General features: G+C 35.6%; 1 protein-coding gene and 1 non-coding gene across 2 annotated transcripts; one reads left to right on the top strand and one right to left on the bottom strand.

Annotated features, from left to right (window-relative positions):
* Nucleotides 1-12,351: 12,351 nt before the first annotated feature.
* LOC148948213 (uncharacterized) lies at nucleotides 12,352-95,926 on the bottom strand. Its single transcript, XM_089094209.1, has 12 exons — nucleotides 95,812-95,926; nucleotides 92,643-92,803; nucleotides 51,026-51,128; nucleotides 45,006-45,215; nucleotides 37,357-37,457; nucleotides 33,868-34,029; nucleotides 26,844-26,940; nucleotides 23,289-23,402; nucleotides 20,070-20,164; nucleotides 15,959-16,172; nucleotides 13,872-14,034; nucleotides 12,352-12,682 (listed from the first exon to the last, which is right to left on the bottom strand). Exons 1-12 carry the CDS (start codon nucleotides 95,843-95,845, stop codon nucleotides 12,487-12,489), a joined length of 1,650 nt encoding a protein of 549 aa, XP_088950335.1. The 5' UTR covers nucleotides 95,846-95,926; the 3' UTR covers nucleotides 12,352-12,486.
* Nucleotides 30,813-30,885, top strand: TRNAK-UUU (transfer RNA lysine (anticodon UUU)). Its single transcript has one exon. It is a non-coding gene; the product is annotated as a tRNA-Lys (tRNA).
* Nucleotides 95,927-127,039: the final 31,113 nt, after the last annotated feature.

The raw sequence follows: 127,039 nt of genomic DNA, 5'->3' as shown, positions 1-127,039 counted from the left end.
TACAGCAGTCTGTAACCATTGCTATTTTGTTTTCCTACACCAAATTTATCTAGGTCAGGATGCAATCTATCCCTATTTCTACCAGTCTGGAAATTAAAATGCTTTAATAAAATGCACTGTTTCAAATCGAGATACCGTCTATTTGTTCTCGTAGCTGTCGTCTGAATCAGTACTATCTTCATCAGTTGATTCTACAAGGGTGAATAATCCTCAAACAGAAGCGGACCGTCAAGCCCAAGAGTTAATAATCTCTGTCTTAACAAGAGACTTTCCTAAGCTCAAAATAGTCGGTGAAGAGGATGATGTTGAAGTGGAACCAAACTTAACGGGGAATTGGATCTCGGAAGAAATTTTAAGTTTGAAGCCAACTCCAGAGCTAGAAACTATTAAAGAAGAAGAGGTAAACATGACTGATCACCGATTTTCAATCTAGTGGTTCTGCTAACTGTCGAAATCAGCGTAGAGTTTGTTTCTAATTTTTTACTCTACAGACAAACTAACAGTCCACTCGTGATGGGTGGAGGGCAGATTTTTAGATGTGCGTGCAACTAAACCCTCGTGTAGCTAAACTCCGTGCAGGCTGAGCGTATTTGGCTGAGCCCTCGTGCATCGGATTTCAGGTGCAGCTGAGCCCGATCCAATTGAACCCTTGTTCAGCTTCACACTTGTTAAGCTCGACCCCTTTTGACTGGACCCTAATTTAACTGGACCCAGTACAACTTAACCATCGTTTAACTGGACACCCGTGCAACTCGACCCCGTTTAACTGAACACCGTTTAAATCAACCCCCTTTTAACTGAAACCTTATGTAACTTAGCCCTAATGTAACTCAAACCCATTTAAATCAAGGTCAGTTTGACTCAACTCCACCCAAAACCTAAGAATAAGTTTGAACCAGTGCTGACCAAGCTCAAAACTTACTTCTCGATTCGTTGACAGTTTCAATTACCCGTTTGGGTAACCCCAGAACCTTTTGAAACTATAAGAAACTTTCAGGAATGGGTCTATCGCCAAAATCATGGACCATAAAGTTTTTTTGTTTTATTGCAAACTATGAGCTTTTCAATTAGTGCTTGGGTAAGGATTTGCCAACGGCAAGTAAAAATTTCTATTTTATACCTAGTTTCTCAAGTTCTTTCAGTTTGATTTTTGAAGTTATGTAAAATTATTTTGTTTGGGGTTTTCCACATAAGATCAACCAGAAAATGACCTCCGCCTTGATTGAGAAAGGGAAATAAAATACTAGTTCTTAGAGCCTCGGATGGTTACCCATTTCAGCGTCCCTATGATGTTCCAGTGACCCGCTTGTGCTCAAGAAAAAAGAAAGAAAATAAAGATACGTCTGTGTATCAAGTACTTTTTGTATTTTTTAAGAATCTGTTTCATAATTAATTTTAGCGTTGAAATGAAAATAAATAGCATATGGCGTCTGTCAGTAATGAATCAATTTTGGTATTTCAATGAATTTTTCACTTGATAGTTTTTTCAGAACTTTTTTCTTTGTTTTGCACTTCCAAAGGTGACTGGAAAGGGGAGTATTCAAAAGGGGGTCACTGGCTTAGGGTTTTCCATCATGGAAATATAAGTATTAGACCTTTTAACGTTTCAACTCTGTACACTCCGGAAATGACACCAAAATCGTATTTTGGTGCCATAAGGCATTTCATGATTGTGTGTCATGACGAGACTATAAACAGTGCACAAATGTGAGCAATAAATATCAAATGACCTTAAACAGTTCTCTGCGATGTTCTAGTGCCCTGTTAATTCCTGAAATTACCTATCGTTTCTGAATCAGCATTAATGGCAAGTATTTTTTGTTTTTTTTATGAGGATTCAGTTGCACGGGGTTGAGTTGCACAGGGTTTCGGTTGCATGAGGCTTCGGTCGCATGGGGTTGGGTTGCATGGGGTTCAGTTTCACGGGGGTTGGGTTAAACAGGGGTTCAGTTGCGCGGGGGTTGAATTGCACGGGGGCGCGTTTAAGTTGCAATGGAATCCAGGTTTGATAATTCTGTTTTCTGTAGGGAATCAAGCAGGCCTGACCCTGCAGTCTGTGTAATTTTTTGGGGTTTATCAGATAAATCAACTTTAGTTTTTATGAGCTTAGAGAATAATTGATTTGATTTCAACTTGTCAAAGTGTCTTACATTGAAGAGGAAAAGATTTTCATTTTTACTGGACCCTTTTTAGTTTATTTGTTTAGGTAATTCCAATTTTCTTTGGCTTTTAGGAAAAGATGAGTCCCATATGTAGAGACATTTGTCTGGCCGGGGTTCGGTGTCGGGGCATCGACCATTCACGAGTAAAATTTGGTGCTTGGCAAAAACTACAAATTTAGTTTCAAATTGTCCTTTCTTGCCACTCAAGAGAGCTTTTGCAAGCAAAACTCAAAACTGTAATCCTTATTTTTACTGTCACTAGATAATGGATGAGATAAGTAAAAAAATTGCCTTAGTGTGCTTCACTATTATCTCTGGTATTGCATATTTCCTAAAATGAAAAAAACAATTAAGGAGAAAAAAATAAATTTCAGTTTAAAAATTTAAACATAAATGATGAAAATAGTGGAACTTGGCACATTGTGATTGGCTTTAATAAAAAATCCTTGAAAATGAGTTCTAGAGTCACTGTCTAGCCATGTACCTTGTCTAGAGTATGTAGCTGGGCTCCGGGTTTTGCTTGTGGGGGGTCTTTGCCAAGACATTGAGTTCTGGCTGGACATGGGATTCTGGCTAGGCATGCTTTTGAACTCTGCTTGAAGGCCTCCTCACTAAGGGCTGAGACTGCTCCCCTGCTTAGGGAGCTCCAGAGCCCCATGACTATTTGGGAAGTTGTTTGTTAGTCTGGTGTTGGCTTGTTTGCAATGCAGCTTCATGGTATGTTCTCTGGTTCTTGTTGACTGGTCAAGTTCAAGCATACACTTACCGTGGTAGTATTATTAGTAAAGAAGTTTGGAGCAATGAAGATATTAAAAGTAAAATAGCCGAGGCCCAGGTTTATTCTTTTCACGGTTAAATTTTTTTCTAAGAATAGGAAGATAAGTCTGCTAACCAAGATTAGAATATTAGAAGCTACAGTAATGAAAGTGGTCAAATATGGCTCTGAAGCATGGGCGCTCCGAAAAGCGGTTGAAGATTTGCTAAATTTTTTCCAGAGAAATCGCCTACGGATTGTTCTGTGTACGCGGCTGACTGACCGTATTTCAAACAGTAGGCTGTACGAAAAATGTGATGCAATCTCGCTTTCTAGGGCTATAATGAAAGAAAGGTTGAGGCGGCTTGGGCACGTTTTGCGGATGAAGAATGACAGATGCTGAAGATTGTCCTTTGCAGCCAACCGTCTTGGGCTAAACGGAAAGCAGGTCGTCCTCGTCTGGAGTGAGAAGATGTCATAAAGAAATATTAAAAAAAAAATGGGAACTTCCTGGGAGAGTGTAAAGCACTCGTCATATATATATATATATATATATATATATATATATATATATATATATATATATATATATATATATATATATATATATATATATACATTTATAATTAACATAAAGCAAAGATCCTTGTAATGAGGGTGGCTAATACAAAGGAGGAGACCAAGGGGAGGGTGTATCTTGATTTATTTTGTTTAAAACACACCAAATATTTCCACAGTACCCCCTCGCCCTTCTCTTACCACACTCATTAGTTTTGCAAGCTAATGCTGAAGAAAATGAATAACTTAGGCCAGACATTTATTTTACTTTATTATTTTTTACATCAGTCTTACAAGCTAATGTTGCAGAGAATCAATAAATTAGGCTAGACATTATTTTTACAAGCTAATATTGAAGAAAATAAATAAATTTGGCTAAACTATAGTTTCTTATTAGTTTTACATTAGTTTTTTACATTACTTTTACAATCCAATATTGAAGTAAATCAATAAAACAGACCACTTGTTTGTTTTACATTAGTTTTTACATTAGTTGTACAAACTAATGTTGAAGGAAACCAATAAATTTGGCTAAACATTGGTTATACAAGGTAATTTTGATTTATACTGAATAAGAAAACCAAAAAGTCTTCTGTATGACTTTGTTCATACTTCTCTATAATAATTTGATGTTTAAAGATACAGAAGACTATACCATTTTCCATGTTTAAAGGAAACATAATATTTTTTAGTAATTTCATTTTTATGTTCCTGGTCTCCCCCAGGCCATTCAGTGTACCCCCAGGTTGTAATGGGTAATCACTCTATAGAGCTATAGGGTACCTCTAGAGGTGGAACGAATCACTGGGGGACCTTGTCCCTGGGGTCCATGATAGAAACTGGGACACCATCACCCGGGGTCATAAATACAGACGGAGGAGGAAGAAGGCCCCTCAAATTTGCACTCAAAAGGGCTTACTGGTTTTTCCACAAGTCCCATGAGTTGCAAACCTTCTCCCAGTAATGGGTTGGATTGTATGGTGATGCAGAACACCATTGCAGGAGGATCCTCTATAGGAGGACAACTGTGGCAGGGCGTAAGATTCAGATCTATGGACAACGGCCTCTTCAAAGGGCTGCCTCGACCTTTTCGGGATACCTGCAAGACTGGACACCTTGCGGTCACCTCTCTTCCCACTTGAGGAGTGGCGCCCCTCGAGGAAATTATAGCCTAGTAAACGACACAGCATTCGCACGGGATTCTGACTAATGGACAATTCTTCTGGGCTTGGTATGTTTTGATTGGCGTCTTTGGGCTGAAAAACCTCTTCCAAGCTAATTTATCTATTACGGGTTGCCTCCCCGTAGTAGCATAATATTTGTAGGCATGAATATATAATGAGACGGAGGTAATAGGCTTGAGACTGTCTGTGCAGGATTTCGACTCTTATTGATAGAAGAGCATCGCCAAGTGCTGAATACCATGTTGTGACCAAGTTGGGCCCAGGATTGTACAAAGCCTTCATTCGGTGAGGTTTCAGGGACTTCTTGCTGACTAGTTATAAGCTAGCTTAAGATCTTTGATACAAATCTGAGAATACGTGTTGTCTCTGTTCTGTTAGGGCTTCCAGAATCAATAATCTCCCCATTATGAGACTAATACCAATGATGTAACGGACAGTAAAATTGGAAATTGGAATGTTACGAAGTTAAAAGATGACTATTGTATCTACATTTTGACTGACGAATTCGAACAATTCGAACTGGATTTATTAGGAATTTCCGAATCTCATATCCCAGGGGTAGGAAGCATGAAATTAGGTGATATAGGATTTGTTTACTCAGGCAGGAAGGATGGGGTAGGCCTAAATAGACAGGGAGTAGGGCTCATGATGAATAAGGAAGCTGCTAAGTCTTGTTTAGGCTGGAAAGGTATTAATAATAAAATACTAACTGCTCATTTTATGACTCGAAAGTTCAGGGTATCAGTTATAGTAGTATATGCCTCTGTAGATCCGACTGACGGAGATACTAGTGACTCAGATGAATTTTACTTGCAGTTACAGGAGCAAATAGACAGGGTCCCAGGTAGAAATATGATTTTATTACTGGGAGATTTTAACGCCCAGGTTGGTAGAAATAGGGATAGATGGTATCCCAGCCTAGATAAATTGCGTGTAGGAAAAGAAAACAGTAATGGATACAGAATTTTGCAATATTGTAGGTATAACAATATAGTTATAACCAATACGGTGTTTGGTCATAAAATGGCTTATAAGTGATGGTAAGACAGCAAACCTTATTGATTATGTTATAGTAAACCGAAGACTGGCAGGATCAATACAAGATATTAGGGTATATAGGAGTGCTGTTATTGATGTTAAAAGTAAAGATTACCATCTAGTAGTGTCAAGGGTTAATTTGAAGCTGAAATATCGGAAGGGTAATTACCTCCCGGGAAGTTATGATGTTGGTAGACTAGAGGATGAGAATTTGAGAGAAACTTCCAGGAACAGTTGAATACTAAACTTGAGAGTTTAAAATTTGATAATGTGGAAGGTGGTTGGAATAATTTTAGGAAAATAATTGTGAAGTTGCTGATGGTTTATTAGTGAAGAAAGTTAGAACTTGAGATAAAAATATTAGTGGAAAAGCTTTATGTTTAATAAAAATAAGAAAGGACTTTTAAAAGAATTATGTCAGTGATAGATTATATGAAAACAAAACGAATGTAAAAAAATTGGAGAAAACATTAAAATATGAAATAAGGAGGTGTGAAGTGGAGGCCATGGATAAAATTGCCGAGGATCTGGAAGATGCAGCTAGATGACATAATAGTAAAATCTTGTACTGGCACGTTAACAAATTGAGAGGGAGTAGTCAATCGGGACTTGGCCCAGTTAAAGATAGGAATGGGGTCGTAAATAGTGATAAGGAATAAACTAAAGAGAGATGGGCCGAACATTTTGAGAATTTGCTTAACCGAGAGAGAGTTGCAGGAAAAAACATAGAGGAAAATGAAAGAGTTTGTGATACCTTGGGTGTGAAGGAAGTTTTGCTTTGTGAGGAAGAATTAGCGACATTTAAAAAAGTACTGTAGAACGATAAGACTCCGGGCAGTTATAGTATTGTAAATTAGTTTTTTCAGTGTTGTTGCTCAGAGGTGCGAATTAAGTTGCTGAAAATTATGAATATAGTTTTTAAAAAAGTAGAAGTACCTAACGATTTTAGGAAAACCTTAATTAAGCCACTTTATAAGAAAGAATTGATAAAAGTGAGTGTGGTAATTATCGAGGCATTAGTCTGGTCTCTGTAGGTAGTAAATTACTTATTAATATGATACTTTTTAGACTGAGAGATGCCGTAGACAAAGTTTTAAGAGAAGAGCAGTGCGGTTTTATAAAAGGCAGAGGATGTGTCGACCAAATTTTCACTCTTAGGCTAATAATTGAGAAGTGCCTGAGTTATCAAACACCTTTGGTCCTCAGTTTTATAGATTATGAACAAGCTTTCGATATAAGAGCCTTAGAAAAGGTATTATCCTTGTATGGTATACCAGACAGATACATTAAAGTGATTAGTGCTATATACGAGAATAACACTGCTGCAGTTAAGGTAGGAAATGAAGTTAGTAGCTGGCTTTCTATTAAATCAGGAGTTAAGCAGGATTGTGTTCTATCCCCCTTTATATGGATTATTTTGTTGGACTTTGTTTTAAGGAGCACAGGAAAGGAAATGGGTGACCACGGAATCAAATGGGGAAGAAAAAGTCTCCTGAACTTGGATTATGCTGATGATTTAAGCATCCTAGATGAAAGTGTGAGCAAAATGAATGAAGTTTTTGAGATTTTGTGAGTTCAGGGTGCTAGAATTGGTTTGAAAATTTATGTTAGGAAGACTAAGTCAATAAGGCTAGTGAAGATGAAAAGGTGACGTTGGGTAATGAAAAGATTGATCAGGTGGGCAGCTTCACTTACCTTGGCAGTATTATTAGTAAAGATGGTGGGAGCAGTGAAGATCTTAAAAATAGAATAGCCAAGGCTCAGGTTGTTTTTTCACAGTTAAAAAAAAGACTGTAAGAATAGGAAGATAAGTGTGCTAACCAAAATTAGAATATTAGAAGCTACAGTGATGACAGTGGTCAAATTTGGCTCTGAAGCATGGACGCTCCAAAAAGCGGTTGAAGATTTGCTAGATGTTTTCCAGAGAAATTGCTTAATGATTGTTCTGGGTACCCGGCTGACTGACCGTATTTCAAACAATAGGCTATACGAAAAATGTGGTTCAATACATCTCTCTAGGGCTATAATGAAAGAAAGGTTGAGATGGCTAGGGCACGTTGTGTGGATGAAGGATGACAGATTGCCGAAGATTGTTCTTTTTGACCAACCATCTAGGGCTAAACGGAAAGCAGGTCGTCCCCGTCTGAGGTGGGAGGACGCCATAAAGAAAGATTTAAAGAAAATGGGAACTTCGTGGGCGGGTGTGAAAAGGGAGGTTTTGAATAGATTGTGGTGGAGGAGTGTGCTTAGCTGTGTTGGCCTCAGGCGGCTTGGTGCTGCGGTGAGTTGTTAGTAGTAGTAGTAGTAGTATATGCTACTATGACTGATACCTTGCGCTGTTTTTTAGTCATAAAACGAGCAACTAGCATTCTAGGTTGGACTGTTCCAGTGTTGTGATAAAGTTTGATGTCTTCGCTCCGTCATAAGTTCCTTTATCAGTCCCTATACCCGACAGGGAATCAAAGTGGCATCACGAGTGGCATACAAAGTGGCTTTCACGGGTTTTCCCATTCAAAACTGTGATTACTAACGGCGCTGCCGGGTGACCTTGAGGAGTGGCGCCCCTCAAGGAAATTATAGCCTAGTAAACGACACAGCTTGATGAATGAATTATTTTTCTGGGTTTGGTTTGTTTTGGTGGGCTTTTTCAGGCTGAAAAACCTCTTCCTAGCTAAGTTTTCTATTAAGCGTTGCCTCCAGGTAGTGGCATAATATTTGTAGGCACAAACATACAATGAGTCAGAGGTAATAGGCTTGAGGTTGTCTCTGCAGGATTTTGACTCTTGTTGATAGAAGAGCATTACCAAGAGTAGAAAACCGTGTTGAGATTAAGGTGGACCCAGGATTGCCTAAAGCCTCCATTCCATTCAATTAGAGTCCCCAGGGACTTCTAGCTGTCCGGGTCTAAGCCGGCTTATGTACTTAAGGGCTGTATGTTATGAACTTTGTCCATTATTTACATATGGTGTTTGTTATTGGGAAATATTCCAAAATTTCGTGAGGGGGAATTTTCCACGGGGGAATTTTTTGTAGAGAGGAAATTCTCCAGGAAGACTTTTCGATGGGAAATTTTACAGAGGGGAGGGTATTTTCCGGCATGATTTTGAAAAATGATCAGAAATTAAATAAAAGCTGAAAGTAAGATTCAACTGAAAGTAAGGAGCAACATAAACATTAAAACAAACGAAAATTATTCTGTATGGAAAGGGGGTTGTTTCACACTCAATACCATGCTCTTTGGGCTAAAGTTTGACTTGTTGTCCCAATTCCTAAAGAACGACTGCTGAAGCCCAAGGGCCGTTTAATTGGAATAAGAAGCTTTTTAAACCGCTATTAACTTTAGCATCCACCGCCTCATATAAGAAATAATTTCTGTTAGTTTTAACTTTTAATGTTGCTCCTTACTTTCAACTGGAAAAAAATATTTTCAATTATTTAATTAAAAAACGGACGAATCAACAATTCGTTCATTAAAGCCGTGATTTGATTGGTCAAACAATATTTTTTCTTGCGATTTGTTATTTCGTGTACAGTCAATCCCTCTTCGCAATAAATCAAAATATTAACAACTAATAAAAATCAATAAAAAACGAATGGAATTTTGTTTTAATTCCTAAAAAGTAGCTTAAGCTGACTCCGAACGTGTTACGAGCTATATTATAAAGTTTAACTCATTAAGTTTAGAATTACGTTCATTAAGATAAATGAAAATACTAACTCATCTAAATAGGAATAAACAAGTCTCGCCAATTACTTTTTTCTTGAAATAGCAAAAATACAGACAATTAAATTAACAAGATTGCCAATTTCTATGTTTCCCATTGACATTGGAGAATATGCTACCATTGAATGATCCTGCACCGTACTATTTGATCAGTTTATCCAACCAAGTCGTTCTATTTTTTGTTCACTTTATGCAGTAATCTGTCACATTAAATTTAAGGAATTATTGCCCATAAAATTTATTTGAAACCTTTCGATTTGATAATTCTTCAATTGCAGTACCTCGATTACTTCGATTACCAGAGTTAAATCTATAGTCAAATGCAGGAATGTCACGGGAAAGACAGATTTTCTTTTGCGAATAAAAATTTTCATAATTTTTAATTTAGTTAGAATTATCTTTGGTAATCAAACAGTTCTTGGTAACGAACTGTTACCATGAACTTTATCATTTACCCCTCTAATGACAGTTACTCTTTGTTATCTGTGTGCTTGCTATGTTTGGAAAGAGCATTGAGTAGAATAAAAAATGGCATTACTATTTTGTTATTATACTGCTTAGTTCAGAATACGGATCTTGTGTCAAGGTTCATGGAACTTGTGTCATTTATACTTCATTGGCCAAAAAATTATGATTTGGCGATGACTTAGTGTAATAGTACTACTACTACTACTACTACTACTACTAAAAACTCACCGCAGCACCAAACCACCTGTGGCCAACACAGCTACGCACGCTCCTCCTCCATTCCAATCTTCCATTTGGAACTAATTTCCCCTTCCTTCCCTCCCAAACATGCTTGGCCAGAGATATATCTTACTTTGTCGATTAATATCAAATTTAAGAGTTTTGTATATCTTGGCTGGATAACAAATACTATCAAACAGTTCGTGGTAACGAACTGTGAGTAAGGAGCGACCCGGCTCAATGGTAACCGAAACTCTAAAAAACTAAATTTTGATACCAATAGATACATCAAAAGAATCAGACTTTAATGCTGATTTCAAATATTTAAGTTTCATCAAGTTTAGTCTTACTCATCAAAAGTTACGCGCCTGAGAAAATTTGGCTGATTTTAGAAAAAAGGGGAAAAGACCCCCTAAAAGTTATAGAATCTTAATGAAAATCACACCATCATATTCAGCGTATCAGAGAACCCTACTGTAGCGGTTTCATGCACCTATCTACAAAAATGTGGAATTTTGCATAAAGATCACGGATGCGTGTTTATTTGTTTTTTTTTGTTTGTTTGTTTTTTGTTTTTTTCTCAGGGGTGATCGTATCAACCCAGTGGTGCTAGAATATCGTAGGAGGGCTCATTGGAACGAAAATTAAAAGTTCTAGTGCCCTTTTTAAGTGACCAAAAAATAGAGGGCCACTAGGCCCCCTCCCACGCTCATATTTTTCCCAAAGTCACCCGATCGAAATTTTGAGATAGCTATTTTGTTCAGCATGGTCGAAAATATGATAACTATATCTTTTAGGAAGACTTAATCCCCCGAAGTCCCCAGGGGGAGGGGTGAAAGTTATGAACTTTACCCAATGTTAACATATAGCATTGGTTATTTGGAAGTATACAGACGTTTTCAGGGGGGGATTTTTTCTGGTAGGTGAAGGGGGGGGGGGGGGTTCGGGTGTTATATGGGAGGATCTTTCCATGAAGGAAGTTTTCATGGGGGAAGGGACATCGCTATGAAGGGAGCGCCGGATTTCCCATCATTATTAAAAAAAATGATCAGAAGTTAAATAAAAAAAACAAGTTTTTCCACTGAAAATAAGGAGCAACTTCAAAACTTAAAACAAACAGAAAGCATCCGGTATATGGCTTGGTTCACCCGCTATTCAATCCTTCGCTTTTTAGGCCAACTATTTTTTAGTACTTTAATATGAGCTATATTTTCTACTTCAAGGCCCTTGTTATTAAGGGGTCATTTCTAAATAACTGAAACCAAATTTAAAATTAATCCTGATCAACGAGGTTTTGACTAGGGGGCGTACCCCCTAATATACGTATTAAAAATCTATGAATATAGAAGTTCGTTACGTAAGTTAATTCGTAAGTTACGTATATGTATTACTGATAAAAACGTTCGTGAATAAAATCAAACAAGTTTCGAGAAAGCCATTTAACCATATAAAGGTAGAATTAATATGCAAATTTTGTTTTAATAATTCATGTACGGTGAGCCAAAATCAAAACCTGCATTAATTCAAAAACGTTCAAAAATTATTCCGTATAATTATTCAGAAATTATTCTGAAATTTTGAAATTATTCAGAAATTATTCCGTATATGAAAGGGCTGTCCCCTCCTCAACGCCTCGCTCTTTGCGCTAAAGTATGACTTTCTCATAACTCTATTTTTTTTTAAACAATAAAAAACATTAGCGTAAAGAGCGAGGTAAATGAGCGAGGTAAATTTTTTGAGGTAAATGAGGCAATTTTGTGGTAGTTGGTAATTACCACAAAAGGTCAGAACAACAAAAATATTTTAAAGGTTTCGTGTGAGCTCGCTCATCGAAGTATCCGGGATTCTACGCGAGTAGATTTTTATCCAGCCTTAGGGACAAGAAAAAAAGATTTTGGAAGGGTAGTCTAGAGGATTTCTAGTTAACTATCATAGCTACAGGATACAGTTAGTGATTCGATTAATCCCTTAGGGAACTGAACAGATCACTAAGAATCATCCTAAATGATTTGATCAAATCACTAACAAACCCCTAAGCCTAGATATTTGAACAAATCTGTGATTTTACCATGTCACTGTGACATATACTTGTGACAAAAAATAATATATACTTGTGACAAAAAATGACATAAACTGTAACAAAAAATAATATTACTCTATTCTTATTGGTGTAATTTCGTTTTATAGAGAAAGTCTTGACCCGGAAAAGCCTATGGAAGCTTTCTGTTAGCGGCTAGAAAGCTATCATTTATAACAATGTTTATTCTAAAAAGAATTCAAAAGTAACAAAGAGCCAAAAAAGCACAAAAAACCATAACGAGCATGATTGGAAAGGAAGTTTAACACGTAATATTCTCGTGCTAGGTTATTTCAGAAAGGTCACCATAGGGACTGTCCTCCTTCAATAGCCAGATTATGGCCTGTCATATAATCAGAAGCCTCCGAGGCTAAGAAGACTATAGCACCCTGCAAATCTGTCACCTCTGCAAATCTCCCTGCTGGTATATCCTTGAGCCATAGTTCTGAGAGAGGTTTCAGTGCCTCGCTATGAATCAGCGGTGTATCAACGATGCCTCTGAAACAAAAATCATATATATATATATATATATATATATATATATATATATATATATATATATATATATATATATATATATATATATATATATATATATATATATATATATATATATATATATATATATATATATAAACAAAAAATGCAATAAGAATATTATAATATTGGAAGGGCATAGGTATCCATATCAGTGGTGCAGCTAAGTTTAATAACCAAACTTAATAATTGTTAAATCATAGAATTCTTATTTTTTTACATAATGAGTAACTTTAGTATACAGACGTGTACTTGCTGAGTACGCAATAAAGTTAAACGCATATTTGTATGTACTTCCTTCCAGGCACATATCCAGGGGGCGGGGGAGCCGCGGATCCACCTTTACTTCCTTCGACCCTATTGCAGCTTCCCGAACACTTAAAATTTTTAACATGAGTTTGAGGAAAATTTTACACGCTTCCCCACCAACTTGGGTTTCAACACGGCATTGAGTACATTTCCATTTCATAAAAAGTTGGATATACATTAATTGATGTCGATGATTCAAATTCTCGAATGGTCTTAGGAGGAAACAACACGAAGCACGTTTTTCATTTCTTTATTCATACCATATATTGTACGAAGCTCCAAAGATTGGAGTCTTCTATTCGCGAAGGAGCTAGGCAAATGGCTATTTACCCTGTTTAACAATCAGCGTTTATGCTCATTCGAGATGTCCCACATCTTGTATTCTTTATGGCGTCAACAAATATCTTTAAATTCATGTGCGGACCTAAGTCGTACTGCTAAGCGTACCTAAAAGTAATTTCCCGTCCTTTCTGATGACTACTCTAATCTTGGCCTAAAAATAAATCCATAATAATCGAAGTTATTCTGTGTAATTGCTATGACGATTACTAGGTTGCATCAAGACATGGCTATATATATATATATATATGTATATATATATATATATATATATATATATATATATATATATATATATATATATATATATATATATATATATATATATATATATATATATATATATATATATATATATATATATATATATATATATATATATATATATATATATATATATATATATATATATATATATATATATATATATATATCACAAAATAAACTTCTAGTAAAATAAGACAATGGGAACAATTTAATAGACTACAAACCGGTAACTTACGGGGAGATGGCGTTTACTCGGACACCTCGATCAATCCATTCTGTTCCAAGTGTTTGAGTAAGCTTGACAACTCCAGCCTTTGAGGTATTATAAGAAAGCTGTTTCTGAGGATGAGGAACTATTAGGCTTGACATAGAGGCAGTGTTGATAATTTTCCCATATCCTGAAACAAAATAATTGGTTATTGCAGGGAAGTCCAGTCCATTTTGCAAACGAAGCTACAGTGAGGAAAAATAAATCCTGCAAAATGGCGATGTAGTGTGATGCATCACACTGTGATACAAAAAAAGTCGGGCTGACTTATAATGCCATCTAAAATAACTTATGACACGCTCAGTGCCGCTAAATGTGGATATACTTGACTACTGCTGAAGTTTTTACTTTTTGGATGCATTTTTTTGCTCTTTAAGCAATTTAATGGGTACTTGTATGGAATCCGGTAAACAGGCAAGATGTGAAGTTTTGGTTAATGCTAGGGAAAAAAACAAAATAGGATGAAAATATAATAGTTTAGAAACAAATTTAGACATATTTACACATTAGGGGGGGGGGGACATAGCATATACTAAATCCGTAACCTAACATAACCTTGCTACCTTTTAGTCCCCCTAAACCCCAAAAAAACTAAGTTTAAATGTCGTTTCTGGAGTGAGAAACCTTTCGTTTATACCTCACTAGTCAGCGGAAATCTGTTTATCAATAGCAGCTTTGATATTTCGATGCGGAATTTCATCGCATGTTTACCCGATTCCATACAAGTACCATTTACTGTCTTTTCATACTGCGGTCTTATCAAAAATATTTGATTATTCAAGCAAGTCCGATTTCTAACCACGATTTCTACTAAGCTTCAAACTCTAGGTTTTCTTTTTTAAGTTTCTTGAATTGGTGTAATGCCTTGTCAAAATATATAAATATATTTTTGCAATTACCAGTTCTTTGCTCTTTAAGCAATTTAATGTAAACTTCTCCATGCATGAAAATCTCTAATTTTTCCACTGTAACAAGTATGACAACGTCATTGCAATACTAATGTATATTAAAGTGATGTCACTCATGTAATTTTTTTTCTTCTAAAAGTAAGGCTCTTAACGAATTTTCTCAAACTTCTGACCTATCTAGATCGTTTTTTAGGCCAGAACACCCCAAGATGCCAATTTTCCCGAAAAAATTATCGAATCTTTTCGAGAAAAAATAAATAAATAAATTAATAGAATAGATACACAATTATTGTTCACTAACTCTGATAGAAAACTCAGCTGAAAATCAGATAAAAATTGCTGTTTTAGGCTGACAAAATATTCAGATAGAAAAACTACTATTCTAAGCTGAGCGAAAACTCTACTATTATTCTAAGCTGAGATAGAAAAACTGCGATCTCTAGCTGATACACTGATCAAATTCATACAGAAACGCACATCAACTTCATACAGAAAAAATGCTCTTCCAAGCGGCTGTACAAATTAGCAAAGGCGTTTTACCACCAGGTCACCGCAAAATCAGAGTAGAATACCACCAATTAAATCGTGTTACGCTTGGTAAAATGATAGAAATTATAAGGTATATGGTTGATAAACTGAACAGGAAAGAAAAAACTCATCCGAGACCATCTTGTTTCACAAGAATTAGTATACCACAGGGGTTGCTATATTTCAAGAGTTATTGTATAAAATCAAAACTATTGTCAAATGACAATTTTTAAATAGGATGTATATTCATTACGTTTACAACTGACTTACTTATGGCCAACTTAGAACACTTATCCTTTTTTATCTTTCGTTTTGAATAATTTGAGGTTTAAAATAAAGAATGGAAATATTTCCCCAGTTCAAAAGACTTTCGTACTATGTTCATAAGCTGGATCTAACTTCCCAACAGTAAAGACAAATATTGCAGCTGTTTATAAACATTTTCAGGTTCCTGTTTTGGCTTTTAAAAAACTATAGCCAACATGGTCATTGCGTGATGAATACCAGTTGAGAACTGAAACATTATTTTTTACAGCAAGAATGCTCTGGCTTTCCTGGAAAAAGGCCAGATTTCGAATTATACAACTTAATGACTCGCTAAGAAGTTGCATTTTTTACCCTGTTTCATCATAGCTCGACCTTCTGCTTGGCAACATAAGAAAACTCCTCTCAAATTGACATTCATAGTTCGATCCCACTCTTCTAGGGTTGTATCCTCACTAGCAGAGTTCAAGTTAACCCCAGCATTATTACAAGCAATATGAAGTACACCCCATTCGCTTATCACTTGATCTACCATACGATCGACATCCTCCTTCTTTGATATGTCCGCCTAAAAATAAAGCTGTTTTAAAACAAATTGGAAACTCTGTGAATGAGCTGGACTGTGATTTCGTTTTTTTTCTTTTTTTTTCTCTTTTTTATATATATTTCATTGTGTTTTTTTTTTAATACCTGTTCAATGACCTCACTGCATCTTCTCTTAGTGAACCGAAGACGTCTGAAGTATATAGACCTTAGAAGATAAATAAATGATAAAAACCGGCAAATTATTTCTTAGTAATTTATCAGTTTAATTTGTATTAACAATTACTAATTTCTTAATAATTGTTGTACTGCACTTCCATTTATAATTAAAATGAAATAAAAATAGTCAAAAATGGAATAACTTTTAATGCAATTGTCAAATTAAAAAAAAAAATTGAACAAATAATAACAATGACCGAATATTTCAACTTCATATCTTGAAGCCTCTATCAACGGACAAAAGGGGAAATAAATAATTAGTAAAGAAAAGAAGTAAATATGAGCGAAATTAAGAACAAAAATAAGTTTTACTTCTAATTCCCCCTCCCCTTTTTTTGTTGATATAGGCTTTTAGATATAAAGCCTAAGTGTACCTTCACATCATTTAATAATTCACATCTTTTAACTCTTATTTACAGATCTATGGAAGAAAACTGAAACAAAACGCAAAAATAGATTAACCATATAGGTCGCATTTAGATAACGCATTAGATAACGTTATTAAATAGTGCATTAGAAAACTGAAACAAAACCCAAAAATAGATTAATCATACAGGTCGCATTCAGATAACGCATTAGATAACGTTATTAAATGGCGCATTAGAAAACTGAAATAAAAAAACAAAATAGATTAATCATATAGGTCGCATTTAGATAACGCATTAGACAACGTTATTAAATAGCGCATTAGAAAACTGAAACAAAACCCAAAAATAGATTAATCATACAGGTCGCATTCAGATAACGCATTAGATAACGTTATTAAATGGCGCATTAGAAAACTGAAACAATACCCGAAAATAAATTAATCATATAGGTCGCATTTAGATAACGCATTAGATAACGTTATTAAATAGCGCATTAGAAAACTGAAACAAAAACCAAAAATAGATTAATCATATAGGTCGCATTTAGATAACGCATTATATAACATTATTAAATAGCGCATTAGAAAACTGAAACAATACCCGAAAATAGATTAATCATATAGGACGCATTTAGATAACCAAATAGTAGATCAATGGAGACTTGTCCCGTACTTTCTTCCACAAGATGTCCGTAAAGCGTGGACAAAGGATATTTCGTTTTTTAATCAAAATTAAGCGGTATTTATTTTTCAAATAATATGCATTTGAAACTACGTCATATTTTACTAAATAACGTCATCATCAATCGTAATTAAATTACAGTTGAAACTACACCATCAATTAAATAACATCATCTTTTTGATCAAATAACATCTTTAACATGATTTTCATCATTTGCAAAGCAACGTTAATGCATTCAAATAATCACACGAAGTCGACGGAATAAACATGCATTGCAATCAATTTTGGTACACTCACTCGATGTTCGTTAAGTCACGTATATTGAAGCTGTTATTTTTTATGTGTACAATTGAGTTGAGAAAAAGACTGACAAATAATTTCTTAGGCTTTACTGCACGTCCATTTATAATTAAAATGAAATAAAAATATTCAAAAATGGGAAAACTTTTAATACGATTGTCAGAATTATAAAAAAAAAATAATTGAACAAATAATAACAAACTTCCGAATATTTCAGCTTCATATCTAGAAGCGTCTAACAACAGAAAAAAGGGGAAATAAATAAAAAATAAAGAGAAGAAATAAATAAGAGAGGAAAAAATAAGAACGATAATAAGTTTTACTTCTTATATTTCCCCCTTTTTTCTATTGATATAGACTTTTAGACGTGAAGCCCAAATATCGGACGTTTATTATTATTACTTAGGCGGGAAAATTTTTGGATTTAAAGTTCACTGTCTTATTAAAAGTTCCATTTTTAATTATTTCATTTTAATTATAAACAAAGTTCACAAGTAATTTCACAGACTGTACTGTTTTTCTATTTACAACTAAATAAGAAAACATTAAAAAAAAAATTTAAACTTGTAATAAGGCATTTAACTTAGAAAAACAAAAACTTTCTTGTACAAATAGTAATAAATGTCCAAATATTTCAGCTTTATATTCAGAAGCCTTTTTATTATCACATAAAAGAAACGAGTAAAAAGGGGGGAAATAGAAAAATAAAAGGAAAAATGAATATAAAAAGGAATAAGATAAACAGAAATAGATAGTTTTTCCCCCTTTTTTCCATTGATAGAGAATTCCGGATGAGAAGCCAAAGCATACAGACGTTTATTAATATTTTACAAAAAAATTTTCTTGTTTGTTTTTTTTAAGTTCATTTTCCTATCATAAGTTTTAATTGTTTTTTAATGCTTTTGTTTCCCTCTAGTTTTACAGAAGGCCCACTTTTTCAATTTCTACCAAAGAGAAATCTAAACCTTCTCAGGCTTCACAACATGCGTATGGTTGTAGTAGTTCAACCAAAGAGAAACGATTATATTTTCTATTTCCCCACTAAGTTCTTACTGCGCTGTTCTACTTTTGTCAGGTAATTTTGCAAGCCAATGAAATGATTTCTTAAGCTTATGTCAGAAAAGGCAATCACATAACAACCTGGCAACCTTGAAAAAGCCATAACAACCATAACAAAAATTAACCATAACAATAAAAACCATAACAATAACAATTAACAACCATAACAACCTTTTTAAAACCTGATTGGCTCTTCTGTGTTTCTTAGGGTGACCGCAAAAAATTGATGTCGGAATTTTGTTCGTCTGGACCCCATAAAACAATTCTCCTTTCCAGATATTGAGATAGCTGAAATTTTAGCTTGATTAAATGACGTTACCCCGTGCTGCTATCAGTCAAAGTTTTAAAAAATCCAGATTTTTGGACACAAAGCTGACATATGGAGCCAGAACGTTAAATAATAAAACCCGCTTAAATATCTTAAAAAGAAGGTAATGTTGTTCTTCAAAATTTCTTGTCCATACATCATTGCTGTTAGTTCAAGTCAAACAGAGTTACAACAAAGTTTAACCCCAAAAATGTGACCTGGTACCATCAGGACTTTAGGAGCCAGTTTGGGACTGTTCTAGAATTTTATGGTGTTTCACATAATGTGTCTTGGAAATAAAAATTTTTATTGAAAAGTATTTTGGAACTCAACTTTCAAACATAAAGAGCCTTTTGTTCAAATTTGATACATTGATAGATAGATAGATGAATATTTATTAACATACAATAAATAAACACTAATGAACAATAAAAGTAAATAAATGCTCATATAAAGGGCTCTATGGTTTAAAATGCAGGGAGAAAAAAATCACAAAGGGGAAAAAATACCCTAAATAAGAAAGTGAAGAAGAGCCACCCTCCCCTGACAACCCGCCGAATAAAGCGGGAAGCAAAGACCCATACGCATCAATAATTCGAACACATAATCCCAAGTTGTCTCGGAGGCACTAACCAAACGCCAAAATTTAAAAAAAGTAAATAAATTAGAATTTAGAAAATATAAAAATAATATTCAGAAAATGTTCTAAAATTTTTCTGAAACCACCAAGCGAGTGACATTTTTTGGCTGATTCAGGCAGAGTATTCCATTCAGCATGAGATGCAGTCAAACCTCTTTAAAGTAATCAAACTGGCATAGAGGATAAAGGAGGATAGATTTCACAGTGACCCCACAGTGCTTAATTTAAAACTGGGAGTCTAGCAATATAGGGTTGTTGTGTATAATTCCGTTTCATACTAAAACTGAAAATTTTTGCACTGTATCTTTAGCAGAGCACCAAACTCTAGATTTTCTATTTACCTCTCACCTGAATAGAAATGGTTTTGATCCCCTTAGAAATTAGTTCTCTTCGAACACGGTCTGCTCTTAAGGTATCTATGTCCACAACTGCCACTTGTGCACCTAAAAGATTGAAGAGTGGTTATTGGGCGTGGTATAATTGGGTGGTTTTCGGAACCCCATTTCCTAGATCTCAAGATTTTTAAAAAAAATTCCTCTGATTTCCTATATATTTCATGTGAATCGACTTTTCTGTGGTGTTCTGAAATCGTCTTTTTAAATCAAGGAAACATTCGTTTTATAAAGCCATCATATGTATAAGGAAAAAAATCAATCTAATTGACTTATAAGAAAATTACTTACCACTAAATGATCGAATATCAATTTTAGGATATTAAGCCTTATTTTTAAGAAATCAAATCTACACAAAATACGTGTTCAGATATATGCCCAAGTACATATTCGTTATAATTTCTTAGACTAATTAAACCCATTTTTCTCTCTTAAATATTCGTGATAAGTTATGGATCTACCGGGTAGGGTGGCAGACGGTTTCGAAACTGACATTGCTCTTCGTAAATGTTTCTTTTCTCAAGGTATCTATAACGTTCACAAACCCTTTTTTTATTTTAAAAAATATGTGATTTATGAGCTATGATTACATAAATAGAAATCATATTTACAAATTATCTCTCAGTTCAATCTGAATGAGAATTTCTATTTTATGAATAGTATTATATGAAAAATATTCGTCACTAGACAGTGTCTTCAAAAAGATGTCTTTAAAATTTCGGCCACTATGGCCCATGGATTGCTCTTTACTAGATTCCAGCTACTGTCAACCTAGCTATATTTTACAGTTATGCGGCAAAGTGGCTAAAGTGCTCTCCTCCAAGGAAAGAGTATAGAGGTCAAAACTATATGTGGTAACAGTGGTATACTGTGTGGTATACAGTGGTATACAGTGGTATACTATGTGGTATACTGTGGTAACAGTATATGTGGTAACAGACTTTGCTAAAAATAGCAAGTACACTTTCTCACAAATACTCAAAAATAATAATACACACTTTTTCAAAAATAATAATAAATTACTCAAATAGACCAAAAACTTTTGACCAAAGAATAAACAAAAAAATTAATTTAAAGAAAAACTAAAGGTTGCTTTATTGGGCATAAACATGTAGCCACTAATAACAATGGAATGCTGGTAAGGCTGGTCAACTCAGCGGTTGGTTTGGCAGACACACGCGAAATACATATTAATTCGACTAAATATGATTTGAAGTCAAAGCTGGTTGAACGGTATTTTATGAAAAAAAACTTTTTTAATCGTATTTTTTAACAAAAAGTACTCAAAAGTTACCAACTTTCTAACAGTCGTATATTTCAAAATCCAAAGAAAGACGAATCTTAGAAGTTCAAACAGAATTTTTCAATTTATTATTCATTTGTGAATTCAATTTGTGAAAGTTCTATTCTTATGAAGGACAGAATTAAAACACACGTGTCCTTAATTTGCGTCATGATTAGACCAAAATCCATTTTTTAACTCACCGAGGTGAAACATTCACATTGAATATACTTTACACGCATTGCTTACAAAAAGGACGTAGATACTAAACTTAGCTTTCAAATTAGCCCTTGGACGACTCTTTGTCATACTTCAGTGCCCCACCAGTAGCAACGAAAAAAAAGAAGAAAAGGGAGACACATTACTGATTCCCATTGTCTCCGATTATCTCCAATTGTGATCCAAATGTCTGTCATATTTCAGTGCCCCACCAGTGGCAACGAAAAAAAAGAAGAAAAGGGAGACACATCACCGATTCCCATTGTCTCCAATTGTGATCCAAATGTTTTTGTCATATTTCAGTGACCCACCAGTGGCAACGAAAAAAAAGAAGAAAAGGGAGACACCTCACTGATTCCCATTGTCTCCAATTGTGATCCAATTTTCTTTGTCATATTTCAGTGCCCCACCAGTGGCAACGAAAAAAAAGAAGAAAAGGGAGCCACATCACTGATTCCCATGCGAAAGTGATTTTCCTTGTTGCTCAAGATGAAGAATTGTAATTCACTTATATGAGTGTCGGCTATGATGATTCAAGTCGTGCAGTTTTCGTTTGAATCCAACATCGCTTTCATGGGCATTTTAGGCTGTTTTTCGAAATTCCCAGAAAGGTTTCTTCACAATAAACTTTTACCATTATCGAAATATAGTTATCATTCCCCAGCTTCAGATGGCAAGTTCATTCCCAGCTTTCTCACTTGACCGTTTGTTTTAATCGTGTTTTTAGATTTTCGGTTACTATGGGATAGAGTTCCCTCTTTGCTAGGTTGCACCTGACGCGGAACTATAATTATCCACATTCAAACATATAACCAAAAAATATAAGACTGCTCACTACTACCATTATATGGAAACAATAGTGAATCTCCAATCCAGGCTCACAAAACAACCTGACAAAACCAGAACAAAAATCTGTTTACTTCGGGAGGGGATTTGAAACTTCGGGAGGGGAGTAGGGTTCAAATCGGGTACCCCTCTCTCTGGACACGGCCCTGATGGTTACCCAGCATGTAAGACAAAAAAAAATCCTTGATTGCTTTAAAGCTAATGCTTCGTGAATTGTCATTGCCTACTCTCCTTTAAAACAGCCAATCATAGAGTAATGACGCAGAAACGTCGATAAGAAAGGGTACTTCATTTTGTCAAATGTTTTTTCTTTGTAGCTCTGCATAATCAACTTTCTGCAAAATTGTAACGCCAGGGGGAGCTGAAAAGCTATCGTGCTGAAACTAATATAAGTGAGTAATCCCAGTAAGGGCAGGTATATGAGGTATGATACTAGGCAGGGTTTGAGTCTTCCTTAGCGAGGACTGTATGGATGTTTTAAATAAGGAGTCAAGAAATATTTGTTTAACAGGAGATCTGAAGCTCCAGAACGTACATTTTAAGCCTAAATATCCAGAATTTATATATTTGAGTATCTTTCAGCTACTAAGTATCATTTGCAACTATTCAGAGTGGACTTTTCCAATCTCCTGCCTATGTGTGCAGTTATAAATTTAACTATTTTTGTCATCAATGTATTTTTTGTATAGGCTAAAACTATACTTATAACATATTTTTGGGGGGGTGGGGGTATTTGATACCTCTTGGCTCCCCCCCCCCGCTCCTTTTCTCTGTCTACCTTTTAATAATGTTATCTCAAGATTAAGAAGAAGAAAAAACGAACCTTACCTGCTTCACCAAGAGCATGCGCGAAAGCTCGGCCAATACCTTGACCAGCTCCTGTCACCAGGGCAGTTTTTCCGTCCAATCGCAATCTCTGCATTACTGATTTCCCATTCAAACCTAGGAAAGGAAGAGGTTAATATTTTCGGTTAAATTAATATTTAAGTTAATTTTAATAGTAAATATTTTTCACTGAATAAATAAATTAATGTTTGTGGAAAAATAATTTATAACAATACAAATACAAAATGCCATAAACTCTAGGAATCTACACTTGACAAACGAGCTCATGATCCGAAAAATAATTATTTAGGTTTTACACTGCGCTGCATTAGGTTTTACATCTAATATAAATTATTATAATAATAATAATAATAGTAATAGCAATAATTACAGAAGTAGCAATATTGGAGTCATAGGAAACATAAATGAACATTATAAGGGCCATTAGAAACACGAAACCAAAAGAAAAAAAATTACAGAACAGTCATACTGGTTAATGGAAAACAAAAAATAACAAAATACAAATGCAAATCCATTATTTTTCTCCAGAGACTCCAATAATAACAACATGTAATGACTACCAAAAAGGTTTTTTAATGTTCTTAATAAAAATCATTATTTATATTTCCTATAATCATTATTAAGCGCGTTCTATAATACGTAACCTCCGCAAATTGCAGAGAAGCCAGAAGGAGGCATATCCAGGTTCGCAGAAATTCGAACTACTACGTGTAAAATTAGAATGAGGAGTGAATCTTGTAATAAATGTGAAAAAGTGTTAAATACTTAACAGTAGTACAACGATTTACAAAAAGATGTACAAAACCTGATGTAAAAATCACATAAAAGCTGGTAGTATTCTTAAACATTCCTATTTATTCCTAACTGATTCATGTGCAATTTTATAATTAAGAGGATGATACATTGTATTACCATAGTATAATTCAGTATTATATACAATAATAATATGTAATTGCAGCAATAAAATATTATTTATTGCTTCGATTCTTGGTGTGGCCAGTTGTTTGATTGGGGACGGGGGTCAGTGGCGTGACTCTGCAAGCAGAGCCAGAGTTGATCCAGCTCTAAATAGGTACCTAAAACCTGGGGAAGGTAAACAGAAAGAGTATGCAAAAGCACAAGGTAGCTGGTCTCAAAGCCCCATTGCACATCCTGGCTGAAGGGCCTAGAAACAAAGATCAACATTGCCGGTTTGGACTTTAAGGGTGTAGTGGCGTATCCTTTACCCAACTTTTTTTTTCTAAGTTGCTTATTCGTGTTTGATCCCCCACAACACATGAATTGCCGTTTTCTTAATTTTTACTAATGTGTAACCAGAATACATGTTCAACCTTTTTTCGTATTCGACCCCTTGAATTCTGGAAGCATATTTTTTTAGCATTATTATACAGACCATACTGTTGCAATAAATTGGCAAAGAGCTAATTGTATCTGGGACTTCAGCATTTAATGCCCTTTCCAGGTAAAAAAAAAAAAAAATATCAGAGGGCACATAACGGCAATCTCCGCACCCTGTGACCCCCAGGACACTTCTCTGGCCTCAAGTGGCATCGGATTGAATTTCCAAACATCCATTTTAATCGAAATGGCCAAGAAATGTATGCTGTTAGCTGAATACGATGAATATAACCCCTGCGGTAAGGATGAAAATTATGCTTCATAGATACATTTTAGAAGAAAGTCAAATTTGGCCGATTAAAAAACAAAACAAAATAGCATTAGAGTTAAGAGAATACCTGCAGATCCCAGGGCAAGAGGCAGGTGAAAGCTCTGGCTCAGCTATTGAGAATGCAATTACTTGGAAAGAAAAAGCAAAAAAAGAGGTAATGCAATAAAAAAAAGGTAATAAATTAAAAAAGGATCACATTACAATAAAACCAGATAATCTGTGCTTCAGCGAATAGGTCAACATTGATTGTGTCTACTTTGTGTAGATGGAATTTTGCCAGATATGGGCTACAGATCATTAAAGTTTAGAAATTGCATGTTTGAAAACTATATTAGCTAGAAAATTGTGTTTTTGTTTCAACTAACAATCCTGCTTGGCAAATTTTTTTTTTACTAGGAAGAAGCCCACTTACAGGCCTTTGGTTGCAGTTTTGTCCGTAATTTACCCATTCTCCAGACATTCATTCATCTTTTATTTGGTTTTCATTTGTCTTCAGTTGTCTTTGGGAATCAACATGTCAATTTTCTGAATTATTACAAGCAAAAACCATTGTCAAATTTAAAATATTAGCTGTACTTATTTATTTTCACGGTTCAATGTGGCAATAGCGACAAAAATATTGCACTCCCCTAAAAGCTTCATAATTTTGAAACAACCAAATAAAAAATCTTAGAAATTCACAGTTTTTAGGTATGAATAGATTTCAGATGAGTCCAAGGTGCAAAGAAGCTTTTGTTTTGATGTCCTTGGTACTATAAGAATTTGTCTTGTACTAAAATTGGTTCGCTCGCCTGAGACTCTAGGCGAGCGGACCCCCCCCCCCCCATAAGACTTAGTTGGCTTGTGAACTCAGGTGACTTGTCGATCAATCAATATTTAATTAACTTTTGTTAGTACAACTTCTGAGCTTACAAATTGGGTCGCTCGCCAAACACTCTAGGTGGGCGGGCCCACCTATTAGACCTAGGTCACTTGTTTGCTTGCGAATTCAGGCGACTTGTCGGTCATCCAATTTTTAATTAATTTCTGTTAGCGCAATTGTCTGAGCTTACGAATTGGGTCGCTCGCCTGACACTCTAGGCGGGCGGGCCCTATTAGGCTTTGGACGCTTGTTTGCCTGCAATTCCAGGCGACTTAGCGGTGATGGGTCAATTCTAGCACTTGATCAACCTGCCTGAGACTCTAGAAGGGCTTACCACTCCAAAAGCTAACACAAGTATTTGTCCAAAAAGAGAGTCATATCTACTCCCGCCGTTTACCCAAAGACTTCGAAAACTATGGGTATCCCCGTTCGCCTGCGAGTCCAGGGGACTTGTCAGTCATTTGTCAATCCTAAAACCCGGTAGTCCCCCCGAGACTCTAGGCAGGCGAGCCTATTAGGCTTAGGTCAATTGCTCGCCTGTGAGTCCAGGTAAATTACGTCTCCCGTTTGGCATACAAGCCCAGTGGACATTGTCCGTCATGAGTCAACCCAAAATCTCAATGATCCCCATTGCAATTTCCGGCATTAGGGTTTCCCAGTGGGCAAAGCTAATATATCTAATTTATACTCATTCCATGGCTAGTTCTGCCCTAGGATGGAAGAATGATAGACTATCTATCAACAAGTGAAATAACATTATTTTTATACAATTCTGAAAAATGCTTATGTCAATTCTGCTTCTCACTCAAACTATCTGTCTTGACCTTTTCTCCAATTAGCCATGGCTCTTAACTTTTTCATCATTTGATTTTAACAAAACCAACCGGATGTTTCCGGGATGACCTTATTTTACAATGACGACGACCCAGTAAGATATATATAAATGGGTAGGCTAGGCGACATTTTCTTGAGAAACTTGAACTTTAGTTTTGATGAAACAAAATACCACTATAGACGTCATCTTTTGTTTCGACTTTCTCCACATCTTCTGCGCTTTCAGCATGTTGAATGAGCAACATTCCATCTCTGACAGGGAGCAATACCTGCAATAATATTAATTATTTAGATATTGTTGCATTTCTGACCTGGGGCTTATGCAACCGCGATTTTACCCGAGAAACAGCGCTATTCGATATTTTTGAAAATTGTCTCATCTTCGCAGAACTTTTTGGGTAGTTTCGACGATATTTCAAAACTGCCCTGAAGTTAATTAATTTTGATTTCAACAAAAAAATGGCAGATTTAAGCTACAGAAAAACTGAGCATAAAACAAAACTATAAAAGAATATTGAAAGCTATTAAAGATTAGACTTCTACGAAAAAATTAAGCTGATTTATAACAAGGTTAGTTATAGATTTATCGCTGCCACCAGAATCTGCCACGGAAACATTTAGTATATAGCCGAAAAATTTTTTTCACATTGAAGATCGCGATTTTTCGCTTGAAGTCAAATTCAATAATAATAAAAAAAAAAGATGAGTAAACTAATCTATTTTGTTTTTAGGAAGAATTCTGCCATAGTTTTAGATTGAAAATTCAGATTTTTTACTTAAAATAATTTTGGTTTTAAATAAAAATACCGTCTTGATCTGTTTGTTTGGCTTAAAACAGCCCATAGTTACCAAAAGTTCCAAAAACGTGTATCTAAAAAAAAATTGTAGTAAAAAAAACTGCCATTTGCCTGCCGATTCATGGATGGTAAATATTATTTTCCCTAGTCTTGATAGTAAAGTGTTATTTTGAAACAAATTCTAATGTATTTAAAAAAAAATGCCGGAAATCCCTCAAAAATGACCTTATTTTGCTCTGATGTAATTTTTGAGGGGTTTCAGGCTCTTCTTAAAAATTTCAATAAATTTGTTTTCAAAATAAAATTTTACTATTAAGCAGTGGCGTAATTTCGTCAAAATCCTGTGGGGGGGGGGGGGGGCAAAGTTGGAGTTAATTTTCCCAAATCAAGCAAAAATGACAGTAAAAACTGAAAAATTAGCCATTTGGAGCAATGAAAGTACTATATGGTACTATAAAAGTACTATAAATGCACTTTATAATACTATAAAGGTAAATATACACTATAGAAAACTGATCCATTTCTGTTGATCTTTAAATTATGCAGGCTTATCATAGTTTTGACAATATTTTTGAAGTAGCTAAATTTCAGCTGGGGGCAAACTCGGGTCTGGGGGAGGGCAAAGTCTGGAAGGGACAACTTCCCCCAACCCCTGCCCCAAAGAAAATTACGCCCCTGCTATTGCCCCTGCGCACATTTTTGAAATTTTGGTAACTATGGGCTGTTTTGAGCACTTTAAAGGCTCAAAATTTATTTTCGCCCTGCGCACATTTTTGAAATTTTGGTAACTATGGGCTGTTTTGAGCACTTTAAAGGCTCAAAATTTATTTTCGCCCAGAAGCAATTATTGAATTACGAAAAAGCATAGGAAAAGGCATCAAGTGATATATTTACTGTCGTCCTAGCTAAGTTACGTTGAAAACTGCAAATATACCCCAAAGTAAAGGCCGTATCCAGGATTTTTTCGGTGGGTGTTTTACACAAGGATTCTTTCTGGGGGGGGGGGGGGGGGGTTACACCCACAAAACTTGAAAAACGCTAAAACAATTTCTTTATATCCATTTTCGTTACGTTTTTACGAGTCGGAAAACATCTCGGGGGGGGGGTACTTATCAGTTATTTAATAGATACTCTAGAATTTGTGACGCGCTCATAAGACAAAAACTAGTCAAGTAACTTCTTTAACAAGACAATACCTTTAGCTCGCTAGGCAAACAGGTGTTTCTCACCCCGTGAACAATATTTCTGAATAGGTTTTTTGGGGTTGAGGGGCAAAAAAAAATTACCTTGATTAGGTTAGGCTACGTATTTAATATACTGCGCTCTGGGTGGCCCCCCTTCCATAATTCTGTGTTGTAGTTTTCATAATTTTCTTACTAAAGTATTATATTTTCATCATATTGTGTTTTGTTTCATTAGCATTAACCAAACTTCACTTTTCGAGTGTTTATTATATAAACGATAAGTACAGGGGGGGGAAACTCCTACTCCCCCCCTGGATATGGCCTTGATGGGCATTATCGTGACAATGCATCCTATCCGGTAAATTTCTAGTGGGCCACATAATTTAGGTAAGATGAAAGTGAAAACGTCAGGGCCGTTCTTTTGCACTAAGATTTCATATCTTTCTGCAAAGATTTCCATCCTTTTAACTCATCTTTGTTCTAAGATCTTACAGCTCAAAGATGTTAGCAAAAAGTGTGAAAGACGCCATCTTTCTGTCATATAGAACAATGATGAGAGACTTTGATGATGTACTCATCATTGTTCTCAGACCGCTGATCAGAGCAGAATGATGAAAGACGTTTGCAAAAGAACGCCATAAGATGTAAGATCTTTGTTCAAAGATTTCGCTTTTAAGCGTTCTTTGTCAAAAGATGTAGGATCTTAGCACATAGATGAGTAAAAGAACGGCCCTGTCATTTGACACTTTTTTTATGTTCTTTCTTAATTCAAGAATCGCTTCTGGGGCTAGTTGTATCTTGAGCCCTTAAAGGGGTCCCAAAGGTATTTCATCTTTGTAACCACACAAAGAAATTATCAACAGTAGTTAAGTTATTGAAAAGTGGTTAAAAACATGTCACTAGTTTATAAATAAGCTGTTCATAAGTAACGTATTCAAAAAATACTTATTTATAAATTATAACAATTCAAATCTCATTTATGAGGTACCTCAAATATAAACTGTTTTCGGTACTTGTGCATTATACGGTACCCACGAAAGAAGTGAAGTTTGGTTAATGCTAATGAAATAAAATAAAATAGGAAGAATATATAATAGTTTAAAAACAAATTTGGGCTATCTATTTCCACATTAGGAGGGGTGGGGGTAAAGAATAGCATATATTAATTACGTAGCCTAACCTAACCTAAGTACCTTCCCCCCCCCCCTAAACCCCAAAAAACAAAAGTTTAAATATTGTAAACGCAATTTTAAATCATGCTTTGCCATCCATTTATATAGCAAATACCTGTTTTATCTGTAGTAGTTCCATGTACAGTATATAGCGGTGGGTAACATATAATGCACAAGTGCCCCGTTTTCCTACCGTTTCACGTTTTTCAAATGTCGTCGACAAAAATAGTGCTGAATTTTGTGATGCGAAACTTTGCCATTGACAATTCAGGATATATTCCAATTCAGGCTATATATTTGTACATTAGGGAGGTGGGGGTGGGTAAATTTCATGGTGAATTTGCAGTTGGCCACATAATTTAGCTAGGATGAAAGTGAATGTATCATTTGATTTTTTATGCTCTTTCATTATTCATATAAATTACCTTTGGAGCCTCGTTTAAGGGCTCAAGATGCAACTAGCCCCAGAAGCAACTCATGGACCGTGAAAGGGTATAAAAAAGGCATCAAATGATATTTTCACTTTCATATTAGCTAAATCATGTAGGTAAATATTTACCAAATCATATTATTGAGTTACAACTAAAGTGAATATACCACTTGATGCCTTTTTTATGCTCTTTACGAATATAATAATCATTTTTGTCGGAAATGAACTTTAGCCCCATCCCTATATATACCAATTCAGGGTATATATTTGCACATTAGGGGGTGGGGGTAATTTTATTTCTGATGTAACTGAGAGGTAAGTTTAAACTTTCCCCCCCCCCCCCGAATGTGCAAATATATACCCTGAATTGGTATATATATGGGTGGGATCTAAAATTCATATTTATCTTAATAAAAATACCGAAATTTACATTAAATGGTATTAATTTTGTGTTGTTGTATTCTTTTTCACCCCTCTCCCAAATTACAGGGGATTTCTCAGTGCCCCAAAGACGTGCTGGCGATTACAATATATTTTATTAAGAAACAAATTTAATAAGCCCGGTTAGCTCAGTCGGTAGAGCGTGGGACTTTTAATCCTAAGGTCAAGGGTTCAAGTCCCTTATCGGGCGTATTTTTTTGATTTCCAGAAACGTGATTTCATTCATTGAAAAAATTTTTATAGTTGCTAAATCAACTATAGTTTCAGATGTATTTCAATTTTTAACTACTTTTAAATAACTAAAACTTTAATAGATTATTTTGAATGATGAATGACAAAAACTTGGCAAAGCAGGTCTTTTTTGGCTAGCATGAACATAAAATTTTTGACTTTTTAAGTTTTATAGTTTCAGTTTAAAATTAAAATTTCAAGGCAACAGTAAAAAGTTTCACAGCTAGGGTTTTGCAAAGGTGTGAGAAGGGGACAAGCAAATAGACAGGCCCATGGACAGGAGTAACAGCGCTGGAAAGGTTTATCGGGCCTGGGTTTCATTGCCCAACTAGTGGATAGATAAATATTTCTTTTATCGTTGTCATTCATTAATTTGTGCAGTTATGCCATTTTTGGTAGCAGTGGACACCAAATAAAAAAAAAAGAAGAAACGCGGGTAAAAAATCAGAAAAAAATTAAGGTTACAACACATGCACCAAATTACATGGCACCAAATAGCTTAAGAAGGTGTAGCTTTCCTCTCACGATGGAGTTGTACTTAGGATAAAAAAAAGAATGGGAATCAAAATTTTATTACTATTTGAATTTGTAAGACCGAATAGCGTTGTTAAATTTAAATAATAGGTTTTGCTTAATAATTTTCAAGGTTCAACGATGCAACACAGGCGACAATATCATACTTTCATAAGAACTTCAGGATTTTGGGACAACCGAAAGAAAAACTTAGAAGATCGCCTAGATCTTCTATGGATCCCAGGGGAAAAAATGATTTTATTTTCATGTCTTTGGTAGCCTAGTTTGAATTTAAGTTTTCAGAGTTTAAGAAAAATACGGCTCAGAAAATCTAACTTAAATTTCAATGAATGCCGAAAAGTATAAACTTCATAGGTTTTTCTCCAACGTGAAAGTGTTGTTGAATTTATTTATTTGTTTGTGAATGTGGATTAATAAACTTATGAAACTTGTGAAACTTCAACGCTTCAGTCTGGAAAAAATAAAAACAGACAACAAAAAACTAAGGAGGCCACTATTGACTTGTATATAACATTATACGTTTTAATCATTCAGCGCCACTAACAGGACAGTTTAAAGGAAAATTGCCATTGATTCACACAGAAGAAAAATGCTGCAGTTAACAATTTTCGTTAATCGTATCAGTGGATAATTATTTGCCGTTACATTCACACAGGATTTCAAATCACCCTCCATTTACTGGCAAAATATTTGAAGTTAAAGAGCGTAGTTGAAGTTTTACTCTCATGCTTTCAGGACCAGAACAACATTTTTGTGTCCCTTTTCTCTTTTTTACTAAATAATTTTGCAATTTTTTTTTATTCCTAAATTTGCGGCGCAATTATATATCTAAACTTTTACTGATAAATCTTCTTTTGAAGGAGTCGACGGAAAAACTTTCAGGGATAACGTCCCCAGGAATAACGTCCGAAACTTGACACCCATAGCCCTTATCAGATTCTCAGTCAAATCCTTTTCAATACTAATTGCGTCTATCATTCCTATTTTTGTGATACTTAAAGTATTGATGGAAAAACCATTCAATTGCCTGATGGCAAGTGCAATTTTTTCTATCTTGATAAATTACTTGACAAAGCAATTAAAATCATCAAAATTGTTTATTAAGTTACGACAATGAGCAAATTTCGCTCCCGTGTGAACTTAGGGTTGAAGGACTTCTGCAAGGCTGCTTACGCAACGATATTTCTGCGCACCGACAGCTACGGGAATTCAGGCATCAACTAAAAATGAAGTAATTTTCACCCGATCCTTTGCCGGGTCGGTTTCAGGCTAGTTTGAAAGTTGGTGTTTTTGCCAAATACACCAACCAACAACTAAAATCACCAAGGCGTCACTACCACGTCTAGAGATCGTTTCTGATATTCAAACATCTGAAATAATTGGCAAAAATGGTTTGCTAAGCTGTTCTCAAAAGGAAAAGCAGCAGTGCAATGTAGATCAGGAGGATCAAAGTGCGATTGAAAATACATTGCCTGCTGATCCGCCCTTTGAAAATGGCTTAGCTACCGTTTTTGGCAATTATCCCAGAATTGGAAAATTTTTTGGCAATTACCAATTTCAAATATGAAAATTTCAGATATGACTTTTAGGTATGACAGCAAAGAAGCGTCAAATCGCGGAAAATTAAGTACAGCCAAAAAAAAATAGCAATTTTTTCCCTGAAGAATAGTAACATTTTCCAATCATCAATGGAAAATGTCAATCTTCAATTGATGTTGGAATTTCGATGGCTACAAGTGAACACAAAAACCTTTTCCGATCAGACTGGTTAAAGAAACTATCTTATTTTCAAGTCTAATAAAGTAGCACAAGCCATCAGGGCCGTATCCAGGATTTTTGTTCAGGGGGGGGTTTTACTAATTTTTTACTTTTTTTTCGGGGGGGGGGGTTACTAATTTTTGACTCAGTTTTCGACTAATTTTACTGATTTTTACCTAGGTTTTAATAATTTTCGACTTATTTTCGAGTCGGTCAAAAATTTCGGGGGGGGGGACCCCCCCCCCTGGATATGACCTTGCAAGCCATACCCCAATATTACTGTGTTTTTTATGAATTAATATGCTAGGAAAATTCCGAATTGGTAATTAAAGAAAGTGAAAATTTCCGACGTGACCTTTAGGTATGACAGCAACGAAGCGTCAAAACACCGAAAATTAAGTACAGCAAAAAAGAAGAAATATCAATTTTTTCTTGAAGGATACTAACACTGATTGTATCTTCAATTGATGCCGGAATTTCCATGGCTACAAGTGAACACAAACACCTTTCCCAATTAGGCTGGTCAAAGAAATTATATTATTTTCAAGTCTAATAAAGTAGCACAAACAATACCCCAATATTAGCTGTGTTTTTTTATGAATAAATATACTAGGAAAATCCCAAAATGGCAATTAAAGATCATTATTACCTGTTCTGTTCTAGGATCTGAAGCAACGAACTGATTAAACTCTTTCAATGCCTTGCCATTTTCATTCATGTCTTCTTCGCCGCCATATACCTGACCCTTAAAAAGCACATTGTCGACAACCAAAGTTCCACCAGGAGCCAACAGCTTTCGGTCAATTATGGTCTAAATAAGATGGAATTAAATATAATCTTTTTACATGTACATTTACTAAATGATATTCACGATCCTGGTTACAGCGATAGGTGCAATCTAGTAAAAAAGGAACCACGGCCCATAGTAACCAAAAAATTGAAAGCGCGTTAAGAAAATCTGTCAAGTACGAAAAAATAGCCATTTGTATCTGATTCAGAACTGGTAATTATTATTTCGATTAGTCTTAATAGTAACAGTTTGTTGCAAAAACAAATTTATGGGAATTTCGAAAATCTAGTCTTAAATCCGTCAAAACCATAGTAACCAAAAATTTAAAATTGGGGTCAAAAGAGCTTGATGGACTTGTTAGTAGAGACAACTACGAGATCAACCCGATTTTCAGGATTTTTCAGCGAAAAATTTTTGAGGTAAAAACACACTTCTATTCAATATTGGGCCACTTTTTCAAAATCTTGGCTCCCATAAAAAAAAAATTGAAGCGGAGCTATGAAGATTCAGCATTAATTTTTCAAAAAAGAGTAATTAGTTTCCCTCTGATTTTGTCACTGTGTATACGTTTATATTTTGCGTTGTAAATATTACATTCAATATCCTGATGCCAAGCTTCAGATATCAAGGATGATGATATAGACCCGCAAATCTTGTGATTCTAGAGACGAGCGAAGCATGGTAGGTTTCATGGGCACATGAAGCCCACGTGGGCACGAAGTATATGAAAATTTTTAATAAAAAGGATAAGTGGTAGAGATAAGGATAAGTTCAAAGTTGTGAGTAGCTGAGAGACGGACGCAAACAAAGCTGCACTCCTGACTACCATTCGAGATGTATTTTTGAAGTATGTAGTTCGACTAAGTACCTTATATTTTGCTTATCTAAAAGCGCAATATTCGATCTTTTACGGTTTTTTATCATCATTTAAACTGATATCCGGTTCAATTATAGGACTACCTTGACTTAAGGCTCTTGCCGCATGATATACGGTGTAGAGAGCGTAGCAACTTTGCTCCTTCAGGTCGACTGATCTGCTTCTATGAAGGAGGGCCTCGTCAGCAGCAATGACGGCTATGTTGAGAAACTTCTGTAGGCTGTCCTTCCACCTGATCCAAAGTCTGTCCTTCGGGCATGACCAACCTTGGGATGTGGGGTCAAAGTCGTATATAATTCTAGCAGGGGCTACTGGTAGCATCTGAAGGAGATGCCCAAACCACCTGTGACTTCACTGGGCAATTTGAGTTGAGAATGGCACTGGGTGAGTAAAGGGCAAGAAGCCTTTCGTTACTCGCAAAATCTTCCCATCCGAGCCCCTCGATTCGACATATGCTCCTATTAAATATGTTCATTGTGGAAGTTCTTTGTCATTACTTATTCATCTATGCACAAATCTGTGCGCCTATAAGGAGGGGTGAGGGGCTCCGGATCTTACAACTATTTTCTTTAATTTTGTATAATTACCAAATAAATCGGTAGTTTTCCTTTTTTCTATTTTGAAGACCCCCTCCCTTATAAAATAATAAATAAATAATTCAAAGGTGCGTGAATACGTTCTCAGGAACAATTAAAGGTTTTTGCTACGAGTTTATGACATGCAAACCTTTTACTTTCTGGTTCAGCTTAAGTCACTATCTCCATATGTAGACGCTGGGTCTTTTGGATTTCCTGGAATAAGATCTATGCCACGGGGTCAGAGGAAGAAATTTACAGCAAGTAAGTTGAGAATAAAAAACACCGAGTCCGCAGTATTGAATTCCTAATTCTAGGGATTTGATCAAGAGGAGGGTTAGGGTTGTTCATCCCTAAGGAGGAGGGTTAGGGTTCATCTTCGTCGAATTGCAAACAATTACATAGAAATGTGTACTTTTGAGTATTTTATGGATTTAGAAAGACTCTTTCACCGTTTGCCATCCACCCTTGAAATTGGATGGAACCTTTTCGTCGCGAAATTAGAGATGTATGCTTTCAACGCCAGACCTTCTTCAATACCATTACCTTGCAAAGAACCCCACATTCAACCCCTTCAACCCCAGACCCTCTGAACCTCCTTCAACCCCAGACCCTCTTCAATAACATTACCTTGCAAAGAATCCCACATTCAACCCCTTCAATCCCAACCCCAGACCCTCTTCAATACCATTACCTTGCAAAGAAAAAGGTAAGAAAAAACTTGATAGTAATTTTTTTGTGTGTTCTCTTAAAAGTTAGAAACAGAATATTTAAACTACAAAAGATAATGAAAGTTCAATTGAATTGTTTGAATTGGTTTAGTGGAAACTTACAGAACCATAAACTGTATTAAAAATAAAGAAAAATCTAACTTTCCCTGGATTCAATTTTTCGGGGATTCAAATTCTTATGAAAATGACCTCCCTAAGCAGTTATGCTATTTTTGGTAGTACTGAGTGTCAAACAATAAAAAAAAACGCGTGCATGATAAATTAACAGAATAAGCAAAAAGTATATAACCCCAAACAGTTTAAGAGGGTACAGCTCCTTTAAAGGTGTAGTTGTCTTTGGGAAGCAACAAATTGCTAACGTTTGAAATTGAATTTAACATTAAAGTTAAATCGTTCAAATTAGGTGAACCTAATTTTAAATAATATTGCATTTTACAAAAGGGGATGTAACACATTTCTGGGGAAAAGAAAAAAAACAGCAGAACACATTAAGGAAATTTGACTTCCTCAGTGCGCTTTCTCGCATGCGTTGGCGAACTTTATCACATGTGGATTTATATTTTCTATATAAGAAAAAAAGGTGAAAAATCGGTAAACAATCTCAGCAACAAAATCATTGAGGTTTTGCGTAAAACGCAGCTAGGGGTGGAATGTCTTTTCTAGGGCAAATCAATGAAGAGTTTTCTTAGGGAAGTAACAAATTGTTAGCGTTTGAATTTTTACGGAATTTTATAGGCTACATTTTGAACAAATCAAAATGTTTGCATTTTAATGTCCTAGGTACTTTAAATATTATAATTATTAAATTATTATCATTTTTATTATCGTTAAATTATTATTATTATTATTATTATTAAATTATTATTATTATTATTAAGTTATTTAATTAAATTATTATTATAATAATTTGTTTATTAAATTATATTAAGCTATGAACCAATCAAAAGAAAAGTCTTAGACAATCGGTGTTTTCAGGTATGAATAGATCTAAAATGGATCAAGGGGCTAATAATATTTTCATCTCGATTTTCTTGGTACGTTAAGGTTGTAGTGGATTTTCCCATCTCATAACCTTTATATATATTTGTTATATATTTATGTAATATATATTTATTATATGTCAAGCGTCTCGTTAGGCTACCCATGTACGTGTAAAGATACTTACCTTGTAATATTCCAAATATCCAGTCTTATCAGCGTCGATGAAAATTAAATCATATTGTTGTCTTTCATCTGCTAATTGATTGATTGTCTCCTGAGCACCGCCTGAAATATAAGTTAATAGTTTAAGAAATTACAGTCTTGCCGGATAATAGTTTATATCTAAAATCTAAGTTGTTTTTTTTTCTTAAATGTTGGGCAATTACATTTTTTGCAAGCGCTAAGGATATGAAAATTTCCCTATTTCACTTCTTGAGCTGTAGTTCTTTACATTTTTTTTCATATTCCCTAGTCTTTATTTCATCATTTATGAAAGCAAAATATTTTGTTATTTCTGTTGCTTTTATAAAGCATAGAATCGAAAATTAATTTAATTTTTTTAGAAATGCACAGGAAACATTTAGAGCTTTTTCACATCTAAAAAACGAAATGAATTGACATTCTAGATGCGCAGCAAATAATATATAAAAAAGTAAGAAATAAAGTTGAATAATTATGTTGAATTACATTAAATAATGACGAAGACCACACTGCTTTTCCATTTTACAAACAATAAGGAAGATATTCCAATGGGGAATTTAAAAGAGAGTAAATTGCAGAAGGAAACTAATTGAACATTTCAGGCGTCCTCGGCATAACAAGAAAGTAGAATAAAGATCAAATTCCTAGGTTGAAAAACTGACAAAATCAGAAATTTATTTAATATAATTATTATTAACTAAATTAATTAAAGTAGAATTATCCCTATTCAACTTTCTTGCTTTGAGGCCGACTACTAGATATAAACGCGAAATATTCAAATAGCTTTCTCATGCAATTCACTACCTTTTAAAATTTTCTCATTTTCATTATCGGTAACGGTCAGGAATTGGGCATCTTCAGAAGGAGATGATAATTTCTTAAACCACTTTGGCCTGCCATAGCGTAAAGAAACAAAAACGAGAAAAAATGGGGTTTTTGAAGGCCAAATGAAAATACTGAAAAAACACAACAAAGCGAATATTTCGAGAGGACAAACGCCTCTCTTCTTCAGCGGGAAACGAAATATCCAAGGAAAGTGCCGAAGAAAAAAAACAACAAAAAACAAACGTGGAAAGTCAATGTGAAAAGAACCAAAAAACCAAAGAAAAAACCAAAAACTTAAAAGATGAATAAAATTCAATAAAAGCCAAATATTATAAGAATTAAAACCAAATATCTAAGAACCATAAAAGCGAGTTATTCGCAAAAATCCACGATTTGCACAAAATCCAAAAAGTTGAGAACTGCCATCGACAGATACTAGCGAACAACTGAGGAATAAAAGAAAGGAAAACAATTCATTCACTCAAAAACAGAACGAACCAGTAATTAAATAAGTTGGAGAACTATGTCATCTGATTTCGGATTTTAATTATTGCATTTCTTGCAGACACCCTTTGAGACCTAACGGGCTGTTCACGTGTATGACTAGATGACTGGGAAGGTGATTCAAGGTTAATTTCAGAGATTACTAAAGTATCGGCTTCTCTTTCGAGAAAACCGAAATATGACTAGTTTATTCTTAAATCACCGGAATCTCTGTTTAAAGCTAGACCTAAATGTTGGTATTTATAAATTTCAACAGCTTCAATGTAGTACTGGACAGTACCTTCGTCATACGAAATAAGGCTAGCTTGATTAAACAAAATAGTATGGTCTGGTTTTTCAAAAGTGTGCTCTTAAAGGACGGAGTCAAAATTTGTTGGTTTTTTTTTTTCGCTTTTTAAGTGTATTATTAATTGAACTAGAGTGCTGAGTTAATCTATCCGTGAGTCGCTGATCAGTTCTTCCGACATACCAAAGACCACGCGAACAAGGAATTCTGTTGATACCGGAGTTTTCACCTATCGGGATAGGGTCTTTACCTTGATAAATTTGAGACCTGACAGTTTTTCTGGGTCTATAATAAGTGTAAATGTTATTTTTTATTAGATTTTTTGAAATGCGGCCTGAAACCCCTTTAACGTATGGGAGGCCAAGATAAACTAAATTTTCCCTTTGATTTGTGTTTTCTGTGTAACTATCTGATAATCATTTAATGCGTTTTGCATTTACAGAATTTATTAAACTAATTAGATAACCATTCCCAAATAGAATATCTCTAAGGTGGTTGAGCTCTAAATCCAAGAAGCGTGTTGAACAAACTTTCAATGCTCTATCAACTAGAGAAATGACAACTCCTCTTTTCACAGCAGGAGAATGATTAGAGGAATAATTTAAGTAACGGTCATTATGTGTGGGTTTTCTATAGACACCAAACTCGAAACATGTATCATTTCAGTGCACAAGAACATCTAAGAAAGGAAGGCGCCTCCCTGCCTCTGATTCCTGAGTAAATTTAAGTTGTGGATCCAAGGAGTTGAGCAAGTGAAGAAAAGAACCCAGAGACTCGTTACCATGCTCCCACAAATAAAAAATATCATCTTTAAAACGAACCCAAAATTCAGGTTTACAAAAACTTTGCAAAATAGCCCTTTCTTCAAGGTCTTCCATGAAGATATCAGCCTGTATTGGAGAAAGGGGGGGCACCCACGGACAGCCCATATTTCTGTCTATAAAAAATGCCTCTATAATGGAAGTAAAAAGAAGTTCTGTTACAAAGGGCTATAAGTGAAAGAAGTGTCTGATTCGAAAGAGTAGATTTTTCTGATATAGATGGGTTAGAATTAAGTTTAATTCTAACCCAAACTGCTCCAAAATCAGTTCGGCCTTTTGAGGATCACAATTGGTGCATCAAAACTGCCAATTCTTGTATTTGGTTTAATAGAAACTTGCTTTACCTTGGAAACGAAATCAGCGGAATTTTTAATATAGGATTTTTGAGCCTGAATTAGTGGGTGAAATACAAATGATAAGAATTTCCCTATTTTTGCTGTAGGAGAATTAAAAGAAGAAACAATGGGTCGAAGTGGATTACCGGGCTTATGAACTTTAGGAAGACCATAAAAGCGAGGGGACGTGCATCCGCGTGGGTAAAACCTTTTGTACAACTGATCTGTAATTTCACCTTTTCCTTTTAGATAAGAAAGCTCTTTTCGGACTTCCTGGACAAATCTTTCTGTGGGATCGCCAATTGTGATCCTCAAAAGATTAAAATAATTTTGGATATAGAATTTAATTTCTAGCCCATCTACATCAGAAAAATCGACCCTTTTGAATCAGAAATTTCTTTTAGTTATCTTATTCAGTAGCAAAACTTCTTTTCACTTCTATCTTTGAGACATTTTTTATAGACAAACATACGGGCTTTCAATGGGTGCCCTCGCCCCTTCTCCAATACAGGCTGATATCTTCATGGAAGACCTTGAACAAAGGGCTATTTTGCAAAGTTTTTGTAAACCTGTATTTTGGGTTCGTATTAAAAATGATATTTTTTATTTGTGGGAGCACGGTAATGATTCTCTGGGTTCTTTTCTTCACTTACTCAACTTTTTGGATCCCAAACTTAAATTTACTCAAGAATCAGAGGTAGAGAGGTGTCTTCCTTTTTCATATGTTCTTGTGCACCGAAATGATACATGTTTCGACTTTGGTGTCTATAGAAAACCCACACATAATGACTGCTACTTTTAAATATTCCTATAATAAATTTGTTGCCGTGGAAAGAGGAGTAGTCATTCTTCGAATTGATAGAGCACTAACAGTTGGGCCAACGCGATTCTTGAGTTCACACCTCAGCCAGCCTAGTGATGTTTTATATTAGGTAATGGTTTTCCAATTAGATTAATAAATTTTGCAATTGCAAAATCCATTAAAATATAATCATATATCTAAACAGAAAACACAAATCAAAGGGAAAATTCAGTTTATCTTGGTATCCCATATGTTAAAGGGGTTTCAGACCACATTTCAAAAAGTCTAAGAAAAAACAACATTTACACTTATTATAGACCCAGAAAAACTATCAGGTCCCAAATTTATCAAGGTAAAGACCCTATCCCGATAGGTGAAAACTCCGGTGTCTAAAGAATTCCTTGTTCGCGTGGTCTTTGGTATATCGTAAGAACTGGTCAGCGACTAACGGATAGATTAACTCAGTACTCTAGTTCAATTAATAATACACTTAAAAAGCGAAAAAAAACCAGAAAATTTTGACTCTGCCCTTTCAGAGCATATTTTTGAAAAACCAGACCATACTATTTTGTTTAATCAAGCTAGCCTAATTTCGCATGACAAAGGTATTGTCCAGCACTACATTGAAGCTGTTGAAATTTATAAATACCAACATTTAGGTCTAGCTTTAAACAGAGATTCTGGTGATTTAAGAATAAACGAGTCATATTTCGGTTTTCTCAAAAGAGAAGCCGATACTTTAGTAATCCCTGAAATAATGTTGGCAGTGATTTGTTGTTCTTGGCAGTGATCAACTTCGTCCTTGCAGATTTTGACGAACGGTTCAAATTCGTAGATGACCTTTCCACCCTCTTAAAATACCTCATTGAGAAGTCTCAAACCGTTCCCCAGTTCAGTGAATCATTTATCGACAATTTTAGAGACCAGTGTTCAGAAAACAGCCTCCAAATCAATGAAACGAAAACCAAAATTCTTCGATCTAACCCTCTCAAAAGGGATTTTCAGTGCCCCCCTCCACCATACCAAAGTGTATCGTCGGCAGTTATTCTCGGTGTTACGTTCAGCGTTGACTCTTCGTTTAGCCTCCACGTCCAAGGGGTAGTGAAAAAGGCGAACTGTGCCATGCGTACCCTTTTACTGATGCGAAGATTTGGTTTTTCAGTGCCGCATATGAAAACAGCCTACCTGACATATATTTGCCCAATATTAGAGTATGCGTGCCCCAGTATGGGGTCCAGAGGTTCAGAACACTGCCTATATAAGTGAAGTACTCGAATCAGTCCAGAAAAGAGCGGTGAAGGCCATACTGTCTGATCAGTACACCGATTACGAATCAGCGCTGTCTCAACTAAATTTGCCGTCACTCCACGATCGCCGTTTTCAACTTATCTGTAAATTTGGCCAGTTTCTTCTGACAAGTGATAAACACAGAAATATATTACCCCCAATGCTGAAAAAAACAGTAACTACAAGATCAAAAGCAACAAAGCTAGCCCAGCCCAAGTGTCGCACTAATCGCTTCAGCAATTCGTTTGTACCTTTTTAAGTTTCTGTCTACAATAAGTGACATGTGTATTAATTTTTTTTTTGTGTCTTTGTTCACTTTGTAAATAATAGCGCGATTTAGTCGGGATTTAAACCCTGACTACGAAAGCTTTTATGTTAATAAATGATTCTGATTCTGAAATAAACCTTGAACCACTTTCCTGGTCATATAATCAAACACGTGAACAGCCCCTTAGGTCTCAAAGGGTGTCTGCAAGAAATACAATTATTAAAATCCGAATCAGATGACATAGTTCTCCAACTTATTTAATTGCTGGTTCGCTTTGTTTTTGAGTGAATAAATTGTTTTCTTTTCTGTTATTTCTCAGTTGTTCGCTAGTATCCCTCGATGGCCGTTCACAATTCTTTGGATTTTGTGCAAATCACGGATATTGGCGAATAACTCGCTTGTATGGTTGTTAGGTATTTAGTTTTAATTCTTATAATTTTTGGCTTTTATTGAATTTTATTCATCTTTTAAGTTTTTGGTTTTTTCTTTGGTTTTTTGGTTCTTTTCACATTGACTTTCTGCGTTTTTTTTTGCCGTATTTTTTTCTTCGGCACTTTCCTTGGATACATTATTTCGTTTCGCGCTGAAGAAGAGAGGTGTTTGTCTTCTTGAAATATTCGCTTTGTTGCGTTTTTTCAGTATTTTCATCTGGCCTTCAAAAAACCCCATTTTTACTCGTTTTTCTTTCTTTATGCCAGAAGGAGATATGCTAGAACAAAAAGAGACACATTTTTAGATTGCTAATTTTATGCTCATATTTATAGTTTGGTTCGTGTATATGACAATTCATCCCCAGCTATCATCTAAGTGTCTTATATAACCCTGGGCTATGTAAAGAAACTAACAGAATTTAAGAGGGAAAATGGGCATAATTTAAATAAAACAGCGGAACAAAAAAAAACAATAAGCTTTAAATAATAAAAATCCGAGTATTTGACTTAACGTCTGGGAGCCTTTATCAACGGGAAAAAAGTTAAATTAAAATAAACGCAACGTATAAGAAAAAAGACAAAACAAAACACATGCACACACCAAATAAATGAATAAATAAAATTCACATCTTAATAACCTCCAAACCGTATTTAGTCTGAATAAGAACACAGAAATGACAAAAGATTGATTCTGTTTCACAAGATTTTCTCTCGTATAATTTCAGTCGGGGAATGAAATATCTAAATAACCTCCAAAATTCTATAGCCAAACGGAAATTATAGGAGACAATCCGGTATAACAGAGACAATCTTTTGTCATTTCTGTGTTCTTATTCAGACTAAATACAGTGATTGCAGTTTTTTGGAGGTTTTTAAGATGTGAGTTTTATTTATTTGTTAATTTTCTTTTTATTTGTTTTTTTGTGTTCTTTGTTTTGTCTTTTTGTTTCGTCTTTTCTTTATATGATGCGTTTAATTTAATTTAACTTTTCTTTCCTCGTTGATAAAGGCTTCCGGACCTGGAGTCAAAATATTCGGAATTGTACTATTTAAAGTTTATTGTGTTTTTTTTTCACTGTTTATTTAAATTATACCGATTTTTCTCTCTTTAATTGTTTAAATGGGAAAGCAATGTGGTCTAAAAGATTATTTAAAGAAACTATTCAAAAAAAAACGATGGAATTCTCACTTTATAATACGCAGCAATGGACCATATGTCCATATTTTTTCCCATGGTTATCTGTTTTTGAATCAGTTTTTATCAATTATTATGTTACTCTTTTCTACATAGCCTAAGGCTATATGAGGCCATTAGAGGAGGGCTGGGGATGAATGGTCATAAACGCGAACCAATCTATAAATATGAACATAAAATTAGCAACCTAAGGATGCGTGTCTTTTTGCACTAGCGTGTTTCCTTCTGAAGAGACCCAATTCTAGACTTTTGCTGCGTTGTTTTTTTTATTATTTGTACATAACAGCGTTTTGACGACTTATGTCAGTAATTAGGAAGAAGGCGAGTCAGATCAAGAAAAGACTACAATACATTCTATTTTGGATAGATGGCGTTTCATAGATCGACTTACTTGATTTCGCCACACTAACAGCAGCAGTAGAGAATTTTCCAGAATACGATAAAATTCGAGTAGACATTATTATAGCAGTCATAAAATATCACATGCAGACATTATCTAAATTTAACCTACCTTTCCCACTTTTAAACGAAGAAAAATGTTCGTTTTACTTAGGCTATAGGCCTACTTATTGGGGCCAGTTCACGAAAATTTAGGAGGGGGAGGAGATTTGTCATTTTTTTCCAATGGGGGGAGGGGGTTGAATTTCTTGGTGGGGGGGGGTCACAAAAAAAATAAAACTCAACAAAAATTTGTTTACATGTATTCTGTTACTTTTGTGCGAGTCGGAGGACACAAATTGCAAGGGGGAGGGGGGGGTCAAACTGGTTAAACCCCCCTGGATACGGCCCTACCTGTCTGTAATGCACGATTCCAGTTTTGGTGCTTTCCGGAATAAATAAGATTGTGCACCTTTCTAGGAAATGAAGAAAAAACTCACCGACTTCAACTGTTATTTTCTTTCCATGTGGGGATTTATCAAAAGACAAACGGGCGAATTTTTCAAGGTAAGGTTCAATTTCACATGCTACAACAGTGCCATCTAACGGAAGTCCTTCTGCTAAAGATAAAGCACCATAGCCTGTAAACATCCCAATTTCTAAGACACGTTGAGCTTTAGCCATTCTTGCAAAGAACCGTAATACTTGCCCTGAAATAAGAGATTCTTTGAGTAGTGGTTGATGTAGGTAGAGTCTAAATTCGGAAGAAGGTTAAAATGTAGGAATAGGACCAGTACGATTGAAGGTAAATACAATGCAGTTAATTATAACACAATAATAGGCTATAGACATCATAGCCTTTTGGGCGATAATGTCCAAAACATCATATATCTTCTTTTTTTGTCAGCTTTATCAAACGACGGTTTTACCTTATATTCAATGAATGATTATTCAATCTGTATAAATATGTTTTAACGTATTCTTTAGGAAATTTTATATGAATTCCCAGTTTAAGCCATCTTCTAGGTTACGATGTCAAATTTTTTTTTTTTTTTTCAATCTAATGGCTTTTTTTAACTTTGAAATACGAACTTGTGAGAATGCAGCTTGTGAAAGTCCATTTTTAAAATAAAATATTATTTAACAAGTTTGATTGTATATAGAAAAATAGGTTCAGAATAATCATATATATTGTCAATAATCAGTACTGTTAAGCCGGCTGAGATATGACTGCTACAAAGCTGAAAATCAAACTATATTAAATCAAAGGTGCGGCAAATATGCAGCAAAGAAAATCCGCAAATATTATTTTTTTTATATGTAAGAATCAATCTTATACGGCTATAAAATTCCATTAAATTTAGTTATTAGAAGCGTTTCAATTATTTTATTTCACAAGACTATATTTATATTTCCTGGTCCATTCTAGAATATTCATCACTTCTCTGTCAAAAGATATTTCCTGTAAATATTTAGGTTCCGAAGTACATTCAGCCGAGTCCCTTCCATGAAAAAGTCTTTAGTTTTAAATTTTTTCTCCGAAAAAAACTTCTTTGCGGGGGGAGGGAGGCTTCGTGCCCATCTTACCCAATTACCATGCTTTAATTTAAATCTGCCCCTCCTAATTCGAAAGACATTATATTACGCAACATAAGTTCCAAAACATTAGTTACGTTTAATAAAAAAAAAAATTTTTGGATTTTTTTGGACACAAATTGGTTTAAATGGTATGAATTTTCGAAAAGAGCGGAAAAACTGAAAAATTCGTTTAGGTTGTTTATTGTTGTTTTTCTACTGGTATCATTAACCATCTTTTCTGTACAATGAAGCTGATCTTAGACCTTCAAGATACAGTAAAATAATCTAGACATCATAATATCCAATCTCTGAGTATTCGTTTGAATGAGATAGTAGAAAACAGCACGATCGAAAAAGAAAAAAAAACCTATAGACCTTGAAGACTAAAATAAATAAGATAGGGAAAGCAAGCCGAAAGATAATGCTGATTTCAAGACGTGGGGCTGTAAATATCGATAATCATCGACAGCTATGATAATAAGATTTCACGAAAGGTGGGGCATAATAGAAAAAATCTCCGAGTACAATATCATGTAGGTCATTTTTTATAGGCTAAATAGCTACAAGCTAAAGCATGAGGAACAATCAATTCATCCTTTAACTAATTTTCTAACTATATTCTTTATTTTAATCCTAGATAAGTTACTATGGAACCTTGGTCCCATGGTGTTTTTTTCTTTTTATCTTGGGAAATAAGCCTTATTCATATTTTTGATTGTATTTTTTTTTTTTTTTTTTTTTTTTTTTTTTTTTTTTTTACTTGAGCTATTGCTGATTTTACCTGAAAAGGTTGTCAAGTCCAAATTTTCCGTCAAATACGTAAAAAGAAATACTTTGACTAAAAAAGCACCGTTTTGACGGAAAATGGTACAAGTCTAGGGTTCAATTAATACATAAGAAAACATGTTAAGAAAACAATTCTTACTTCATAATACGCAAAATAATCCTAGTTAGCATATTTTGCAGGGAGATTACCTTTATCTTCACTATTTTCCTTGTATTTCCAGTTTTTCTATCACATTTTTAAATATTTATATCTATTCCTTAAGTCTTGAAAATCGTTTATTAACACCCAACTGTCATCTAAATAACCTAACATAATCTAATTTATCCGTGTTTGTCCATTAATATTTTTTGTGTAATAGATGGCACTGGTAGTATTTAATTGCATATATAAATTATTTTAAAAAGCGAAAATGCAGTAGAACTTGTGTTTATTTTTCCGAATTTTGTTAAAACAAAATTGTAAAACCTTGAAAAAAGTGAATCCCCCTGCAAATGAGTTAACTAGGATTATTCTCTATGTTATGAAGTAAGAATCGTTTTCTTAATATGTTTCCTTATGTAGTGCTGGATACCCGGAAAATTACTAAGATTCGTCGCATTTGAGGAATCACATCTAAAATTCATCAGATTTGAGGAATCACATAAGAGAGGAAAAATAATAAATTCATGGATAAATCATTGGTGACGGCTATTTTTGTTTTAAAGTGCATCTTTATTTCAGAGAATTTGAGGCCTTTTCACTCATAATTCTGATTACAAATTCCCCTTTCCACTAACAATCCAGATCACAAAAAATCGGTCCACCGACGTTTGGAACGGTGAGTTCATAATCTGGATTGTGAAGTCAACAACTACGCTCGAAATAAAAGACTGTGTATTTGGACTTTGGACAATTCAACAATCAAATTGTACATGTCGATTTAATCAATTTTAGTTGCGTTCGATTAAACAAAACTTAGTCAACTAACAAGTCTGTTTGTTTCACTTTTAGCGTTTTATTTACCAGAAAGTGAAAAAGTGAACTAAGAAAGCTTACCAGGCTTTTGCAAATAGAACGGAAAGTTTTTGGAAGAAATTTCGAAGTTGCTATAGCGTGATTCCTACAAAAAAATTAGGAACAGACCATCAGGTTCAGGAAAGTGAGGCCTCTAGCAGTCAAAACAATAAAGAAGGCCAAAATTTACCTTTTTGTGAAAATTTTACACCTTTTTTTCCTTCTACAAAAAGAAAATTAAACTCCAGAATTAAAAATACAGCCTCTGAGTAAGTACTTTTAATAAACAGGAATATTATTCAATCTGGGAAGCCCTAATGAATCATCATATTTTGAAAGAGCCAAGACTTCTACCATAAAGGCAAGCATAAGCTGTCGAGTTTGAATTTCCTACCAGAAATTCTTTGCAGATATCTAACAACGAAGAATTCTTAATAGTAGTTTCATAGTCAACTTTTCAGTTAATTGAGAACCCTTTCGTGAAAAACGTCCATTTCATAAAAAAAACGCTTTGTTTGTTCGACTGATAATTCTGAATGTTGTTTGAAAAACCTGGTTTGTCAGTGGAAGTGTTCTATTATTTCACCTTACAGCGCAAAAAGATGATTTAGCTTAGGTAAATGTCACTGACAGAGCATTAACTTTAAACTAACTTAAATAAACATGAAAAAAAGTTTTCTTGGATAACATTTACTAGGAAAGAATTTCCATTAGTTCCTCTTTTTCTAACCATAACCACTGGTTCACAATTTTAATAATAATTCTTATGCTCGTAGATAATGAGAAAGCATAATTATTTCAAAAAATTCCTATCCCAAGCAACGAAGGGCCGAATCCGCATTTCGGAGTCATGAAAAACAATATACACAAAAAAAAACATGAAAAAAAGCACGATAAAAAGAAAACTGGCAAACAATGCTACGACAACAATATCAGAATGACAAACCCTTTCTTAGTCAAAGATATAAAACTGCAAATGTCAGCAAGTTATAAAGTTAAAAACTCATAAAACTAAAAAAAAGAATGAAAATAAAATATACATTAAAAAAGTTTTTTAAAGAACATATGAAAAGGGAAAGGGAACAAAGCAATCGAACGAACATAAAAGTTGGGTATTACCAGCATCAAAATAATAAAAAGGAAAACTAGCGGTTTATTTTATCAATAATGAAAGGGAGAAAGGTTTTTTCATGTCTAGAGGTAAAGCAATGAATTGGGGACAAGATGGGAATGAGCTAAGAAAGAGTCCTTTGAAGGCAGTGTTTAGGTGGGGAGTATCTTTTGAGGGAAATGTTATTCCTAGGCTACTCGATGACAAAGTTTATACTTAAAACATGGTAGATTAATCTTCTTTGTGCTCTTTTGTTTTTACAGCTTTCACTCTGGATATCAAGCAATAGGTAGTGATGAGGAAAATATGGTATTAGTGGTATATGGTATTATGGTATATGGTATTATGGTATATTATGGTATATGGTATATGGTAGTGGTATTATGGTATATGGTATCAGCATTAACTGTGCGTAAGAAAGCAAAAGTGAAACATTTCCAAGTGAAAATTTCGAAAAGGTTCAAACCCCACTACATTAAAGATTGTCATAGGCTTTTTTCACAAACTTAAAAGATAGGAAGCTCATACCAGAAAAAGCTCAAAATTTCACTATATTATATACCTTTAATAATAATAATAACATTTATTCACCCACCATCTACAAAAATAGATTATAGTGGAGCACTACAAAAAGAAAAAAAGAAAAGAAACCAGTTTCAAAAAGAAAAAGATACAACACTCAGTGTAATTTACGATACTCAAATAAATGCAGGTGAGAAACGTCGTCTATCCAATTTAACTTTTAGCACTGAATTATTTGGAATGCTAGACCATTGTTTGGATGGCTCTTTAAGACCATATTTTTCAAGGCGGGAATTCCTATAACGCTTTGGTATGTACTGTAAAAGTTTGCAAATTTATAGTAGCAATTTTTGACGTTTTCAGTGTCTCTCACAGACAGCATGTGGGATGCACCGGCAAGGTAGGTTATGTGTGGTAAGCACACTGAACTATAAATCGAGGCAAGAGATTTCCTGGAGTAGCGTCCGCGATTCGGCACTACAGACGCATAAGTATATTTAATGGCTTTAGTTATTTGCTTAACAATGGCTTGTCTCCGCATGATTGTTTGATGATTGTAATGATTGTTTCCGCAATCATAATACCAAGATATCTCAGCTCCAATAACATAGGGACAACACGAATTCCAAGAGTGACAGAATCACTTTACGGTGCATTAAAGGACAAAAATTCACACTTATCGATATTGATAGAAAGCCCAGTAGATTGAAATTCAAATAGGAGTCGATTCAGGTTCTCTTGCAAGTCTGCTTTGGATCTACTGAGCAGAAGGAGGTCGTCAGCGTATGCCAAGTAAGATAGGTCAGTGCCATGTAAAAGGAGAGAGGGCGAGATACGGTCCAGGATCTTAGAGATAGCATGTTTGAAAATAAGAAGACTAAGAACGCTGCCTTGCCTCACATCTCTTCTGATTTTTACAGGATCAGAAATTGTACCTTTCCACTTGGCCAACCCAGTCGAATTTTCGTACCAAAATTTCAGAGTACTCACTATACTCGAACTTACTTCATTGTGCAGTAGAGTATTCACTGCTTGCATGTGATTGACGCTATCGAACGCCTTCGATATATCAATGGTCCACTTATACAGAGACGACTTTTTTCTTTCTGAGTCCATAAGTACGTTAGCCAGAAGGCGGTGAGCCTCGAGGTACCCAAGACCTTTCTGGAATCCAAGCTGATTGTCCCCAAAGTGTCCAGTATCAAGCTCAGAGAAGATCACATTTTCAAACACTTTGCTCAAGATGCATAAGACGGTTATGTGTCTATAAGATTTGCATTTGTTTGGATCTTTTCCTTTTTTGGGGACAGATGAAATGAACCCTTTTAGGAAAGAGTTTGGAACGAAACCCCTGGTGATGCACATCTGGAAGATAAGCTGAAGATGGAAATAGAAGCATTCAGGTAAGCGATTGAGGTGTTTTATTGAAAGACCCTCACTGTCCATCCAATTCTTTGCTTTGGAAAGTACTTTTCTGACCTTTATTAACGACTAAACTCAGAAACTAAAATAAAAAAGGAATAGATTACCTTCTACATGCCCAGTGATACACGTGACTGGTAAGTCAAATAAAGTTATTCCCTTTTCGTAATTGTCATGCCAACGTTCTGACCGAGTTCTTGTCCATAATTCCTGTAAAAAAACTTAATGTCATACTGGGTTTAGACACAAGTTAGAAACATTCATAACGCTAATAAGAGTGGTTGTGAGAAAACAGAAACGCAAACAATTGCTTTCCGGGCAAACTTTCTTTAATAACCTAGGATAAGTAGTTTATTAGTTAAGTAGTTTAGCAAAGTTAGCAAAATGTTAGATGATACCAGACTTGGTAAGCGATTGGCTTTTAAATAAAATGAACTCGGATTTAGTTTCTCAAATTGCCATTTATTGTTTGATATTTTATTCAGTTACCCTTTCACCGTTAATTGGAAAGGGTCTTGCTTTTATTTTAGTGGTGCTCTTACGGTCTTTTCTTATTTTTGCACTGAGGACGGTCGAGCGGAGGTCTCGGCCGAAATATTTGCAATTTTTTATTTTCACTGGCTGTATATATCCTTGTGTTTTTTTCTTTTCAAGTGTTTTCTCATCTAGCTAAGTTAATGAAACTTTCAGAAGCTTTCCACCGATTTTATATCCTACAGTACAGGTCTATCAGCAGTAAGTTCTATCTCCAGAAAACACTGATACAGTGGCGCCAATTCATAAAAATGTTCGTGGAGGAAAAATGTCGGCTTAAAACCTAGGAGGGGTATTTTTTTTTTATTTTTTCCACTGAAAATACCAAAAAGACGGTATTGCTCAATAAAAATACCAAAAAACATATTTTTCGAAATCTAGGCGGGAATCTGTAACGCTGAATGCCAAGACATATCTTCCAAACCTGATTCTTTGCAAGGCCCGGTCCCTAACCAACAAGGTTGATGAATTAGAACTTGTCTTGCGCATAAACTTAGCACCATTAGCAGTAATTAATGAATGCTGGGATATAACAACCGAAACAGGTGCAATCAAAGGATATCTGAACTTTTTTAATACCAGACGCGATAGAGAGGACAACCGACGTGGAGGTGGCGTAGGAATCTAATGCCGCGAAGACTTACCATGCAAATAACTTGGTATTCCCTCAGATTCGTGCCACGAGACAATTTGGCTGTGGTGCAAGCCGAAGGGGCTACCAAGGACTTACTCATGCATCATAATAGCAGCAATATACTATCCAGAAGGTGCGCGTAATAGGCGAGAATTAGTGACGTATCTGCAATATCAAGTTGACAGTTTTCGGAAACAGTACAGCAATCCATCATTTATTATAGCAGGAGACTTCAACTTAACCGACAAAAAATGGATTTCACGTGTGCAGGACCTTAAACAAGTTGTCTATGTTCCCACTCATGAAAGCTGAAGCATACTGGACCTCATACTGACAAATCTCGAAACGTACTATGAACCGCCATTTTCCTTAGGACCACCTGCAAAATCTGATCACATCATTTTATGCTGGAAGTCGAAGAACAGAGACCGTATACCTAAACCAAAAAAGACTAGAATGCTGTACAGACCACTGAGTGAAAGCTCCGTTCAAGCCTTTGGCAGATGTATTGCGAACTTCGATTTTGCTGCAATCTGTGCTATAACTGGCATCGATGAAAAGGTCGAGACACTATATTCGACTCTGTAACAAAAATACAGCGAATTCTTTCCTGTCAAAATACGTTTCGTCTGTGAAACAGATAAACCGTGGCTAAACTCAGAGCTCAAAATAATGATAAAAAAACAATGTAAACTCCATGCCGTGGGAGAAGTATCGGAGGGGAAAAAGTTGAGAAACAAAGTCGTTTAAGCCCACCGCGTATCTAGGAAAAGGTATATACGGGAGAAAGTAGCACCACTCCACAAGTAGGATTCCCACAAGTGGCACGACGCGGTTAAAAGGCTTACTGGAAAACAGAAAGGGACTGAAGTACGAATCAGCAACATAGACGGGAGTTTAATCAGAGCCTCGGATGTTAACGAGTTTTTTACACAAATTTGCATTTCTTACACCATCATAAGTGACTAACAGATGAGAAATATCATCAACAGTTGTAGTGCCGATGAAATTGTAGAAGTGTCCGAAAGATCGGTCTTCCATGACATTGAACCATTATCTAACGACTGTGCCACACATCCGGGAGCTCCCTACGCAGCTACTAAAAGAGTACTCACCTTTTCAAGCCAAACCCATGGCATCAATCATAAATCAGGGTTTCTCAGAACAATCATTCCCAAAATTGTGGAAAGCTGCCTATGTGCGGGTCATTCCGAAAGTAAAGGCACCCCAGTCCTGCGATCAGCTGAGACCTATATCCATAACTCCCAACTTGGCTATAGTGGCCAAAGGTTTTATCCACCGTGCCCCAATACAGCAGATTGTACCCTCAATAGATACTTACCAATATGGCTGTATACGAGGCAGTAGCACGGCAATATACCTAGTGCGGATGTACCATTTGATAGTTGAGTGGCTGGACAGCCCAAACAGTGTTATCGATTTACTTTTGGTGGACTACAGGAAAGCATTCGACCTTATAGAGCACCTCATTGCACTGAAAAATCTAAAAGAGATGGGAGCTGGAAAAAACTTGCTGCTATTAGTAAGAGATTTTCAACGAGGGTGACGGCAATCGGTATATCCATTATTTACCGATGATATCCGCTCTGAGTGGACCAAACTTACTTGTGGCTGTCCCCAAGGAACGAAACTAGCTGCCCTTTTATTCCTTGCAGTCATCAATAAAATCCTTGCAGAATTTGAGGAGTGTTTCAAGTTCGTTGACGACTTGTCTTCACTTCTCAAATACATAGTAGAAAATGCAGTAGCAAAACAGCAGTTTGAACCAACACTTTTTTTGGACTTTGTTAACCAGTGTAAATCTAATAGCCTGCAACTGAACAAGCAGAAATCGAAAGTTCTACGTTTCAACCCGCTCAAACGAGATATTACAATACCAGATGTTCCCTTTCCAACTGTTTCGTCCGGGACAATACTGGGCATGACTTTTACAAGCGATTGCTCATTTAAACTGCACGTAGACAATATCGTATGCAAAGGACACTACTCAATCCAAAGTTTAACGAGTATGCAAAGGCTGGGTTTCTCAGATCGTCAGCTCTTATTGGCTTACACGACATACATCAGGCCAATCCTTAAATATTGTTTTCCTGTCTGGAGTCCCCAAGCACAAAACTACATGTCAGCACAGCACAAAACTACATGCCTACATGTCCGAGGAACTAGAAGACATTCAAAATCGTGCTACTAAAATAATTCTTGGACCCAGGTATGAGAGCTACGAGCATGCCCTTGTGGTTATGAGCTTGCCCCTATTGTTCGCCCGAAGACACGATTTGATAATGAGATTCGGGAAATCACTCATGTCAAACAAGAAGCATCGCTCAATTCTTCCTCCAACCACACCGACCCCCAAACTCACCAGGCATCAGAACAGACTGCAACCCGTTAAGTGCCGAACGAACAGATTTACAAATTCCTTCGTACCATATTTTGTTAGTGTATTAAATAAGTGATTTTTTTTTCTCTTAAATGCACTGTAAAAATAGCATAATTTAGCGTTCAGTTTTGTTTGCTACGAAAGCTATTTAAATAAACGAAAACGAATACGAAAGTAAGTCAACATGTCACAAAAGATTAAAAGCAATTATAATCGGTAGAATTTAGAATTGCAAATGAATTAAACCAGTTAATAAAAACACAAAGAGACGGTAAACAAGGAGAGTGGCATAAATAACAGGGAAGAGCAAAACTATTGGAAGGGTTTGTTGATTCTAATTTTGATAATGTAGGGAACAGAAGTATTTATGAAATTTAGTAAGAAATAGAATATGCAATTAGAATTTCCAAAATTAGTTGAACAAATTTTACACAATGAGTAGTAAACAGAAGGAGGAAAGGGGGCTAAGGTTTGAATACCTTACAAAATTTGGATGTTTGACAGATTCCCTTTTCCCAGTTCGTGATTCAAATAAAATTAAGAGAAAAATATTCACCAATTGACCAAAACAACATTAAGAACCGTGGAAGAATTTCAAAGGAGAAAATTGTACAAAAAGGAAAGGTGTTGTAAAGTTTCCATCTATTGCTGAACCTAAAGAGCTAGTTCGATAGCTTAGCATACTCTCTTTCTCAATTCTATATTTTTTTTTTTTTATGACACTAAATGTAAGTAGGAACCTGTCAGGAGGTACTGGGCGAACACATGTGCTGCCATGTATAATCGAGTCTAACGCAGAAAGGATATAATTTATTCATGGATTATTGATCCACTAACGTGTCAATGACACCTCTTTCAAGGTCAATCAGAGTTGTTGTTACTAATTGTATTGACTCCGGGACGAAGTTTGCACATGCGCATTGAATTCTAACGGGGCAATGTATTGATCGAGTCTAACAGGACAAGATCACGTGTCTCTTTCTAAGCCAGTCAGGGAGTTACGTAAGGTTTTCCATTACATCACAATTCGCCCTTGAGATTTTGTATATAACGGACATGCGTTGAGGTTCACTAAGTCTAGAGTTAGCAGTGTGATAACATGAGTGAACAAATTGAGTTAGAAATATCCTTTTATTGCAACTGTTCTATATGTAAAGGACATTATCATGATTTTGAACATTCTCATGAACCTACTACACGTTTAGACAGTGTAGACATAGGGATAGAGGAGAAAAATCTGGAGGAAATAAGGACAAAATCATACATGATATGGAGAGAAATTTATACAGATTGCAAGCAAACTCGCATAAAACAAGGTTTGATATGACAGAAAAGGAAGATCGAAAGAAGAGACAGAGAAAAGAGGGCTTTCTCTACAGAGATTTCTCAAAATATAGTATAAAAGACAATGATGAAAACTCAAAGAAAAACGTGCATAGTGCAAGATATAGCAGTGAATATTATAATGAATAAGATCTAAGAGAAGGGAAAAAGTGGCCCTTTAAGAGACAACATAAGAGGTTATTCAATGGAATGGATTTTAAACATCAAAAATCGTTCTGGAAGAGTTCTCATATACCATTTTACAATAAATCTCATTATTGATTTGATTGATAAGTTATGTATCGTAACCTTGCAATAAATTTGTTTGTACTATATTAATTTTCTCCTACTCGATAAGTCTAGAGTACGAATAGCAACAGACTTCTGTACATGAATAGTTTAGATTGAATAGATCACCCCATAGAGTGTTATCAGTCCTCAGCCAAGTTTTCTATCAAAGAAAAATAATAAATCATTCTTCTAATAATCTTACTTACTATAAAGTGATACTTGAGGGTTTATATTAAACTAAAATCATCGTCGAAGCGCTAAATTCAATTAACAAATTTGTCCGACATTTGGTTGTCCACTATTCCCGTTAAAAAAGAGCGTAATCTCTCATTACCCTAAATTTACAGGAGGAGAAAAATAATTATAAGCCCAAACTCATCAAATCACTAATTTAAGTTAATAAATTTGTCTGGCATTTCCTTTTACACCCTATTTTCATGGTTTTTTACAAGCCGTTCATATTACAGCTAAACTGAATTCAAATATTTTCTTGACATACCATAGCTGTATTGACCTTAGGTGCCCTTTTGTTCTAGCGAGTTGCGAGTAATAGCAGTATTTTATGTTTTTGTAAGTCATTCATACTATAATCAATAAACTTTCAAATATTTTCTTGATAAAATGTGAATTTTTTGACCTCAGATGCCTTAGTACCACAGTAAGTTGTTAGTACTAGTAGTATTTTCATATTTTTGCAAGTCTTTCTTACTATACATTCGATATTTTCACATATTTTCATGATAAAGCGTTTCCATTAGCATACACAATTCAAACATCGCATTAACCCATTCGAACAACATATTTTATTTTCACTGTCCTCGATGCTTTAACAGTAAACAATAAGTCAGTGTGGGAGGATCTTACTCCAACTCAGCCCCCCGAATCATACTATAAATTGGTACTTGAAAGTCTATAGTTTCTAGTCACATCCTCAGGTATCTGAAATCCCCATACGATGCTTTTCCAGATAGAATTCCCAGGCGACTAAACTCCCCCCCCCCCTCCCCGCGATGTTATTCTAGGCAAAAATTAATTTTTTTTTTAATTTATTTTTTATTTCTCCTTAGAGATTTTACATTTATATTCAGAGCTTCATAATGAAATCCAACCCCCGTATGATTGGGTATATTAATTTGAAACTTTCAGAAAATGTTAATGAGATTAAATATGAAATAATGAATTTTATAAAAGTATAATGGCTTTTACAATAAAATCATATGACCATACATTTCTCTGGTTCAATAAAATGTAATCTCATAGGTAAATTTAGAACAGAGCTTTAAATTTCTTATGTCTTTGTGAAATTAAGAGCTGAAGTGGAAGCTTTTTTTCATTTTCTTTGGTAAAATTCAGAATTTAGCTAACTTTTTTCTCTTCTTTAATAAAATTTAGAAGATAACTCTCTCGCTGTATCTGGGGCGGGGGGATACCTCTTCTGAAGTATGTCAGGGTTCCCAATATCATCTCAAGAGAAAAATAATGAAAATATGAATTCCACATTACATGAAGTAAACGGTGCGTTGCAACTTTTTGAGAGATGGAGCATATGAGTAAAAAGCTTTTTACAGTTTCCCAGGCTGCTTTTCAGAGATCTCTTTCTCTCTCGGTATACTGTATCTATACTGGCCACTTTTCAGTAGGTTAGTCTCTAGTTTACTTTAGTATTTCGTGGTTTGACTTGCCTGAAATCATGAATTAGAATAGTTAATTAGCTTTTTTGGTTTTTCAGATCTATGTTTTTTAGATTTTCGTGGGTGTTTGTTTCCCGGAGTTTATTATTTGAAAATTTAACTTTAGTATTTCGTGGTTTGACTTGCCTGAAATCATTAATTAGAATATTTAATTGACTGTTTGGGGTTTTCAGTGTGTGTGTGTGTGTGCGTGTGTGTGTGTTTTGTGTGTGAGTGTGTTATTTTGTGTGTGAGTGTGTATGTGTTGTTTTGTGTGTGTGTATGTGTGTGTTTTGTGTTCGAGTGTTTGTGTGTGTGTGTTTTGTGTTCATGTGTTTGTGTGTGTGTGTTTGTGTGTATCTTTTGTGTTCATGTGTTTGTGTGTGTGTTTCTTTCGTGTGTGTGTTCGTGCGTGGAAGTAGCTTTTTGAAGAATTGTGACAAAGTCAAAAATTAATGTATAAAGCACGAGGTTTAAGTGTGTTTTTGTTTGTGTTTGTGTGTGTTTTTATGTGTGCGTGTGTTTGTGTGTGTGTGTATGTTTTTGGGTGTGTGTTTTTGTTTGTGTGTGTGTGTGTGTCCTTTGTTTGTGTGTGTTTGTGTGTGTTTTTGTGCGTGTGTGTTTTTGTGTGTGTCTGTTTTTGTGTGCGTGCTTTTGTTTGTGTGTGTGTGTGTTTTTGTGTGTGTGTTTGTGTTTGTCTGTGTGTGTTTTCTTGTTTGTGTTTGGTTGTGTGTGTTTTTGTGTTTTTGTTTTTTTGTTGTTGTTTTTGTGTGTGTTTGTGTGTATTTTTTGTTTGTGTTTTGTGTGCATGTGTTGTGTGTGCATGTGTGTTGTTTTTTTTGTGTGAATTTTTGTGTGTGTTTGTGTGTTTTGTTTTTGTGTGTTTTTGTTTTGTGTGTTTTTGTGCGTGTTTGTTTTTCTGTCTGTTTGTGTTTTTTTGTGTCTGTTTTTGTGTGCGTGCTTTTGTTTGTGTGTGTGTGTGTGTGTGTGTGTGTTTGTTTGTGTTTGTTTGTGTGTGTTTTTGTGTGTTTTTGGTTCAAAAAAAAACTATTTCCGTAAAATCTGAACTAATAAAGGTTTTTGACCGTAAACTCCCCTTTCTCAACCCTCGCTCTTTACGCTATAGCATTAAAAACTTTAAAAAATGCTTCTCGTTTAAATTCGACGGCCTTTGGAAGTAGCTTTTTGAAGAATTGTGACAAAAAGTCAAAAATTAGAGTATAAAGCACGAGGTTTAAGTGTGTTTTTGTTTGTGTTTGTGCGTGTTTTTATATGTGCGTGTGTTTGTGTGTGTGTGTGTGGGTGTGTTTTTTTTGTTTGTGTGTTTTTGTGTGTTTTTGTGCGTGTGTGTTTTTTGTGTCTGTTTTTGTGTGTGTGCTTTTGTATGTGTGTGTGTGTGTTTTGTGTGTGTGTGTGTGTTTTTGCGTGTGTGTTTTTGTGTGTGTTTTGTGTTTTTGTGTGTATGTGTTTGTGTGTGTGTGTTTTTGTGTGTGTGTGGGTTTTTTTGTTTGTGTTGTGTGTGCATGTGTTGTGTTTTTTGTTTGTGTGTTTTTGTGCGTGTGTTTTTGTGTGTGTTTGTGTGTATGTTTTTTTTGGTCTGTTTTTGTGTGTGTCTGTTTTTGTTTGTGTGTGTTTTTGGTTCGAAAACAAACTATTTCCGTAAAATCTGAACCAATAGAGGTTTTGACTGTAAACTCTAGTTTTTTGTAAGAAAATTATGGAAAATACATTTCTTTCACTCAAATATGAAACTTTAGTTAGAAAAAAAGTCCAGTTTTGGTTCGAAAATAAAGTATTTCCGTAAAATCTGAACTAATAAAGGTTTTTGACCGTAAACTCTAGTTTTTTGTAAGAAAATTATGAAAAATACATTTCTCTGGCTCAAATGTGAAACCTTGGTTAGAAAAAAAGTCCAGTTTTGGTTCGACAATAAACTATTTCCGTAAAATCTGAACTAATAAAGGTTTTTGACCGCAAACTCTAGTTTTTTGTAAGAGAATTATGAAAAACATTTTTTCCTGGCTCATATGTGAAACTTTGGTCAGATAAAAAACCAGCGGAGTGTTTAACGATTTACCTAAAGAAATTTTTGATAAAGATTTTTTTTCTTCTAAAGGGAGTAATATTCTCAGATGGATGTGAAGTCACTCAGTGTTCAGATGGATCCTCTTGCCTTTCTGACAGATGTATCAATGGAGACTTTTCCTGACTCTATTTGTTCTGATTATCAACTTATGTTAAAAAAAGTTTTTTCCCCGATTCTATGCTTAGAGCAGAGACAGAAATTTATAAAATAATTCATTTCCTCATTTACTATGTGAACAATTCTGAATATACTGGTCTAAAAAACGAATGTTCTGGAGTAGTTTTCGAGTTTTTGTTTTTATAACTGGTTGTACATCATATAGAAACATACATATATTATTGGAATGTTAACTATAATTTGTTTGATTATATTAAATGCTTGTAAAGTACTGCGTTACACAGTATAAACAGACTATGACTTTACGATAGGAAAAAAAACCATTTAATGAAAAAACTTTAGAATTAAAGCATGTACAAAAAGACGTCCGTGGAATTTGCAGCTTTTCTGAGTAAAAGCGTTATACGTTATAGCGAATATCCGTAAAAATAAGCACAAGATCTTAGAATGTGACATTAATATCCTCCTTTTTAGATTAGAAGACTATGGAGGGGAAAAATACCCAAATGTGATTCCCAGTTCTATTGATGAAGAGACGCTTTGAATACAATGGGTACATGAGCTAATACTAAATATGGACAAGTCTATTAGAGATTCCCCCATGTAAAATAAAAGACGTCCCATGTCATAGGACAATCGAATGTGGAGGAGTAACGATGAGCCTGATAATGATGAATGGTGACAACACTCCTCGTGATATCCACTCTCTAAAGGTGTAGTGATAGTTGTATAATCCATTATGCGAAAATGGTGATACTTCAGTGTATATTGAAATGAATAAATTTAGTGTAGTCTCCGGTCCTTCAATGGCAACAGTTGATATCCTACATTGTGTCGATGTAATTAATGTAAGTTTAAATTTTATTTTTGCCTAGAATAACATCGCGGGGGTGGGGGTTAGTCACCTGGGAAGTATTTGTGAAGATGCAACGTCGTGGGATTTCAGAGACCTGGGGGAGTGACGAGAAACGATAAACGGTCATGTACCTATTTAAAGTATGAGTCGGGGGCTGAGTGGGAGTAAGATCCTCCCATACTGACTTATTGTTTACTGTTAAAGCATCGAGGACAGTGAAAATAAAATCTGTTGGTCGAATGGGTTAATGCGATGTTTGAATTGTGTATGCTAATGGGTACGCTTTATCATGAAAATATCTCAAAATGGCGAATGTATAGTAAGAAAGGCTTGCAAAACATGATAATACTACTAGTACTAACAACTTACTGCGCTACTAAGGCATTTGAGGTCAACAAATGTACGTTTTATCAAGAAAATATTAGAAAATTTATAGATTATAGTATGAATGACTTATAAAAGCATGAAATACTGATACTACTCACAACTCTCTGGAATATAAGGACAACTGAGGCCAATACAGCTAGGGTTTATCAAGAAAACATCCGAATGCAATTAAGGTATAATATGAATGGCTTGTAAAAAACATGAAAATAGGGTGGATAAGGAAATGTCGGACAAATTTAGTAACTGAATTTAGTGATTTGATGAGTTTAGGCTTATAAATTATTTTTCCCCTCCTGTAAATTTAGGGTAATGAGAGATTACACTCTTTTTAAGGGGAATGGTGGACAACGAAATGTCGGACAATTTTATTAACTGAATTTAGCTCTTCGACAATGATTTTAGTTTAATATAAACCCTCAAGTACCACTTCATAGTAAGTAAGATTATTAGAAGAATGATTTATTTTTTATCTTTGATAGAAAACTTGGCTGAGGACTGATAACACTCTATGGGGTGATCTATTCAATCTAAACTATTCATGTACAGAAGTCTCTGTTGCTATTCGTACTCTAGGCATATCGAGTAGGAGAAAATTAATATAGTACAAACAAATTTATTGCAAGGTTACGATACATAACTTATCAATCAAATCAATAATGAGATTTAGTGTAAAATGGTATATGAGAACTTTTCCAGAACGATTTTTTATGTTTAAAATCCATTCCATTGAATAACCTCTTATGTTGTCTCTTAAAGGGCCACTTTTTCCCTTCTCTTAGATCATATTCATTATAATATTCACTGCTATATCTTGCACTATGCATGTTCTTCTTCGAGTTTTCATCATTGTCTTTTATACTATATTTTGAGATATCTCTGTAGAGAAAGCCCTCTTTTCTCTGTCTCTTCTTTCGATCTTCCTTTTCTGTCATATCAAACCTTGTTTTATGCGAGTTTGCTTGCAATCTCTATAAATTTCTCTCCATATCATGTATGATTTCCTTATTTCCTCCAGATTTTTCTCCTCTATCCCTATGTCTACACTGTCTAAACGTGTAGTAGGTTCATGAGAATGTTCAAAATCATGATTATTTCCTTTACATATAGAACAGTTGCAATAAAAGGATATTTCTAACTCAATTTGTTCACTCATGTTATCACACTGCTAACTCTAGACTTAGTGAACCTCAACGCATGTCCGTTATATACGAAATCTCAAGGGCGAATTGTGATGTAATGGGAAACCTTACGTAACTCCCTGATTGGCTTAGAAAGAGACACGTGATCGCGTCCCGTTAGAGTCGATCAATACATTGCCCCGTTAGAATTCAATGCGCATGTGCAAACTTCGTCCCGGAATCAATACAATTAGTAACAACAACTCTGATTGACCTTGAAAGAGGTGTCATTGACACGTTAGTGGATCAATAATCCATGAATAAATTATATCCTGTCTGCGTTAGACTCGATTATACATGGCAGCACATGTGTTCGCCCAGTACCTCCTGATAGGTTCCTACTAATAGATGTAGTCGTAATTCAGGGCCGTATTCAGGATTTTCGGTCGGAGGACGGGGTCTCAAAAATATTATTGATTCTGAAGGGTTACGTGTTACTTTTTATACTTTTGTAACTTTTGTACGAGTCAGACATGAATTTGGCGGGAGGGGGGATCAAACCGGTTAACAGTAGAAAGGCCTCATGAGCTCGTGACCCCACACCATATATGGGCATAGAGTCCCTAGGGAGAACACGTGGCTAATCAAAGTGGGTCAATGCACTCTTTTTTTCACATCGATTTATTTATCGTTGTTGATGTTTTGGCCAAGTACACGCTCGAGGTGAATTTTATTATCAAGAAATAGGAAACAGGATCATGTGTTTCCTTTTTGTGAATCAATAATTCCCCTTAGAAACAACAAATTAATTCCTCTTTCTTGATAAATCAATCAACCATGACATCATCTGTCAGACATTAAAAAACTTCGCCACGGAAACAATTCTCCTGGTCGAACTCCAAAGATATTAATAAACTTCGCCCGGAAACAATTCTCCAAGAAACTCCGGCGAATGTTTTGATCTTAGAGATGAAGAGATTAACGCCAGAAAACATTTCTTAGTAATTTCAAATGTGACAGGGCAGGGATGCCAAAAACAAAAGGAACACGCTGAAATTACGTTTAGAGATTATTTGGGCGAAACCGTTTTAGACGTTTTAGGGAATTATTTCGGCGAAACAGTTAGAGACATTTTAAAAGATGATTTTAGAAGATGTTTTGGAAGAGGTTCTGAGTGGGGTCGTTATAATACACAAGTTCCATTTTAACAGTGTCTTGAGGTCCCTACCCCAACCCCGAAGGGCTCCAATCCCCCTACCCCAACCCCAAAGAAAGCCCCCGGTCCCCGCAGGTTCCCCAGGCTCCTAAGGGGCCCCAGGCCCTCAAGGGCCCTCCCGACCCCCAAAGGCCCTCCCCGGGCCCCACAAGGGCCCCCTGCGACACGATTTTTTAATACTTTTTTATTGCTTTATTATACCTTTTCAGAACAAGTTATTTTCTTAGTGCCCATCCTAAACCCATTTTACAAGCTGAAGTACCCATCCTTTTCACCCACAACTTTACTATACTGCTTTTTGAATGCTCCAACACCAAGCAATACTTTTCAAAGGCATTTCAGAACAAGTTCTTTTCTTAATGTCCCTCCTAAACCCATTTTACAAGTTGAAGTTCCCATCCTTTTCACCCAAATCTTTACTTTACAGCATTGTGAATGTTCAACACCAAGTAATGCTTTTCAAAGGACATTTCAGAACAAGTTCTTTTCTTAGTGACCGTCCTTAACCCATTTTACAATTGAAGTACCCATCCTTTTCACCCACAACTTAGTTATAGGTAAGAGTTTAAAGTTTTACCTTAGAGACTTAGCTTAGGGTTTTAGTTTGGTTTAGTTTTAGTTAAAAGTTTAGAGTTTTTTAGCTTAGAGTCTTAGCTTAGAGTTTTTTTTACATTTCTAGTTTAGTTTAGTTTTAGTTAAGAGTTTAGAGTTTTTAGCTTAGATTCTTAGCTTAGAGTTTTATTCAGAGTTCTAGTTTAGTTTAGTTTAGTTACAGTTCAGAATTTAGAGTTTTAGCTTAGAGTCTTAGCTTAGAATTTTACTTAAATTTGTAGTTTGTTTAAATTTTAGTTAAGAGTTTCGAGTTTTAGCTTAGAGTCTTAGCTTAGAGTTTTTGTTAGAGTTCTAGTTTAGTTTAGTTTTAGTTAAGAGTTTAGAGTTTACATAGCTTAGAGTCTTAGCTTAGAGTTTTTTTTGTTAGAGTTCTAGTTTAGTTTAATTTTAGTTAAGAGTCTGATGTTTTACCTTTGAGTTTCAGTTAGAGTTCTAGTTTAGTTTAGTTTTAGTTAATAGTTTAGTTTTAGCTTAGAGTCTTAGCTTAGAGTTTTTGTTAGAGTTGAAGTTTAGTTTAGTAATAGTTAAGAGTTTAGAGTTTTAGCTTAGAGTCTTAGCTTAGAGTTTTATTCAGAGTTCTAGTTTAGTTTAGTTTTAGTTAAGAGTTTGATTTCTTACCTTTAAGTTTCAGTTAGAGTTCTAGTTTAGTTTATTTTTATTTTAGAGTTTAATGTTTTACCTTAGAGTCTTAGTTTAGAGTTTTAATTAGAGTTATAGTTTAGTTTATTTTTAGTTAAGAGTTTATAATTTTAGCTTATAGTCTTAGATTAGAGTTTTTGTTAATATTTCTCGTTTATTTTAGTTTTTTTTAAGTTTTTTTATTTTTTATATTATAGTATTAGCTTAGATTTTTTGTTTTAGTTCTAGTTTAGTTTAAATTTAGTTAATAGATTAGAGTTTTAGCTTAGAGTCTTAACTTTGAGTTTTTGTTAAATTTGAAATTTAGTTCAGTAATATTTAAGAGTTTAGATTTTTAGCTTACAGTCTTAGCTTTTAATTTGTGTTTATTTTAGTTTAAGTAAGAGTTTAGAGTTTTTTAGATTAAAGTTTCAGATTAGAGTATTTGTTAGAGTTCTAGTTTAGTTTAGTTTTAGTTAAGATCTTAGAATTTTAGCTTAGAGTCTTAGCTTAGAGTTTTTGTTAGAGTTCTAGTTTATTTTAGTTTTGAATTCTAGTTTAGTTTACATATAGTTAAGAGTTTGGAGTTTTACCTTAGAGACTTAACTTAGAGTTTTAGTTAAGAGTTTAGAGTTTTTTAGCTTAGAGTCTTGGCTTAGAGTTTTTGTTAGAGTTCTAGTTTAGATTAGTTTTAGTTAAGAATTTGGTGTTTTACCTTAGAGTCATAGCTTAGAGTTTTAGTTAGAGTTCTAGTTTAGTTTAGTTTTAGTTAAGAGTTTAGAGTTTTTTAGCTTAGAGTCTCAGCTTAGAGTTTTTGTCAGAGTTGAAGTTTAGTTTAGTAATAGTTACGAGTTTAGATTTTTAACTTAGAGTCTTAGCTTAGAGTTTTTGTTAGAGTTCTAGTTTAGTTTAGTTATAGTTAAGAGTTTGGAGTTTTAACTTCGAGACTTAGCTTAGAGTTTTAGTTTAGTTTAGTTTTAGTTATGAGTTTAGAGTTTTTTAGTTGAGAGTCTTAGCTTAGAGTTTTTGTTAGAGTTCTAGTTTAGCTTAGTTTTAGTTAAGAGTTTGGTGTTTTACCTTAGTGTCATAGCTTAGACTTTTAGTTAGAGTTCTAGTTTAGTTTAGTTTTAGTTAAGAGTTTAGAAGTTTGGCTTAGAGTGTTAGCTTAGAGTTTTGTTAGAGTTCTAGTTTAGTTTAGTTTTAGTTAAGAGTTTAGAGTTTTTAGCTTAGAGTCTTAGCATAGTTTTTGTCTAAAACTCTAGCTAAAACTCTAAACTATTAACTAAAACTAAACTAAACTAGAACTTCAACAAAACTTCTAAGCTAAGACTCTAAGCTAAGTTTAGTTTAGTTATAGTTAAGAATTTAGAGTTTTAGCTTAGAGTCATAGCTTAGAGTTTTAGTTAAAGTTATAGATTAGTAAAGTTATAGTTAAGATTTTAGAGTTTTACCTTAGAGTCATAGCTTAGAGTTTTAGTAAGAGTTCTAGTTTAGTTTAGTTTTAGTTAAGAGTTTAGAGTTTTAGATTAGAGTCTTAGCTTATAGATTGTGTTAGAGTTCTAGTTTAGTTTAGTTATAGTTAAGAGTCTCGAGTTTTTAGCTTAGATTCTTAGCTTAGAGTTTCTGTTAGAGTTATATTTAAGTTTAGTTCTATTTAATAGTTTAGAGTTTTTAGATTATAGTCTTAGATTATCGTTTGTGTTAGAGTTCTAGTTTAGTTTAGTAATAGTTAATACTTTAAGCTTAGAGTTTTAGCTTAGAATTTTCGTTAAAGTTGAAGTTTAGTAATAGTTAAGAGTTTAGAGATTTAGATTATAGTATTAGCTTAGAGTTTTTGTTAAAGTTGAATTTTAGTTTAGTAATAGTTAAGAGTTTACAGTTTTAGCTTAGAGTCTTAGCTTAGATTTATAGTTTAGTTTAGTTTTATCTATGAGTTTAGATTTTGTTATATTAGAGTCTTAGCTTAGAGTTTTTTTTAGAGTTCTATTTTAGTTTAGTTCTAGTTTAGAGTTTAGAGTTTTTGTATTATATTCTTAGATTATAGTTTTAGTTAGAGTTCTGTTTAAGAGTTTAGAGTTTTACCATAGAGTCTTAGCTTAGAGTTCTAGTTAGAGTAGAAGTTTAGTTTAGTTACAGTTAAGAATTTAGAGTTTTAGCTTAGAGTCATAGCTTAGAGTAAAGCTTAGAGTCATAGCTTAGAGTAAACTCTAAGCTAAGACTCTAAGCTAAAACTCTAAACTCTTAACTATTACTAAACTAAACTAGAACTCTAACACAAACTATAAGCTAAGACTCTAAGCTAAAACTCTAAAATCTTAACTATAAGTAAACTTAACTATAACGCTAATAGAAATTCTAAGCTAAGACTCTAAGCTAAAAACTAGAGACTCTTAACTATATCTAAACTAAACTAGAACTCTAACACAAACTATAAGCTAAGACTCTAATCTAAAACTCTAAACTCTTAACTAAAACTAAACTGAACTAGAACTCTAACTAAAACTCTAAGCTATGACTCTAAGGTAAAACTCTAAACTCTTAACTATAACTTTACTAATCTATAACTTTAACTAAAACTCTAAGCTATGACTCTAAGCTAAAACTCTAAATTCTTAACTATAACTAAACTAAACTTAGCTTAGAGTCTTAGCTTAGAGTTTTTGTTGAAGTTCTAGTTTAGTTTAGTTTTAGTTAATAGTTTAGAGTTTTAGCTTAGAGTTTTTGTTAGAGTTGAAGTTTCGTTTAGTTTAGTTATAGTTAAGAGTTTATAGTTTTAGATTATAGTCTTAGCTTAGCGTTTTTGTTAGAGTTCTAGTTTAGTTTAGATATAGTTAAGAGTTTGGAGTTTTACCTTAGAGACTTAGCTTAGAGTTTTAGTTTATTTTAGTTTTAGTTAAGAGCTTAGAGTTTTTTAGCTTAGAGTTTTAGCTTAAAGTTTTTGTTATAGTTCTAGTTTAGTTTAGTTATAGTTAAGAGTTTGGTGTTTTACCTTAGAGTTATAGCTTAGAGTTTTAGTTTAGTTTAGTTTCATTTAATATTCTAGAGTTTTTGCTTAGAGTCTTAGCTTAGAGTTTTTGTTAGAGTTCTACTTTAGTTAAGTTATAGTTAAGAGTTTAGAGTTTTTAGCTTAGAGTCTTAGCTTAGAGTTTTTGTTGAAGATCTAGTTTAGTTTAGTTTTAATTAAGAGTTTAAAATTTTAAATTAGAGTCCTAGCTTAGAGTTTTTGTTAGAGTTTTAGTTTAGTTTAGTTTTAGTTAAGAGTTTAGAATTTTAGCTTAGAGTTTTAGCTTAGAGTCTTAGCTTAGAGTTTTAGTTTGAGTTGAAGTTTAGTTTAGTTATATTTAGGAATTTAGAGTTTTTAGCTTAGAGTCGTTGCTTAGAGTTTTTTTTAGATTTTTATATTAGTTTAGTTAAGAGTATAGAGTTTTATCATATAATAATAGCTTAGAGTTTTTGTTGAAGTTGAAGTTTAGTTTAGTCATAGTTATGAATTTAGAGTTTTTAGCTTAGAGTCTTAGCTTAGAGTTTTACTTAGAGTTCTAGTTTTGTTTAGTTTTAGTTAAGAGTTTAGAGTTTTATCTTAGAGTCTTAGTTTAGAGTTTTGTTGAAGTTCTAGTTTGATTTAGTTAAGAGTTTAGAGTTTTACCTTAGAGTCTTTGCTTAGAGTTTTACGTAGAGTTGAAGTTTAGTTTAGTTATAGTTAAGTGTTTAGAGTTTTAGCTTGGAGTCTTAGCTTAGAGTTTTAGTTAGAGTTCTAGCTTAGTTTAGTTTAAGTTAAGAATTTAGAGTTTTACCTTAGAGTCTGGGTTTGTTATTAGAGACGGAGTTCTAGTGTTTTTTAGGTCCTATAATAAATACAGTAATGCAACCTAGAGAGATGGATAAGAGTTTCTAATAGGTTTGAAGTTTCGTTTCGCTTTGTTATATAACGGATCTAGGAGTCTCAGATTATAGTCTTATATTAGGGTTTTAGTTAGAGTTATTGTTAATTTAGTTTTAGTTAAGAGTTATAGCTTAGAGGTTTAGCCTAGAATCTTAACTTAGAGATTTGGTTAGAGTTGAAGTTTAGTCTAAACTAGCATAACCACAAAATTACACAATATTGCATAGAAATACCAAAACCATAGGTTAGATTAGGTTAGAGGTTAGTTTCTCTACGTTTAATTTAGGTTAGATTGGGTTAGCTTATCATGGGCTCTCAGGATAAGCTAACCTAATCTAACCTAACTTAAACGTGGAGAAACCTAACCTCTAACCTAACCTAATTAACTCTAATTAAAACTCTAAGTCTAACCTAAAACTCTAAACTAAACTAGAACTTCAACAAAAACTCTAAACTAAGACTCTAAGCTAAAAACTCTAAACTCTTAACTAAAACTAAACTAAACTAGAACTCTAATAAAAACTCTAAGATAAGACTCTGAGCTAAAACTCTAAACTATTAACTAAAACTAAACTAAACTAAAACTCTAAGCTAAGTCTCTAAGGTTAAACACCAAACTCTTAACTATGACTAAACTAAACTGGAACTCTAACCAAAACTCTAAGCTAAGACTCTAAGCTAAAGTTGTGGGTGAAAAGGATTTCCCATCCTTCAACTTATAAAATGGGTTTAGGATGGACATTATGAAAAGAAATTGTTCTGAAATGCCCTTTGAAAAGTATTGCTTGGTGTTGAAGCATTCAAAAAGCTGTAAAGTAAAGTTGTGGGTGTAAAGGATGGGTACTTCAATCTGTAAAATTGGTTTATAAGGGAACATTAATAAAATAACTTGCTCTGAAATGCCTTTGAAAAGTATTACTTGGTGTTGGGGTATTCGAAAAGCAGTATAGTAAAGTTGTGGATGAAAAGGATGGGTACTTCAACTTGTAAAATGGGTTTAGGATGGTCACTAAGAAAATAACTTGTTCTGAAAAGATATAATAAAGCCATAAAAAATTATTAAAAAATGGGGGCTCAGGGGCCTTTGGGGGCCCGGGGAGGACCTTGGGGGGTGTGGGGGGCCCTTGTGGGCGGGGTGGCCCCTTGGGAGCCCGTGGATCTGTTTGGGACTGGGGGCGGCCTTCGGGGTTTCGGTTGGGGGATTGGAGCCCTTCGGGGTTGGGGTAGGGACCTCAAGACACTGTTCAAATAGAACTTGTGTATTATAAGGACCATACTCAAAACGTCTTCTAAAACATCTACTAAAATCATCTTTTAAAATGGCTCTAAGTGTTTTGCCAAAATAATTCCATAAAATGTCTAAAACGGTTTCGCCCAAGTAATCTCTAAACGTAATTTCAGTGTTTTCCCTTTGTTTTTGGTATCTCTGCGCTGTCACATTTGAAATTACTAAGAAACCTTTTCCCGCGTTAATCTCTTTATCTCTAAGATCAAAACATTCGCCGGTGTTTCTTGGAGAATCGTTTCCGGGGCGAAGTTTATTAATATCTTTGGAGTTCGACCAGGAGAATTGTTTCCGTGGCGAAGTTTTTTAATGTCTGACAGATGATGTCATGGTTGATTGATTTCACAAGAAAGGGGAATTAATTTGTTGTTTCTAAGGGGAATTATTGATTCACGAAAGGGAAACACGTGATCCTGTTTCCTATTCCTGGATCTTAAAATTCACCCCGAGCGTGCACTTGGCCAAAACATCAACAACAACAAATAAATCGACCTTGGAAAAAGAGGTCATTGACCCACTTTGATTAACCACGTGTTCTCCCTAGGGACTCTATGCCCATATATGGTGTAGGGTCACGAGCTCATGAGGCCTTTCTACTGTTAACCCCCCTCCCCACCCTGGGTTTGGCCATGTTGTGATCATTTCCACTATTTATACATTCCTATAGGTATTTACTAGATTTTATTTTACTTTTAGATGACTTGTTTTTAGCTTTTATTTATTTTTAACTTTATGAAGCTAAAGTTAATGGATCCAGGCCAAATTTAATGTTTTAAAAAGAAAATCTGTATTGTTTTTCTTTTAAATTAACCGTTTTCCTTTAGAATTTTCTTTTCGTTTATTCATCGGATATAGGAAGTGATTTAGATCCAAGAGAGTTTAGATATCTCCTTTTTAACACGCGGGTTCAAGATAATAACATCCACCAGAAGCACTGTGCAATTCCAGAGACTCCTCTACTAACAGGACTTTGCATAAACTCCAACTGCTCATTAAAATAGACAATGACATCCAAAAAGAAGTAGATAATGATGAAATTTATTAAATTATTAATATAAAAATGGGAAATTATATGAAAGAGGTTGTTTAAATTTAACAAAACCTCTTCAAAGAGAGTAATTATTCAAAAAGGAGATAATAAACCTGAGTTTAGGTAAATTTCGTTTGAATGATTTTTTTGTAGGCCTATTCCAATGTTATTGCTTTTTCCTCATAAGTGCCAGCCAAAATAAGAATCTGTTGAATAGGCTGTTAGTGATATAAAATTACCAGAAAATGGAAGACATAGATATGGCCTTACGTGGAAATCGAGACTAAAAACCAAGGCTGGATTCTCATAGAAACGAAAGCCAATTACCCGTAGATGAATTCAGAACTGTTATACTCTTGATTCCGGATTTCTTCGCTAGCATTCGAAATTAAATTTTTACAATAAAATTATGCACCTTACTTGAAAAATGAGAAAAAAAAGTTCGTCTTTCTTAGAGAAACAGTTTTCAAGTTTTAAACATAATATTTATTTTTGGTCGCATGAATCAATTATAGAATACGTGTAATTAACGATGATGGTGATGAAGAAGAAACTAAAAGGATTTAATCCCCATGGTAGCAATGAGCTGGAATATGTTTAATATAAGATCTTCAGCGGTTTTCATCCCTGTTGGCCTACTAAGCTCCTTTTTATAACTATTCCTTAACGTAAGCTGCATAACATAAGAATGTAGAATGGTCTACGATTGGTCAGCTAAAAATAATCCACCAATTAGAATCAAGTATAAGTTCTAACGGACCCTTTGATAACCAGTCTGAATTAGAATTGAAAATTTCGTTTCTCCTCCAAAAAGCTGTTTCAAATGAATAAAGGCCTACTGTTGATGCATTCGCAAAATGTTCAATTGTGATTCTGTTTTAGATATGTATCAGAAAAACATATGAAGAATAAAATATCTACCTATTTTCTTTTTTTTTATAAAGAGAGCCCGAATAAGAGAATTTGTTTTTCAACCAGATAAACCAATCAGATTTCACATGACAATGTCGCTTGGCAGTTTTCGCTCGACTTATTTACCGTCAACAATCTTAGAAACAAAAATTGACGGAGGGAAGGGGTTAAGGCTTGAAAAATACTTTTGCCAGAAAGTATCATATTATATTGTTAAACATTACAAAATGTTAAACCTTTCTTTGTAATCGTTATTACAAAGAAAGGTGTAATCTTGAAAGGGAAAATTGAGGTTAAGTATCTGGCCTAACCTCTCCTTGCAGAAATCGATACCCTCAAGGTTGAGATCTCCCCTCAATACAGAAAATTATTATAAATAGGAAGCTTATCGACGGACAATTTATATTTATACACAATATCCCGGCACAATATCAGCAAATTCCTCTCTTAGTTTTTCATAGGCTCAAGATCAGTGTTGCCAAACTAATCCCAATTGCGCCATTTGAGCGCTTTGTCGAGTTGGCTGTGCAATGAATTCTCCAAATTAGAGCATTTGTCAAACCAAATTGTTCATTTCAAAACTAGCACCTTCAGCCAATTTTCGCCCAAAGAATGGTTCTTTAGTCCAGGGCCATGTCTAGGAGGCTACCCGGTTTGAACCTCTCCCACCACGAAATGTTTACCCGAATCGCATAAAAGTAACAAAAATACATGTACACAATTTTTCGTCGCGTTTTTTAAAGTCCTAATCTGAACAAAAATCCGAAGCACGGCCCCACGTTCGTCACCCTTCCGCTTTTGTGGCTGCGTAGTCTGATGCCACGCATCTTTGAATGCGGCAGTACCAGCAAAATATAGTTTATTTTCTTTCTCTCTTTTGAAGCGGGTTTTGATCAGTGATGCCAGGTGCCTGACTTTAGATAGCGCACCAAGGGAAGCGAAAATGTGCCATCGGCTCATTTTCACTATATATTTTTGATAGGAGTTGAAATTCAGGGGAAATTTGATCTTGTCGGGATGAATGCAAAAAAAAAAAAAAAAAAAAAAAAAAAAAAAAAAAAAAAACAGAAATTCAGAGACGACGTTACTAGATAGGCGCAAATTGTGTAGATTTTGCTTTTCAGAACACTAGAACTCAAAATTGGTAGGATTCAGTCTTCATTGACGGATTTGGGCTCCAGATTCTGAAATCTGAAACAGTGAAGCATTTTCCGACTGATTACATGCGCTTTTGTGGTCAAAAGTTTCTGGCTTGACAAGAAAGATATTTTCCTCGGTTCTCTGGTATATCAGAGAATTAAATAAAAGCGGGAATTAAAGAAGATCTAACAAAAAAATACTTGATCTGTCCAAAATGTCATTTAGGTAAGTGACGTCAAAGTTTACTTCCTTTAACAATGTTTTTATGACATTGCAATTCTAAGCTTCAAGAAGATGTAAATTCTCAAACTTAGTTATGAGAACAAAAGTTTCGTAGCTTTCAAAATATAAATTAGAATTTAAAACGACCAAGTCAAAGACAAGAAATTAGACCGGCCGTTATTAATGCAACTATCTATAAAATTGCAGGCCAGAGACAATGTTCTGATATTTATGTCATGAAACAGACGCCAAAGACATATATATGACACAAAATTGTAGTTAGCAAGGTCCTTCAACAGTTCCGATTGTTATTTTATTTGTGTTTCCCTTTTAATGAACTTCGAATTAGTTTTGTACACTTTTTAATCAATATTATATTTATCTTCGACTAGTATCAGTTTCAGATCAGATCAGTATCAGATCAGTTTCAAAGTTAAACAAAGGTAAACAGCAAACCCTGCTTCTATATCGCCCAAAATTTCCTCAAGAGTTTTATCTTCATTTTCATTGTCATTGGATGTTTTTTTTATGTCATACATGCCAATGGTAAATCTATTCAGCATAGCAGGTGTAGGATCAAAGTCCCTGCAACACTTTTCCTGGAAATTTAGCCAAAGTCGGATGGTCACAATAGAGTTAGGCATTTTCAGTGCACCCTGTTTCGAATTTTGTACTTGACAATATTCATAACAGAAAACACTCTTGACGAAGACGTTGACCAAATGGTGCAAATGCGCACCACTTGGCAACATAGGTTTTGATGTCTACACGCACATTTCAAAAAGGAAGCTACCGCTACCACCACAAATTTTCAGCTAGCACAGGAGAGCCAATAACTAAGAACGAACGAGTATTACGAGATTTAGGTCCACGACACAAATCAAGTATGCTATTTTCCTACTATGCTAAGTGAATATGTAATGAGGTGAATGGTATGGTATTCGTGGATTATGTATATTTGTTCTCTCTAAACTGGTTGAGGCAGTACCTAATTTAAATTTTTGTCAGGGTATAACTGTTGCTATGAGAAAAATACTATTGTGCAGAGGCGTAGCTAGGATTTTCAGAAGGACACTGTCTGTTTTTGCCCCCCTCCCTTCCCCACCATCGCTACCACAACATATATAGGTCATGATATTAACAAATAAAAAAACAAAAATTCAGTTTGGCGCCCCCTCAGAAGCTGCGCCCGGGGACAGCCGTCTCCCCTTGTCCCCCAAGTAACACCGCTGCCATTATGTTACTTGAAATACTATAATTGCATCAAAGTTAGAGTCGCATTTGTAAACACAAGCTGGGGTAAAGCCTATCCTCCATGTCTTATCTACGACAATGCATTATATTACATAGCTTAATTTTTCCTTATATTGTCGAACCCCAAGAGCCTATGGCCTTCCCTTATCGTTTCCCGTCTCTTTTTTGCCCCTTGTCTTTTATTCCCAACTTTCTCATTCTTTCTTTATCTATACTCCTGTCGGTACTTGTCTTCTAATGGAAGTACACCTAGGACGTGAAATTAGGTTAATCTTGATGCAAAATAACGTAAAATAGTGATGAAATAATACTTCAGAAACAAATTAAACAAACCTAACCCAGCCTAACGTAACTTAACCCTACCCTCATCCCTAACAGGCAAATATATAGCCCAAATTATACAAGTCCAATGTATTCTGTCCAAGTCCAATGCATTCATGGGCGCCCATAAAGGGGGGCAGGAGGAGGCGCCAGCCCCCCTCCCCGGGCTGAATGATACTTCCTTATTTTTATATTTTTGATTTGAGATTTCTATTATACAGTATTAAAAGTGTCAATTAGACCAGGTAAGCCCCCCCCCCTAGAATTCGGCTTATGGGCGCCCATGAATACATTGTATCATCTATCACTTGTTTTTGTAGGTGTGAAACCGGTTTTCTGAGATGTAAGCTAAGCGTAATTCTTAAATCTGTTTCTAATAACCGACAAGTACCCTCCTGTCTTTTTCAAATTTCACAGAAGTAATCACAGCGGAAAAAAATATTCGCAAGAGGAGTATTCTAACAAGGGCACAGGATCGATCCCTGAGGTGGCCAGTTTCTTGGTTTGGGACGCGGGTCAGTGGTGTGACCCTGTAAGCTTAGCCAGAGTCAACCCAGCTCTATATGGGTACCTGGAGAAATCTGGGGAAGGTAAGCAGGAAGGGTGTGCGAAAGCGCAGGAATGACTGGCCCCCGACCCCAAATTGCACTTCCTGGTTGAAGGGCCAACAAACGGAGATCAGCACCGCCGATTTGGACCTTAAGGGTCTAGTGCCGTCATACTTACTTACTTACTTACTTACTATTCTAACAAGGCAGCCTGCCTAGGAAATCATGTAACCCTATATATCAGAGGAAAGCTGGTTAACTTTCTATAAGTAAAAATTGATGTCACTACTCGGTTATTTGATTACCTCAGGATGCAGAACCAGCATATAATGCAGTCTTTTTAACCTAGATGGATGCCTTGCTGTCCATCACCTTTTGCAATTTTGTCTGGGTACTTACGTATTATATCAACCATATTGTTGTTATTACTCTGTTGTAAAACCGGTTTCTCCTTCTGCGCTCGGAGTTAATCAGCATAGCCTGAGTGAGATAAACTACTATGCAGGTATATTTTAATTAGATATTTAATATATAGAATTGATTAGGTATTTAATGTAATGCGTTCTGAGTGGCATGCCTCTTTCCATAATTCTCTGTTGTGGTTTCCATAATTTTGTTACTAAGGTATTATATTTTTATCATATTTTGGTATATTTCATTATGATTAACCTAACTTCGCTTCTTGAATGTGGTCGCTATAATACGTAAGTACCTATGCATGGGCGTACGAAGGGGAGAGCAGAGAATGGCAGCTGCCTCCCCCCCCTGTAGAACTTAAAATTTACACTAAATATGGCTGAAAAGCAGATTGTTAAAAAAGCAGTTGAAAAAAGTTAGATGGCTAAAAAAGCAGTTGATAAAAGGTAGATGGTTGAAAAATCTGGAAATAAACAGCTGGAATGACAGAATAAAAGCCAAACAAGAAGCAATTATCCACAATGTCTGGCAAAGATTTAGCTCTAACCCAAGAAGATGAATGCTGAAGCTTATTGATGATTTATGATTTTTGGTGATTACTTATTAATAAGGATTTCATAGGTATGATAGAAGTTACTGGCAATGTAAGGATTTGTGAACTGCCAGTATAACTTCAGCTCCCCTCTCCGCCCTTCATCACAGAATCGGCTGCCCATCCCTAGAGAAGGAGCTACGTACGCCCATTTACCTACGCCTGTATTATTGGCTCAGGCAGTTATGGATTTATTGCATTTGTCGCTTGTTGCGCTAATGGTAATTTTTGTTAACAAAAAAGTATTGTAAAAATAAGAAGAATCCACTTTTATACAAATACTCTACGCGGCAAAAATTTAACTAGTGACTTATGCCGCGCTGCCATTTGGCGTTTTACGGATGGACGCCAAGTGAATCAGCTAAATAAAATTCCGGCTTTCCTGTGCTGTATGGAAAAAAAAAATATTGGTTCTTACGTATTATAGCGACCAGACTCAAGAACTGAAGTTAGGTTAATTATAGTGAAATATACCAACATACGACGAAATACAATACTTTAGTAACAAAATTATGGAAACAACGACTGAGAATTATGGAAATCAGTCCGCTCAGAACGCATTATATTAAATACCGAACCAACCAAATATATTAAATATTTAATTAAAATATACCTGCATAATCGTTCACCTCACTCAGGCTAAGCTAAAAGCCAGACAAGCAAAAGAGGTCTGTATAATTCTTTCTGTCTACTGTGCCTGTACAGCTTAGAAAATTCCAATACAGAAAACCGTACGGTAAGAAATAGACCTTTACACAAATTCTGATTTGTAATTGGAATTATACGTCAAGTTTCAGAAGAAGTAGAAAATATTGAAATTAAAAAAAAAAATAGTACAAAAGATGGAAAGTTAGGCTGAGGAAAACTGTGACATTTAACAAAATTCCTACAAGAAACATAATGTTAGGAGACAGAAATAGTCAACATAGTACTTTATTTGTTTCCTGGCATTTTTATTTTATATTCTAACGCCAATGAATTCTCTTCAAAAACACTGTCTAAACTGAGAATTTGTGCAATAGGCTATAATTTCCCTCAGGCCTTCCGTAAAACAGCTATGTCTGTTTTCTAGAAGTATGTGCTTTACCCTGCTTCTGAGGAAATTTCTAATGTGATATCTGCCAGAGTCGAGACGATGAGAGCAACTCGTTATAACCTCTCTGGAATTTTACAAGGAGACTATAAGTGGTAACATTCATCAAATTGCTTCATTCAACGATCAGTAGACACGTGGAGCCATCTCCAAGCAGAAGTAGTCAGTAGAACTTTATTCTAAAACTCCTTAAACACGGTTTTCAATCGTTATAAACAAGATGATACTTGTTGAGACTAGTCGCATATCGTTGATATCACTGGGGGACTCTATCGTCTCTACTTATAAGGCTACATTGGGCTCTACGTCTATGGCTCTTCTAGGCCTAAACCCAATCTAGTGCACAACACTATGATGCAAACTTTAAATAAACATTACATATACGATGAAAGAATCTACTTCAATGTGCCCCCAAATATAGGATGGTACTAAAATTATGCCCTGCATTCATATACTGATGAACATAAAGTAATTTGGTACGGACTAATTTTATCTAAAGTAATTTAATAGCAATTTGACATAAGGTAAATTACATATGCAGCCCGAGAAAGCTTTTAAAATGCAGCATATAATGCAGGAACCATTTTGGGCGTCATCGAATGAATGTTAAGACTTTCTGACTTTTTCAAAGTTCATTGAAAACCAGGGGGGACAGTCCCCTAGTGTCCCCTAGTCATAGTCTCTGATATGCATGGGTAGTGTCGTTAAGCCCGTCGTACGATAGTGTATATTTTGGCCAATTGTTGTTAATGACTAACTTATTTATATGAAAAAATGCATAAAGGCAGATCTTTATGCTCATACACTACTTGGCTACAGATAAATACGGCCGAAACCCTGGAATAGAAATTAGTTTTGTAACGACATATTTTTTTTGTTTTGTCTAATATATAGCTTTGTCAATTTTTATCAAAATGCATGCGTAAATCTATTTTTGTGTATTATCCTCAAAAAAAGGAATGATATTGTCAGAGATTATGGGAATGAGATAATAGCCGCTAATATAAGGATTATATGCGATAAGATGTTACAGTGAAATCTAAATTATGAAGAAAAATATTATCAGCCATCTTTCAGCTAGCTGGAGCTGAGCAGCTTCTGTCTATTTTAATATCAACTTCTCCTAGCTATGAAGTGCAAATGGTAATTTTACAAGAAGACTACGTTCATCCTTTTGCTAATTTGATATTACAATTGGCATGAAAATGACATTCATGAGTTTCTTGGCCATGTGAACTCCTGTGCTGAAGACACATTTGAAGCTCATTTTGGCTGTATCGGTTCGGGACGCCCGAAAATGGTCCTAGACTATTTTCGTTTCTGATAGGCTTCTAATTTTCGACGTAACACCTTTAATTAGATGTTGTTTTCTTAGACCACATTGCCTTTCTATGACGAATAAATAAGCTGTCAAATGAGGATAAATCCATTTATTTAGACAGTGAAAAAAGGTACAAAAGTCCAGATATTTTCTGGAAGTTTAATATTTATTGACCTGAAAAGTTATTTATTTGTATAAATATGCTAGTTTAAATTTTATTATTTTAGTATCTCTACTGAAGATAGTCGCTGGATATGTGATCGAAATATCTGGACTTTTGTACCTTTTTTTCACTGTCTAGATAAATGGATTTATCCCCATTTGAAGGCTTATTTGATAGACTTCAACTTACAGGGTATATAAGTAGTAAGGCCATATAAGATTGAAAATATACATGCACTTTCACAAGCCTGAGGCATGAATATACAGTGTAGTCTAACCGGTACATTAGCTTACCACGGGCCAGTGACCTATTACTATGAACCCTACATGCCTTGGCAGACAGGCTTTCTATTGTGACACTCATTTTTTGGAGGTCAAACAGAGAGAGAGCGGTGGTCACACTAACTTGATTAGTAATTGGATTCAGATATACTACGAACGGACTTTCAGTCCTACATTCACGGGTTTCTGCAAAGTGTTATGGGCTTCATTGAAAAAATACCAGTTTAAAAAAAATAAAAAATAAACATGTATCCATGATCTTTCTTCTGGCAGAAAAATGACTTGTCTTAGCAGACGGGTTTTTATGAGGTAACAGCCATTTTTTTTATTTGGTTAGGTGGGTATAATCTGGTTTGGTTCGTTACTGTGAGAGAATTACTCAATTTACATCTTAGTGTTAACTGGGCGATGACTTAGTCTAAGTGTGTAGGTACTATAGGAACATTTGAAGGTGGAGAAAAAAAAAGGGGTAATTAGTGATTGGATAATTTTAAAAAGAAAGGACTGAAAAGTGTTTTGGAAGAGATGGAATGAATGTGTCCTGTATAATACACAAGTGGTGATTTGCAAAGTGTTGTCAATTTTAAATAGTTTAGAAATAAAAAAAAATAACAAGAAATGGCTGAAAAGGGTTTTGAGGGAGTTGAGTTGCACGATGGTTGACTTGCAGGTGGGTTCAGTTACATGCGGATTCAGTTACACGGGGATTAGCTAAATGGGGTCGAGTTGCACGAGGATTCAGTAGCACGGAGGTTCAGTTGTACGGGGTTTCGGTTATACAGGGGTTCAGTTACATGGGGGGGTTCAGTTGCATGGGGGGGATATCTGCTATAAAAAACACTTCATTCTAAACAAATTGTAGGTACAAAAAGATTTATAGGCCCTTAATTTAGGTATCTGACTATCTCGTAATGGCTACGAACTCCTAAAAATCTTGATATCTGCTATAAAAAAACACTTCATTCTAAACAAATTGTAGGTACAAAAAGATTTATAGGCCCTTAATTTAGGTATCTGACTATCTCGTAATGGCTACAAACTGCTAAGAATCTTTATATGTGATATAAAATAAACTTCATTCTAAACAAATTGTATGTACAAAAAGATTTATAGGCCCTTAATTTAGTTATCTGACTATCTCGTAATGGCTACGAACTGCTAAGAATCTTGATATCTGCTATAAATAACACTTCGTTCTAAACAAATTGTAAATACAAAAAGATTTATAGGACCTTAATTTAGGTGTCTGGCTATATCATAATAACTAAGAACTGCTAAGTATCTTGATATCTTCTATAAAAAACACTTCATTCTAAACAAATTGTATGTACAAAAAAAGATTTATAGGCCCATAATTTAGTTGTCTGACTATCTCGTAATGCCTACAAACTGCTAAGAATCTTGATATCTGCTATAAAAAACATAGAAAAATAGTTTAACGTTATGCTATACGAAGAAGTTGATACTAAGAGGGATGTAGATGGCAAGAAAACTGTGTTTATCTCTTTGGGATGTTTATGTCTCTTTGGGCTGTTTGTGTTTCTTTGGGATGTGTGTCTCTTTGGTCTGTGTGTCTCTTTGGGGTGTTTGAGTCTTTTGATCTGTTTATGTTTCTTTGGGCTGTTTGAGTCTTTTTGGTCTGTGTTTGTCTCTTTGGGGTGTTTGTGTCTCTTTGGGCTGTTTGTTTTTCTTTGGGCTATGTGTGTCTCTTTGGGCTGTTTGTGTCATTTTGATCTGTGTGTCTTTCTTTTGGATGTTTGTGTCTCTTAGGGACCGTGCGTGTGTCTTTGGGCTATGTGTGTCTCTTTGGGATGTTTGTGTCTTTTTGATCTGGGTATATTTCTTTCGGTTGTGTTTGTCTATTTGGGTCATTGGGCGTCCCTTAAGGGTATGTGTGTCTCGGTGGGGCGTCTTAATCTTTTGTTTTGTCTGTTTCTGTATGGGAGTGTTTTTCTATTTTTGCTGTGTGTGTGTGTCTATTTATGCTTTGTGTTTATATTAGGGCTGTGTTTATATATTTATACTGTATGTGTTTGTCTTTGGGCGGTGTGTGTCTCTTTAGGCTGTGTGTCTCTTTGGACTGGTTGAGTCTTTTTGGTCTTTGTGTGTGTCTCTTTTGGCTTTTTGTGTCGTTTTGGGCTTTGTGTGTCTATGTTTGATTTGTGCGTCTCTTTGGGCCGTGTGCATCTCTTTGAGGTGTATGTGTCTGTTGGGCAGTTTGAGTCATTTTGGTCTGTGTGTGTTTCTTTTGGCTGTTTGTGTCTCTTAGAGACCATGTGTGTCTCTTTGGGCAATGTGTATCTCTTTGGGGGTGTTTGAATCTCTTTGGTATGTTTGTGTCTGTATGGGCGTTTTTTGTCTCTTTCAGCTGTGTGGTGTCTATTTGGGCTGTGTATTTCTCTTTATACTGTTTGTATGTCTATTTATCCTGTGTGTGTGTCTAGTAGTGATGTGTGTGTCTCTTTAGGCTATGTCTATCTTTGGGCAGTTGAACAGGCATTGTCTGTGTATGTCTAATTTGTCTCGTTGTGGCTGGGTTTGCGGTGTGCATCTATTGTGGATGTGTGAATCTCTTTGGGTCGTGTACGTCTCTTTGAGCTGTGTGTGTCTCTTTGAGCTGTGGGTGTCTCTTTGTGATGTGTGTCTCTTTAGGCTGTGTGTGTCTCGTTGGACTGTGTGTCTGTTTTGGGGTGCCTGAGTCTTTTTGGTCTGTAAGTGTCTCTTTGGGCTGTTTGAGTCTTTTAGGTCGGTGTTTGTCTCTTTGGGTTGTGTTTCTCTTTGGGCTGTCTGTGTCTCTTTGAGCTGTTTGTGTCTCTTGAGGCTGTGTGTGCCCCTTTGGGCTGTGTGTCTCTTTGGGCTGTTTGAGTCTTTTTGGTCTGTTTGTATGTCTCTTTGGGCTGTTTGAGTCTTTTTGGTCTGTGTTTGTTTCTTTGGGCTGTTTGTGTCTCTTTGAGATTTTTGTGTTTCTCCTTGGGCTTTGTGTGTCTCTTCGGGCTGTGTGTGTCTCTTTAGCCTGTGTGTGTGTCTCTTTGGGCTGTGTGTGTCTCTTTAGGCTGAGTGTCTCTTTGGGCTGTTTGAATCTTTTTGGTCTGTGTGTGTTTCTTTTGGCTTTTTGTGTCGTTTTGGGCTTTGTGTGTCTCTGTTGGATGTATGCGTCTCTTTGGGCCGTGTGCATCTCTTTGAGCTGTATGTGTCTCTTGGACTGTTTGAGTCATTTTTGTCTGTGTGTTTCTTTTGGCTGTTTGTGTCTCTTAGAGGCCATGTGTGTCTCTTTGGGCAATGTGTGTCCTCTTTGGGCTGTTTGTGTCTCTTTGGGCTGTTTGTGTTTCTTTGGGCTATGTGTGTCTCTTTGTGCTGTTTGAGACATTTTGGTCTGTGTTTGTTTCTTTTGACTGTTTGTGTCTCTTAGGGGTCATGTGTGTCTCTTTGGGTTATGTGTGTCTCTTTGAGGTGTTTGAATCTTTTTGGTCTGTATGTGTCTCTTTGGGATTTGTGTGTCTCTTCGGGCTGTGTGTGTCTCTTTAGTCCGTGTGTGTCTCTTTGGGCTGTGTGTGTCTCTTTTGGCTGTGTGTCTATTTGGAGAAAATTCTTTCAAAAATATGTTAATACGTTTAAGCAATAAATATCTTTAAGCTTAACCCGTCTTTATTCTTTAGAATAGTTTTATTCATTTCATTAAATTATGAAGAAATTGTAAGTAAGTAACAATAGCATCGTTTTGGGCTTTGTGTCTCTCTGTAGGATGTGTGCGTCTCTTTCGGCCGTGTACGTCTCTTTGAGCTGTATGTGTCTCTTTGAGCTGTGGGTGTCTCTTTGTGATGTGTGTCTCTTTTGGCTGTGTGTGTCTCGTTGGACTGTGTGTCTTTTTGGGGTGTCTGTGTCTTTTTGGTCTGTTTGTGTCTCTGTGGGCTGTTTGTGTGTGTTAGGTCGGTGTTTTTCTCTTGGGGTTGTGTGTCTCTTTGTGCTGTGTGTGTCTCTTTGTGCTATGTGTGTCTCTTGTGGCTGTGTTTGTCTCTGGGTTGTGTGTATCTCTTTGGGCTGTTTGTGTGTATTGGGTGTGTTTGTGTCTCTTTGGGCTGTTTGAGTTTGTTTGGTTTGTGTGTGTCTCTTTGGGCTGTGTGTGTCTCTTTGGGATGTGTGTGTTTCTTTGGGCTTTGTGCGTCTCTTTGGGCTGTGTGTCTCTTTGGTCTGTTTGAGTCTTTTTGTTCTGTGTTTGTCTCTTTGGACTCTTTGAGTCTCTTTGGTCTGTGTTTGTCTCATTGGGCTGTTTGTGTCTCTTTGGGCTGTTTGTGTCTTTTTGGGCTGTGTTTGTTTCTTTGGGCTATGTGTGTCTCTTTGGGCTGTTTGAGTCATTTTGGTCTGTGTTTGTTTCTTTTGACTGTTTGTGTCTCTTAGGGGTCATGTGTGTCTCTTTGGGTTATGTGTGTCTCTTTGAGGTGTTTGAATCTTTTTGGTCTGTATGTGTCCACTTCAATTCAGATTTTTCTCAAAGAGATGAAAAAATTTAAAGTTCTATTCCAAATATTTTCCCGGTAGAAGAAAAGTTCAACTTCAATTCTGAATTTTCTTAATGAAAATGAAATAAGTTATTGATCAATTCGATTTTCCCAAAAATAATATCAAAATTTTCAACTTCAGTTCAGATTTTTCTCAAAGAGATGAAAAAATTTAAAATACTTCCAAATTTTTCATAGAAGATAGAAAAGTTCAAGTTCTCTTCTGAATTTTACCAACGAACACTTTAATTCAGATTTTTCTCAAAGAGATGAAAAAATTTAAAGTTCTGTTCCAAATATTTTCCCGGAAGAAGAAAAGTTTCATTATTTTCCATGAAGATAAAAAGTTTCATTTTAATTCTAAATTTTCTTAAATTCAATTCCATAAGTTATTTTAGGGATATATTTTATATCAACATGCAAAGTCGACGTAGCTTTATTTCATTTTTTAAGGTTCATTTAGACGAGGTTACGTGCGCACACGTAACCTCGTCTAAATGAACCTTAAAAAATGAAATAAAGCTACGTCGACTTTGCATGTTGATATAAAATATATCCTTAAAATAACTTATGGAATTGAATTTAAGAAAATTTAGAATTAAAATGAAACTTTTTATCTTCATGGAAAATAATCACAATCATAGTATAACTTTTGCCTGAACTGAAGTGGAAAATTTTTATATTATTTTGGGAAAATAGAAATGATCAATAACTTATTTCCTTTTCATTGAGAAAATTCAGAATCGAATTTGAACTTTTCTTCACTTCTTTGATAAAAATTAAAAACTGAAGTGAAACTTTTAATCTTCATAGGAAATAATCAAGATCATAGTATAAATTTTACTATCTTCTATGTAAAAATTTAGAAATGAACTTTAAATTTTTTATGTCTTGATGAACTTAAAACTGAAGTGGAAGGTTTTTATTTTCTCTTGAGAAATTAGAATTGAATTGTATTCGTTGGTAAAATTCAGAAGAGAACAAGAACTTTTCTATCTTCAATGAAAAATTTGGAAGTCTTTTAATTTTTTGAATCTCTTTGAGAAAAATCTGAACTGAAGTGGAAAATTTTGATATAATTTTGGGAAAATCGAATTGATCAATAACTTATTTCATTTTCATTAAGAAAATTCAGAATTGAAGTTCAACTTTTCTTCTTCCGGGAAAATATTTGGAACAGAACTTTAAATTTTTTCATCTCTTTGAGAAAAATCTGAATTGAAGTGGAAAATTTTATATTATTTTAGGAAAATAGAGTTGATCAATAACTTATTTCATTTACATTGAGAAAATTCAGAATCGAAGTTGAACTTTTCTTTTCCGGGAAAATATTTGGAACAGAACATTAAATTTTTTCATCTCTTTGAGAAAGGTCGGAATTGAATTTAAGAAAATTTAGAACTATATCAAAGCATAACTTTTTTTCTATCTTATATGAAAAATTTGGAACAATATTTTAAATTTTGTCATCTCTGAGAAAAATCTGAATTGTAGCGGAAAATTTTATATTATTTTATGAAAATAGAATTGATCAATAACTTATTTCATTTTCATTGAGAAAATTCAGAATCGAAGTTGAACTTTTCTTTTTCGGGAAAATATTTGGAACAGAACTTTAAATTTTTTCATCTCTTTGAGAAAGGTCGGAATTGAATTTAAGAAAATTTAGAATTAAAATGAAACTTTTTATCTTCATGGAAAATAATCACAATCATAGTATAACTTTTACCTGAACTGAAGTGGAAAATTTTTATATTATTTGGGAAAATAGAAATGATCAATAACTTATTTCATTTTCATTGAGAAAATTCAGAATCGAAGTTGAACTTTTCTTCACTTCTTTGAGAAAAAATTAAAAATTGAAGTGAAACTTTTAATCTTGATAGGAAATAATCAAAATCATAGTATAACTTTTCCTATCTTCTATGTAAAAATTTAGAACTGAACTTTAAATTTTTTATGTCATGGTGAACTTAAAACTGAAGTGGAAGCTTTTTATTTTCTCTTGAGAAATTAGAATTTAATTGTGTTCGTTGGTAAAATTCAGAAGAGAACTAGAACTTTTCTATCTTCTATGAAAAATTAGGAGGTCTTTTAATTTTGTGCGTCTCTTTGAGAAAAATATGAACTGAAGTGGAAAATTTTGATATTATTTTGAGAAAATAGAATTGATCAATAACTTATTTCATTTTCATTAAGAAAATTCAGAATCGAAGTTGAACTTTTCTTCTTCCGGGAAAATATTTGGAACAGAACTTTCAATTTTTTCATCTCTTTGAGAAAAATCTGAATTGAAGTGGAGAAAATAGAATTGATCAATAACTTATTTCATTTTCATTGAGAAAATTCAGAATCGAAGTTGATCTTTTCTTTTCTGGGAAAATATTTGGAACAGAACTTTAAATTTTTCTATCTTCTATGAAAATTTTGGTACAATATCTTAAAATATGTCATCTCTTTGATAAAAATCTGAATTGATGTGGAAAATTTTATATTACCTTTTGTAAATTGACTTGATCAATAAATTAATTCATTTTCATTCAGAAAACTTAGAATGAAAGTTCAACTTTTATTTTCCGGGACAATACTTGGAGCATAACTTTAAATCTTTTCATATCGTTGAGAAATGTTAGAATTGAATTTAAGAAAATTTAGAATTAAAATGAAACTTTTTATCTTCATGGAAATGTGTCTTTTGCAATGTGTAGGAACCAGTGGGGGAATCCCCACTCGTTTGGAAAGGTGCAAAGGAAAGGCAAGCAAATAGCATGTAGTTTCAAAACGTGTTTAATCACGTTTCTTCCCCGCTCCTTTGGAAAGGTGCCAAGGAAAGGCAAGCAAATAGCATGTAGTTTCAAAACGTGTTTAATCACGTTTCTTGAATGAAGTATCTGTACTGTATATTCAAGAGTTGAAATCAATAAAGAGCTTGTTACTTACTTACAAATACACACAGCCCAAAGAGGCACACAAATCCCAAAGAGACACATACAGACCAAAAAGATTCAAACACCTCAAAGAGACACACATAACCCAAAGAGACACACATGACCCCTAAGAGACACAAACAGTCAAAAGAAACAAACACAGACCAAAATGACTCAAACAGCCCAAAGAGACACACAAACACAAAAGAAAGACACACAGCCCACAGAGACACACACAGACCAAAGATACACACACAGCCAAAACACACTCACAGAGCCCAAAGAGACACAAACAGAACAAAAAGACTCAAACAGTAAAAAGAGACACACAGCCCAAAGAGACGCACAAAGCCCAAAGAAACACACACAGCCCAAAGAGACACAAACAGCCCAAAGAGACCAACACAGACCAAAAAGACTCAAACAGCCCAAAGAGACACACAAACAGAAACAACAGACTCAAACAGCCCAAAGAGACACACACCCCACAGAGACACACACAACCTCAAGAGACACAAACAGCTCAAAGAGACACAGACAGCCCAAAGAGAAAAACAACCCAAAGAGACAAACACAGACCTAAGAGACTCAACCAGCCCAAAGAGACACATACAGACTAAAAAGACTCAAACACCCCAAAAATACACACAGTCAAACGAGAAACGCACAGTCTAGAGAGACACACATATCACAAGAAGACATCCACAGCTTAAATAGACACATACGGCTCAAAGATACGTACACGGACCAAATAGACACATACATTCTACAGAGCGACACAAAGCCCAAAACGATGCTATTGTTACTTACTTACAATTTCTTCATAATTTAATGAAATGAATAAAACTATTCTAAAGAATAAAGACGGGTTAAGCTTAAAGATATTTATTGCTTAAACGTATTAACATATTTTTGAAAGAATTTGCTCCAAAGAGACACACAGCCTAAAGAGACACACACAGCCCAAAGAGACACACACGGACTAAAGAGACACACACAGCCCGAAGAGAGACACAAATCCCAAAGAGACACATACAGACCAAAAAGATTCAAACACCTCAAAGAGAGAAACATAACCCACACAGACCCAAAGAGACACACATAGCTCAAACATACAGACCCAAAGAGACACACATAGCTCAAATAGATGAAGCTGTCACATTGAGAAGTACACCACCACCATAGTTACACTAAGCAACTCCAGACACAAAAAGCATACCGAGACACACACAGAACGAACTTATTCACACTGCACAAAGAGCAAAGAAGCCTCAGGAGACAAATACGGCCACAGTAAAGACACACAAAGGCAACAGAGAAACGCTTAGTCCGAAGAGACGCAAAAAATCCAAAGAGAAACACAAACAGCTCAAAGAGACACAAACAGCCCAAAGAAACAAACACAGACCAAAAAGACTCAAACAGCCCAAACAGACATACAAACAGACCAAAAAGACTCAAACAGCCCAAAGAAACACACAGCCCAAAGGGGCACACACAGCCTCAAGAGACACAAACAGCTCAAAGAGACACAGACAGCCCAAAGAGAAACACAACCCAAAGAGACAAACACCGACCTAAAAGACTCAAACAGCCCAAAGAGACACTTACAGACCAAAAAGACTCAGACACACCAAAAAAGACACACAGTCCAACGAGACACACACAGCCTAAAGAGACACATACAGCTCAAAGAGACGTACATGGCCCAAAGAGATGCACACATCCAACAGAGACACAAAGCCCTAAACGACACAAACATTCAAAAGAGGCACAGACAGACCATAAAGAGTCAAACTGCCAAAAGAGACACACAGCCTAAGGAGACACACACATCCCAAAGAGACACACACTGACTAAAGAGACATACACAGTCTGAAGAGACACACAAAGCCCAAAGAGACACACACACATCCCAAAGAGACAAAAAATGACCATACAGACACAAACATACCAAAATTATTCAAACATCCTCAAAGAGACACACATTACCCAAAGAGACACACATGGTCTCTAAGAGACACAAACAGCCAAAAGAAACACACACAGACCAAAATGACTCAAACAGCCCAAGAGACAAATACACCTCAAAGAGATGCACACGGCCCAAAGAGACGCACACATCCAACAGAGACACACAAAGCCCAAAACGACACAAAAAGCCAAAAGAGACACACACACAGACCAAAAAGATTCAAGAGACACACAGCCTAAAGAGACACACACAGCCCAAAGAGACACATACACAGGCTAAAGAGACACACACAGCCCGAAGAGACACACAAAGCCCAAAGAGACACACACACACCGCCCAAAGAGACAAAAACGCCCATACAGACACATACAGACCAAAAGATTCAAACGCCCCAAAGAGACACACATAGCCCAAAGAGACACACACGGTCCCTAAGAGACACAAACATCCAAAATAAAGACACGCAGATCAAAATGACACAAACAGCCCAAAGAGGCACACATAGCCCAAAGAGACACACACGGTCCCTAAGAGACACAAACATCCAAAAGAAAGACACACAGATCAAAATGATACAATCAGCCCAAAGAGACACACATAGCCCAAAGAAACACAAACAGCCCAAAGAGACACAAACACCCCAAAGAGACAAACACAGAGCAAAAAGACTCAAACAGCCCAAAGAAACATAAACAGATCAAAAGACTCAAACACCCCAAAGAGACACACAGACCAAAGAGACACACACATCCCAAAGAAACACAAACAGCCCAAAGAGACATAAACATCCCAAAGAGATAAACACAGTTTTCTTGCCATCTACATCCCTCTTAGTATCAACTTCTTCGTATAGCATAACGTTAAACTATTTTTCTATGTTTTTTATAGCAGATATCAAGATTCTTAGCAGTTCGTAGCCATTACAAGATAGCCAGATTCCTAAATTAGGGGCCTATAAATATTTTTCTACCTATAATTTGTTTAGAATGATGTGTTTCTTATAGCAGATATAAAGATTCTTAGCAGTTCTTAGCCATTACAAGATAGCCAGACCCCTATATTAAGGGCCTGTAAATCTTTTTCTATTTATAATTTGTTTCGTATGATGTGTTTTTTATAGCAGATATCAAGATTCTTAGCAGTTCGTAGCCATTACGAGATAGTCAGATACCTAAATTAAGGGCCTATAAATCTTTTTATACCTACAATTTGTTTAGAATGAAGTGTTTTTTATAGCAGATATCAAGATTCTTAGCAGTTCGTACTCATTACGAGATAGTCAGATACCTAAATTAAGGGCCTATAAATCTTTTTTTACATACAATTTGTTTAGAATGAAGTGTTTTTTATAGCAGATATCAAGATTCTTAGCAGTTCTTAGCCATTACGAGATAGTCAGATACCTAAATTAAGGGCCTATAAATCTTTTTGTACCTACAATTTGTTTAGAACGAAGTGTTTTTTATAGCAGATATCCCCCCCATGCAACTGAACCCCCCATGTAACTGAACCCCTGTATAACCGAAACCCCGTACAACTGAACCTCCGTGCTACTGAATCCTCGTGCAACTCGACCCCATTTAACTAATCCCCGTGTAACTGAATCCGCATGTAACTGAACCCTCGTGCAAGTCAACCATCATTCAACTCAACTACCTCAAAACACTTTTCAGCCATTTCTTGTTAATTTTTTTATTTCTAAACTATTTAAAATTGACAACACTGTGCAAAACTTCACTTGTGTATTACAAAGGACACATTCATCCCATTCCCTCCAAAACACTTTTCAGTCATTTCTTGTTAAAATTATCCAAACACTAATTACCCTTTTTTTCTCCACCTTCAAATGTTCCTATAGTACCTACGCAATTAGACTAAGTCATCGCCCAGTTAACACTAAGATGTAAATTGAGTAATTCTCTCACAATAACGAACCAAACCAGATTATACCCACCTAACCAGATCAGAAAAATGGCTTTTACCTCATAAAAACCCGTCTGCTAAGACAAGTCATTTTTTTGCCAGAAGAAAGATCATGGATACATGTTTATTTTTTATTTTTTTTAAACTGGTATTTTTTCAATGAAGCCCATAACACTTTGCAGAAACCCGTGAATGTAGGACTGAAAGTCCGTTCGTAGAATATCTGAATCCAATTACTAATCAAGTTAGTGTGACCACCGCTCTTTCTCTCTGTTTGACCTCCAAAAAATGAGTGTCACATTAGAAAACCTGTCTGCCAAGCCATGTAGGGTTCATAGTAATAGGTCACTGGCCCGTGGTAAGCTAATGTACCGGTTAGACTACACTGTATATTCATGCCTCAGGCTTGTGAAAGTGCATGTATATTTTCAATCTTATATGGCCTTACTACTTATATAGACAGTCTCAGGTCATAAATTGTCATAAAAAATCAATCATAGATTGTTCATGGAAATTTAATTGAGTACTAGATTTAGTTTATTTATGTTTAAGAGAAGAGCAGAACAAAATTTAAAGGAAAATAGGGAACTAACCCACCCCTATGAACCTTAAATCTTAGATGAAAGTGAACTGATCAACCCAAATTTGATCTCTTATGGACTGAAATAATGTCCAGCTGACATTGAAATATATATGATCATATGTTTGTGATCATATATTTTGGTATATTCTTATATATTCTTGTATATTCTGATATATTTGTATACAGGCTGACTCCACAGTAAGACCCCCCCCCCTATTGTGGGGTCAGTAAGACCCCTCAATGAAACTGAACTATTTTTAAGATTTGTAGTTTCGATGCGGGGCACCCAAGGACGCAGTGATGTGTGCAGAGGGAGGGGCTGACCCTGCCCCCGAAATCAAAAATTTTCTCAAATTTCTGGGCACTACTGATTCAAAAAGTCAAATAAAATGTGTTTTATTTTATTATTGGGCAAACTAAAAACATTCCCGCACACTTACCAGGTGACACCTGAAACTGGGTCAACAAAGTTTTTTTTTCTCAGATTGGCTTAAACTCAAAAGGAATCTACAAAAACAAAAGCTATGGAAAGAATTGTTGTACGGATTCGTGACACACAAAATACGTGTTTCTTCTCCTTCCAGCTAGGAACTTTCTGCGCATGTATTCATTTAGCCAGAACATTATTTAGGCTTTACCGAAAAATTTTGAACTTTTCTATTTTATGATTTGGAAAATCGAAAATTGTTGATATATCCAGGAATTATTATCATTATATATTAAACAATCAGAATCCAAGTTCTAAATTAAAACGTGTTTGAATAATTCTCTACTTTCAATAGTTCTTTGCAGTCATCTCAATTATAATCGTGATTTTCTTTTTCCTTTTTTTTGTCATGTTTTGACCAGTAAAAATACACTGTTCAAAATACATGCACGTTTTTGATAAAACGCAAACGAAATTCAAGCCGTATAGAGTATTTGAAAGGGGGAGGGGGCAGTACCCATCCTTTTTGTGAACCTTAGTGAGCCTTGTGATGTTGTGTTTTCGCCGTTTTGTTGATGATTTTATGACAAATAAAAATACACTGCTCGAAATATAAAGTGTTTTCAGTAAAGGGCAGTTTAGTTTCGGTTTGTTTTAGGATTTGTTTTTTTTTATCGAATAAAGTATTTGTCATCTTTCTCTTTGATGTAACGATTGACTTAAATCTATGCTTGTTTTTGGTTTCCTTGATTCATTGATATCAATTTCTGTTCATTTTAAGTGAATTATTATATGATTTTATTTCTGCTCGATTTACTGTTTAACGCTGCTCTTTACCTTTCTTTTTAAAACTTCATTTTTTAGAAAAATGTGTTTTAAAAATAATTCCGGAAAAAACGAAGATTAAACATGTCATTCGATGGAACTCATCTAGTTTAAGAGGGTAAAAATATAACTTAACGCCTTTTTTAGCTACTGCAGCCCACTTACGCAACTTATCACATATAAATTTTTCCATGAAACTTTCTGGATACAGACCCAAACTTCGTTTGGGGTCTCAATGATTACCTGGAGAGCAGGTGAGGGTTGTGTCGTTGTTTTTTCAAGATATTCATCTAAACCAGATGCTATTTGTATTGCCTTCTTTAATAAGTTTTTTACTTCATCATTTCCAGTGGTCAGACCTTCTGCTTTCTTTAGGACATCTACTAGTACTTCTAAAGGTGTATCTAGAAATAAAAAAAATTATGTGTTATTAAATGTTGCTAGAATTAAAAAAATATACATTATTAAATGTTAAACACAGTGAGTATGTACACCAGAAGTACTGGCCTACTAGGCCCGGGGACCATGCGTAGGGTTGTGTTGTCGATGGATGATTAATACATATTCTTACTCCTAGAATTTTTTAGTTTTGAACTTCAGTTTAGCCGATTCCGATTCCAGCTTCGTAAGGCCAAATTTGAGCCCGAATCCCGAAATTGTTAACAAACAAGCTCGGAGTCATGTTTTTAAACACTAAAATGTAAGTAAACACTGAATATTTGTTTAGAGTGTGTATTTCATCAATCAGAATCTTGTTCTTGTTCTGATGTTCTGAATTCTGAATATTTGTTTAGTGTGTATTTCATCAATCAGAATGTTCATTTCATCAGTCAGAGTCAGTGTCTGTTCAGTTTTATTTCCACTGAGAAGTCCGACTCGTAAGCGTATGTTTGTTTAGAGTGTGTATTTCATCAATCAGAATCTTCATTTCATCAGTCAGAGTCAGTGTCTGTTCAGTTTTATTTCCACTGAGAAGTCCGACTCGTAAGCGTACTAAACTAAAAAGTTTTTTCAAGTGAAAGTCGGGAGTAACATTTAAACTTAAAACGAACAGAAATTGTTTCGTAATCTTGAAAAAAGAATTGTTGTCTCGAAGTTCTCTAAAAATACATCTCATTAAAATTCAAAGTCCTTGTGTTTGAGCAGTCTGTCTTAAATAATTGTGACAAAATTCAAACTTTAGCGTAAACAGCAATAGTTGAGGAAGGGGCAGCCCCCTAATATACGGAAAAATTTCTACCCATTTTAAATTACGTTTGTGGAATAGCTTGATGTCTTCTTTTTTTACATACAGTTTTTCAGGGCAGAGTGGAAACTTATTTCGCCTCTGACTATTAGAGAGTTGAATCAGTTATCTCCTCTACAATTAACATAGAACCAATGAATAAATTAACTTGCCCCCTAAATAATTAAGTTGCCACCTAAAACATATTGCTTAATTTTTTGTTGTTGTAACATCATTTTCCCCTTTTTTAGTCCTTATTGTTTATATTTTATCTCTTTCTTTTTTCGAATTGTTATTGATTCCACAATATTTCGTGCTGTGGTGGGATGCCTTGCTGCCATGGGCGTAATTTGCTATGGGGCAGAGGGGCAACTGCCCCTCCAAGATGCCGGTTCAACCCCCCCCCCCAAACCTGGTTCGACCCCCCCCCCCCCGAGACCCCAGTTTGCCCCCCAGCTGAAATCTATTTTCTTCGAAAATCTTGTCAAAACTTAAGATAAGCCTGCAAAATTCAGGCATCCACAGAAATGGGTCAATTTTCATTAGCATATCTTTACCTTTATGGTACTAATATGGCTCATTTTTCAGTTTTCACTGTCATTTTCACTTGATTTGGGAAAATTGACTCCAACTTTCCCCCTCCCCCCTAGGATTTTAATGAAATTACGCCACTGCTTTTTGCTGGTGGACTATGCAGAATAATTATTTTCCCCTTTATTTAACTGACTGAGAATCCCTTTTCCGGGGTTTTGGGTACGTAAAAAGAGTAACAGTAATAAAGAAAAGTTAGAGGTATAAACCTTACTGAGATAAAATGCCAACAAATGGTTACTTCCATTCCAAGCTGTTCAAAAGTGACCGGCCGGAGGAAAAATCCGAGGAGATTGGCACTCTTGGCCAATCCACTTTTAATTTGGTTAAAACGTAGTAAAAACCGCTAGAAGGGGGGGGGTGACAAGTTCGGAGGTTTTTTAACAATGGGTCCAGTTGCTTCAAAAATAGCAATATTATAGATTCTTGTTGCATTTACTCAAAACAAACTTTTTGAAATTAGGTCATTAGATTTATTACGAGGGGATTTCCCGTGTCTAACCCATGGTGTAGGTTTTTTATAGCCAATATTAGCTAAAGTTGGACTCATAATGATTATAAGATATATCTTGTTGACTAATTCGGATAGAAAATATACCCTTATTCTCTGATTGGTTTGGCCTTGGCTGAATTCCAGAAAAGTTCAAATAAACAGAATATTGGTGCTGAGTCTGGTATTTAGCTAAAATGTATTATAATTGGGCCCAAAGCAGGGTTGTATCCAGGATTTTTTCGGAGCGTTGTTACAAAACTACTTTTTTCGGGGCGGGGGCGTTACAAAAAAAAACTATAAAAAGCGCGTCAAAAATTTGTTTTGATAAATTGGACAAACATTTCGGGAAGGGGTTTATAGACCCTACTCCCCCCTGGATACGGTCTTGGCCCAACGTTTGCCGAATCTCGGCGTCAGCTAAATCTGCTTGTGAATTCGGCTTAAACCAAATTTCTAGCAGTTTTATTGGCGTTACTATTATTCTCCATGACCACACTGCCTTTTCGATGACGAAAACAATAAGAATGCCAAATAGGGATAGGTCCTTTTATTAGACAGTGAAACGAAAATATAAAACAAAGACTCTATAAAACAGTAACTCTACTGATGATGATGACCGACTGTGTCATCGAAATATTTAGAGTCTTTGTTTTATATTTTCGTTTCACTACCTAATAAAAGGACTTACACTATTTGGAATTCTTATTGTTTTAGTTTTATTGGCTTGTGTCCAAGAACGTTTAAAAACTCAGGAAACAAATGTTGTCTTTCTACTCTAGCCAATAAAACAAAATCACCCTAGATTTTCGTGAACAGAGATAAACAATTGTTTCACTTAAATTGTGCGTGAACATTCCAAGGATTAAATTTAAAAGTTGGTATTTGTCAGTAAAAATTCCCGTTGTAAATAGGCAAAAGGAACGATTAAAAAAAGTTATATCACCCAATAATACTTATTTGCTAAAAATCAGTCATTTCAGAAGAGATTTAAAAGTAAAATCACAGTCTGTAAAACGCACTGGAAAATTAACTTAAATAATTATAATTGAAAAAATAACCTATAGTAAATAAATAAGAAAGGATAAAAAACAAATTTCTATTACCGGGTGGGACAACACTAGAACACGGATCTGACATAGTATCACAAGTTTAATCAACTCTTTCACTGACTCTGATTTGCCTTTGAATGAGAACCTTCTCTCATTAGCATGCACGATCTTGGCTATACGCCTAGATTAGTTTAAGGAGATAAGCACTTGTGTTATGCGCTACCATCTTATGGCAAAACCTTTAAATATTGGATTTAAATAGGTGATCAAAGGTCAAAACATAAGGTGTTGTTTAAAAGAGGGAAAAAGATAGCACGTATGTACGCGGGATTTTTTTCTGGGGGGGGGGGGAGATGGGGTAGAAGCTTTTTTATAATTTGAATGAGAAGTGCTCTGACATCAGGGATGTAATTTGCTACAGGGCAGGGGGGCAACTGCCTCACAACCCTAGTTTGCCTCCCGCATCTTAAAATTGGTTTTTGAAAAAATCTTGTCAAAACTAAGATAAGCCTGCATAATTCAAGCATCCACAGAAACAGATCAGTTTTTGTTCAGTATGTTTTTGCCTGTATGGTACTATATCGCTTACTTTTCTGTTTTCAATGTTATTTTCACTTGATTTGAGAAAATTTGCTCCAACTTTGCCCCCCCCCCCCTGGATTTCGACAAAATTACACCACTGTCTAAAATCTGGGAAATTTGTGATTTCGTGGGGGCTCCGGTCCTTAGATTCCTTCTGAGTATGTCCCTCAGCCAGTGGCGGATCCAGGGGGGAGGCGCACCCCCCCTACCGTAGTCTAAAGTAGTGTAATTTACTTAGTTGACTCAAGTTTGCGCTAATTAAACTTGCTCCTAACGCAAGTTTATCGGACCAACCTATTTTGTACAGCCCCCCCCTAGAAAAAATTTTCGGATCAACTTATTTTGCGCCCCCCCCCCCCCTAAAAAATCCTGGATCCTCCCCAGCCCCCAGCAGATCTATTTACAAAACCAAGGGGTCACCTCATGTCAAGAATAGTGTATGACATCACGCCACGCATGGCAAAAGCGGGGCCACCCGTGGTGGAGCAAATTGCACTCCGAGATATGCACCAGATGGTGGAGAGTAGACATTTACATGACAAAACCTAGAAGCGCGAATCAGGGCTAAGGTTGGGGACCTTTGGGCCTGTGCCCCCTCCCCCTCCCCCCCGCCGCAAGAAAAAAGTCTCGACTTTACTGTTTTTCATTTTCTAAATAATTTACTTTTTTTACTTCTTTTTTTTATTCGTGCCACTTTCCCCCTCTCCAACCGTGATGCTTTGCCTCTTCCCAAAGTAATTTCCTCTATACCTCCCAAGCAGTGGCATAATTTCGTAAAATACCGGGGGGGGGGGTTGAGGGCAAAGTTCGATCCAATTTTCTCAAGTCAAGTGAAAATGACAATGAAAAATAAGCCATATAGCTAGGCCAGGATTTTCGCATTGACCCAGTAGGCCCAGGCCTAGGGGCGCACAATGCCGAGGGGCGCAAAAAAAACTGAGCATTCTTTTTCTTAACGAAAACTGAACTGATGTGATTTATCGTCAAAGTGCTAAGTGCACTTTGCTGCTGCGCTGCCTATTCACAGAAAAGCAATTTTAAAACAACACAGGAATTCCGTAGCCACTTATAAATTGTCAGATGTCTCCCAAGAATGGCAGCTGAGAGCACGGTATCACCTCTCTCTTTCATTACTTTTGGCTCATAAGTCATCAACTACCTTCTGTTCAGGGCTTCCACTATCCAAAAATTTTTTAGGATATACCCGTAAATCTCTGTGTCTCCTCTAGGAGCGCCAAAGATTTAGGGCATAGGGGCGCCAAAGAGTCAAATCCGCCCCTTCATATGGCACCAAAAAGGCAAAGGTATACTAAAGTAATTGATTAGTTTCTGTGGATGCTTGAATTATGTAGACTTACCTTAGTTTTGACAAGATTTTGGAAGACACTAAATTTCAGGTAGGGGGGGCAAACTGGGGTAGTTGCCACCCCTCTTGCCCTATAGCAAATCTGCAAATTACGCCCCTGCTGCCTAGCCCCGAATCTGAAGGCTTACAGTTTATGATGATATTGTGTTTGTTTTTTTTAGCTTTAAAACCTACCTTTTACCGGGAGATTCCCTGGGCATTCTTGTGCGGTCAATTCCAAGCAAAAAATATTTGTGATCTAAAAGCAAACACATCATCTGCAGGAAACGGGTCTGGGGTATGATACACCGCATGTGGTATTCAATAAAATTGTTAATATAAATTAACTTGAGGCATCTACGAAACTGCTTAATTATTTATTTCCAACACATTTTTTCAACACGTTCAAAGCTGCAGTAGTTCTTGATTAAACATCGAAATTTCAAAATGCAATGAGTTTAAACCTTTTTTTTTTTTTTGCAGAATTCGTGTTTTGATATGGAACTGCCAATATTTCTCCCTCTCTCAAATCTGTTGCCGTTCCAGACCTGTAGTAAAAAGAAAATGTTGATGAACATACGTTGAGATTTTATTTAAGGAAAAACAGAGATGGGGCATCTTTACAAATTTTTAGCGAGGTGCCAGCAAAAATTGTTCCACGGAAAAATGTAAAAAAAAAAGTGAGAAAACATGTTATTTTATTGAATGTTATACTATTTTCCCCGAGTAAGAGCAAACGCCCATTCTTTTCTTTTTCTAAGGACGGGCTAGTTTTTGTTATTTTCCTGCTATTCAGATCTCAATATAATAGTATTAAAAGTCTCAGTTTTTGGGTTGCTTCAATCCCCTTTCGGGGGGCTCAGTGACTGTAATTCACTTTGGTGTCGACTTTTACCCCCTGGTTTTCCCAAAGGATCATACCTTTGACCTTTACCAAGAATATCACCCTCGACTAGCGTCCCTGAGCCAGAAAATATACCCGAAATCGATGCTAAAAGGAAGATAATATAAAGCCCCGAGTGGCCATGTCCTCAGCCTTTTCAAAATCCGTCATTTATAGGCACAGAAAAATCATGGGATAGGATATTTTAATAGATGGCACTGAAGTCAAAATAACGGGGATGATTAATGATCATATGGAATTAAGCTAACAAATCTGAAAAAGAAAAAGAATAAATTCTCTAGTTTCACTGTAAGGGGTGACGACACAGAAGGCTCGTTTGGAGAAACAGGCTTAGAGAGAGCCAAAAGCAGCCACAGAAAAAGGGTCAACGGGAAAGCTGAAGGTGGTGATGGAAGAGATTATTCGTTGTCTCTTGGCTTCCTAGATATACGGAAGAACATCCGCTAGCACAAACCGATGGAGACTCAAAGATCGTCAAGTTTCTCGAAATTGGTTTTTTGCGTGTACTACCTTTTTGTGTCATCTTCTTTACGCGTTCACGTTATCCACCTGATGCTGCTTCTTCTATGCGTAACCTTTTTTGTGTCTGAGTTTTTTGTTTTTTCATATACAATTCATATTTCGAACAAAGCAACTACTTGTAGGTGTACAATGTACGCGGAGACAGAACTCAAAGCGTCTCAACAACAATAAAAAAAATATCAGGCTGGTTCGAATGAATTATTTACGTCTCGTTTGACAAATGATCTAAATTTTCCGGTGGAATACTGAGGGGCGAAATCCTATACAGATTCGATATGCTATACATAGTTTTATATAAACATAAAACTAACTGCTCTAAACATAAAACTAAACATAGTTTTGTATAAACATAAAACTAACTGCTCTAAACATAAAACATAGTTTTATCTAAATATAAAACAAACTGCTCTTAATACAAAACGAACTCTAAACATAAACTTACTGCTCTTAACATAAAACTGTCAAACGAGAAATGCAGCTCACATAAGAGATTTCACTAGAATAAGAGATAATTTTTCTCCCAGAATATCATAGGAAAAACTATCTTCAATTACTTTATCTAATCAATGACTCCTTAATTACACTAGCTCACCACTAAATCATATTCTTAGAAGCTTCGGTGTAAAATAAAAAAAATTGATAGACACAATTCATGTGAATCCAAGCTGCCTCATGCTCTTAACCCCTTTCGCTCAAAATTTCCATCATTCTGGGAATCAGAAGTCATTCAAGTGATGCTTTTTTCCCCAACATGTAATCTGTATGTTTGCATGTACAACTCAATCTTAGAAATGGTTGATTTTACTAGACAGTGTTTCGACTTCTACCCATTTTTCGGGAGATCTACCGAATTCCCAATCCATGTCCTGACAAAAAAGGAAGATACAGCAACTATATTCAGTAGAACTTTCGCTCAAAATTTCCATCATTCTGGGAATCAGAAGTCATTCAAGTGATGCTTTTTTCCCCAACATGTAATCTGTTTGTTTGCATGTACAACTCAATCTTAGAAATGGTTGATTTTCCTAGACAGTGTTTCCACTTCTACCCATTTTTCGGAAGATCTACCGAATTCCCAATCCATGTCCTGACAAAAAAGGAAGATACAGCAACTATATTCAGTAGAAAATGCCGATTCACAGATTAGTTGAAAAGAAAATTGGAAACACTGCTCCTAGAGTGCAAATTCTAGTGTCTCCTGTAGAAGACTTTTATAGTTTTTTCTGTAAATTAAAGTTTTTTGGCTTGGACTACAAAAGAAACGTTTAAATTTTCAAAGTTATTGTAATTTCTGAATTGTATTGCACTAAATATTTGTTCAATCAATTTCTAAGTTGCTGCTAATAATTTATTCTCATATTTTGTGTACTCACGTTAGTTTTTTAAAGACCAAACAGGAAAACTTCCAAAATAAAAAAGGGCATATTTACAGAGCGAGAGAGTCTCAGGCTGTAACTATCCTCCTTCCCTTTATCACCCTCTTGAAATTTTTAACTAATTTATTATGTTTCCGATATACCTGGTCTATTTTTGCGTTTTCGAGTCCTCTTCCTCTATAAAAAAAAAAAAAAAAAAAAAAAAAAAAAAAAAAAATCTAAAAAAAAATCGCACGTAGGCTATCTGTAAAGAAGCCTTAAGAAAATTTCGGCATTTGACATTCTCCATCCATTTAAACTTTATAAGACTAGGAAGTTTAATATTTATTAGTTCAATTTCTAGTCAACAACATATCCAGATTTTTTTCGTCCCAATCACATAGAATCATAAATTCTTTGTCCTGTTTTCTTGTATCAGTGAACGCTAATAAGTTGAGACAGCTGCATGTTTTTTAAACCGAGAATGTTAGGTTTACCGTAGTACGCAATATTCTAACTGTAAGAAAACGAAAGTTTGAATTTAATGAATATATTAAGACAAAGTAATTCTGTTAATATGAGCGGAAAAGGAGATGCATAAAAATTTTAAATGGAAAAGGGTGGGGTTTAAAGCCGTTCAGTGAACATTGCAGGGGTTCAAGCCCGCCTCCCGTTAATTTCACGAATAAGATATTTGAAGCAAAAACAGCAAATTATACTCTCGCAAAGACTCACCTATCACAGTAATTTTGCACGTGAAGACGAATAACACCATCTATGGTAGTTTATGCAAATTTTAAGCATCAGCTTTTAACAGGAACTTGCAGCATTCTGTGGCGGCCTCTTAAATTTTCTGAAAAGAAGAATCAGCATTCTGGAAAATAAGGATTTCACATCGGTGAGGATGTATACAGGTTAAAAAACAAAGTTCAAGATTGAGGAAAGATAACTTTTCCCAGCTAGGGACATTTTGGCAGATGTCAAAATATTTTGTTCTAGGGGTCACAAAAATTTTTCTAGATTTGAGGAGGAGTGGGCCAGATCTTGAGGAAACTATTTTTAGTAAGTTTGATGGTACTAACACCCCTTAGGCTCTGAAGTTAATGAAATCTGTGTGAATAAGAGAAATGCTGAATAAAATTTGGGGTTCTCTGCAGTCTTGGTCTCCTTATGCCACTCGGCTCTTGGGAATAATTTTTGTTTTAGTTTATTTTTCTTTCGTCAAATATTCCTTTGACTCCTTTCAAATTTTCAATAAATCTATTTTAACTTCAAAAAGAACTCTGGAGCTTTGCCCCTGGAATTTTCTTTTAGCATGACATTAAGGATTTGTGTTCTTTGCGCAAATTTTTCGTATATTATGTTGTTGCAGTTTTTGTTTTTATTTTGACAATTTTGTTTTCATTTGATAGCCGAGATTCAGCTTTTTTAATCTACCGCTTACGGTTTCGGAATTTTCTTTGTATTTTTTTAAATGGAAAGAAAGGTCAAATGAAGAACGATAGGAGAGAAGAAAAAAAATACAAAATTAGGAAATTTTCTTCTTTTAAATCAAGCCTAAGTAATGTTTAAACCTAAAGTCTAAGCAATATCATAATTCTGACTAGATGAATAAAAGATCTAAGACTAATGTATCCAATTTCATAAGAATCTGATCCTTTCAGTCCAAGTTAAAGCTTTAGACTTGTCACTTTTCAAGTTAAAGCAAGACGTTTCACAGGGACCATAAACTTTAACCTTTATCGTAGGCAGCGCAATCGCGCTGCCTAAGTAAAGAACGATGTTGCCAAAATGTATTATTTATTTATTCTTTTTCTTTAAACCGGGGCGCTTCGTATCGAAGGAGTTATCGTAGAAACTTTGAAAAAGGCTCATTCGATTGGAAATTGGAGTGGCTTGTGCCCTTTTTCATAGTCAAAAGTGATTGAAAGGCAACTAACACCCCTTTCACGCCCACCATTTCCCCAAACACATCCAATCAAAATTTTTAGATAGCCATTTTGTTCAGCGTAGTTGATTTCCTGATATAAATTATGTTTTTGAGGAGGACACTCCCCCACAGCCCTCAGGGCAAGGGCTGTAAGTTATACCCTGGGGATATAAGGTTTTTTATAGAAAACATTGTCATAAAAACTTCAAAAAAGGCCCATTCGATTGGAAATTCAAAGGTATAGTGCCCTTTTTAATAGTTGAAATTGATTGAAGGGCAACTAGCCTCCCTCTTACGCTCGCGATTCCCCCAAACATATCAAATTAAAATTTTGAGATACCCATTTTGTTCAACGTAGTTGAAAGCTCTGGAAATTAGATCTTCCAGGATGACAACCCCCCCCCCTCACACCCCTCAGGGCAAGGGTTGTAAGTTATGCTCTGGGGGATATAAGGTTCTTATGGAAAGCGTTTTCGTAGAAACTTCAAAAAGGGCTCATTTGATTGGAAATTGAAATGGCTTGTGCCTTTTATAATAGTTGGAAAGTGATTGGAAAGCAACTAACACCCCTTCCACGCCCACCATTTATCGAAACACATCCAATCAGAATTTTGAGATAGCCATTTTGTTCAAAGTAGTTGAAAGGTCCGGAAATTATATCTTTGAGGATGACACTCCCCCCACAGCCCTCAGGGTAAGGGTTGTAAGTTATGCCCTGGGGGCATATAAGTTTACAACATAATTTGCACTTTACTGAAAAAATACAAATGAATGTGCATTCTCAGTTTAATAAAAATATACTGATATTTAGACATCAAAATGTGAATATTATTTGATTTATTAAAGTTATGAAAGTAAAAACATTTGCATTTTTTCAGTAAAGTGCAAATTATGTTCTTGCCTTGGGAAGGCATAGGTGTTTTGAGCCCTACGCATATTACTTTCTGCTCGTTTTGAGTTTGACTTGGTTATTTATTGTAATTTCTGTTCGTTTTGGGTTTCATTTATTTATGGATTCTAATTTGTAGTAGTTTCACGCCTGGTAGATTATTTGATTTTATTTTTGCTCATTTTTGGTTTAATGGAGTTCTTTACTTTTCTTTGAAAAACTTATTTTGTGGAAAAAGTTTAATAATTAATTTAGGAAAAGATATAATGGAGGAAAGATGCGGAAAAAAATGGTCAAACCTCGGCGAAATTGCAACAGAATTATTTTTACACCAAAATGTTCAAAAAAATCAGCTTAATCACACAAAAAAATCCCCCCGAATCTCCCCTGCACAAGTATCCCAAATTCGCCTTGGAAGGGGGAAAATGAAGGGGGAAGTCGATTTTTGTGGTTATACATATTTTGAAGTTTAAATATTTGTTTCCTATCAAGTCCAACATGCTGAATCCAAATCTGAATTCAGATTTTAATTTTTCAGTACCCCAATGCCCATTTCCACTCATAAAGGGCGAAGGGTGGGGGGTAAAAATTGAAATTAAGAGGTTGATGGATTATTTGATTGTTTTCTATAAAATCAATGGTAGCGAATTCGAAAATGAAGTTAAAGATTTGATTTTACGTGGTCAAGTACCTCATCTTACCTAAAACTGCTGTGAAAGTTGACCAGCATGAACTAGTTATTTTAATCACTTATCAGTTGATTCACCATTTCCAATCAAGCTAGGAATGGCACCTTAGAATACGAGTCTCGAACAGTTCAAACCAGTATTCCAGAATCCCCTCCCACTCCTCTTCAGTTTGCGGTTTCCATTCCTTAGTGTCATTCTTTATAGTCAGTGGAGACATCTACCATAGTACTTGCTAGGAAACTGGCGTGTTCGAGGCTATATACAATGTTTGTGCCGTTTTTTTTTACGTTTTTTTTTAAAAAAAGACAAAAGAATAAACTGAGATCCGCGATTTTTAAATGACACACTTCACAATCTCGGCTTCTGCTCTTCGTACTCAGAGGTAAAAAGATTTGAAAAATGTGGAGCAGTACATCAAACGTTGTTGGAAGAGTCCAAAGAGAAAGCACATTTTTTTCAGTATGTAGGAGACAATTATGATATTGCTACTATCGACGGCCTGAATACTTTTCATGGAATGGGTCTTATTGAAGTTTCTACACCTGAGTAGAAACTTCAACGGAGCTTTCAGTGCCAAGAAAAGAAGTAAGTGGAGATGAGATGAAGTCAATCGGCACCATGCCATTCTACACTTACCAAAACCCGCCAACTCGCAATCAAGGACTTTTGTTTGCTTGACAAAAAATGGTGACATTTATGACAATGAATGGAGGTTGAAATGCTCTGGCGCATCTTTGGTTTTTTCAAAAGCTCCTACATGAGCTGGTCGGCCTTTATGTGGTCAATACACCAAAAGCAACCTTATCCGTGAAAATTGAATATTCTTTTTTTGCCAAAGATTAACAACAACCCAAGCGCTATCTCCTGTGTTTATTCTACACTTATGCATGCTAACGAGCGCGCTAATCGAGCTGGAAAAAACTCTATTCATTGTCTTTGACCAACCATTTTACTGGAAGGCGAAGTGTATCGTCGATGCAGAGCCTGCCATAAGTGCTTTAAGAAGTGATATTGTTGTCCCGGGTGGATTTGACACACGCCTGCGTTTCCTAGGGGCCATTGGCTTCCTTATGGCTGACTCGGAACTTTTGGAAATCCTAAGTCAAGTATATGCGCCTAACACTGGGCGTAGTATGTTACAAGGCAAAGCTGACTCTCGTTCAGTGAGAGGCCATGGTCCGTTGGAGGTAGCCCTTTATGTGGAACGTTTATCATCAGAACTGGGTAACAGAGCGTTTGATGGCAATGACATGCTACCAGAGCAAAACAGGCGTACGAGTCGTTCCTTGAAGGAGATGACATCGACGAAGTGCAGGTGTCGGAAACAGCAGAGCTTATCTATGAAATAGTTCAAAGTGCAAAAGAACGATTATCCGAGTCCAGAACTGCCCGTCTTTGGTTTCAGTATATGGACCTACTTGGAATCCTGGAAAAGAACCTGAGAGGTGAACGAAGTGGCAACCTTGAGCTTTATCTACAGTCGTTGTTGGAATTGCTTCCTTACTTTGCTGCTTCCGGCCGCCACAATCTTTACACAAAGTCTACTTGGCTGTTCGAGCAGTTGATGTTTCAGTTGAGTAAAGACAACCCAGGACAGTACAGAACGTTACAGGAGTACCTGTTCTACGAAGAACTGACAACTACTGGGCAGCACTTTCTCTTGTTTTGGTAATCAGAAAAACGTTCATGAGAATTATGAAAATGACTGGCGGCCTGACGAGAGGCATGGATGAACAGCAGCAGACAATTTGGAAATCTGCTATGCCTGCTTTGGTTCTAGTTAACAAACGCATGCAGAAACTGACTGGCCTCACGGAGTTGACTACTGAAAATCACCAGAAGCGATATCTTCGAGGAGAGCTAGAGACTTGGCGGACATCAAAAAGATAGTTCGACATATTGAGCCCCTAGAGCCCTTCAGGCAGGAATCACTGCTGTTGATCGTGGTTACTGGTGTCCGCGCTTCATCATCTGTAAATGCAGACGATGTCAAATCTGTGGGAGAAACGATTCTGAAGGATATGAAAGCGAAAGACATTGACAAATATGTTTTCAGGAGAAAGGAGAAAGCTGTAAATATGGCTGAGAAGTCATCTGTGGTGATAGATAGCGAGATGGTAATGGTCGACCCTGCTCTAATCTTTTAACGTCTAGCTGCAGTGGCTAGCAACAGGGGTTCTGACTTGAATGAGGTTCTGTCGTTCGAGCTCTGTACTTTTCCACCATCGCTCTTTAGTTCGTTCGAGGTGATGAGGACAGCCGACAAAGCCTCTCTAACAAATGCACTGGTGAAAACTGAGGGACTTAAAGGTTCAATGACATTGCCATCCTCCCAGAGAGTTTTGGACGGTGGCTGGCTAGTCCATAAAATCCCGTGGACTGCCGTATCCACATATTCTGAGGTGGCAGGATCTTACGTAGATTATGTCACAAGACATTTCGGTCAGGCAACGGTAGTTTTTTACTCTTACACTGATACACCGACGACGAAAAAATGAACACAGCTGAAGAGAACCAAAAGTTTGTCGTGTGCAACGATTGAATTCTCTCCTAACATGAAGATCATCAAAAGTAAGGAGGAATTTCTGAGAAATCCCAAAAACAAACAACGCTTCATCGACCTACTTACTGAGAGGCTGACGAACTCAGTATGCAAAGTTCTACATGCTCAGGATGATGCCGATGTCTTAGTTGTACAAATTTCAGTCAGTTGCGCTGAAACATCATCGACCACTTTGATTGAGAATGATACCGACATATTAGTCCTTCTACTGTACCATGCCAAGCTTGATGCATGTGATATCTTTATACAGACATACACACATGGAAATAATGGGTGAGTGTACGACATAAAAAGGATCAAGAACAAACTAGGAACCGAAGCAGCAGAAAATTTACTCGTTTGCCAAGCAATGTCTGGCTGCGATTCAACATTTAGACTTCACGGCGTAGAGAAACCAGCAGTGGTTTCCTTATCACTTAAAGATGGGATTTTTAAGGATGCTTGCAAGATCTTCATGACACCAGGATCCAACCACCAGAAGATTGCTGAAGCTGGAGAGAAAGCTTTGCTCTGCATATGCAAAGGGAAAAGCAATGAGAAGACCCTGAAGGCTGTCCGGGTGCAAGCATTTACAATGCGGATTGCAAGTGCAAATGCTTTTGTTCAGGCAGAGCGGCTTCCACCAACTTTGGCTGCCGTACAATATTACTTTTACTGGTGCTATTTTCAAATAATGAAGTGGCAAGACACGTCAAATTCGCTAAAGCCCGAAGAGTGGGGTTGGTGCCTTTCTTCATCACGGAATATGTATCTTCCCATTATGAAGGATGCTTCACCAGCACCGGAGAGCCTACTGAAGATGGTGTGGTGCGAGTGCACCAGCGGGTGCGAGTCGCTCGGATGCAGCTGCCGTCGGAACGGTTGGCCCTGCAACTTTGCCTGCGGGGAACGTAAAGGGGCGTTATGCAGTAACTCTGTAGCAAGACAGGATGAGGACGATAACGAAGACAAGCAGGAAGAAGAATTAGCTTTAGGTTGGGCTTTAAAATCAAAATGTTCTTGTGATTAATTTACCTGAGTTCTAAACGTTTTTCTTTTATAACTGATTGACCTGATGTTTTGACCACGATTAAAGAACTGGTTTTTCAAGATATTATAATTACAAACCCATATATTACAGGCCCCTTAGAGGTGAAAATGAGGTAAATAGTAAAAAAAACTACTTTTTGACCTCATTTTTGGCAATACGATACTTTATTTGATATAAAATGATCCTTTAGCCGCAAGAATCCGGCAAATAATGATCTGCGTACTTTACCCCCCCCCGTTTTGTGTGGGTGAAAATTGATACTGGGGTACGGAAAACGTGATTTCTGACGTCGGATCTGGATTCTTCATGCTTGATTTGATAGAAAACGACCACTTAAACCCAAAAATACGTCCAAATAGAAATTCTGATTTCCCCCTTATTTTCCCCCTTCAAGGGGGATTTCAGATAGGTGTGCAAGGGGGATTTGGGGGATTTTTTGTGTGATTAAGCTGATTTTTCTGAAAATTTTGGTGCAAAAAAAAATTCTGTTGCAATTCCCCCGAGGTCAAACCGTATTTTTCCTCCACTAATAAGTCAAAGTCCAAGCAATTTGGCAGATTTTTGGTTTTATGGTTCGACTATCTTTTACCAGGTACTTGCCAACACTGTTCCGAATCAGATTTGTGCAAAACAATACCAGTGAACCAGATCCAGCCAGTTACCACCGCTCAAGGCCGTGCCCAGAGGGGGGGGGGGGTTAGAAGGGTTTGAACCCCCCCCGAAATTTTTTTTTGACGTAACAAAAACTTAACAAAAATGGATATAAACAAATTTTATATCCGTTTTTTGAAGTTTTTTCGTGTAAATCCCAACCCCCCCCCCCCCGAAAAAATATTGCCACCGCTAGTGATTTATCACTATTTCTAGGGAGATTTTATATTCCCTAAATAAAAAAAAGTAACTAAATTACACATAAATCACTTGATTATTAAAGAAAATCACTAAATCAACCAAAAAATCACTAGAATCTAGTGATTTTTATTTTCATTGGGTGGCAATCCTGGACACAGCCATGGACGTAGGCAGAATTAGGCAGCATATTGTTTAGGGGGGGGCAGTCGATAGTGTGATGGAGTTTTATTAACTGCTTTTTCCAAACCATCTGCTTTTCAGCCATATCTAATGTAAATTTGAAGTTCTAGGGGGGGGGCAGATGCCCCCTCCCCCCCTGCCCCCCTCCCTACGCCCATGGACACAGACCAATAGAGCTCAAGTTATGGTTACGCCCCAAAAAGTTTATTTGAATGGGCAAATTACTGCGACAAACTTAACAATTAAAACTCAGAAGTTTTTAACGTTAAAGCTTAGATAGAAAATAAAATAATAAATATGTATCAAATTTTTCAAACGGAGTAAATACAAACATAACAAACACAGGAAGTCGGCTAACCTTTTTCGACAGTCTTCTATACGTTTTGCTATTCTTCTGTGGCCGTATACGTTTTGGTCAGTTTTGTTGCATTGCACTTATTAATGTTTGCTATTAAAAAACTAATGAAGCAAGAGCCCCTTCAGAGGGGAAAAGTGTTTGACTATGCATTCGCCTTTTCAATTATTACTACTAATAATACTAATAACAATAATACTACTAACTGCAGTACCATAATACTAATACACCATAATACTGCAGTACCATAATAATACCAATAACTGCAGTACCAAACCACAAAAGGCCAACACTGATGTGCACGCTCTTCTTCCACCCCAATTATTGGAGTGCCCGTAGGTTTCCGGGATTTTCAATCACACTGTGACAGAAGAAATCCAAAAAAATCTGGGAACTACAAATTTATTTTTTTTAGGAGACTTGGTAAAATTTAGTAAAAAAAAGTTTCCGATTTTAGTAAACTGAATTTCAGTCGGGTGGCAACCCTGCCCCATATGCTCGAAACTTCACTATTTAATCCGCTGACGGTCGCCCCCTTTGTTTTTTTTTCGCGGTCATAGCGGTCTTTAGCTCATTCAAGAGTGGCTGACCCCTCTTATCTTAGCAACTTTCGCAGAATCGTCCCGCCGTGACTTTACACGTGATTTTTGGCTTAACAACTGGTTTACTCTTTCTATAGGCTATTACGCAATAGAAACATAACCAACATTCTACAGGCTTTAAAATTTAGTTATCGTGGTCACCAAGGTTGGGACAGTCTTTTATACACAACGTAAAATGAATATTAGTATAATTTCCATGCTGAGAATAGTCGGAAGGATATTTTTGTGGAGATTGATGGGCAATTTATAAAAATTGATTCATGTTTGATAGATTCCTCTCTTGCACTTAAAATTATAAGTTATTTATTACCTTTGAGTGGGGGAATATGTGAAAAAAATTTCAAGGGGTTTTTGGATCAACTTCAGAAGGAAGAGCTGAGAGGTGGACTACCTTTTCCGTTTATATTTCCGCTGAGCGTTGAGGTCCAGATCAATTCTCATGAATCAGATAGATTTGATTAGCGAATTCAGACCGCTAGCGAAAAATATTCTAGTTGAGTGGTTTTAGTGCCACACTGACAAGTTAGACTAATTGAGATTAAAAAAAGGAGTAGAGACCGAATTCTCGCTAAATTTTGCTATTTATTCCAATCTTCCATTCTAAAAATTTAGCGTGATTCCGAGTTAACCGCAAAATTTTTCGGCAGTGGTGGAGGCTCATTGTTTTGAAAGTGTCCTATCCCTATCCTCTGATTTTTATGTATAGAAGGGGATGGTTCAATCATTTTGAGAACCTTAGAATGAGTTTTACATTATTTCTCTCTAGCTCTATGAAGCTGGGGCCTAGAAAAGTTTATTAAGAGTTTGTTTTTACTATGCTGGCAAATGTCTGAACTTGATCCCTGTTCCCTTTTAAACGCCCATGTTGAAGCTATTAGGTTAAACTTTTTTACCATATCTGTAAATACAAGGATAGAATCTTCCCAAAATTCCTCCAAACTATCCATTAGGGAAATTCAGGATATACAGATCTAAAATACAAGATTTGGGTGTCCTTATCCCCTATTTAAAAGGTAAAACATACTATTTCTCCCGTAAAACTTTGACCATATGTTCCCAAGGGCAGTTGCGTAATTTTTCACAAGGGGAGGCAGGAAACCATAAATTTTTCCAGACTGCTGGGGTACAAAAGGTTTTTTTTTCGGTTTGGTTTTTTTTCCGACATCGTATCTCAAAATTGACGAAATATACCCTTCAATTATAGCTTCAATCATCACAGGGAGCAGGCACCTGCCCCCTTGCCCTGTCCCCTCCTTAGGTATACTTACAGTCGGGAGTCGCCGGGGGTATAACAATTCATATTGAGAAAGACACCTATCGGTTTTAACATGTCACCAATCATCACATCAGGAGGATAACTGTATATTGTGCGTTAGCTCAAAACGGTGAAAATGTATTATGATTTTCAATGGCCGTGACATTGTCATTTTAATGGGCACACACCCTATTATCGCTCTCATTTGTTTGCATATTGTTTGTGACAAAGTCGAGAAATGCAAAGGCCTGTTAGACCACTCTGAACATAGCAACAAAGTTATACGGATCAATTACTTTGCCTTACGCTTCTACAATTACACCCTAGGCCATTGCTAATGGATTACAATTTTTCGGTGGCACAATTAAAGCATAAGGGATTGCACACTGGTATACATTATTTTTTTCCTCATACTTGCAGTCATTTTTTTGTTCACACAAACCCCACCTCTGCTCCAGCCCCTCCCTTCACTACAACTACTAGTGGCAACTCACTGCAGCACCAGACCGCCTATTCGCAGAACGAACCTTAGCGAACAACACCAACACATATGAATGTAATAACAACATTGGTAGAATGCTACCCATAAGTATGATTAATAAAAAAAAAAAAATTCCAAGGGAAGTAAAGAGCGAAGTTGGAACTTATAATCCTAAAAGCATAGGGAAACATAATTAGTTGGTTTATTTGTACTAGTTTTATTGATATTAATTAAAAAAAACTTTTTACACAAAATAAGTTTTTCAAAGACAAGTAAAGAGCTTTATTAAATAAAAAATGAGCAAAAATAAAATCAAATAATCTACCAAGCGTGAAACTACCACAAATCAGCATCGATAAATAAATGAAACCCAAACCGAACAGAAATTACAATAATTAACCGAGTCAAACTCAAAACGAGCAGAAATTAACATGAGTTGGGCTCAAAGCCCCTATGCCTTCCCAAAGCCAGAAAATAATTTGTACTTTACAGAAAAAATATAAACGTTTTTACTTTTATAACTTTAATAAATCAAATAATATTAACATTTTGATTACTAAATATCAGTATATGTATATTAAACTGACAATGCACATTAATTTGTATTTTTTTTTTCAGTAGAGTACAAATTATGTTCTGGCCTTGGGAAGGCCTAGGGGTTTTGAGCCCAGCTCATGTTAATTTCTGCTCATTTTGAGTTTGACTCGGTTATTCTTTGTTATTTCTGTTCGTTTTGGGTTTCATTTATTTATCGATGCTGATTTGTGGTAGTTTCATGCTTGGTAGATTATTTGATTTAATTTCTGCTCATTTTTGGTTTAATGGAGTTCTTTACTTTTCTTTAAAAAACTTATTTTGTGAAAAAAATTTTTTTAATTAATTTCTGTTCGTTTTATATTGACATAGTCTTTTCAGGGAAAAAGAAAATAATAGTTTAAATCTTTTCTTTTTTAAAGACTTTATAGTTTGGCATGCTATTTGTATGCTCGAGAAAAATTTTCAGCAATTTTTAACAACGTACACCCTTTAAAAACCTGTGTAAAGGCTTCCGTATTTAAATTGTGTTAACAGATTAGCCTAGCTGTCAACATGTGTTGACACATAAATTAAATGTATCTTATCCGAAAATTAAGGTAATTTCCAGGAACTTATTTATAACAGGTAGTAGCTATTACATCCGCTAACATTTCCTTAAAGTGTTATCGATAATATATTAAAACAAGCGGAATAGAACCAGATATATATTTGTGTGTTTAGGCCTAAGTGGCAGAGTTGCCACGGGTAGTACCAAAGTACTACTTTTAGTACTTTTTGATCAAAGTAGTACTTCTTGAATACTTTCTGCAAAAGCAGTACTTTTTCAATACTTTTTTTCAAAAGTAGTACTTTAGACCGAAAAGGGCAATTTTACAGGCATATTAGAAATGATAACCAACAATGATAACCAAGATAACTAGATTTTTTTTTATAGTTAAATTTCAATAAAAACCGATCTTAATAAATCCAGGTTCTTCAAAAGACCCAAAAAATCATTTTAATTGCTCCCTTCCCGTTTAACTTTTTAGAGTGGCTTGGTCTCAGTCTCACTTCCTCCAGCCTTAAATTTGCATCGCTCCAACATGAAGATTTGAGGAATTCTGAGTGACAAAATTTTTGTTTGTTTTTATTTTATCAAACAAAAAATATTTCAATCATTGTTTTCAGTTCCTATACGAAACAGCAGTTATTTTACATAAAATGCCTTTTTTCCGTTTGTAATTTGAATCATAACTCCCAACCAAAAGAAAGCAAGAAATAAAAGAAGATTATTTCTTCAACCGCACATTTTAACCCCAAGAATGTAAGCCTATAGCTGTTTTGATGGTTTTCACAGGTATAGACGTACAAATAATTTTTAGGAGAGGAGGTCAAACAATAAAGAAAAAGTTAAACTCATTTTCAAAATGAACTAAAAAGTAGAGAATTATTTTTTTCTCAAGAATATATGAATATAAATGAACACGAGGGGCACAGAAAGCATTGGATTTTACATAACATAAACACCAAATTTATCTAGGTTTTAAATGCATAAACGAAAAGTCGATGAATTGAGGAAAACAAGTAAAAAAGATCAAATTATGCAAAAACGAATCGATTTTTTGCCCGGGATTTTCACTTATGTTTATAGATTCTGGAAAAAAAATATTTTCAAATTTTTAATTTTCCAGTTAAAAAAAAAAAAAAAAAAAATATCGTGTCTCACCCAAGATTGAAACCTAACTTAACACAGCCTCAGGAAGTGCTCTTACCGTTGTGCTTTACTGATAAAAGTGGAAAGTAACTGAACATTCGGGAGTGGTTGAAAAATAATTCACAAATAAAAAAAAATTGTGGTACAAAGAAATAAATGGAAGATGGAACAAAAAGATCAGAATGGGAGGGGGTATAATGTCAAAAAAGTGACCATGACACTTGCAAAAAGTCTAGCATAAAATTGAAAATTCTGGCTCAAATAATGTTTTCTTTAAATTAGCCCCTGAAACATCCTTGTCAGGAAGCAAATAATCTTTAAGAGCAATATTTTGCAGTGAATATTCAAAAAATTTTGAAATTTAGGATCTAGAAGTTTCTTCATCTCTTTTATGTTTCTTTCTTCCTCTCTTAGATGCCTCTTTTAGAGAAGCAAATACCCCTAAAAACTAAACTTGTGCTGCAAAAGGCCCCTACTTGTCCCCCTTAGTTACGCCACTGGTTTGATATATGGAAAACCGGTTAGAGTCGCTGCTCTAATACAGATTCTATATCTAGCTAATGACTCTGGAGACGAAGCCAAATAATCTGAAGCTAGTGCCAGTGACTGTGAAGAAACTGCAAATGACATTGAAGGTGAAGAGAATGAACTATTAAATGTGAGAAAACGAAGAATCAGCAGAAATAAACCACCAAAGCCAGTGAAAATACAGAAATTCAGTGCAAAATGGATAGAAAATAAAGACTTGCAGGTCTGGCTGCAAGGATATACAAGGGATAGGACAGAATCTTGGTGTAGGTTTTGCGAAAAGGTCATTACTGGTGGCCTATCCCATTTACGTAGACATGCACTGAGGGAAAGTCACATATCCAAAGTTGTTAGTATGAAGAACCAAGTGCGTATTGCTGATGACCAAACCAATGAGTTTACTTTATCGGGAGCAGCAAAGGAAAGAGAACTAATTAGCCAACAGGTGACAGCTATAGAGTTGGAAATGTCAGCCTGGGTAGCATCAAAATCCAAGGAGATGAGTATTATGGAAAGCTTGCCCGAATTGCTGAAAAAATTTATCCCTGATTCATCAGTAGTAAAGCTTCTTGCATGTGGAAGAACTAAAACCACTGGACTAATCAAAAACGTAATTGTCCCATACGCTATCAGCCAGCTGAGCTCAAGATTTGAAAAATCGCTCTTTTCGCTGATGGTTGAAGAAAGCACTGATAAGTGTGGGACAAAATACTTAGTCATCATCGTTTGCTACTATGACAACCCTACATGCGGAATCAAGGAAGACTTTTTGGCCATTCCAGAAGTTGGGGATACAACAGCAATGGGACTTAAAAACTTGATCTATAAGACTTTAAGCGAGAAGAAGATGACAATAAAGAACTGCATAAGATTTGAATCTGATAATGCAAGTGTGAGGCTTGTGAAGAACAACGGCCTTGCAGCCCTCATAAAGAAAGATATTCCCTGGCTGGATATTTTCAGATGTATTTATCACAGTTTTGCATTATGCTCTGCTAGTGCTTGTGAGCTGTTACCTACAGAGATCGTCAGTTTCAGCAATAATATATATACGTACGCATCTAATAGTGCAACACGACTCCGTGAGCATAAGGAATTCCAAAAGTTCTATGAAGTAGCCGAGCATGCACTCCTGGACCTCTCTGCAACTCGATGGCTAGTGTTTGAGGCCGTTTCTGAGAGGCTGGTGGACCATTGAATTTCTCTGAAGTTTTATTTTGCAATACCTGTTAACAATGGTCGGTGTAAGCGGCTGCTAGGATTTATATAGATTCGATCAATCACGAAATAAAGATTTTTTGTCTTTTTTCTGAACGAATCTCTTGCTATTGTACATTACCTTGATCTTGAGTTCTAGAGTGCAGAAATTAAAGTTCACAAACTTTTAAAAAGAGTGAATAATAATCTCTCCGAACGGGCACGGAATTATATCAAAGACAACCTTTTGGCTATACGTTCAGTCTTCGAAACAGATTTTTCAAACCCAAGAAACTTCAAAGCTATGGAGACGGATATGCATTTTGGAGCCGAATTTGAGCTCTTTGCAATTGATCAGAAAAATTGCGACACAGAAAAATTGCCTTGCGTTTTATATCAAGCTCTGTTCTGAAATAAAGCGAAGAGTAAACAGTTAAAACCCCTTGCTTCGAATGCTAGACTGGTTATCTCCAGAAACTGCTTTATCCGGATCAGTTCCTTCTATAATCCCTCTATTCCACATATTCAATGACTTTTTCGATGTTTCTCTAGACGTTGAAGCCCTAAACAGAGAGGGGAGGTAACACATATTCTTGAAGAAACAGCTAGGGGAAAAGAAAGTGTCAGTTTTGGAATTTCAGAATTCAGTGTCCACTCTAAACGGTGATGCTGAGGTCTCTGTGTTCACCTACCAATAGTCATAAAGGGTATTATGTCGTTGCCTCATAGCAGCGCTTCGGCCGAACGTCAGTTTTCGCTGTTAAAGCTATTTCGGACCCCCCTCCGGAACAGACTTCTGCCAGAAACAATATCCGATATTATGCATGTCAGGAGCGAAGTACCGAATCCAGAGACTTGGGATATTCCAACAGAGCTGGTCAGGAGTGCGAGGAAATGGAAGTGTGAGCTCAAATAATATTTTATTACTGTAAAAGTCTGTAAATAAAATTCTCTTACTGAACTTTTAGGGTGACGCCTTTAGCGCGTTGCCCCTGTTTAGTCCTATTTAGGCAAAATGGGACGGAAAATGGTAGCGTGGACTGCTTTTCCTGAAAAAGTGCCAAAAAAAAGACAAATGCCAACTGATAAATAAAAGTAGCATTTAAATGTAGTAGCTCTTAAACAGAAAAAAGGCTAATTGTCTAACTGATGCTCTTTATTTTTTTTTTTTCAGGTTTTGACTCAGAAAAAAACAGGCTTGATACGGATAACTGATAAACTTGTACAGATTTGTTTCAAAAGACTGCACATTTAGCTACTTTTCCTGCTTCCAGTTTTCTGTCCTATTTTCCCAGAAAATGGATAGTCTGGACACCCTATTACCCTACTAGGCAATTACGGACCGTGCATAGTTAACATCCAGAGATAACGTCGATGATGTTGATTGTAGTTGCTTCCCATATCAGTGGCCCTTTTTTGCCATATCGGAAGTCAGTGTTTGACTAGCTATACATAAATAAAAAATTAAAATTACTCTGGCTTATATGATAAGCCAAAGAGAAATAGCTAGTCGAACACTGACTTCCGATATGGCAAAAAAGGGCCACTGATATGGGAAGCAACTACAATCAAAACTGTTGCGCGAAGCGCAACACGTGGCCTATTTTTTGGCAGGGAGTTAGTACTTTTCTGTCGTGGTAGTACTTTTGAGCTATCCTGGCTAGTACCAATAGTTTTTTTGAAGTGGCAACCCTGCTAAGTGGAAAGAGTCGAACTTATGCATTGTACGTTATAAGTATGTAGTTCAAGCTACGACTTTGAGATAAATAAAGACTGCTTATATGAAATCTCTATTGGACTTGAATATATTGCTCTGCAGAATGGTATACTAGTTGTAAGCACCATTGGATGGACTCGCCCAACTATTAGACAACGAAAGTAAAGCTTACAACAATGGTGTCCGAAGTGCTGTACTTTTTCGAGCCCAGTTCATCCATAGCAGAGCCAGACCGATGCCATTTCATCCAAACAGCCCCCAGAAGTAAACAAAATACTGGCCAGACATATTTTTATACATGGTCGTCGGAACTTCTCAATGTTTCACAGTCACCGCAGTTTCATCAACCGAAGCCAACCAACTTACGCACATTTTCTGTCATCTCCAGCCATCAAGGAAGAAACCTTGGAGGGAGCTGCATCCAGTAGAAAAACATAAACAGTAAGTGTGAGCCTTAAAATTTTGTGCGCATAGGAAAAAGTTAGGAGTGCTTAGGCTAGGTATTTTCTTGTATCAATTTTTAGTTTTTTTAATCATGAATATCCCAGAATTAAATCCTGAAAATGATAATTTTGATGAAGTAAAAGCGAAAGCCTTCCTTGCACAGCAAGAATTACGAAAGATAGAAATACCCTCTACCTTTGATCCAAGTAGCGATGATTATGACGAAGAAATAATCAGTAAGTTTTATTCTGAAATAAGTCTCTGGGAAGCAGCGGCAATGGCCCATTATCTACAAATTTCATCTAACCCCCAAGGTAAAAATTCACAGCAACCGCATTCAACAAATAATCCACCGTCAAGTGATAACCTTTCAATCAGAGCAACAACAGATTTAGGTTCCTTAATAACACCATTAACAGAAGTCTCACAGATAAATGAATTTATTAGCCAATAAAAATAATTCAAGATACCTTAACTTGGTCGGAAAAGCAAGTTGTTGCCACAGCAGGGATGTTAATGAAAGGGGAATTTTCTATTTTTTTTGATGATTTAAATGAGGGGTATTTAACACTTGATACATTACGGAAAAATCTGTTGGAGGCTTTTGCTCCTCAACGTAGCCCCGGGCAAATCTTACAAGATCTTGTGGGATGTAAACAATTTCCGGATGAAACAGTATATCAATTCTTAAAACGAGTTGAAAGAGCCGCTAAGTCCTATGCGAATTCAATGGGCTATTGGGATGGACTAAGAAACCCGGCAGTTCAACCATTGGCACTACACACTTTTAGGGAAGGTGCACGCATAACCTTTAAAAAAGTACTAATGGAACAAGAGGATCAAATAAATAACCTGGAAGATGCTTTTAAAATTGCGACCAAGTATGACAAAATTGAATTTACGACAAAACCAACGAATGAGTTTTTTTGGCTGCCATATAGATTGAAAATAAGTTCCGTCCCCCCCAGGGCAAGAAGATGGGCGATAAGCCTTCATATAGGGGCCGGACATTTCAAAGGGGCTGGGGACGAGGGAACCGCTCTCCCTCCGAAAGAATAGGGAAAATAATTATGAAAGGAATGAAAATAGACATTAACAACCAGATAGGGGGCCTGGACGGCAAAATCCACCCAGACTTTGTTATGATTGCCAAGAACCAGGGCATTTTCGAAGAAATTGCCCCAATCCATGGAAGAATAAAGTCTCCTTTTCCCCAAACCTTTCGATACAAAGGGTCGAAAGTAAAACATGCTACGTTTGTGGTAAACGAAACCACGATAGTTCCGAATGCTGGTACAGAAAAGACCCAGATTCGGACAGGGTATCGGAAATTTATAAGTCTTAACTGTCGCCGGTAATTGAAATTTATCATGATACTAGTAAATAATTTTTTGGTTATTTTTTTCTTAGATATAGAGATGGAACAAAATGTAGAGGATAACAAATGATCAAAATGTAGAGCATTACATAAGATCAAAATTTAGAGGATAACATATGATCAAAATGTAGAGATAAATATAACATATGATAAAAAAAATAGGACTGAACTAGACGCTAGGGATGCGTCGGGAAATGGTTCAGGGTGTCAAAAAAAAACTGGGACTGAACTAGACGAGAGTGTCGCATAGGTAATTGGATCAGGGTGTCAAAAAAAATGGGACTGAACTATACTACAGGGAAACGTCGGGTAATGTTTAATGGTCTCAAAAAAAAATTGTGACTCAAAAATACGCTCGGGAAGCGGGGGGAAATGGTTCAGGGTGTCAAAACAAAAATGGGACTGAACTAGACGCCAAGGAAGTGTCGGGAAATGGTTCATGGTTTAAAAAAAAATGGGACTGAACTAGACACTAGGGACGCGTCGGGAAATGGTTCAGGGTTTCAAACAAAAATTGGGACTGAACTAGACGACAGGGAAAGGTCGGGAATTAGTTCAGGGTGTCTAAAGCCATGGTTACTGCAGAATCATGGACGAATTACGTGCGACTAAGTACAATTCTCTATTATTATTCACAAGAATAACCCGAAAAACTTCGGATCCATATAACACCAAAAAAAAAAAATGTTTTACCAGGGATAGCCATAGTCGACCCAGTTCTAAATGGGTACCTGGAGAAATCTGGGGAAGGTAAGCAGGAAGGGTGTGCGAAAGCACAGGATGGCTGGTCCCCAGCCCCCCATTGCACTTCTTGGCTGAAGGGCTACGAAACGGAGATCAGCACCGCCGGTTTGGACCTTAAGGGTCTAGTGCCGTATTACTTACTATACTTACTTGTGAATTCTTATACAGAAATTCTTATACAGAATTGGTATATTCAAACGAAATGTTAGGAGCACATGGCTCGGGAAAAAAAAACAAAAAAACACACACACTCGAAAGGTTAAAAGAAATTTGCATTTTTCAATACATGAGAAATAGAAAGATCGGTGAAAAAGGAAAGAGAAATATAGATCGGTGAAAAAGGAAGGAGAAATTATGAGTTCTACTTTAACTAATTTTAAAATGACTCAAAGAGGACCAACCCCTCGATTTTGAACTCTTTCAACAGGGATTCAAGTGACTAGTATAAATACATCCTTAGGAAGTAACTGAAATTCGGTCAAGATTTAGGCCCGGGAAAACGATCAAGGCACCCACAAGGGTTTTATGAGGATGTAGATTCGGATCATTCTGGGTAGGATACTCAGATCTTAAAACATGTGTGTATAAATATTTTTACTAGTTATTCAATGTCCTTTCTTTAATATTTCTTATAAAATAGTCCATAAATTTAGTTAAAGGAAATCATATATATATATATGGATAACATTGCTGCTATTACCAAGATTTTGCCCTCAATAAATGGATTAATTGTAATAAAAATTGAGTTGAATTTTATAGCAGATTTTATTAAGAAAATTGGAATAATTACCAATCCTCATTTTTATATATTATCTGCAAAGATAGGCTCTCGCTACACCAAAACGTGATAACACTTATTGTTAAGTCTATTTTATATGTTTACGTGTAGGGACAATTGCAAGTGACTGCGCACCTAGTAAACAAAAAGGCTTTCACTTAAAAACAGCTGTCAAGATTACCAGTTTTGGGGCCGAGAAGGGAAACACAGTTTAAGGACTTATCCTGCAGAAGTGATTCCCCGCCAAAACAGAACAATTTTAATTTCAGTGTCTGTTTATGAGTGCACACCCTAATTTAGCATTTGCTGTTTGTTCTTTTAATTTTTTTGTTCTATTTTTATGTTTGTTTTATGGATATTCTGCTTTATAATAATAGGAAACTTTTTTTAATTTGAAATTCTGAAGGGAAATAATAAAAACTTTGGTTCTCCTTAAGTGGGGGGTGGATTGTAAAGTCTCATCCGTATTTAAATTGTGTTAACAGATTAACCTAGCTGTCAACATGTGTTAATTCAATGTATCTTATCCGAAAATTAAGGTAATTTCCAGGAACTTATTTATAACAGGTAGTAGCTATTACATCCACGAACATTTCCTTAAAGTGTTATCGATAATATATTAAAACAAGCGGAATAGAACCAGATATATATTTGTGTGTTTAGGCCTTAGTGGAGAGAGTTGAACTTATGCATTGTACGTTATAAGTATGTAGTTCAAGCTATGACTTTGAGATAAATAAAGACTGCTTATATGAAATCTCTATTGGACTTGAATATATTGCTCTGCAGAATGGTATACTAGTTGTAAGCACCATTGGATGGACTCGCCCAACTATTAGACAACGAAAGTAAAGCTTACACCTGGAACCAAATAGTAGTGTTTAATTTAGTTTCATACCTCCTCTAGTTGACAGTAGGGGGGAGGGATCCAGTTTCAAGCGGCCCTATAGGAGAAGTTTCAAGCGACCCGATACAATATTAACATGGGAATGCAAGCGGTCCATTGCTAGTGGAATTCCTACTCCGTCGCACCTGTTTCTAGGCGGCATTCCCACCCTTGGCAAGAGTTCAAAGGTCAGGTGACACACCTCCTTTGTTTTTCTATGACAGCCCTGGCAAGATTCGAAGCGCATACCCTATTTCTTGGTGAAATTCCCAGTTGTTTCATTTACTTGGAATGTGGTCCGTATAATAGAAAAGTAGTAATAATAGGGAAATTATGACATCACAGCGCACACCCCCGTTTCAAGCGCATGTTACACCACGCGACACACCCTCGCCATTGAAGGGTCAGATAAATGGAGCTAGCAACCCTTAGCACCTGCACAGTGCAGTCACCTGTTCTATTAAAGGGAACACACTTGGCAAGACTCTGTAACACACCCTTCTGGACACCAATGACGTCATACAACTTACCTCCTTTCAAACAGACAGGTCTAATATGCTTGACGCAATTTTGCGTAACCCTAAAACAGGAACCCATGGGGAATCCTGGCTTGTAACGTAAAGACAGCTTACACCTAACTTAATGGCGGTACACACTTTACGTAATGATTGCGCATCCCTCGCAGCCAGATAATACCATTTTGACATTTTTCGCCGAAAACTCCTTCTTTTTTCGACGTTTCATTTTTCGCCCAAAACAAAATTCATTTTTTTCTATAGTTCTTGACCCCGACCGGACTCGAAAGGTCATCCCATTCCAGTGGTACTGTACCCCAACCAAGTCGTCCATGAAACCTTTGTTAATATTTTGTATCTTGAACCATATTCTAAAAACACACTATTGCACGACACCTGAGATCCCCCATTTTTTGGCACTCATTAGAACCACTTGTTTATATCGAAATTTGGCACGTACTTGGAAAAGTATCTATTTCCAGGGGACATTTGCTTTCAAGATATTAATAAAGGGGAAATGTGTGTCTTACTCGTGCTAGAGACGACATCTTAAAAACACAGATACTGTAGATGAAAACAAATTGAAAAATCAATAAAACATAAAGAAGACACGACAAAAATAAAAGATGAAAATGTCATATTATCATATACGGCAGCACATCTCTGGCATACTTCACAAAACAGTACATATTTTTCAGGAACGTTTGCTTTTTGATGAGCAAAAAGATGTTTTTACTCGGCCGACTTCGCCTGAAAAAGCCATAATGAAGACCGAGCTTTATAAATCACCTACTGACTAGCAGAAACTAGAAGGCTACGTAACAAAAGAGAGCTGGTTAAGGGCTCATTTAAAAGCTTATATTTATACCAAATCACTTTTTATAAATTTGACTTGATAGCACATTTCCATAAAGTTTAGTTTCGGTTGTTTCCCCCATTTTTTTAAATGAAAAAAGTGTCTTTTACAAAGAAATGACCAAAAAAAGGTGTTTTTCAAAACCTAGACAGGAGAAAAAAACTAAGGGAACAAGGACGTCCCTTCGCCTCAATTAACGCCGTTAGAACTAGCAAACAGGCTTCATCGCAGAAGGAAGTTTGAACGTTCGATTTAAAACTGTTGATTATTCAAGCTTAATTTATGTTAGATGTTCAGTTGAAAAGTTTTTAGTTTTAATTTATTTTTTTGGCAATAATCTTTTATTTTTAAGATGAGTAGGTGATTTATGAAACTTACTAAGAGTGTTTGGGGGGGGGAGTATATGCGAGGGGTTTTATAAACCTCCATTTAAGGGATTTGGACCACAGTTATTGCAATGGTACCGTTTTATGCTTCCAAACTCTTCCACTTAAAAAGTGGTACCAAAAGTGCCGTTTTTAGTGCTATATGGCACTTTTGGATGGTTAAATTGACAAAAAGCACTTAGATATGAGCAATAGATTTAAAATGAGCCTTCTCGGGATATGCTTTAAGAAATGACTGTATCACATTTCCAAAAATAGTGGATTATCTGAAAAGTAATCATAAGAAGGGGCAAACCATGATTGAAAAAAAAATATAAGCTGGAATCAAATGCATGGTAATCTAATTTGAATTCCAGTGCTGTACTAACAGAACCACGCCTCTAATAATGTAATTTAATATATTAATGTTTGTGGGACTTTAATTCCGTAGCTTATTAACGGGCCTAGAGGAGGAATTTGTGGGATGTGTTCTCACAATCCTCCAGTTTAGGGTTTTGGACCATAATTATTACAATGATACCGTTTTTATGCATTCAAGATTTTCCACTTAAGAAGTGGCACCAAAAGTGTTGTTTTCAGCACTATATCAGTAGCATGAGTGTAACAGTTACAAGCTTGCAATACTCCCACCATACGAGCTGGCAGTAACCCCTTATTATGTTAATCTATTTAAGTGGGCAGTACCTCCTTATTGTGTCAATCTATTATGCGGGCCAGTCCCCCCACCATACAACGAGCCCACCATACAATGGGCCCACCATACAATACCACCTTTATCGGGCTATGACTATGATAGAGTATTGTATTATGTTTCAATAAAACCTTTTTTACATATGGATTAACAAATTCACTTCCCCAATCTGTTTGAATTTTTCTACATAAATCTTGTGCAAGAATGCTTTCTATGCCTTTAGCCACTAAATCGCCTCTCTTTGACCGCAATGGAACTGCATATGCATTACGACTAAAGCACTTATTGTAAGTAAAATATACTTGTACGGTCTATTATGACGTATTTGAATCTCGTCTAGAGTAAAAAATCTGTTTGTAATATATGCAAGGGAAAAAGGCTTTTGTTTTCCGATAATGAGTATAACTGGGTTTCTTCTTTAAATATTCTTTTGCTAGGTTCTTTTCAACCTCAGTAACTTTAGAAAGTGTAGTGGGAGAACTTAAACTTCCCACTTTTCTAATACTTTCATAAAATCGTTTCAAAATTTGATCCATATTGAACAAAAACGTGGTGCAAGGCTTCCGCTAGCCTTTTGCATACTAAATGAGATGGTAAGACCCGTTCTTTTAATACCCTTACCACGCCCACTTGGCGTGCTATCCAAGATATATCTCGTGATATTTCTTCAAATTCCCTTAATCATTTTAAAATATGTTTATTCCCAAAAAGACTCCTGGGAAAATCTGAAGACTTTAAAAATTTATAAAAATGACTATCAAAGGATTCGAGTCTTTTACGATTTGCAATCAAATCTGATAAAAAATCAATTAAATTGTAGGGTTTGCCCTGGATTCTGGAATCTTCATCTTTTTTTGGCGGTGGTAGTGGTGGTGATATTGAACTTTCAGGACTTCCAGAAATTCGATCAATGATAAACAACAAAAGCACGAAAAACAATAGGGAAATCTTTTTGCAAGACATTGGAGATAATTTGAATGAATATTTTGGCCCTATGTACAAGGGCCGTCCTCAGCAAGAAAAAAATATATAAAAGAAAATAGACAAACAACAAAATGCGACCAATAAAACCAAAAATTAAAAATTTTCAAAGCAGTCTAGCACCCTTACTTCAGCAAAGTTCAACAAGGACTGATAAAAAGTAAGGTAAAACAAGGAGATTCAATTAGATGAAAGAAAAATAATTTAAAAACACGTTCTTATTGCTAATCCAGCCTTTTTGGCAGCTAACATCAAAGGTCTTTTTGTGATCGGTTCTGTGTTAATGTCTATTAGTTTTTTTTAAATATTTTGTAAGATCATTTTAATTAAATTTGTGTATAGAGCATTTAGTGTATATTCCCCCAAGTCCCTATTTAAGGAAATATTATTATTAATCTTAAGTCTGATTTCAATTGATCCTCGCTCTACCTGTTATATGCCTAGGTCATTGCGAATAAAGGCTGATTCATCAAAAAGTATATTGTGGCTAGGATATTCAAAAATATGGCTGCCTAAAGCAGAATCAGATGAAACAGCGGAAATATTAGAATTTAGAGCTTTGACTATACCATCTTTATGCTGTTGTATGCGCTTTTCTAAATTCTGTTGTGTTCTACCTACATAATATTTGCCACAATCGCATGGTATTTGATAGACCACTCTTTGGCGAGTAACTGGAGTTTTATCTTTACCAGAATTTAGAAAATTTATGATTTTAAAATTATTTGTGAATACTACGGACTGATTATTTTTTGTGCAAACTTTTTTAAGATTTGTAGTGATTTTTGGGATGTATTGGAGGTAAATTATGTTTAAGGGCTTGTCAGAAATCTCACATGGTAAACTATCATTAATTTTAAGGGAATGTCTTTTCAGTCTACAGTTAATTACACTATTAATAAATAAAATAGGATACCCATTTCCAAAAAGTATGTCATTGATAAAGTTTAATTCTGCTATGATGTGGGAATCAGAACAAATTTATAGGGCATGATCGACGAGGGATGTTACGACTGCTCTTTTAACTTGTGCGGGGTGGTTTGATTTAAAATGCAAATATCTTCTATTTTGTGTTGGTTGACTACAAATAGTAAAATTGAGTTTATCGAAGTTACGAATATCTAACACATCAAGGGGATTTTATTTGCTATTTCAATTTTAAAGTAAACTGTAAATTTCTATCGTATGTATTAAGGTGATCTAAAAAACCCTTAAGCTCATTTTCCCGGTAGTTCCAGAGTGAAATTACGTCATCCATGTAGCGTCCCCAAAAGATATGTTTCAAAAAATACGAGTCTAATGCCCAATTTTCAATATGTTCCACACAAATATCCGCCAGTCACCCGGAGAAATTGAAGCCCATCGCTAAGCCATTAATGTGCTGGTGAAAAGAATTACGGAATTGGAAATACATTGAGTACTGGCTACAGAGTTTAACCAAGGTCATTAAGACATCAAAATCTATTCCTGCTGCTGAAGCTTCTATTAAGTTATAATTTTCTTTGATTTTATTTTCTAATAACTGTTCAGATACTTTGACATCAATATTTGTATACATTGAACCAACGTCAAAGCTACATATAATTGTATTTTCTGAGATATTTACGTTTTTGAGTTTTTCAACTGAATCTACCGCTGTAGCGTCCCCAAAAGATATGTTTCAAAAAATACGAGTCTAATGCCCAATTTTCAATATGTTCCACACAAATATCCGCCAGTAACCTTGAGAAATTGAAGCCCATCGCTAAGCCATTAATGTGCTGGTAAAAAGAATTACCGAATTGGAAATACATTGAGTACTGGCTACAGAGTTTAACCAAGGTCATTAAGACATCAAAATCTATTCCTGCTGCTGAAGCTTCTATTAAGTTATAATTTTCTTTGATTCTATTATCTAATAACTGTTCAGATACTTTGACATTAATATTTGTATACATTGAACCAACGTTAAAGCTACATATAATTGTATTTTCTGAGGTATTTAGGTTTTTGAGTTTTTCAACTAAATCTACCGCATTACATATATATGATTTTTGAGAGTAAAGCAAAGGTTTAAAGGCTGTACGTAACCATTTCCCAATATTGGATAAGGGGGCTTTCGTACAAGCTACTATGGGCCTTAAAGGAATGCCTTGCTTGTGTAATTTTGGTAGACCATAAAACTTTGGGCAAAAGCTACCGCGGGAGAAAAAATTATTATATAGCTGCGGAGTTATTTTACCATCTTGATTTAAACTTTTTAATTCATTTATAATGTTGTTTGCAAATTGATCAGTATGATCGTGGGTTATAGTTCTATATGTTGTCTCGTCATTTAATATGAAAATAAATTTTTGTGTCGTAATCTGTCGTATCCATGACAACCAGAGAATTGCTTTTATCTGATTTAGTTATAATAAAGGATGAATCTTTACGGA

Source organism: Artemia sp. Qi Xiang Cuo, chromosome 9 (genome assembly GCF_049724085.1).
Source record: "Artemia sp. Qi Xiang Cuo chromosome 9, ASM4972408v1, whole genome shotgun sequence".
NCBI lineage: Eukaryota > Metazoa > Arthropoda > Branchiopoda > Anostraca > Artemiidae > Artemia > Artemia sp. Qi Xiang Cuo.
This window is presented reverse-complemented; position numbering and strand designations above follow the sequence as displayed.

What these genes read in the sequence shown, in the direction of transcription:
- LOC148948213 (XM_089094209.1), bottom strand. Translation starts at nt 95,845, where the DNA reads ATGTCAGATCCGTGTTCTAGTGTTGTCCCACCCG. An exon ending in TCAAAACCATTTCTATTCAG is followed by an intron (nt 16,173 to 20,069) that starts GTGAGAGGTAAA and finishes CTTTATTTTTAG; the next exon opens with GCGGACATATCAAAGAAGGA. An exon ending in TCGAGCTATGATGAAACAGG is followed by an intron (nt 14,035 to 15,958) that starts GTAAAAAATGCA and finishes ATTTTGTTTCAG; the next exon opens with GATATGGGAAAATTATCAAC.